This window comes from Cervus elaphus, chromosome 9, assembly GCF_910594005.1.
Source record: "Cervus elaphus chromosome 9, mCerEla1.1, whole genome shotgun sequence".
Taxonomy (NCBI): Eukaryota; Metazoa; Chordata; class Mammalia; order Artiodactyla; family Cervidae; genus Cervus; species Cervus elaphus.
This window is the reverse complement of record NC_057823.1, coordinates 71,554,460-71,698,638: the sequence shown is the minus strand read 5'-3', so window position 1 is coordinate 71,698,638 and position 144,179 is coordinate 71,554,460. Positions and strand designations below refer to the sequence as shown.

Below are 144,179 nucleotides of genomic sequence, written 5' to 3'. Positions count from 1 at the left end.
TCAGGGCTGATTTCCTTTAGGATGAACTGGTTGGATCTCCTTGCAGTCCAAGGGACTCTCAAGAGTCTTCTCCAAGCCACTGAAGACGCTTCTCCTTCAAAACCATCAATTCTTCAGCACTCAGCTTTCTTTATAGTCCAACTCTCACATCCATACATGACTACTGGAAAAACCATAGCTTTGACTAAATGGAACTTTGTTGGCAAAGTAATGTCCCTGCTTTTTAATATACTGTATAGGTTGATCATACCTTTTCTTCCAAGGAGGAAGCGTCTTTTAATTTCATGGCTGCATTCACCATCTGCAGTGATTTTGCAGCCAAAAAAAAAAAAAATTCTGACACTGTTTCCATTGTTTCCCCATTTATTTGCCATGAAGGGATGGGACCAGATGCCATGATCTTAGTTTTCTGAATGTTGAGTTTTAAGCCAACATTTTAGCTCTCCTCTTTCACTTTCATCAAGAGGCTCTTTAGTTCTTCTTCACTTTCTGCCATAAGGGTGGTGTAAAGAGCAATATTGCATAGGAACATTGAATGTTAGGTCCATGAATCAAGACAAATTGGAAGTGGTCAAACAGGAGATGGCAAGCATGAACGTTGACATTTTAGGAATCTGGGAACTAAAATGGACTGGAATGGGTGAATTTAACTCAGATGACCATTATATCTACTACTGTGAGCAAGAATCCCTTAGAAGAAATGGAGTAGCCATCATAGTCAACAAAAAGTCTGAAATAAAGTACTTGGATGCAATCTCAAAAAGGACAGAATGATCTCCGTTTATTTCCAAGGCAAACCATTCAATATCACAGTAATGTAGGTCTATGCCCCAACCAGTAATGCTGAAGAAGTTGAACGGTACTATGAAGACCTACAAGACCTTCTAGAACTAACACCAAAAAAGATGTCCTTTTCATTATAGGGGACTGGAATGCAAAAGTAGGAAGTCAAGAAACACCTGGAGTAACAGGCAAATTTGGCCTTGGAGTACAGAATGAAGCAGGGCAAAGGCTAATAGAGTTATGCCAAGAGAATGCACTGGTCATAACAAACACCATCTTCCAACAACACAAGAGAAGACTCTACACATGGACATCACCAAATGGTCAATACAGAAATCAGATTGATTATATTCTTTGCAGCCAAAGATGGAGAAGCTCTAGACAGTCAGCAAAAATAAGACCAAGAGCTGACTGTGGCTCAGATCATGAACTCCTTACTGCCAAATTCAGACTGAAATTGAAGAAAGCAGGGAAAACCAGTAGACCATTCAGGTATGACCTAAATCCAAGGAGCAAGCGTCTTTTAATTTCATGGTTGCAGCCACCATCTGCAGTGATTTTGGAGCCCAAGAAAATTAAGTCTCTCACCGTTTCCATTGTTTCCCCATCTATTTGCCATGAAGTGATGGGACCATATGCCATGATCTTAGTCTTCTGAATGTTGAGTTTTAAGCCGACTTTTTCACTGCCCTCTTTCACTTTCATCAAGAGGCACTTTAGTTCTTCTTTGCTTTCTGCCATAAGGGTGGTGTCATCTGCATATCTGAGGTTATTGATATTTCTCCCAGCAATCTTGATTCCAGCTTGTATTTCACCTAGCCTGGCATTTAGCATGATGTATTCTGCATATAAGTTAAATAAGTAGGGTGACAATATACAACCTTGATGTACTTTCCCAATTTGGAACCAGTCTGTTGTTCCATGTCCAGTTCTAACTGTTGCTTCCTGACCTGCATACAGATTTCTCAGGAGGCAGGTAAGGTGGTCTGGTATTCCCATCTCTTTCAGAATTTCCCATAGTTTATTGTGATCCACACAGTCAAAGGCTTTGGCATAGTCAATAAAGCAGAAATAGATGTTTTTCTGGAGCTCTCTTGCTTTTTTGATGACCCAAGCGATGTTGGCAATTTGATCTCTGGTTCCTCTGCCTTTTCTAAATCCAGTTTGAACATCTGGAAGTTCACATACTGTTAAAACCTGGCTTGGAGAATTTTGAGCATTACTTTGTTAGTGTGTGAGATGAGTGCAATTGTGCAGTACTTTAAATATTCTTTGGCATTGCCTTTCTTTGGGATTAGAATGAAAACTGACCTTTTCCATCCTATGGCCACTGCTGAGTTTTCCAAATTTGCTGGCATATTGAATGCAGCACTTTCATATCATCATCTTTTAGGATTCAAAATAGCTCTACTGGAATTCCATCACCTCCACTAGCTTTGTTCATAGTGATGTTTCTTAAGGTCCACTTGACTTTTCATTCCAGGATGTCTGGCTCTAGGTGAGTGATCATACCACTGTAGTTATCTGGGTCATGAAGATCTTGTTTGTACAGTTCTTCTGTGGATTCTTGCCACCTCTTCTTAGTATCTTCTGCTTCTGTCAGGTACATACCATTTCTGTCCTTTATTGAGCCCATCTTGCATGAAATGTTCTCTTGGTATCTCTAGTTTTCTTGAAGAGATCTCTAGTCTTTCCCATTCTATTGTTTTCCTCTATTTCTTTGCATTGATGACCAAGGAAGGCTTTCTTATCTCTCCTTGCTATTCTTTGGAACTCTACATTTAAATGGGTATACCTTTCTTTTCTCCTTTGCCTTTTGCTTCTCTGCTTTCCTCAGCTATTTGTAAGGCCTCCTCAGACAACCACTTTGCCTTTTTGCATTTCTTTTCTTGGAGATGGTCTTGAGCCCTGCTTCCTGTGCAATGTCACAAACCTCTATTCATAGTTCTTCAGGCACTCTATCAGATCTAATCCCTTGAATCTGTTTGTCACTTCAACTGTATAATCATAAGGGATTTGATTTAGGTCATATCTGGATGGTCTAGTGGTTTTCCCTACTTTCTTCAATTTCAGTCTGAATTTGGCAGTAAGGAGTTCATGATCTAAGCCACAGTCAGCTCCCAGTCTTGTTTTTGCTGACTGTCTAGAGATTCTCCATCTTTGGCTGCAAAGAATATAATCAATCTGATTTCTGTATTGACCATCTGGTGACGTCCACATGTAGAATCTTCTGTTGTTGGAAGAGGATGTTTGCTATGACCAGTGCATTCTCTTGGCAAAACTCTGTTAGCCTTTGCCCATAAGTGTGAGCTATTGTCACAATGATACTCATATTCCCTCAAGGCCAGCTCTGCAAATTGGGCATCAGTTGTTTCTGATGCTGGTCAGGAAACCAGGCAATGCCTAATTCATTATATGCCAGTCCCTTGGTTCTTCCCCAGCCTATGGCGACCACTGAGCAACAATCCAGCTCCATCAATGATGTCTGTCACCCATCAGGGATGGCACCCATACTGTCACCTTGGAGCAAAATTTTGAAACGTGATGTGAGCTAGTGTTTGGACAGCTGTTTTCTCCACTCACAATGAAACCACTTCTTGAAACACCTATTCCCCAGACCCAGAGGGGAGCCCTGACTTTTGCAGACTCCAACTCTGAAGCAAGATTTTGCTGTAACATCCTAGAAGCACTCTTGGCCAACAGAGGAGGTGGGTGTGGCTGGGGCAGAGCCGTTGCTCATGGTGTTTATGTCCTACTGTGGGATTTCCAAACTATGAAAATGAAACTCATCCCTTTGAAAAAACTAAAACCAAACATCACAGGCTGGGGAACACAGGCCCTCTGGTGAGGGATCCCCAACCAGGCCCCTATACTTACCTTATATCATCTTTTCTCACTCCATCTCCTTCCTGGGAGGCTGAAGGTTCAGACTGCAGAGTCTGAAAGATGTGAGTTCAAGTCTCAGCTCTGCCACTTGCTGGCTGTTTGACCTGGGGCAACTCTGAACCCTCTTTGAACCTCGGTTTCTTCATCTATGAGATGAGAAATAATAATAGGAGCTGTGTTGCAAAAATAACAAACATAATACTGAAAATGGGGAAGCAGCAGAGGACAGCAGTTAGGATGGGCTCTGGAGTTTGAATCCTGCTTCTTCTGCTCACTGACTGACCTTTGAACAAGTTACTTAATCTCTCTGGTTGTCTCACCTGCAAAGGAGGGTAACAGCTGTTCTTCCCTCAGTGACACACTGTGGGAACTAAAGGTGTTAACACAGGTAAAGAGTCTTGGACAAAAAAAAAAAAGTGTCTTGGACAGAGGCTGACACTTAGAAAGTGCCCGTCCTTACCTTTATTTCCACCCACTTTCTGTAGCCCTCAGGGAACTGACTAGTGAGGAGCCTGGGTGGAAGGGAGGTCCCAAGATAGGTATAACCCATCATTCCTTCCATAGCAAAGAGAATTCGTTGCAGTCTTCCTTGTTTTTCAGAATGCTTTACAACCAGTCATGAACTGACTCCTGAAAGAGAAGCAGCTGGGACCTGCCTAGGACAAGTCTTCCTGCAGAACTGCCAGGGAAGACAGACAGGCAGTCACAATTTCTGAAGGGACAATGAACTAACACAGACATATGGAAGTCTCCCACAATGGTGACAGAATGTGTGATTCAGGGCCTCTCTGTGAGTTCCTGCTCTCCAGGACTCTTTTGAAGACAAAGTCCAGCAGGACAGAAAGGGATGTCTCATCAGATGGCATGCTGAAGGTGGTTCCCTGCCCAAGATGGTCACTGCCACATCGCAGGCACAAAGGTGAGCCAGTCAATGGGTGGCTGTCATCTGATACAGAAGATGCACAGACAGGACATGGCAGGATGCACAGACAGTACATGCCGGATGGTTTGTGGTACAGCACAAAGACAATAGGTTCTCCAGAACCCTGAGTCCTGGGACACTTGCTCTCTGGAGTTGCTCTGGGGCCTCAGAACAGAAGGGACCTGGGGCAGGATCACTCTTGTTTGGGTTAGGGTGACGCCAGTCCCCTCCTCCCTATGCTGTATGTTATTATCAGTGTCTTATCATTCAGACCTGGGTATAAATATGGCTGAGTAATCCTAGGGGCCAGGAGTATCCTGTGTAAGGTTTAATTTCCCCCATCTGTTGAATGGAGTTGATGGTGGGACGATGTCATAGGATTGTTAGAATTAAATGACTCACTCCACATACGTGCTAAGAACGATGCCAGGCACGCTTTTTTGCATTCAATAATTTGCTTTCAGTAAGTGGTTATTGCCATTGTGGTTAGAAATACTCTGTTTTTATTCTCCAAATTCCAGTGCACATCCAGCCTCTCAATTTCCTGACACAAAGCAGCATCCAACTTTCTACAAGTCTCACAAAAATTGAGGGACTGTCCAGAGAGGCAAAGCAAGCTAAAAGTGAGGTCCAAGGAAATAATAACAAATGAAACAACTGACAAAGGATTAATTTCCAAAATATCCAAGCAGCTCATACAACTCAATGCCAGAAAAACAAACAGTCCAATCAAAAAGTGGGAAAAAGACCTAAACAGACATTTCTCCAAAGAAGACATACAGATGGCTAACAAACACATGAAAAGATGCTCAACATCGCTCATGATTAGAGAAATGCAAATCAAAATCACAATGAGATATCACCTCACACCAGTCAGAACGGCCATCATCAAAAAGTCTACAAACAATAAATGCTGGAGAGAGCGTGGAGAAAATGGAAAGCTCTTGCACTGTTGGTGGGAATGTAAGTTGATACAGCCACTATGAAAAACGGTTTGGAGATTCCTTAAAAAACTAGGAATAAAACCACTATATGACCCAGCAATCCCACTCCTAGGTATATACCCTGAGGAAACCAAAATTGAAAAAGACACGTGTATCCCATTGTTCACTGCAGCACTATTTACAATAGCTAGAAATGGAAGCAACCTAGATGTCTATCAACAGATGAATGGATAAAGAATTTGTGGTACATATACACAATGGAATATTACTCAGCCATAAAAAGGAATGCATTTGAATCAGTTCTGATGAGCTGGATGAACCTAGAACCTATTATAGAGTGAAGTGAGTCAGAAAGAGAAAGATAAATATCATATTCTAATGCACATATACAGTATCTAGAAAAATGGTACTGAAGAATTTATTTACAGGGCAGTGATGGAGAAACAGACAGAGAGAATAGACTTATGGACATGGGGAGAGGGGAGGAGAGGGTGATATGTATAGAAAGAATAACATGTAAACTTACATTACCATATGTGAAATAGATAGCCATTGGGAATTTGCTGTATGGCTCAGAAAACTCAAACAGGGGCTCTAGAGGGGTGGGATGGGGAGGGAGGTGGGAGCAACTTTCAAAAGGGAGGGGATATATGTATACCTATGGTTGATTCACATTGAGATTTGACAGAAAACAACAAAATTCCATAAAGCAAATATCCTTCAATAAAAAAATAAATTTAAAAAAAAAGTGAGGTCCAATCTATGTTTACAGGGAATAGATGAACAGATGCAGGGGAGGATTGGATTTGGTTATTCATGTATTCATTGATTCATTCACTCAATTATCCAACAACTATGTACTGAGAGACTACTGTATGTCAGGCCCTGTTCTGGCTCCTGGGACCTGAAGAAAGGGTGAGAGGATAATTTAACTCCCTCAAGTTAGCTCTATCAATCTGCTGTGGTGCCACCAAACTCCTCCATATACAGAGTCTATAAGGCAGTAAAGGAAAGCAGCCTAGAAGCCAGAAGACCTGGTTCTTTCAGCAGTGTTTCTTCTGCCTGCTAGCCGTAGGATCTTGGGCAAAGCCCTTACCTTGTCAATTCCTTTAAATAGAAAATTAAGATGAAGACAATGATTCGGCCTCTGGTTTTCTACAGGGCTATTGGGAAAATCAAATAAGTAACACATGAGAACCTGCTTTTCAATATGGGAGCAATTTACATATGTGAGGAACTTATTATTTTTAGATTTGTAATAAAGACCTTCTTGACAAAAGGACCATATTTTGCAGAAACCTAGAGCTCTCGGGGGAAAATCAAGAGGGAAAAATTCAATGTCTGTGCGATTCTCAGCCACCCACACTGGTCAGTGTCACCCTGCCTTTAGGCCTAGGGGACCAGGAGTCCACTGGCCTCTTAGGCTCAGGGGAGCTACCATCGGCCCAGGTGCACCCTCACTCACACTCCCATCCCCTCTGAGTCCCCAGAGGAGGATCTGGCCTGTGGGCCTTTCTCCTGGAGGCACTTGGCTCTTCACTAAGAACGAAAACCCCACCTGAGTTGGAATGTATGAAGCACCCAGGTCTAATCTCAGGTTTAATCCAAGGGGTATTAGCTAGATATGTTTTTTCCTTTTGTTGGGAAGTTTAAATAATGAAACTTGAGAAATGAAAAGAACTACAAAATGAAATCAGAGAAAAAAAACTGTAGTATCTCCTCCCAGGATGTTTCTGTTCTCTCTAGGAAATACCCCAAAATGTAGACTTTTCCTTTCTAACTCGGGATTCATCCTTACACATTGTCATTTCTGCCAAGTTAAGTTAGTCAAGATAGTCACCAAAGTCTGCCTGGGTTTGAAGGGAGAAAATACTGACCCTTCCCCCACCCCAACCCAACTTCAATGGAGATGTGTCACATTACAAAAATATCTCATCAAAGAGCAGCATGTACAGTGGGATATACATCGCTATGGCTATCTGGAAAATTCTACCTGCTGCACTAGCTTTTTAATGAAAGCAGAAAAGCTCTCACTAAAAACTAATGAGTCAGCCTGAAAAATAAAATGCAAAGCAATGAATTATTATAGGCATTACTATTGCAAGAAAACAGCATGCTTACCAAAGCATCCCCCTGGAACATATTTTGACAATAATGACACCAGTGATGTTTCTCAACCTGTAGAGTGTCTCCGTACCACGACCTCCTTTAATTCAGCAATGCTGTCAAGCAGGGGTATCCACTTTCCAGTGGGGGAAACTGAGGTTCCCAGCAGTAGGTGCCCTGCCCTGTGTCACACACTGGTTACTGACAGTATTAGTTTGAACCCAGGGCTTCTGACTTCAATTGGGGTGTCCTTTCCACATCTGACCAGCAACTAGATTAAGTGATATTTAGCTCCCATTTGAGAGAGCACAAAAGCCCTCTGAAATTTTCAGTCTAGTAATCAGGTTCTAGATGTGACTTTGCCACAGTTTGAGTTGGAGCAAATCACTTTTCTCTCTGAGATTCAGTCTCTGCATGTACATATAAAAAGGATTCCACTAGAGGAGTTTAAACTTTAAAGAAAAAAATTTTTTAAGCAACCACACCCTTTCCCCAAGTGAAACCTTACCAAGATTCCCATTCCATGAAACATCTATTCAAAAGCAAAGCTGCTTTACCCACCAGAGCTAAGCATGCAGCCACACTATGCTTCGCTCATGAATATACACTCGACACGACTACATTCATCTGTCCACCACAAAGATCAAACCAGTCAATCCTAAAGGAAATCAACCCTGAATATTCATTGGAAGGACTGATGCTGAAGCTGAAGCTGAAGCTGAAGCTCCACTACTTTGGCCACCTGAAGTGAAGAGCTGGTTCATTGGAAAGACCCTGATGTTGGAAAGACTGAGGGCAAGAGGAGAAGGGGACGACAGAGGATGAGATGACTGGATGGTATCATCAACTCAATGGACATGAGTTTGAGCAAAGTCCGGGAGACAGTGAAGGACAGGGAAGCCTGGCATGCTGCAGTCCATGGGGTCACAAAGAGCTGGACACAACTGAACAACCAAAGTCCATCACAAGACTTGTGCTGAATGTTCATGGCAGCTATGTTCATAATACCAAAACCTGAAAACAACCCAAAGGTTCATCAAGAGTGAAAAAGATTAATAAATTGTGGTGTAGCCACACAACAGAATTCCACCTAGCCATGAAAAAGGACTGGCTACTGCCGCCTGCAAACATATGGATAAATCTCTCAGATATAATCTTGAGGGAAAGAGCCAGACACGAAAAAGCATAAACTTTGTAATTTCATTTATATAAAGGCTCAAAATGGGCAAAACCAGAATGGTGGTTACCTGTGGGGAGGATGTTGTTGTTCTGACTAGGAAGGACAAGACTAGAGCCTGCCTAGGGGTACAAAAAGTGTTCTTGATCTGAGTAGTGGCTACACAGATGTATACATATTTAAAAACTCATCAAGCTTTATCATTGAAATTCCTATAACTTATGTCATGTAAGTTGTACCTAAAAAAAAAAAAGGTGAAAAAGTGGAGTTCCTATGGATGAAGTAAGAAAGAGGGTTTTGAAGATCCATTAGCTAAGGCTTTACCCCATTACTTCCATCCACCCACCCCTTGGGGGGCCCTAAGGGACCACAGGGCACAGTATTAAAGACCACCAGACTCGACCATCTCTAAGGAATGAGCAGATCCAACATATTCACTTTGAGAATTCAGCTTTAGTCACTTTACCTCAACATCGCCTTACAGGTAACAGCTGCTTCAAACACCCAACTTTTCATTTGATGTTCTCACCCTTGTTATCACCTTCTTCCCCACCCTGCAATGTCCAAAGTCCATGTGCTGCTCCCAGGACCAAAGCTCCCTGTTCACCCTCCTAAGCATCACTACCTCCTTCCAACTTCCCAAGAAGGCCCATGCAAGCTTTCCTCCTGGTAGTGAGCATAATCTCTCAGGTCCATCCACTGAGGCTCAAGTCCTGGCTCCTCTACTTGCAGCTGGATGTGCTGCTTCTTTGTGCACCGAGGTTGTCAATCGTACAGACCTCACTGAATTGTTAGGAGAATGAATGAATGAAGATAATACATGGAGAAGACATAGTACAGTGTCTAATCCATCCTGGGTGCTCAGTAAGTGTTAGCTATTGTTCTGATCATTGTCTGTTCTTCAGTTCTGTCCTTGGTTGCTCATGGCCAGAGAATATATAGCTTTTAAAAACCAAAATAATCTTGTAAAATGCTTACCACATGCTTTGTTGAACTTCATCCTCACATCCTAGCCTCCTTCTGAGCAGACTGAGGTTAAGTTTCCAGAGTCACACAGCTGATCAATCAGTGATGGAGTCAAGACTCTAACCCAAACTCTCCTGACCACAAAGCCCATCACAGTCTGAGCTCTTCACTACTTGTTTAGTGCTCCACATAACAGAATTGACAGAGAAGGTACCCAATCCTAAGAGAGTGTATACTGGAGCCACCAGTGTGACAGAGTTTGGAATCAAACAAATCCAGATTCTAATCCTGGGTTGTGTGGTTTACTAGTTGTGCAAACTTGCACTAGTTATTTAGTTTCTCCCAGCCTCAATGAGCTCATCTGTAAACTGAGACACAATAGTGAAATGCATTAAAGGAGCTTCCTAATTGTAGCCAAAAGGAAAGAAAAGTTAACCCCGGGGATTTCCAGCATCATGGGATACTGAGGAGTGATTTGGGGAAGGGACCTTATACTTCACCCATGTTTGTTCAGTTCAGAACAGAACCCCTTATCCAGGGACAACCCCCTCTAAGATTAGGGAGTTTTTTAAAGATCAAATGATACTGAAGTACAAAATGTTAAATTTGTCTGTGGTTCTGGTCTCTCTTCCCTTGTTGTCAGTTTTAAAAAACAGTTGCTAAAAACTAACCTCCCTTCTCAGCCTATCTTCCTCTTCTTGTTTCTAACTCAAAGACTATATTAGAATTCAAGGTGGTTTTAGTTTTCAAATCGCCCATCTTTCAAATTCTTTGTTTCTTATCAGTCATGATATTACTTTCTCTCCCTACCTCATTCTGGACAGCTATGCCTTAAGTGAGAAGAATTAGGGTTATATCCTAGACCTCGTAAATTTGGACTCCCAGGTTTCTCTGAGAAGCAGGTGGTTGAAACAGTGACTCAAAGTCAGAAGGGAAGGATTTGGCAATAAATGTGGGTTTAAAAGATCTGATATCCATACACACTCACTTCATAAACTTTCACCACCCCCAAGAGGACATTGGGGCAGTCATGCTCTCTATCTCACCTCCACACACATTACTGAGGCTGTAATTCCTTCTGTTGACAGGCCCCTCTTCTTTCCCCTACAGCATTGCCTCTGATGGTCAATGAATCAAGATTGCACCTCTCTAGGCCTGAAAGAACATCATCATGTGAAGTGAGCATATTCAAGCAATTGGGGACAGTCCAGTCTACCTGGAAGGGCAATTTGGCCATCAGAATTGAGTCTTTAAACGGTTGATACTCAGTGTCTCAAATTACGCTCGGTTTATTAAGAAGTCCCAGTTTGCAGGGTATGAAACACAAATTTATCTCCAATTGTGTACTCTCAAATCCTCTTTAACAATGCTTAACATCACTTTGGTCCAATTTTATTTAATTCTAGTTATTATAGATTATTCAGTCCCATTTTGTTTCCACAGAACTCTGTAGAATTGGATGTTTTTGCTGATCACAGAGTTATAACGATCAAATGTCAGTAAGAAGTAAACCTCCCAAAGGATCTAGAAACCTGGAAAAAGAAAACAGGAAGGTTAGAACGCGACGCTAAGAAGTGACAAGGATTTCCAAAAGGAGTTCAGTTAGTGTTATCATCCTGGTGAGAAGCAGTCCTGACAGCAGAAGGTAGGCAGGCACTGGTTAGGGACACTCTTCCTGACCTGGGGTATGAATCCCAACTATGCCATTTGGATAAGTTAGTTTCCCTTGGACGCAGTTTCCACATTCGGGATGCTGTGGGAATTAAAGAGGTACCACAACTGCAGTGTCTGGTACACTGAGGGATTTCAACACATATTAGCCACCATTACTATTTGTGCCCTGAAATTTCTGAATAATTAATTGTGACTGTGAACTCTTGAATGAGTCTGAGTATTGCAATTTACACAGAGAGAGTGCTTTATGGTCTAAAAGCACATCTTTGCAATACAAACTGAAATGTGTCACCACCTATCTCCAATCATATTGGAAAATAATACTGCCCAGTGTTAGTGAGAATGTGGGGAAATAGACATGGCTTTGCTGTTGATGGGAATGTAACTGAGAAGAGCTATTTGACAATATGTATCAGCTCCCTTGAACATCCACACTGGGACCAAGCAGGAAGAGGAGAAAAGTAATTTGGTGGCAAACAGTTGAGCAGAGATGGGAGTGGGATGTCTGCTAGAGGCAAAATGTAGAATCTAGGATGAATCCATGGAATTCACAGATCTTTAAAGAGTCCCAGACATTCCAAGGAGGAGATGTAAAATGTGTGGTCCAGCAAATCAAGTCTCACAGGATTGTTGCTTGGATGTTAGGAAAAATGCTAATCTCTTAAGACTGTAAACATACAAAAAATACATCTCTAGCTGCCAATTGCATGTCCCCACCCAGAGATCTCACAGTCATCTTCGCTTCAGCACACCCAGGTTGCACCAACTGACTGACCACACTCCCCACCCAAAACTATTTGTCTTCCAGCAGTCTAGTCTCAACAAGCAACATAAAAGCTACCACAACTTGCTGGTTGTTCCAGCCCCAATCTGAGGGGTCATCCCTGATTTCCATTTTCCCTTCACCAATAAAGCACCTCCCCAAGCCCCTACATCCAATCATTCAACGGATCCTATTTCTTCTTCTTCCAAAACATATCCCGAATCCAGTGACTTCTCTCAGTCTCCTCTGCTACCATCTGATCTAGATCACCATTATTTCCCACCTGGACAAGCCTTGTTGATTATCTTATTTCTACTCTTAATCCCTCTAAGTCATTCTCCAGTCTGAATGTTCTTTTAAAAAGATAAACCAGATCGAGCCACTGGATTAACCAGATGAAAACTCATCAATTTCATGTGTCAATCTCTTCATCTTTGTCTACCATCCATCCCTTCACCCACTACCCTGCAGACACACAGACCTACTTTCTGTTCCGTGAACCCCACACACTCATGACCTTTCCCCTTTGCTCTTCCCTTGGCCTAGAAGACTCCATTGTTAGCTCTTCTCAACCTTCAGATCTTTCCTCAAAGAAGTCTTCCCTTGATAAACCACCCAAAAGAGCCCCTCTAGTCACTATCACAATACCTGTTCAATTTCATTCACAGCAGTAATCTCCAGCTGAAATTCTTTTGTTGACTTGTACACTGCTTGTGTTCCCTACCACCTCATACCTCTAGAATGTGAGCTCCGAGAAGGCAGAAGCCTGCTTATCTCATTCACTGTTTAACCTCAGCATCCAGGGCATGGAAAGTACTCAATAATTAGTGGGAACAAATAAGTGAATAAATATAAAATCTGGGTCAAAAAAGGTCGTGGTGCCTCCCCCTCCAGGGTCCTCTGGCCATTGATGACTTAAAGGTTGGTAGCGGGAGAAGAGGGCAGAGAAGTGGGAGAAGAACAGGCCACCAGTTCTGATGGAGAGACAAGGATGAATGCTTCTTGTTTAACCAAGGGGAAAGCCACCAGAGAGCTCAAGATTTGGTCCAGGTTTGCACAGCAAGTTGACAGCAGGAGGAGAAGTTAGTTTCTGCACCTTGGCACTTGTCCAGGTGATTGCTCCAGATGTGTCTTGTCACTATCTCTGCTGGGCTATTTCACAATGGTGTAAAGTGGATGAGAAGTAACTCCATCCCAGACGAAATTCTCTTGGGACATCTGGTCATGAGGTAAGTAGGAAGCTGATTAATGAATAAGCATTCAGATGATGAAATGCTAAATCACTGCCTGGTATGCAGCACAACAGAGATCCCTTAACTTAGTATTGGAGGCACACCACTCTTTAGCCTCTTTCCAGATCTGAAGGCTCTTTTGACCTCAATTTCTGCAAAAATGGGAAATACAGTGAGAAGCAAATAATCAGCAAAGTCCCTTTCAGCCCTGATATATATATATATGTATAGATAGATATAGATATATAGAGAGATAGAGATAGACAGATAGATATAGATATAGATAGGCTGTGCTGGGTCTTTGTTGCTACATGAGGGCTTTCTCTGGTTACAGAGAGCAGGGGCTACTCTCTAGCTGCAACACATGGGCGTCTCACTGTAGTGGCTTCTCTCGTTGTGGAGCACAGGCTCTAGAGCATGCTGGCTACAGTAGCTGTGGCACGTGGGCTCCGTAGTTGTGATGTATGGGCTTAGTTGCTCTGCAGCATGTGAGATCTTCCTGGACCCACATCCCCTGAATTGGCAGGCATATTCTTAACCTCTGGACCACCAGGGAACCCCAAACCCTGATATTTTAGAATGCTTCTCTTAGATATGAGTTCCTTCCCTAAGCCAAATTTATGTACTTATCCTTCCTGTCCCCTACTTATGTACATGTGCATGCTAAGTTCCTTTAGTCATATCCAACTCTTTGTGACCCGATGGACTGTAGCCTGTCAGGCTCTCTGTCCATGGGATTCTTCTGGCAAGAATACTGGAGTGGGTTGCCATGCCCTCCTCCAGGGGATCTTCCCAACCCAGGGATCAAACCGATGTCTCTTATACCTCCTGCATTGGCAGGCAGGTTCTTTATCACGAGTGCCTTCTGGGAAGCCCCACCTACACATAAACCTAAAAATACTTGCTTTTGTTTGCACTGCCCCTCTATTAATAATTCTGTCATGTCCTCTCTGCTCTCTGAAATACTGTGTAAGCCTCAATGGTCAATGGAATCTCTACTCCCACTCTTCTTCCTTATTTGTCTCAACTGAAAATATTATCCTTTTACAAACAAGTGGGCATTTATTTTCTAATCCAGGAGTTGGTAAACAGCAGCCTGCAGACCAAATCAAGGTCAAATCTGTTTGTTTCATAAATAAAGTTTTATTGGAACACAGCCATGCAATTCATTTGCATGTTGTTTATGGCTGCTCCTGCTACACTATAAGATTGAGTAGTTGTAACAGAAATAGTTACAACTGGATTTAGAAAAAGCAGAGGAACAAGAGATCAAATTGCCAACATTGGTTCGATCATAGAAAAAGCAAGAGAATTCCAGAAAAACATCTACTTCTGCTTTATTGACTATGCTATAGCCTTTGACTGTGTGGATCACAGCAAACTGGAAAATTCTTAAAGAGATGGGAATACCAGACCACCTTACCTTTCTCCTGAGAAACCTGTATGCAGGTAAGAAGCAACAGTTAGAAGCAATAGTTAGAACCAGACATGGAACAACAGACTGGTTCCAAATTGGGAAAGGACGATGTCAAGGCCATATATTGTTACTTTGCTCATTTAATTTCTATGCAAAGTACATCATGGATGAAGCACAAGCTGGAATCAAAATTGCTGGGACAAATATCAATAACCTCAGATATACAGATGACATCACCCTTATGACAGAAAGTAAGGAGGAACTAAAGAACCTCTTGATGAAAGTGAAAGAGGAGAGTGAAAAAGCTGGCTTAAAACTCAACATTCAACAAACTAAGATCATGGCATCCAGTCCTATCACTTCATGGCAGATAGATGGGAAAACAATGGAAACAGTGACTATGTTCTTAGGCTCCAAGATCATTGCAGATGTTAACTGCAGCCATGAAATTAAAAGACGCTTGCCCCTTGGAAGAAACGCTATGACCAACCTAGACAACATATTAAAAAGCAGAGACATTACTTTGCCAACAAAGTCCCATCTAGTCAAAGCTATGGTTTTTCCAGTAGTCATGTATGGATGTGAAATTTGGACCATAAAGAAAGCTGAGCACTGAAGAATTGATTCTTTTGAACTGCAATGTTGGAGAAGACTCTTGAGAGTCCCTTGGACTGCAAGGAGATTAAACCAGTCCATCCTAAAGGTAATCAGTCCTGAATATTCATTGGAAGGACTGATGCTGAAGCTCAAGCTCAAGCTCAAACTCTAATGCTTTGGTCACGTGATGCAAAGAACTGACTCATTGGAAAAGACCTTGATGCTGGGAAAAATTGAAAGCAGAAGGGGGACGACAGAGGATGAAATGGTTGGATGCCATCACTGACTTGATGGACGTAACTTTGAACAAGCTCCAGGAGCTGGTAATGGACAGGGAAGCCTGGCGTGCTTGAGTCCATGGGGGTCGCAAAGAGTTGGACATGACTGAGTGACTGAACTGAACGGTACTGGAGTGGGTAGCCTATCCCTTCTCCAGCAGATCTTCCCAGCCCAGGAATCGAACTGGGGTCTCCTGCATTGCAGGCGGATTCTTTACCGGGGAAGCCCTGAACTGAACGTAAACAGTATGGCCCACAAAGCCTGAATGTTTACTGCCTGGCCCTTTACAAAAACAAGTTTGCCAACTCCCAGCTAATCTGTGCTTCTCAAACTTGAGTACACAGAGATCCAGGATGGGCTCTACACATAAAATATCCAACAAAGTCACTGGGTCAGCACAGGGTATCTTCTTGAAGCACAGATTTTACTAGAAGACTGGGGAGAAAAAATCCGTAGTAGAATGTAAGTGTAGACATTAAAGCAAAACATATTTATATTAAGAAGTGGATTCCAGCATATGCATGAGATAGTAAAATCCCCAATGTGAACAAAGCTTGGGAAGGGCTGCTTCACATTGTTGCTGCTCCTCCACTGTTACAAATATTTTGCTATAAAATTTTGGGAAATACCTATCCATGCCATTTAATTTGAAGTGAAAATACATAAACTTTATAGGGTTTTGTATTCTTACCACTCTGACAGTGCGTGACTATATGAACTCCAGAAGGTCTAGGGTCATCTATCAAGATAAATTCTAAAAGGTCCTCACCTGCCAGGATGGTTAACGGGGTCCTGCCTAATGGCAGAGGAAGGAACCAGAGAACTTAACCAGCAGTGGTCTCTTTCACTGTGGATGAGCAGGGCAAGGGGCTTATTAGTGCTGTGACTGTCTCTCTGGCAACAAAATGTCTGACAGCATTCTGTTACCTTAACAATACCTGCAACAATACCATTATCAGTGCTTCCCAGGTGGCTCAGTGGTAAAGAATCCTCCCTCCTGCCGATGCAGGTGATACGGGGTTCCATCCCTGGACTGGGAAGATCCCACATGCCAGGAAACAAATAAGCCCACGTGCCACAACTACTGTGCTCTAAAGGCCGGAAGCCACAACTACTGAAGCCTGTGCACCCTAGGGCCAGTGCTCCGCAACAAGAGAAGCCACCACAAGAAGCCTCCACGCCACAACTAGAGAGTACCCCTACTCACCACCACCAGAGAAAAGCCCACACAGCAGTGAAGCACAGCCAAAAATAAATAAATAAATAAAAGTTAAAAAAAAAATACCATCACCAACTCAAACCACTAATTAGTTCCTTCCTGAACTGAAGGTAGAACCTATCTTCTAAGTGAGTGAGTGACAACCTGGTTGCTTTTTATTTATATCTGCCTTTTCTTTTCCTATGTATTTATTTTGGAAGAGAAAAAGGGAGAGGAGATACTAGAAAGTTTACTCCATCCCTGGCGGTCAACACCGCCATGTTGACGTTCCCACCAAACATTCCCCTCACCTCAAAGCATCTCCCTCTGACTTCTGAGATCAGAATGACCCCTACTGGATAAAGACACTCTCTATGCTAATATGGGAATTTCTCCAACACATATTAAGTGAAAACAAAAAAAGGGCAGAAGAATGTGTGAGTATACTACATTTTGTGCAGCAGAGGGGAAAATGAGCCTAGTTATCCATTGTTTTCTATAGGTACATAAAGAAACTCTGAAAGTTTACATACAGAAACTAATAACAGTTAGTTGCTGAATGTTGTTGCTTATGTTCCTTTTGTTTTTTGAAAACAGATGTTCCTAGGAAAGGGTAACACATAAAGTTACTCAATTCCTGGTAAGAATCGGGAGATGGTTTTGGCTCTGGGTGTTGGGATAGAAAGCAGTCCCAAACTCCTGTCAAGGTGGGAAGATCTAAGGCCAACCCCAATTCTGCCACTGACCTGCCGGACAAATTACTTTCCGTTTCTGCACCTTCAGCTATCTTTCTTGTAATGTGAAAGTTGAGAGCTGGGTAATCCCCAGGAGTGTTTCCAGTTGTAAAATTCTACAGTTCAAGGCAGCATAACTAATGGAAAGATTAAGGTCATGACCACGTGGATAGACCTCAAAAACATAAACCAAACTGGAAAAGATTAGTTGCAGAATGACATGGACTGTATGACACCACTCTAACTTTCTAATTTAATTTTCTCAAGTAAGTAACATAGTCCATCCACTTTGCTCAAAAATCTTTAAGGAATACTTTTAATATCTTCCTTCCCATCTCCCACCCCTCTTTCCTCCCGAATGCAAAACTGTTATTAGTTTTTGTATGTAAACTTTCAGAGTTTCTTTATGCACATTTTATCTCTTTTAAAAGACAATATGAAGCAAGCTGTGCTGTGATTAGTCGCTCAGTCGTGTCCCACTCTTTGGGACCCCATGGACTGTATGTAGCCTGCCAGTCTCCTCCATGGGGATTCTCCATGACAAGAATACTGGAGCGGGCTGCCATGCCCTCCTCCAGAGGATCTTTCCAACCCAGGGATCGAACCCAGGTCTCCCACATTGCGAGCAGATTCTTTACCATCTAAGCCACCAGGGAAGCCCAAGAATACTGGATTGGGTAGCCTATCCCTTCTCCAGGGGAACTTCCTGACCCAGGAATTGAACTGGAGTCTCCTGCATTGCAGGCAAATTCTTTACTAGCTGGCCACCAGGGAAGCCCATGAAGCAAACGTGGCAAAGAGGAAATAAAAGAGGAAGGAAGGAAAAGAAAAGAAACTTTAAAATCAATGAACCTGAACTTGAATCTCAACCCTGCCATACAAGCTCTCTCTTTCTCAACTTCAACATCTGTATGATACAGATAATGCCTACCTGACAGAGTGAAAATTAATGTAATAACTAAAGATAAACCATGTGAAACCACAATTCGCACATAACTGTGGCTCAACAACCTGGAGGAAGGCATGGCAAGCCACGCCAGTTTTCTTGCCTGGAGAATCCCATGGACAGAGGAGCCTGGCAGGTTACAGCCCATAGGCTTGCAAAGAGTTGGACACAACTGAAGCAACTTAGCGTGTATGCGTGGCTCAACAGTCACATTATAATTCTTACCATTAATTTGGTTATTATTATTCAAATATAAACAATACTTCAAGCCAAAGAAAACTCTAGTAGCTTTTGTCAGCCCCACTACCTCTTTTTCCCTTGGGTTTCCCAAGGAGTCTTCTTGATGACCCCACAGCAACAGTTTCAACCCCTGTAACACCTTTACCAAATGTCCTGCTCAGAGTTGCCTCTGTCTGAAGGAACGACTTGTGTGACTGTGTGAAAGAAGCTAGGGTGTGGTCAGGGGCAGAGGGGGGAGTTTCCTCTCTGTCACAACCTCTGTTCCCAAGAGTTCTGACCTCTACTAACACCCAGTGAGACTCTGGCTTCCCACTGTGTAGCAACTAGAAAGTCCAAGTGCAACACATACCTTCTCTGGGAGCAAACCATGGGCAAGGATCTCCACCCCGACTCTGCCCATCCCTCTGCAGGATGACATGTGGGAGAATTACAACCATGCTTTACCTGAAACCTATAACCACTGTGGCCTCAGAAGTGGCCATTTCATCCCTTGGGCCTGAGTCTGTGTTACATCAACAGGCAGCAAAATGCACATACTCCCCAAGACAGCGCTGCTTCAGCCTCTTACCACCTCACTCTCCCAAAGAGAACCAGGAAATATTTGCCTTTGCTGTAAATTTCTTTTATCAGAACAGAGGAGATTAGAGTAGTCTATTTTTATTTTGTTGGGGGCAAATTATGCTCAGAGATTGAGACTGTCTCTTTCAATATTTAACACAAGTTCACTGCAGGAATTATAATAATTTCACAAGCAAATAGCGTAGGATAATGTCTCTCAATAAACTGGTAAAGAAATAACGTAGCTCAGCTGGTAAAGAATCTGCCTGCAATGCGGGAGACCCTGGTTTGATCCCTGGGTTGGGAAGATCCCCTGGAGGAGGGCATGGCAACCCACTCCAGTATTCTTGCCTGGAGAATTCCCATGGACAGAGGATCCTGGCAGGCCACATACAGTCCATGGGATCATGAAGAATCAGATACAATTGAGCGACTAAGCACACACAAACCAATAATATATTAATCACACTTTTATTCCAGGTAAGATGAGATGAAAGGAGTAAAGTCCCAATTTAGTTGAGGTGTGCCTTTCTTCATGAGTTGGTTCCTGGGAAAGTCAGATTAACCAACCAAGAGTCTGACACCCAGCTACCAGCAAAATGCAAGTCCCCTGTTGCTAAAGCAGGTTGCTAGGGAATCAAGATGCCAATGTTGACAGGCAAGATGATCTCCCACAGGGGAGCTGCACTGCTTTTCTCCTGTCCTTACCCCATTACCCACACAGGACCTAACGCCCCAAGCTGCTGCTTAGGTCAATGAAGGGTTGTCTTGCCCAGACCAAAACTGTCAGATTGTCCTCACAAACTCTGAGTGTTTATAGTCTAAATGTCCCCTCACCAAAGATGCTTCTTCATGTTATTGCAAAGCCCCCAGGCACGCCTGGGCAGCTGAGCTGCTGAGGGCTTATGGGCAACCATAGATGTCAAGAGGTGTCTTGTTGCAGCTTCTTCACATCAAAATGACTTTCTTATAAAAACAATTTCATTCTTTAAGCAAAACAACTTCACTCTTAAAAACAATTTCATTTTTGTCATAAGCAAGTGGATTTGATATCATATCAAACCACCACATAACAACTGAGCACATTCCTTCTTACATCTCTGTATTATTTCCAGAGTTGAATTGGTTTCTATTCTTTTTCGTTATTTTGACCCTAAAACATCACAAAACTAGAAAGAGAAGAGAAGAGGAAAAGGAGTATTGCAAAGATACAGAAATAAAAAGGCTCAAAACAGACAGCATCTTAGCAACATAACTTACTGGACTCTTTAGGGAGGAAGATCCGGAAATGAAATCAAGGTCTGTGTCACCAGGTCCCTGATTCATGGTTGAACCCACTATAGAAGCCAATGAGAGAATGCAGAGCCAATGCTACTGGCTGGGTGAGCTGAAGTCATGCCTGCTCTAATAACATCTGGAAGCTTCACCAAGCCAGCAAAGAAAACATCCTTCAAATATTGGTAGCAATGAACCAATAACAACCCATCAATCAACTAATTAAAATCATGGGGAAACATATTATGATTATTCATGGCAGGTGAAGATTACTTTCTCCTTGGCAGAACAGATCAGAATCAGAAAGGAAACTGCAAGACACATAAATTTAACTTTCTGGAACTTGTAAGTATTTCTTTCTTCTTTTAGGGACCTGGATTCCATGAAGCCAAAATCCTCTTCCTGTCGCATCCCTCGCAGGCCTGCCAACACATTTACCGCCAATGCCTCAAGTCTCTTCCCTCTATCCAAAATTCTCTTTCACTGGCCTCATTTCCCATAGCTCTTCACTGAGAGACAACTACCTGCTCTGAGAAGCCAATCCTTCCAAAATGATAATGGATGCAGTGGTAGACAGAAAAATAACCTTCCAAATATATTCACGACTCAATCCCCAGAATCTTTCAGACTTTCAAGGGGATTTCATAAATAGCATTCAAGTTAAGGACCTTGAGCTGGGAGGAGTATCCTGCATTATCTGGGTGAACCTAATAATCTAATTACTTGGGTCCTTAAAGGTGGAGGGGCTTCCTTGATGGCTCAGACAGTAAATAATCTGCCTGCAATGCAGAAGACCCAGGTTTGATCCTGGGTCAGGAAGATCCCCTGGAGAAGGGAATGGCAACCCACTCCAGTGTTACCTGGAGAATTCCAAAGACAGAGGAGCCTGGCGGGCTACAGAGTCAGACACGCAAAGAGTCAGACATGACTGAGTGACTAACACTTAGAGGTGGAGAACCTTTCTCTGCTGGGTCAGAGAGATGAGAGGGAAGAAGAAGAGTTGCTAACTTTGAAGATAGAAGAAGTGGACACAAGTCAAGGAATGTAAGTGGCCTCTAGAAGCTGGGAATGGCCCTCAATGACAACGAGCAAAGAAACAGCATCTCAGTCCTAAAAACACAAGGAATTGAATTTTGCAAACAACTTAAGTGTCCAAGGAAACAGATCCTTCCCTAGAATCTCCAGTAATGAACACAGCCCTGCTGATACGTTGATTTTACCCTGCTGAGACACACATCAAAAGTTTTACCTACAAAACTGGAGGTAATAAATCGATGTTTAAACCATTATATTTGTGGAAGTTTGCTATTCTAGCAATAGAAAACTAATACAGATGTTAATATGAGACCCTGTTGGTAAGGCTTTCAGTTAGTTTGCTTGCTGAAGCAACTATTATGGTACCAGATTAAAAAATCTCACATATATTTTAGAACAGGCAGATTGCTTTATGACTCATGGCTAGATGTGTCATCCACTTTGTTCATTCACCTGTTCCATTACAGAATGCCAACTATGTACCAGGTACACAGTTCCCTATACATATGGCTCCTTCAAGATTATATCTGCTACACAAGCATTTTTTTTTTGTTTGCTTTTGGCTTATTGCACTTAGCATAATGTCCATAAGGTTCACTCATATTGTAACAAGTATAAGAATTCCCTGCCTTTCCAAGTTTGAATAATATTCCATTGTATTTATATACCACATTTTGTTTATCCATTCATCCATTTGGGTTGCTTCCATTTCATGGCTATTGTGAATAATGCTGCTGTGAACATGGATATAGAAATATCTCTTCAAGACCCCACTTTCACTTCCTTTGGTTATAGACCAAAGGAGCTAGAATTGGAACACAATTAACTCTGACTCTGATGTTCATTTTCTTCCCAGGGTGCCACACAGCCTGGGGTGAAGTTATGGCTTTCTGTGCTGTAACTAATCAGATATGTGAAGTTTTTTGCTCTCAGTCCATTCTACACAGAGCTAGTTTTATTTTATGATTTTTTAGTGATTCAAATACAACCAGATATTCTGCACTTAGAAGAAAACTCAGGCTGGATGCATGAGACAAGTGCTCGGGCCTGGTGCACTGGGAAGACCCAGAGGAATCGGGTGGAGAGGGAGGTGGGAGGGAGGATCGGGATGGGGAATACATGTAAATCCATGGCTGATTCATGTCAATGTATGACAAAAACCACTACAATATTGTAAAGTAATTAGCCTCCAACTAATAAAAATAAATGAAAAAAAAAACAAAAACCTCTAACTCCTTGGCCCTATATGATCCGGCCCTTATCTTCACTCTAACCTGATTTCCAACCATTTGCTACACTTTAGCCATGCTGGCTTTGTTTCTGTTCTTCAAACATAAACACTTCCTACCTCAGGGCCTTTGCATTTGCTGCACATTCTCCTTGGGATTTTGTATAACTGGCTCCTTCCTATCATTCAGGTCTCAGCTCTAATGTGACCTCTTCAAAGAGTCCTCCCCTCACCACACTTTACAAAGTAGCACCCCCTAGCACCATCTGGCACATTGTTCTCATTTGCTTTCTTCAAAATGATCTAAAATTTGTTTTATTGTTGTTGTTTTCTAGTTTATTATCTATGTCCCTCACAAGAATGTATTTTCCATACAGAGATCTTATCTGTCTTATTCTTCCAGTATCCCCAGAGCATAAAGCCATACCTGGCACATAATAGATGCTTATCAAATATTTGTTGAATAAAGGAAGTATCAAATACTTGTTGAATAGAGGAACTTCATTGCAGTACTGTTCATCATATCCAAAAAAATGGAAACAGTGACCTGAATCAAACAGATCTGATAATCTATCACCTAGTACAGCTCACTTGGGGCTTCCCTGGTAGCTCATACAGTAAGGAATCTGCCTGCAAAGCAGGAGATCCAGGTTCAATTCCTGGGGTGGGAAGATTACCTGGAGAAGAAAATAGCAACCCACTCCAGTATTCTTGCCTGGAAAACTCCATGAACAGAAGAGCCTGGAGGGTTACAGTCCATGGGGTCACAAAGAGTCAGACAGGACTGAGCCACTAATGTCATCATGTCACAGCTCACTTAGAGAATGAAAGAGGTTATTGTTGATAATTATACTACATCTGTAGGCAAAACCAGGACTGCATGCCCAATCTACCTCAATTATTTATTCCAATCCTCTCAATTTGCAGATGAGGACACACTTAAGAGACCCAGAGAGGGAAAGTGACCCAGTGAAGGTTGCACAGCAAATTAGGGGAAGAGGTGGAAAAAGGCTCAACTGCTGACACTCAGACTGGGGCCCTTTATTCCTCACCACTTGGTTGCTCTGAGGCTCAGCAAAACATGCCCAAGTCTGTCACTGTGCCCTCACATGACTCTGGGAAAAAAGAGAGCTCATTTTTCTGTCCCAAGAAGCATGTGGTTTGGAGCTCTTCTTTTTCTCTTATTTTTTCTTCCCCTTTTTTGTGGTCATATATGGGCTGGCTAGAGGGGAAGCACTTAGGTATCGTGGGGTTTCACTGCTGTTCCATTACATAAGTGAAAGCCCTACCAAGGGGAGAATGAAATGCAAAGCAGGGCCATCTGACCAGCTCCTTGGCTGGTCCCAGGACTGCCTGGGTCACCCCAGGGCTTGGTTCCAGGAAATGCTCATTTCAGTACATTCCTCATCCAACTATTTCTGGACCATCTTCTGGGTTTCAGGCACTGAGCTATCCCTGTGGTATATAAGAATGGATAAGAAAGACATGATCACTGCCCTCATGGAGAGCCCATTATGGAAAAAAGTGAGGGTTGGATAATAAACATACATACAGATAAATTAATTATAGACATGGTTAGTTCTCAAAAGGAAATATAGTGCTCTGATGAACAGTAATAATAGTTGACATCTCTTGAAGTCATCTTTGTCTGTACCACTTTGTGAGATAAACATTAATATGATCTTCATCTCATAGATGTGGAAACAGAAGCACCGGGTCACACAGCTGGTACATGTCAGAACTGAACTTGAACCCTAGAGACTTGCTTCAGAGCCTGGGTCCTTAACCATGAGCTATCTTGGGCAGCAGTGGCTCAGAGGGGAGTGCATGCTTTCAGTAGGTCAGGGAAGGCCTTTCTGAGGAAGTGGCATATAAGCTTAGATGAACTATAGGAAGAACTGGCAGAATAGTGTTCTAGGCAGAAAAAGGAGCACACAGACAAAGGTGGGAAAGAGGCCAGTGTGTTCTATAATCCATCAGAAGGCCTGGGAGACTGGGGTGGAGGTTGGATTCTTATTAAGGTGCCCCACACAAAGAGCCTTTGCAGACATATATTTTCTCATTTGATCAAACAGCCTGGTTAGACCAGTCAAGCAAGTGTTATCATCTATGTTTTACAGAACACTGTACATCATTTCTGGGAACTTGGGGTTGGAGATGAGACGGCCCCAAGACTTTGAACTTGGGTCAAATGCTCTTTCTCCTTAGCCTCCCTGCAGCTGCCCCTTTGCTGCCCCATGGTCCCTTAACTGAAATGGACCCCTGTGTCTCTAGCACCTCCTCCTCCTTTCAGCTCAGAACTTACCTCTTCAGCTGCCCTAACACCTTAGTTTCCAGGGGAACCTGATAAACCAAACTGTTCTCATCCACTAATGGGGAATGGAGCCCTATAGAAACCTAGAAGGAACTTGCTCTTCTATCTCTGTGCAAACCTACAACAGCCTTCCCTTCTTCCAGTCATAAAATCAGCCTCCAGCTAACTAGCATTCCCTTCTGTGCCAAAATGGCCATCACTGTATGGTTCATGGCCTCTTCCCAGACGAGCCTGGCAGAGTTTGAGCCTTGGGCCTTTGGTTAACAGGTAGCGGTTGACAGATGCCAATAATCCATGCATTGTTCATATCAGTTAATTCCTGGTCTGAGAATGTGATTGCATCCACCCTCAGAAACCAGCCCCATCAGATGGGGCTCTGGGCTGTCGTCTCCTCATCATGGCACACGGGCCCTCCAAGTCCCAGACAACGCCTTCCTCTCCACCTCAGCCTGTCCTCTTTCCTACCTTGACCTTGGGGACCAGACTCACCAGAAGCTTCTCACCATGGGCTCTGAACACACATCATAAGCTTCCATACCTGCATGCGCTCTGCTTATGACACCCTCCCCACCTTCTTCACTGGCCCCCCACTTTACACCCATGAACACAACCCAGATACCATTGGCCCAGGAAGCCTTCCCTAACTGTACCTCACTGTCTTACGCTTGCCTTCTCCATGCTTCCAATCACAATGAGTAATGTTCTTGGAGTACCTGCAAGCACCCACAGCTGAGCAGAAAGTACTGCAAGTAGGTTATAAGCCAGGCAGTCTGAGTTCTGGGTCTGGATCATCACCATCTGCTGTGTTTGCCATCACAACTAACATTTATAGGGCACTTACAGTATACCTCCCATAGCTCTAAGACACTGACATACATACTCATCGAACTTTCATAAGTCCTATAAAATTTAGTCACTACCAGATAAGTGTTATTATGTCCATTTTGAAGGTGAGAAAACTAGGTCCCAGAGTGTTTTAATTATTTAGCTAAACCACACATTAAGCAGAATGCATGGACTATACTATCATGCATTGAAATTGCCCAGATGAGTTGAGGCCACTAGTGATATATCCAGCATGCCTTCTCCTCCTTTTTCATAATATCAAAGAGTGTATTGTCAGAAATAAAAATTGTTCAATTTAAGTTAAAAAAATAAAATAAATAAAACCTCTCCCAGTCACCTCTGCAGATGGCGTAGCCAAAGATACATAAGTCAATACCTTGGTGTATCACTTCCAGGAAACTGATTCAAAGAGGGTATACCCTACTATTACATATCTATTTGCATTTGGCCCTTTCTTCTTCTTCCTGTTTGAGACATGAAGACTGGATCTCCAACAGCCATCTTTTGACCATGAAGCAATCCTACAGGGAAAAAATAAATCAGAAGAAAAGAAGGAATCTGTGATCCTGGTGACACCACAAAGCAACCAGACCAGCCTTGGGTTGCCCAGCTCCCAACTTCAAGGAAGTTGGGAAGAAAAAATAAGTCTTGTTTAAATCGCTGTTGCCTTGATTCTTTGTTACTTGAAGCCAAATGCAATTCCTAACTCACTTATTTTGCTATGTATATGACCAACCATCCCACTGAGCTATGTGGTCCTCAAGGGTGAATTCAAAGTCTCTTTTGCCTCTGTACTGACATCAGGAGCACACCACCTGTATTGACCTCAAACAATTCTAACTTTCTCGCCGTCTTATTCACCCTCCCTGGAGGCAAAGGACGGGAAGCTAGGAAACAAACATTTCCGATTTCATGGCACAGAATTAAGGGAAGGGTTAAGAAAAGTGTGGAGAGAAGTTGGCTCTAATGTGTGAAGTATCAACACTGGGAAGAATTGACCCAGCCTGCTCAGATGTGGGAGGGCAAGACTGACTGAGTACCAAGCGCTCCACCTGCTCCTCTGCTTCCAGCAGTGGTGGTGCCATTTCCACGCCTGGGAAAGCCAGAGCCAGGAGCCAATTTAAACCTGGAAAGTGAAGTCAGGAGAGTACCTGAACCAGAGCTGGCTGTCAGCCTATGCAAAATAGCCAGCCTCTCCAAGTATTGCAAATTGAGGAATTATCTTACATCTCCACCCTCTGCTCACCACATCTGAAATCCAACCACAAGACAGTTGATGCCAGTGACATATAAGGCTTGCTATGCCATGCCCCTGAGACAATGAGTGCACTGAATGTTGGGAAAGTCAACCTCTGGGAACCTTGGTTTCCTCATCTGTACAGTGGAAATAATACTGTCTACCTCTGCTTCCATATGGGGAGTTGGTAAGAAGGTCAAAAATAATGATGAACAGGAAAGTCCTTTTGTAGACAGTAAAGCATTATAAAAACCTGAGATAGTGCATGTATTCGTTTTTCTAGGGCTTCTGCTTTCACAATTACGGAAAATTTCTTCTAGGTCCCTCATTCTATATTCATTACAATGTTTTCTACACTCAAGTGTATACAGTATTAAAAAGTTGTTAAGAGATAAATCCTAATTTCATCATAAGAATAATTTTTTTTCCTTTACTCTTTTCTTATTTTCATTTTATTGTATCTATATGAGAAGATAGATGTTAGCTGAACCTACTATGGTAATCATTTCACAATCTATGTAAATTGAACCATCATGCTGGGTACCTTAAACTTACACAAAGATGTATGTCAATTATTTCTCAATAAAACCAGGAGAAAATGACTTTAACATAGTTTCCCCACCCCTGCCATCTCCCACCTCCTGTGGGGCCACCACATAATACAGAAACCAAAGTTTTTAGTCCAGTCATTAGGCTCTGGCCATCTTATTGATGCCACAATTGCAGGGAAACAAGTCCAGGTCACATGTTAGTTCCTGCCCAGCCCTAAGCTGGGTGCTGTCCCCAGGGTGTAATTGCAGGGACACGGTACGGAAGTGTGAATCCCCATCATTTGTCAATCCCCCAGGTCAAGAACAGAAGGAATGTACTTTAATCCAACTACAGCATTAAGTCATGGGAGGAGTTGCCCATTAGCTAATCTGCCCAGAGTAGAGGTTAGCTTATCTGATTAGCTCATTGCCACTACCATGGGGAATACATGTAAATCTATGGCTGATTCATGTCAATGTATGACAAAAACCACCACAATATTGTAAAGTAATTGGCCTCCAACTAATAAAAATAAATGAAAAAAAAAAATAACAAAGGCAAAAAAAAAAAAAAAAAGAAAGCAGAGACTGAAGAGAATACAAAAAGGATATGTTAGTTTTGATCGGAGGCAAAAAGTAAATAAATAAATATACATTGGAACTCAAAAAGACCTAAGAGATTATCTAATTAGGACACCGTAAACCCAAAGGCTCTAGCTTTATCCTGTTCGCCAGTGTCATGGGGTGTTTTCCTCACATCTGAAGGCCTTTATATGTACTTTTCATTTATAGCTCTCCTCTCCCTGTTATCCTTTACCTGACTGCCTGCCATTGCCATGTTATCTGCTTGGCCCAAAGAGTGGCCCTGCCAGGACTCAGTCAGTTCGATTCAGTTGCTCAGTCATGTCTGACTCTGCGACCCCACGGACTGCAGCACACCAGGCTTCGCTGTCCATCACCAACTCTCAGAGCTTGCTCAAACTCATGTCCATCGAGTCGGTGATGCCATCCAACCATCTCATCCTGTCATCCCCTTCTCTACCCACCTTCAATCTTTCTCAGCATCAGGGTCTTTTCCAATGAGTCAGTTCTTTACATCAGGTGGCCAAAGTATTGGAGTTTCACCTTCAGCATCAGTCCTTCCAATGAATATTCAGGACTGATTTCCTTTAGGATTGATTGGTTTGATCTCCTTGCAGTCCAAGGGCCTCTCAAGAGTCTTCACTAACACCACAGTTCAAAAGCATCCGTTCTTCTGCGCTCACCTTTCTTTATAGTCCAACTCTCACATTCATACATGACTACTGGAAAAACCATAGCTTTGACTAGACGGACCTTTATTTGCAAAGTAATGTCTCTGCTTTTTAATATGCTATCTAGGTTGGTCATAGCTTTTCTTCTAAGAAGCAAGCGTCTTAATTTCATGGCTGCAGTCACCATCTGCAGTGATTTTGGAGCCCCAAAAAACAAAGTCTCTGTTTCCATTGTTTCCCCATCTATTTGTCATGAAGTGATGGGACTGAATCCAGCTCTTTGGGCCCTATCCTGAGGCCCTCTGGTTAGAGCTAAGCATCTAAAGGAGAAGGGGATAGATAAAAGAGTGAAAGAACTGGACAAACAACATTATCTCTTCAAATCTCAGAAACCTGAATATTTCTTATGAAATGGAGCTAATACTGCCTAATGTAGCTGAAGCTCCAATACTTTGGCCACCTGATGCAAAGAACTGACTCATTGGAAAAGACCCTGATGCTGTGAAAGATTGAAGATAGCAGGAGAAGGGGACAACAGAGGATGAGATGGCTGGATGACATCACCAACTCGATGGACATGAGTTTGAGCAAGGTCTGGGAGTTGGTGATGGACAGAGAAGCCTGGCGTGCTGCAGTCCATGGGGTCACAAAGAGTCAGACACTACTGAGCGACTGAACTGAATACTGCCTATCCTTAAAAGTCTAATCAGAGAAGTCAGGTGAGTTGCCTGGGATACAGCATGTCCTCATTGAATGTTTCTTTCCTTTCCTTCCCAGAAGCCGCAAGATGCTTTCCAACACTCCTGCCTTGTGACTCCACGTCACAAATATGATCAGGGTGCTTCAGAGGGGTGAACGGAGGCAAAAAATCAGGAAGTGATCTGCCCCTTACCACTCAAGCAGCCACTTCCACTACAACTGTCACCCAGTTACCTGGCCACATCCTAACAATGGTTGGAGTTATGCTGCCAACTCTACCCAAAACCTGGGTGCTGTATGGTGTCAATACAACTGGTATGGTGTCAATGCAACTGTAAGGTGTCAATACAACTGGAATACAACACTGATTCTACACAAGTAAACCAGCCAAAGGCAGAGACCAGTCACAACAAACAAGTCAAGAGGTTTCTCACTGGTTTCTTTCCCTTGCTTTATTCTTTTGAAGAACGATACATCTCACAGATTCTTGTCTTTTAAGTTGTCCCCTGGGTCAGCTCACTATTGGCACACAGAGCCCAACCTAGCCAGTCATCTCAGCAACCTAGCCAAAACCTCAGTCAACAGGGGCAAAATGATTGACATCATGGAAAGCCACGACCCAGGGGCTGGGCACTATTTGGCCTAATGTGTTGGGTGCCCAAAAAGACTGTCCAGCTCCAGTTGGCTGATCCATTGGTGAGATTCCTGTGCCCTGGGCCAGTCGCCTGATCTGTTGGTGAACATTAACCCCACTTTCAATGACTAAGTCAATCTGATCACAATAGAAACCAAGGGGGTCTTGCCCTGGCTGAAATCTTGGCATTTCTGCCACTAGTAAGCAGTGAACTTACAGCTGAAACCCACCTCTTCTTTCTCTCTCTCCTCCTAGTATTATCTTTCTTTGGATTTTCCATAGAGTTTCATTTCTTAGCAGCTGTTTCCCTGGGTTTTTATCGTTTTACACTAATTTCCTCTTTGTCACTAGTCTTAAGTCCTACTCTCCCTCTGCCTCTGCCTCCTCCACATTACTCTTTCTTCCTCCTTCTCCTCCCTGTCTCCTTTCTGTAAACATTCCTTGAAATGCTTGGGTTCCAATGAGAATTGAAGAAATCTGTCAAAGAGGGTGAACTAGGAGAATTTACTGGTTAAAAGCAGAAGCCTTGGTGCCAGCTTTGAATTTGAAGCCAAGATTTGCCACTTAGTAATTGTGTAAACTTTGGGCACATGATCTAGCCACCCTGAGCCTCAGTTTCCTCAACTTGACAACAGGTGTAACAAGACTCATTTCATGGGATCAAGGGGAACACTGTGTATATATAAACTGTTTTCTCAGCAACATGCCCAGTATATGGTATACTGTAAATAAAATTTAACTTGGCAGGGAGAGAAAATTTAACTTAGGAGGGGATAAAGGTATTAACACAATCGTTGTTCTCTTTCACAAAGTAAATCAGCAAGGTTCCAGCTGGGTTTGTTGAAGGTCTGAGGCTCTAAGACTTGCCAGGGATTGGGAGACATGTGGTAGGTAGCCAAAGGCTGAGTCCCATTACTCTCCCACATTCAAAACAGATCCTATTTTCTCTCTTTTTCCTGTTGGGTCTCTGAAAAATATTCTGAAAAAAGGATTCCATAGCCATGAAAAAAATTTTGGAACTGGCTTAAACTGATTTTTCACCTGTCCTTTTCCTGGTATTTTCCCCTTCGCAATCATTCCAAAGAGTAAGTCCCTGACATGCAGAACCTACTAAATCATTGTTCCAGCCCCTGTCATTTGCTTGAACTTAAACCTTCCTCTCTCCATGAAAAGTTGTAACTGACATTTTTATTTTGCAAAGAAGATGTTGAGGAGTTTAACCCATCGAGCAGACTCTCTTGGGAGTTCATTTTCACAGGCCCGACTATCAGACAGTGAAAGACAGTTATTAGGTGCTCAGTTTCATTTGAAAAGAGTCAATTGCCCGTTTTCTTTACCATTTGAGAAATGTGGTTACACTCAGAATTTCACATGAGAGCCTGTGGTTGCGAATTGAATTTAAAAAAGTGTTCTCCATCCTAGGCAATGCTGTTTCACTACCCTAAAAAAAATTCTCTTAAAAAAAACAAGCATGACCTTATTGAAAACAGACCAGAAACAAAGGTCATCTTTATGATCTGTAATTCCCTCAATGAATCCCCTGGAGGTAGAGGCCCTGTCACTCCGTGCTCACCAATGTATTCAGGCTTCCACAGCTTCTTGGCTTCTGGCAGGCAAGTTCAGAGTCCTCTTTCTCCCCCCCACCCCCCACCCCAACCCCATATCCATTTTGCATCCCCACATTTATTTGCATCCTTGTGTTTTGCAGAGCGAGGTAGGACACTGCAAGTGCCTAGGGAGGAAAGAATTCTATGGGGTTACTCGTCCCAGTAGTGAGCCCACATGAAGGTGCATGTGGTTCAGGTAAACCACTGTAGGATTAATGTTCATGAAAGATGATGTGTACAGACAGAACTATTTGAAGATCTAGGAAACCAAGAGGGACATTTGACTGAAAACTCAATGGTAGCAAAGCTCAGGCCAAATTATATATCAGTGTAGTCTAAGGGCCTAACACATTGCTGGCATACAACAGACACTCAAGAGAGAGCCACTGAATGATGAATGAATGAACGAAAGAAAAAGGAAAAAGAGTTTAGGAAAGAGTCATTCTCCCTTACCTCCCCCACCCATTCCACAATAGTTCATAGTGGGGCTAATGGCCTTTCTGCTTCCCCTCATGTTACTCTCCAATTTATCCTTCCATGCTGCAGCAAGAGTGAGCCATTTGAAACTTAAATCAAGTCTGCCAGGCCTATGGCAGGTATGGTCCCTGGCTAGCTCAGTGGCCTCATTCACTTTCTTCCTATCCCTTTAATTACTCCAGGCACTCTGACCTACTGTCCATTCCCTGGATAAGCGAACCTCATTCCTACCTCAGGGCCCTTTCACTTACTGTTTCATTAGCCTAAAACACTATTTCTCTAGATTTTTAAATGAAAAAATACTTTCTTATCATTCAAACCTCATGTCAAATGATACCTCCTCAGAGTGTCCTTTCTTGAGCACTCAATCTAAAGTAGCCACCTGTTCATTCTCTATCATGTCATCATTTTCTTTTTCCTCACAACAGTAAGCACTTGGGAAATTATTTAGCTCATTTCTTTGTTTTCACAATTATCGTCAGTCTTGGGCTCTAGAATGCAAGCTCCTTCAATTGTATTCACTGTCTAATCCTCCAATGCCTGGAACAGAATGGCACATGCAGGCCTCTATAAATATTTTGAATGAATTAATAAAAGCAGCCTTGGCACCCTAAGGGCTCTGGGAAACAAGTGAATTCTCCCAGGAGGCTAATGCATCAGAAACAGAAAATAGATGCCTCAAACAGAAGTGCCAAGAAGGAAGAAATATGAATAATAATAGCTAACATTTGTAGAGTACTTACTATATGCCAGATATTTTTCCAAGCCCTCAATATTTATCATCTATAATTCTCACAGTCATCCTTGGAGGTAGGTCAAATTATTCCTATTTTTTAGATAAGTTGATGTTTTTGAACTGTGGTGTTGGAGAAGACTCTTGAGAGTCCCTTGGACTGAAAGGAGATCAAACCAGTCAATCCTAAAGGAAATCAGTCCTGAATATTCATTGGAAGGACTGACGCTGAAGTTCCAGTACTTTGGCCACCTGATGCAAAGAACTGACTCCTTGGGAAAGACCCTGATTCTGGTAAAGACTGAAGGCAGGAGGAGAAGGGGATGACAGAAGATGAGATGGTTGGATGGCATCACCAACTTGATGGACATGAGTTTGAGCAAGCTTCAGGAGTTGGTGATGGACAGGGAAGCCTGGCGTGCTGCAGTCCATGGGGTCACAAAGGGTCACACACAACTGAGCGGCTGAACTGAACTGAAGTGATACAAACAGTAAACAACATATCCTCTGATAAAAGTGGAAAATAGAAAAGCAAAAAAACAAACCAGACTGTGAACCACTACACTACAGTGCTTCCATCACACTGTCTTACTCAGAGCATACATGGCTAACAGCCACTCCTGGGGAGAGACTATAGGAGGCAGGTAGAAATATGAAGCAAGTCATAACATCACTAAGTATTAAAGGAATGCAATCAATGGTCAGAATGAAATATCACCTCACAATGGTCAGAATGGCCATCGTCAAAAAGTCTACAAATTTGATTATGCTGGAGAGGGTGTAGAGAAAAGCAAATCCTCCTACACTGTTGGTAGGAATGTAAATTGGTATAGCCACTATGGAAAACAGCATGCAGATTCTTCAAAAACCTAAAACTACAGTTACCATATGATCCAGCAATCCTACTCCTGGACATATATCCAGAAAAGATGAAAACTACAATTCAAAAAGATACATGTACCCCAGTGTTCACAGCAGCATTATTTACAATAGTCAAGATATGGAAGTAACCTAAGAATTCATCAATAGATGAATGGATAAAGAAGATGTGGTGTATATGTATATATATGTGGTATATATATGTATATATATGTGGTATATATATGTATATATATGTATATATATGTGGTATATATATATATATATGTGGTATATATATGTATATATATGTATACATATATATGTGTGTGTGTGTATATATATGTACATATATATATACACATATATATTACATATTATATATATTACAAATACACACATGTATATATATGTATACACACAAACAATGGAATACTACTCAGCCATAAAAAAGAATGAAACAATGCTATTTGCAGCAACAAGGATGAATCTAGAGATTATCATACTAAGCGAAGTAAATTAGACAAAAAATAACAAATACCAAATGGTATCACTTATATGTGGAATCTAAAAATATGATACAAATTAACTTACTTACAAAACAGAAACAGACTTGTACACATAGAAAACAAACATATGGTTACCAAAGGGGAAAGGTGGGGGAGGGATAAATTTGGAGTTTGGGATTAATAGATATACACTATTATATATAAAATACATAACCAACAAGGACCCACTGCATATAGCATAGGGAACTATACTCAATATCTTATAATAACCTATAATGGAAGAGAACCTGAAAAAAAAAGAATATAAATGTATAATTGAATGGTCTCAAATTAATAGAAAATGCCCTGGAGTCTGCCATTTAGCCTTTTGGCCAAAAACATTCCTGGTAAAACTCCATACCCACAGCTGCAGCAGTACCTGGTCGCAGTCCCTCTGCCACCATCCAGGTTTGTGTGACCTATAGCCTGAGAGCCTAAAGACATGTTTTGCTGAATCTTCACAGTATAGCCTACATAAACATTCTTTAAAATTATACCTGTGGCCAACCCTTAAAATTAGGATACTGCACATTTAAGTTCAGATTTCTGGCTTCCATCAGAACACAAGAACTTATAATACTCATCTCGGTTTAACACCTAGCACAGTCAGTCAGAACTGAGCCACAGAAGTCCTCCTGGAAAGGAGCATGTGCATTTAGTTCATCATGGTCTCCATCACTGCCTAGTTTGTCTTTAATACCGAGCCTTATACTTCTGTCTGTGTGTATTCACTTACAAGAGTTGTTTATGTTTTGAGTGTTTGAGTTAATGATCAATGGTGGGCATTTACCACCGTACCCTGCACTCCTGGGACAGCTCTAACTGGCCTCTCAGCCTCCAGTCTTAATCAACCCACAGCCATTATTCCCAGTGCTACCAGATCCCAACTAACGGCCAGGGAAGAGATCAGGCACATAGCCAGGATTCAAACCCGAATTCATCCCTGGCACTACCACCTGCTGTGCTGCTGTCCTTCCCTCCCTACACTTTCCTCATTTTTAAAATGGGAAAATAATAATAACCACTTTGGATGGCCAAAGAACATTTTTTAAATATGAACAAACTCCAAGGCACATATGCCATTCTGGGCATCATATACTATTTATATCTGTCTCCATTGTTCTTTTACCCAGAATCTTCATCATTTGATTGAAAATAATAAGATACACAAAAAAGCAAGGAAAAAATACCCTCCTGCCAAGAGAGAAAATATACAACAGAACCAGACCCACAATAACCTAGATTTAGAAGTATCAGACAGGGACATTATAACTACTATAATGAATAAGTTAAAGAACTTAGTATTAAAAAGGTGGACAAAATGTATGAATGATGGGGAGTTTCAGCTATTAAAAAAGGGTCAGATGAAAATTCTAAACATGAAAACACAACATCAGAGATAAAGAATTACCCAGACAGACTTGTCAACAAATGGGACAAGCAGAAGAAAGGATAAGTGAATTTGAAGATAGAAAATTTTTATACAAAAATGAAAAGAGAAGAACAATCAGTGAAAAAAAAACCCAAGAGCTGTGAGGCAATATCAAATTGCCTGACATAAATGAGACTGAGTGCCAGAAGGAGAAGAGACAGAATAGGGCAGATGAAGTATGTGAACAAATCACAGTCAATGAGAGAAACAGACAAAGCAACAATTAAAGTTGGAGATTTCAACTTTTTTCTTGTCAATAATTGATAGAAAACTTAAAACAATAGCAACTCGACCTAATGCATAGAATACTGCATCTCAGAGAATTAACTTTCTTTTCAAATGTTCATGAAATATCCAAAAGTAGACCATATTCTAGGCCATAAAACTAATCTTAAAAAATTTAACAATAAAAGAATTAAAAACACAGAAAGATATATTTTCTGATGACAATGATGTTCAATTATAAACCATCAACAGAATGACACTGAGAAAATTCTCAAATATGTGGGTAATAAATAGAACACTTCTAAATAATCTATAGGTCAAAGAAATAACAAGGAGGATTAGAATATATTTTTTAACTAAATTGAAATGATAGGAAGTCTTAAAAATTTGTAGGATTCAGAGATTTCTCTGGTGGTCCATTTCCCAGTGCAGGAGGTTCAGGTTTGATCCCTGGTCAGGGAACTAGAGCCCACATGCCATAGCTAAGAATTCATATGCTACAACTGAAAGATCCCATGTGCCACAACTAAGACCTGGCGCAGCCAAATAAATCATTTTTTAAATGTGTAGGATGCAGTTAAAGCAGAGCTTAAAGAGAAACAAATAGCATTAAGTTTTCAAAAAGAAAAGAAGAAAGGTGCTAAAATCAATTACCAAAGTTTCCACTTTATGAAACTAAAAACAAGAGCAAATTAAAACCAAAGCAAGGAAATATAAAGGTAAGAGCAGAAAACATTGAACTAGAAAACAAATATAGTAAGCATAACAGAAATATAGAAAGTTGATGCTTTGGAAAGATCAATAAAATTGATGAAACTGATCAAGAAAAAAGGACAGAGACCCAAATTACCAATACTGTGAATGAAAGAAGGACTGTCATAGAAGATCAGATACTAGAAATGATAATGTAATTTTATGAACAAGTTCCTGATAATTAATTTGACAACTTAGATGAAATAAACAAATCCCTGACCAAAACTCATTCAAGAAGAGAAAACTTGGGTGGCCTTATATCTATTAAAGAGATTGCATTCATAGTTAAAGTCCTTCCCACAAAATAAAATTTGTTTTACTAGGGAATTCTACCTAAAGAAGATGCAATATCAATTCTACATGAACTCTTTCCAAAAATAAAAGAGGAAAAGAATACTTTCTGAGGACTTCTCTGGTGGTCCACTGAAGCACAGGACTTCAAGTTTCCAGTGCAAGGGACATAGGTTCGATCCCTGGTCATGGAATTAAGATCCTGCATGCCACATGGCTTGCCAAAAATAAAAATAAAAACACTTTCCAACTTGTTTTACCAGGTTTCCATTATACTGACATTAACCACACAACCCAGTGATTCTATTCCAAGGAATTTACCTGAGAGAAATGAAAACATATGTCCTCCCAAAGATTAATACAGGAATGTTTATTGTATATTTACTGCTAATAGCCCAAAACTGGAAACAACACAAATGTCCATCAATTGGTGAGTGGATAAACAAATTATGGCATACAGTGGAGTACTACTCAGTAATAAAAAGGAACAAACTAGTCAGAAACATGGATGAATCTCAAAAGCAATATGCTAAGTGAATAAAAAGACACAAAAGACCACATATTGTATGATTCCACTCAAAAGACAGCCTGCTGCTGCTGCTGCTGCTAAGTCACTTCAGTCATGTCCAAATCTGTGCGACCCCATAGACAGCAGCCCACCAGGCTCCTCTGTCTCTGGGATTCTCCAGGCAAGAATACTGGAGCGGGTTGCCATTTCCTTCTCCAATGCATGCATGCCTGCAAAGTTGCTTCAGTCGTATCCAACTCTGTGCAACCCTATGGACAGCAGCCCACCAGGCTCCTCCGTCCACGGGATTCTCTAGGCAAGAATACTGGAGTGGGTTGCCATATCCTTCTCCAAAAGACAGTCTAAAAAAGGCAAAAGTATAGGGACAGAAAACAGGTAAGTGGTTTCTAGGGACTAGGAATGGGGAGAGGGGGTTAATAGCAAAGAGGCGAGGTGAGGCAAGGTGAAGGCCCACTGGTGAGGAACACTGGCTGAGATGCAGGCAGCAGCCGCGGGGCCTGGCGAGGAGACCATGGGCGCCTCAACCTCCTGGGGCCTGCTCCCCCGCGTCCCAGCTCCGCACCACGAACCACAGGAGGTTCCGGGCCCGAACCATCTGCCCACCGAGATGCTCCGGGAGGTGCTGAGCTACCTGCCCCCAAGCACGCTGCTCCGGCAGTGCCGCCTGGTGTGCCGGCGCTGGCGAGAGGTGGTGGACGGCAGGGACCTGTGGCTGAGCATCCTGCCCTGGAAACACCCCGACCTGTGGCCCGTCATCCTCACCTGCCTGCCCCCTGCTGGCGACCCCGGGCCCTGCATCCTGGGCCGCTTCTGCGAGCTCAGACCCATAGGGCGCAAGCTCACCGTGAACCCCCCGGAGAAAGAAGACCTCTGGAATTGTATGATGCTGAGCGGTAGCGATGACTCGGAGGAAGAGGAAGACTTGGGGGTCAGGCTGAAGACTTCTGGGGAGACTAGCTACAGTCCTGCCTACAGGTGTTGGTACAAGGGAGAAATTTTGGATCTGGAGGAGGAGGGCCTGTGGCGGGAACTCCTGGATAGTGGAAAGATTTGGATTTCTGTCTGTCGCCGCTGGACAGAACAACAAGGCAGTGACCGGATGTATCAGCTAGTCGTCAAGCTTCTAGATGCCAACTATGCCACCTTGCATTATTTCTTCCATAAACGTTTTCCCGTCCGTCCGCGGACAGGCAGCTTCTCCTTTCGGATCATGCATGCGTTCACCAACATCAAGAAGGGCGCCCGCTTTGTGTTGTTTGACCACAGTGTCGAGGGCTATGACTCGTGGCCTGAGCAGTGTGGAGTCTCCAGGCCCCAGTCCAGTGTCATCGTATGATTCCGTCCCTAGGCTGTCCTTGTGAGACAACCTGACCATGCCTTCCAGGAGCTTCGACCATTGGCCAGACCACCTCAATAATCAAGAGCTTGTAGCTCCTGGCATCCTGGGATCTATCCTGGGTCCAATCAAGGGACCTACTGGGCCTTGTCTTTAAATTCTATGAGAAACTACGAGAAGAACGTTCTTACATCAGGGTTACTGACTGAATGCAGCCCCTGTTCTATGGAGTGGAGACACACGGGTGAAAACAAGGCTCCTCACCCTCCCCCCCCCAGTGCCAGGCCCTCTGGTTCGGCCTCTGCCCTTGTCTTCTGTTTCTGCTGCAGAGGCTTCATTGATCACTTCCAAGAATCCCTCTCCTCATGCCTGAACCAGAAACCCATCCCTCTGGCTGAGTAATTCCAGTCTCTAACCTTCCGTGATTTCAAGACTTTGACCAGGACTCAGAGCTGAAAGTTAAACTAACTCAAAAAATTGTTTAGAGGCAGAGGGTTCTGCCCACCCTGTGCACAATGAATTTGGTCCCCAGAGCCCAGCCCTATTCTGTATTCTATGGTGGATAGAATTATTTTGTTATTTTGAAATTCTTTTTGAATTTGGAGATAATAAATCAGGAATGTATCTTCCAATCATAGTTAATAAATACAATATTTGCCTAAAAAAAAAAAAATAGCAAAGAGGCATGAAGGAACTTCTGGGGATGATGAAAATGTTCTATATTTTGATTATGATAGCATTTATACATTTGTACATTCCTGTATAAATTTATATATTCCTGTTGTTGGAGAAGACTCTTAAGAGTCCCTTGGACAGCAAGGAGATCCAACCAATCCATCCTAAAGGAGATTAGTCCTGAATATTCATTAGAAGGACTGATGCTAAAGCTGAAACTCCAATACTTTGGCCACCTGATGCGAAGAATTGACTCATTGAAAAGATCCTCATGCTGGGAAAGATTGAAGGCAGGAGGAGAAGGGGACGACAGAGGATGAAATGGTTGGATGGCATCACCAACTCAATGGACATGAGTTTGAGTAAACTCCGGGAGTTGGTGGTGGACAGGGAGGCCTGGCGTGCTGCAGTCCATGGGGTCACAAAGAGTCGGACACAACTGAGTGACTGAACTGACTGATAGCTGATTCACTTTGTTGTACATAAGAAACTAACACAACTTTATAAAGCAATTATATTACAATAAAAAAAAGTTATTTTTATCATACCTAAATTATATCTCAGCAAATTTTAAATCTTTTTAAGAATGTCACCATTATGGGAGATTGGGTAAAAACTACACGGGATTTTTCTGTAGCATTTCATACAGATGCATGTGAATCTACAATTATATCAAAATTTAAAATTTTTAAATAATAAAAAAAATTTTATTTTAAGACACTTTAAAATCTCTTTAAGAGAAGGATAGAGCAGAAAATGTTACTTCTATTTACTAAAAAAAGGAAGAAAAAGGTTTATCCTATAAATCAAAGCTCAGAAATAATGTAGATCACACCCCTGGGTAGAAGTTCAAGGTAATTTACCCTGTGTTGTATTCATGTGAGACAAAGTGATGACTTCTCCTCTGAGTTTGCTCAAGATGCCATCAGAAAGCCACTGCCAATTATGATTCAAAACAGTTCCGAAGTTTAGAAGGAATTCTGCAATCATCTTCAGCAACAAACTTCAGCTTGAGATCTTACCAAAAAGGCTCATAGTGACAGTTGTGCTAAGAATCAAAGTCAAACAGCAACTATTCCAAATCTCCCAGCCGTACTTTCCACTAGTAGAAAAGGACAACCCAGGACAAGTGGCCCTTGCCTAACAAGAGACTGGTGAGCCACAAAAATACTTCCCCAAAAGTCCACGGGGACATAAAGGGCTAGAACTGTCCACAGCAGTTGGTGAAGTTCCTCTTTTGGGCTCCACATCTGCCTGGCAGACTTCCTCCCTTTGATCTGGGAGACTGGGTTCCAATAACCACAGACTGGCATCACTATGGACTAAGCAGGGGGTGAGGCATTCTGGGAGGAAGCAAAGGGGCAAACGGTTAAACAGGGCCTGAACTCTGATCTGAGCAAAAGGCTCTCCATGCAATCATCTAGAAGCTAGAACCTAACTTTCATCAGAAGACCTGAGGTTCATCCTGGCTCAGTTATTGTGGGACCTTGTGCAAATTCTGTGACCTCAGTTTTCTCAACACTGGTAGTCATAATACATCATGAGAAAGATATTAAAACATAATGAGGTCATGGTTATTCAAATGTTGGATTTCTCTTTTTCCCTAAGTCAGTGTTTTCCACAGTGTAGCACCAAGCAGGTACATTAAAAATTTTAGGTTAGACTTTTTTAAAACTTATAAACTAATTTAAAGAGCATTAGAAGAACAGAACTAGTTCATCTACCTTGCTAAGATGAAATTTAGTTTAAAATGGAATCCAAGTGAAACCTATGTTAAAAATATATTAGGTTAATAATTTTTAAACATAGTAAGTAGACATGGCAAAATAATAAAGATGATTAAAATTTGAGATATAATACTGCCAGCTATGAGAACCAGGGCTGTGAATTTCATCACTGGGTCTCCTGGAAGGAGCACTTGAGGCCTTTTACATTATATAACACAATACTCTCTTTGTAAGAACCCAGGGACACATTATTTTTGGTCATAAGATCAGATACAGCTGTACTTCTCTTAAGCATTTAGTTTATCTAATGGACACTGCAAACTGTATAATTGATTGTTTCCTTGTTTGCACTGAGAAGAAAGCTTAAAGCATAAACTGAGGACCAATTACCACATATGTATAGGACTGCGTTATATTTGTTGTTTATGAGCCTCACTACTAACTCAATATCATTTTTAAAAATTTCTCTTCTATATTTAACTTGTCTTCCTATATTTTATATCCTTTTAAAACACCTTAAGTCTTATTTGAAATTAAAAACGAGATAAACCATTAAATGTTCTGTTTTCTTTTCTTTTTTTAAAGACAGCATAGGCAAAATGTGTCAAACTCCAGGGATTGTTCTTTCTGAACCTTTTGGTGTCCCTAGGTTAATACAGGTTCAAGCAGGCTTTGATAAGAGTGAAACAATCAAATCAGCTTCATTTTAAAATTAGTCCTTGTCAAAAGTCATCCTTTTCAGTATTACATCACTGAGGTACAGAGTTTTGACTGATATCATACCTGGGTAACCCCATGGACCTTAAGAAAAATGGGAAGTGGGTGCTGTGGCGGAATTGGGCTTCCTCCTTTTTCCTCAAAAGCCAAACTTGCTGACAAAAAAGAAAAAAAGGAAAAAAAAAAAAAAACAAGTTAAAATGATACCAAAATCTGGCATCAGAGCACTCAGAATACCTGCAACAATGGGAAGCTATTTTATTCACAGTTTATACACTGAGTCTCCTAAACTAGCACACTTTTGCTGACTGTATCTCCCTGCATCTTTTCCAGCGTGAGCAGGGTGGGTATTTGTTTTGTATCTACCACCCATATTTTTCAATATTTTGGTTACATTCAAAAATTCAACTAGAACTAGCTAAGGGTAAAAGATAGATTGGGGTGGGGTGGGGGAGGGAATTATTACAAATTATTCATGTGAAGATTGAACAACCAAATCATTGCATAAAGTAGATCTCAGAGACCTCTGGAATCAGAAATTTAAATGCCACCAAGACCCTCTCTGGGCCTCTCATCTGTTTCATTCTGTAAGGTTAACTTTATTCTTCTTTGAATTATCCAGGAACATGGCTACTCATAGCTTCAGTATCTCAAATCTCACAATGCACAAACCCACAGAGGAACTCAGACTTACTTTCACTAGTCTCAATCTCAAAAATGCTACAAATGGATCCAACTGGCTAATTCTGGGTCAGCTACCCATTACTGAACTCATCAACGGTAGCTGTAAGTTTAGGCATTAGGACTGGCCTAAATTAGATCAGGTGCCGACCTGCAAGCCATTAAACACTATACAGGAGAGAAATCTTTAAGACGATAAAGCCCTCACTCAAGTCACATTTTTTAAAATTAGAGAAAGAAGACAGATGGAGAAGATAGACTGTTATGGGCAGAAAAAAAATTACTATCGAGTGTTTTAGGAAATCAGAATTATTAGACAAACATAGAGTTTTCATGTCAAGCAGGATTTCAAGACTCATAACAAGTGCCACCTACCCCAAAAAAACTTTCCTGCTAATTATTGCCAATTATTAAACCCTTCCCTCACTGGCCTACCCATTATGTTTATGCGAACTATAGAAAAGGAAAGTGAAAGTGGTAGTCACTCAGTCATGCCTGACTCTTTGCAACCCCATTGACTGTAACCTGCCAGGCTCCTTTGACCATGGAATTCTACAAGTAAGAACACTGGAGTGGGTGGCCATTCCCTTCTCCAGGGCATCTTTCCAACCCAGGGATCCAAGTTGGGTCTCTTGCACTGCAGGCAGATTCTTTACCATCTGAGCCACCAGGGAAACCCAGGTAGCTACCAGGGAAGCTACCAGGGAAGTGAACTAATTATATTTAATTTCTCATTTGAGTATATACTACATTAAATTGTCTTCTAGCATACTATTTCAAATTTTTTCTTCTCTACTTGATTAGAGTAGATCACTACTTCCCTAGAGATAAAAACTGGCCATTTCTTGCTTATGTAGTCACAATGATTGGTATTAATTTATTATTGCTCCCAAGAAAGATACTGCATTTAAACTGGGGTCTGCTACACACAAAGTCTGAACCCAAGGGAGTAATTATAATTTTGGGACATCTTTGGTAGTCTAATCTACAACCCAAATACTGTCAAATCAAACATAACCTCCACCATAGTACTCCAATATTATCATCACTGCTATCATCATCAGTTTGGGTTAAACTCAGAGCAATTATCCATCCGGGGGTATTATCTGGAGCTAGGGAGGGGAGAACAGCATCACATTATGGTTAAGATCGTGGCCAAGCAGATCTGAATTTGGTCTAAGCTCTGCCACTTAGTTGTCTGACTAAAGTCAAATTACTTCACACTTCTGAACATCAGTTCCCTCACTATAAAGTGGTGCAACAAGAATACCTACTTCAGGGAGCTGTTTTCAGGATTAAATGAAATAAGATGTCTGAAGCCTCTGCTACCTGGGAGTGTACCTCGTACACAGGAAGTGTTACTGAAACACAAGTCCATGTGCCTGACACCATGGCCAGTGAAGCCAAACAATACCAAACTGTCAGAGTGTGGAACAGAGAAAGGTTTATTGAAGGTCATGCAAGGAGATGGTTGGCTCATGCCTTAAAAACCCCAAACTCCCTGAAAACTTTCAGCAAAGCCCTTTGCTAGGAAAGCTGACAGAGGGGCATAGTTAGTTGTTGTAAACTTATTGGTGTCAGATCCTTTGTTCTTGAGGTCAGGTCATGGTCAGGTAACCATGTTCCTATAAATCACTACCAAACGAATATTATTCTCTGCCCTGACAAGAAAGGGTGAGGTCCTGGGTACAACTTTCACCCTCTGAGGTCCAGGTCCTGGCTGAGAGGAGGCACAGCTCAGGTGGCGGCTCCCTCAGGGCCAGGTCCCCAGACACTGCCCAGCTGTCATCACTGAGGGAGCCAGCACCTGGGACCCAACTGGCCCTCAAATGTCTAAGGCCATCTGTATGGCGGAGGCAGGTCCCACAAACTGTGCCCCAGGCAGACGGCTACCGCTTTTAGTTCGCAGAGACAGGGACTGGGGAGAGGTTCACCACCTCCTCAAGGGCTGGGCTTGGCCAGTGGGTGACCTTGGCAAGGTCTCTGGAGACCTGCAAGACACAGTCCCCAGCCTGTTCTCTGGAACCCCCAGCTCACCCACTGATCCAAGGCTGGGTGAAGCCTGGTAAAGCCTGGATCTGCCTCTTTCCTCACTCTCGGGCTGACAACCACCACTCCTCTGACCGCTGACTGAATGGGCCACTAACGGTCGTTTACTGACAGCTGGCTGCTTGTGGGAGGGGCCGACTGCACCGCCAACCAATGGCTGAGCAGCACCACTAACGGTCACTCATTGACAGTTGGAAGCGTGGGGGAGGGGCCCACTGTGGCATTGACCAATGGCTGAACAGACCGTTACCGGTCCCAGGTAACCGTTCCTTGCCTGCCCGACAGGGTAGGGGGCAATGGCACAGCAACTAAGTGCACAGTGCTAAGGGCTGCACTCCACCGAACTCTATTACATAAGTGCTCAAAAAATGATAGCATTCTGTTACAGTTCTAATTCAAATAACGTGTCCCCTTCCCCCATAAACATATACATTCATCAAGATACATGACACACATGCACACAAAAGATATGTGACACAACTTTTAGTTGGAGAATACAATAATTATGTCTAAACTCTATGTGGAAGGGGCTAAAAAAATCACAATAGTATATTCAAGTGAGAGCATGCTAAGTTGCTTCAGCTGTGTCTGACTCTGCAAACCAATGGACCATAGCTCACCAGGCTCCTCTGTCCATGGGATTTTCCAGGCAAGAATACTGGAGTGGGTTGCCATACCCTCCTCCTGGGGATCTTCCTGACCCAGAGATCGAACCTGCATCTCTTACATCTTCTGCATTGGCAGGCAGGTTCTTTACCACTTGCACCACCTGGGAAGCCCTGGAGACCTTATACAAAAGACTTAAACTCTCTGTGCCTCAATTTCCTCATTCATGATGAGGCAGTTATAATAGAATTGACCTCATAGGGCTGTGGCAGGGATTAAATGAGATAACGGCTTTAGAGACTTAGGCATATGAACCTGAGCTCTTACTATAAATGTTAGGTCTTATTATCAAGGAACACCCTGGGTATTACTGAATAGTCATCATCTCAAAAACCTCTAACAGAAACTTTCAAAATACTTTACTATCATAAACTTATTTTTAGAGCTAAAAGGGATCTTAGAAACTACCACATCTAAGAACTGCCAACTGTCATCTTGCAGAATTATTGTTTAGACCACACTATGATTTTTAGAAATTGAATCTGAATATCTTTATTGTGAGACTGTGCTCTTCACTTGACCACAGGCTTGCCCACTTCCAATTCCCTTGGCAGAGCCTCACATTTGGGTTACCTCTTTGATGTGGAAGGCATTTGGGTTTGGACTTCATCTGAAACTGGTCCAAGCCCCTCATTTTCCTGCTGAAGAAACAGGGGCCCATGGAAGCAGACACTTAACTGGTAGGTGCAGAACCAGGACTATGATTCAGTCTGCAGACAGCCAGGCCAGCACTTCCTCCATGCACACCAACATCTAGAATATCCTGGCTGAGAGGGTGGGAACACAAGATATTCAGCTACTGTTAGAACATGTAACCCTTGGAGGCCTTGGTGGGACTTTGAGTTGCTCTTTATTTTACCACTGGAGCATATCAATCATTACTGGAGGCTATGATAACTTTAATGAAGGCCAGTGGGTCACCCTCGTAGGGAGAGAAAGAAGCTAATACCTGGAAATCAGTATTTCCAAAGAACCTGGTCTAAGATGCCCCAAGGCTTCCCTGGTGTCTCAGCGGTAAAGAATCTGCCTGCCAATGCAGGAAATGTGGGTTCTATCCCTAGGTCTAGAAGATTCCCTAGAGAAGGAAATGACAACCCACTCCAGTGTTCTTGCCTGGAAAATCCCATGGACAGAGGAGACTGGTGGACTATAGCTCATGGGGTCAAAAAGAGTCAGACACAACTTAGCGCCTAAACAAAATGGCGCAAATCCAGTCCTGAGTAAATCTGCCAGCTAGCCCTCCCTGCAACCTTATTTCCTTCCTCACATTTGTTCAGCAAACCAAACTTAACAAAGCTCAATCATTTGATTCCCAGCATAAACCCACTGAGAACAAGGTGACATGGGGTAATTATTTCCATTTTATTTTTGAGGAGACTGGACCAACAAGAGATCAGAAATTAAAGTTTGCTCAATGCACATTTTGTTTTTGCCATATTTAAATGCTACCTGCACTATTCGTTTTGTTTTTTTTTTTTAATGGGTGCTTACCAATTTTCTTAAGTCAATTGATATTTAGAAGAAACTTTACTTCACTACCTGAAACAGAAAACCAGCATCCCTTGCCATAAATAGATTAATAAATACAATGTAAAATTCTAATTAGAAACTGCTTCTTGGAGAGCTTTTAAAAGTCCCAATGCCCAGGCCATACCCCAGACCTATTAAAAGAGAATTCCAGCAGGGGAAGCGGGGAGGAGGAGACCAGAAAAAAGTAATTTTTAAAGCTCTCCTCAGGAAATAGTAGTGTGAGCCAAGGATGAGATCCTCTAGAATTGATACACCTGCCTTGTAAAACCTCTGCACCTGAGGTCCATTCTCTGTTGAAAAGAGAAATCAACAAGTAGCGGAGGGACTTCCCTGGTGGTCCAGGGGCAAAGACCCTAAAGTCCCAATGCAAGGGCCCAGGTTCAACCCCAGGTCAGGGAACTAGATTCCACATGCCACAAAGAAGATCCTACAAGCTGCAATGAAGATCAAAGATCCTGAGTTCACAACCAAGACCCCGTGCAGTCAAACAAATAAGTAAATAAAGGCATTTTTTTTAAAAAAGGAAAAACAACAAGTGTGGAGAGGTATTAAAGACACACTAGCCCCAAACTGAGACTTCCTCTTTAACTGCAAAGAAAAACTTTGCAATGGAAAAAAGTTCTCATTTGAGATCTGTAACTGTTTAATAGGTTGTTCCCTTATAGTCTAAAATCACCTCACCTTGCACTTGCCCTTTGGAAAACACGGGACCAGAAGACCCTAGGTGGCCTGGTTTCTATTTCTGTGCCCTTTCCACTCCCACTTCCCAGCCAAAGACTCCACCAAGGTGATTCTGGAGAACCCCTACTCACCTCTGTGTGTTCGCCAGGAGGGACTCCAAACGCCTGCACTTACATCACACTTTCAGGGCTATCTTTCTATTTCAAAATGAAAGGCCCATTTTTCAATTTCAAAAAATCCAGCTGTTCACATCAGAAAACCTTAAGGCAAAACCACATCTCTGTCTTCTTTCATTTCCTCTCAAGAAGCCCCTCTTTTTCACCCAGGAATATCTGGCCCTAGAGATGGCTAAAGTCAGCGATGCCCTTTTGGATCTTAGAAGGAAGTATCAGCAGAAAAGAGAGAACCAGGAGAGATGGTGCAGAAAGTCACATGACTGGCAGAGGGGTTTCTGCTATTCAGTTTCTCTCTCCCCTCACCTCTGAGTACACACAAGCACACAGTGACAGCCCATCCCAATCTAAGGACAAGTCTAGAATAAAAGCTGGATTTCTGAGTGGAGACTCCTGATTGCCAAGACATAATTCCCTCTTCTGGCCTGGACTGGATCCCTCTAGAGCTGGATCTCTGCACGGACTCAGGTTTGCAGAGCTTCCCCCTGGAAAACAGTATGGCCTCAAATGTAGGCAGCTTGGCTCACTAAACAGAAAGTTGAGCAAAGCTCTGATCTCACTTCCTGTATTTAAAACCTCAGATGCTGACACTGGCTACCACCAGACATCCAGGCCATTTTACTGCCTTGTCAGCTGAACCCTTATCTCCTGCTTCCCTTCTACTTTATTGGCTACGCCAAAGCCTTTGATTGTGTAGACACAACAAACTGTGGAAAATTCTTAAAGAGATGAGAATACCAGACCACCTTACCTGCCTCTTGAGAAATCTGTATGCAGGTCAAGAAGCAATAGTTAGAACTGGACATGGAAAAACAGACTGGTTCCAATTCGGGAAAGGAGTACGTCAAGACTATATATTGTCACCCTGCTTATTTAACTTATATACAGAGTACATCATATGAAATGCTGGGCTGAATGAAGCACAAGCTGGAATCAAGATTGTTGGGACAATATCAATAACCTCAGATATGCAAATGAGGTGTCATCTGCCACCCTTATGGCAGAAAGTGAAGAGGAACTAAAGAGCCTCTTTATTAAAGTGAAAGAGGAGAGTGAAAAGGCTGGCCTAAAACTTAACATTCAAAAAACTAAGATCATGGCATCTCGTCCCATCACTCCATGGCAAATAGATGGAGAAACAATGGAAACAGTGACAGACTTTATTTTCTTGGGCTCCAAGATCACTGCAGGTGTTGACTGCAGCCATGAAATTAAAAGATGCTTGCTCCTTGGAAGAAAAGCTCTGACCAACCTTGACAGCATATTAATAAGCAGAGACATTACTTTGCCAACAAAGGTCCATCTAGTCAAAGTTATGGTTTTTCCAGTAGTCAGTATGAATGTGAGAGTTGGACCATAAAGAAAGCTGAGCACTGAAGAATTGATTCTTTTGAACTGCAATGTTGGAGAAGACTCTTGAGAGTCCCTTGGACTGCAAGGAGATCCAACCAGTCCATCCTAAAGGTAATCAGTCCTGAATATTCATTGGAAGGACTGATGCTTAAGCTGAAACTCCAATACTTTGGCCACCTGATGTGAAGAACTGACTCATTGGAAAAGAGTCATTGGAAAAGAACTGACTTGCTGGGAAAGATTGAAGGCCAGAGGAGAAGGGGACCACAGAGGATGAGATGGTTGGATGGCATCACTGACTCGATGGACATGAGTTTGGGCAAGCTCCGGGAGTTGGTGATGGACAGGGAACCCTGGCATGCTGAAGTCCATGGGGTCGCAAAGAGCTGGACACAACTGAGTGACTGAACTGAACTGAACTGAACTGGTCCTAATTGGGCTTTGCTCAATGTGCTCAACAGTTCTTATCAATTATTTGTATATCTGCCTGCTGTTATCTTTCTAGCTTCATTTTTTCACTTTTTCTTTTGTGAACACTAGACTCCAGGGTAGAAGAAACTGGTGTCTTCTGGACACTCAGCCCCTGCATTGTCCTAGCTCAATCCCCGCTCCCTGACTGTCGTTCTCTTCCTTGTAACAGTACAAATCTACTGTGACAACGCCTCCTTCATGTAATCTACCTTCAACCTCCCAAGTAGGCATGGTCTCTACATGCCTTACTTCCCCTAGCAGTTCTTTTGAACTTTGAGCCCTTCTCTCATCCTGTCTTGTTTAATAGCCATCTGAGCACTTGGTTTATTTCTGCTAGACTGTAAACTTCTTATGAAAAGGAATTTGTTCTCAACCAAACAATACACTAGGCATTCAATAAAAGTGTGATGGATGAAGGAATGGCTAAATAAATAAAATGTGTTTGTTTCGATGCTTCCTTGGAGAGGATCCCTGGCTTCCTGGGTGTGTTTCGTATCTGCATTGCACTGAAAGCACTTTTGTCCTGAGCACTTTGAAGGGGAGATAACTGTTCATTCATCATATTTATCTAGTCCTGGATGACAGGAGTCTCCAAAAAAAAAAATCTGTGCACAATATTTCCTTCAATTTTCACAACAGCCCTTTGTGGCAGGTACTAGAAAAACCATTTCCATTTTAACATAAGGAAAGTACAGCACAGAAAGACTAAGTATCTGTTCCAATGCCATATAAACAATAAGTGGTAGAGTCAGTGTTTAAGCATCTGGGCTCATAGAGACCATTACATTTAACTATGCACCATATTCCATCTCAAAAGATGGCAGGAGCTTACTCTAATGTAATATGTAGTGAAGTATGGATGTATCCTTTCATCCATATGTGAAAGGATATAGCACTGTTTTCCATCCCCACTCTCAGTGCCCAATAAAGCCATGCTTTTTTTGCATAAATTAATCACTGGAACCACTCTCCATATGGCAAACCATGACAAGTCACTAGATCCAGGAGGGAACTCAGATGACTACACCTTGCGAGAAGAACATGGACCCTTCAATATGACAATTACAAGCGCAAATTTTCCAAGGCAAGGATTTTCCCTGGGTAAGTATTTCTCTCTGATCATCTACCAGATAGGAGATAGCCTAAGACAGCTTCTTCATCCAGAGTAGATTTTTCTCATGTCTGAAGTGTGGACCAATGAGGACACATTTCGCCTCCGAGTGATACTGTGGATTGTCTGGCTGTTTTCCTGGGTACAGCCATCACAAGGATGATGTAAGGTTATCTCCCTGTTGCCACAGGAACTGGTTTCATCAATGTCTCAACCTGCCTGGAAAATTTGCATACATGATGTCATGCAGAAAGAGAAAGTTAAACTGCCCTAAAGTCAACAGGTTCTACTGGCTACTGTTGATTGAAACAAGACAGTACTCATATTGCATCAACGTCATGGGGGCATTCCCAAAGCAGGGCTGCTCTTCTGCTCACTAATCCTCACACTTTCTCTCAGTCACCAGAATGGCATCCAACTAAAGAAACAGATGAGAGCAACCAGAGGAGTGTGTTGCTGGAGCCCGGTGTTGAATTCCTTTTCTGCACGTTCCATAACTGCCTTCTGGCGGGATGGTCCTGTTTACAAGGGACTATGCTTAGCCAGCTTAACTGCAGGTTCTGACAACAACCAACCCTTCGGAATCTTGGCATCCATTGCTTCATCAGGGACCCCCAAATCACTACTACACATCGCATATTCATTTATACTCAGCACATGCTTTCATGCGATTGCTGAAGTTCTATATGCACTTCTCACCTTTTCTTTCCTTTATCCAAAGTAGCCAGACTGGGTTAGCATTCTGGGGCCACCCCTATTCTTTTATGTGCAAATAGGGCACAATTTCCAGAAAAGTGGTGATTTTCCTTCCTAGAATCCTCACACATCATGTTACTATGTGCTCAAATATGGCTTTGAGAAAGGATTTAGTGACAAAGGAATAGCTTTATTCCATAGTCTGAAAGTAATATGTCTATTTCTGTGGTCCCCCAACTGTATACCAAGTCACCCCCGGGCACCGTATAAATTTACAGAAGTGCTGGAAGAGACTTGAAATTCCCCAAGGGAAATGGGACATACTGAGCATCTGCTTCCCTAAGTCAGGGTTATTCAGTGTCAACATGAGATCAGGCTGCTTCCTTTCAATGATGGCATATCTTTGCAAAGTCATGTTTTCTGCAGTAACTGTGATGAAAAGCAAGTCCCAAAAGGAAATCTGTGGAACAGGAAATGAAGGTGGCAATGTCCAATCTGATTCCAAAGTCTGAGTAGTTTGTGCAGTACCCAACAGGCACACGCATCCCATTAGTAACTGGGTGATTTAAGAATACAATAAAAATACTATCTTTTTGTTTCAATGTGTGGGTATCATCTTCTTTTAAACGACTGTTAAAAAGTTGCTAGGACACAAAGATATTACAGGACTTCCCAGGTGGCACCAGTGGTAAAGAACCCACCTGCCAACGCAGAAGACATGAGATGCAGTTTTGCCCCTGGAGAAGGAAATGGTAACCCACTTCAGTATTCTCGCTTGGATATTACATTGTTTGGAACTAACTATTTAACAAATGGAAATATTATGTATTTCTTTTGGTCTAAGGGCACCATAAAAAAAAATCACTGGGGTACTGAAGGTTCCATGAATCTCTGGTCCAGTCAGTGATGCTTTGCAGTTCCCAGAGACCTCATTTGTACTTGATCATGGTTTGGATGTTGGGGCTGCTTCAGCTCAGTGAATTTTCCACCTTTTGGTGCTCAAGGTACACAAGGTCTTTCTGATACAGCATCTAGCCCAGGGCAGTGTCTCAGCCTCACCAGGGCACCTCTCCTGTCTGTCCTCCATGCTCAGTTCACACTGCCCTCTTCCCAGTTCCAAGCCCTTTCCCATGATGGGAATTTTGTACTGACTCTTATCCTGATTTACTCTCAGGTCCCATCTTAACAGCCACCTTATTAGAAAAGCCTCCCCTGGGGACTTCCCTGGTGGTCCAGTGGCTAGGACTCATGCTCCCAATGCAAGTTGCCCAGGTTCGATCCCTGATCTGGGAACTAAGATCCTGCATGCTGCAACTAAGACCCAGTGCAACCAAATAAATATTTAAAAAAATAAGACTTTCTCAACTTAAAAAAAAAGACCTTCCCTGACCTATTGTAGCAAGGTCTCCCCATTATCCTGCCTCACACACAGCTCATTTCCTTCACAGGATTCTGTCCTCTGCACATACATGTTCACCTTCATCAGGACAGTGTGCTTGTCTATCTGCTAACGGCTTTGTCCACTGAACTTAGCACAGTGACTTAGCATATAATTGTCATTCAATAAATCACTGTGAAATAAACAAATGCCAGGACTGTGACTATGGCCCTATCAAGTCCAAAGCATTCAGAGGTTTTTCTGGCAAATAGTCTTTCAAATAAAAATAAGGGCCAATTATATCACCAGCCCTGGGCAGAGGTGGTCCAGGGTAAGGTTTAAGGTCACAGATCCCAGCTCTGCTACCTCTATGCTGGCAGACACTGGGCAAGTTGCTCATTCTGTCTCTCTACCCACAGCCACTTTGCCTGTAAAAAGGCTGTTAGCAGGACTAACTGCAAAGCTCTTAATTTGTGTCTGGCAAGTAGCTACTGTTCAAGTTCCCTGCCATTATGAGGACAGCATTCAAGGATTTCCCCACCAAGGCCCACATATTCTTAGGGGAAGTTTCTGCCTCCCAAACTGATGGGTTCAAATGACTCTTGCTCATTTTAGAATACACGGTTCACTGCAAAAAGTGATACCTGACCAACTAAATCCCAGACCCATTGGTGTTCCTGGCTCAACTCACAATTGGAACCAAAATGAATTTGTATGGAACTTTGATTATCCAGTTGGATGACAGAAATGGAAAGTCTCAGCTGGGTTATTGCTAATTTGTCCAGACTTGGCCTGCACTGTGGCCCCATGCATTGAGTAGTGTTGGCTTTTATTTTTAAAATTAATTTTTATTGGAGTATAGTTTCTTTACAATGTTGCATTAGTTTCTACTATACAGCAAAGTGAATCAGCTATACATATACATGTATCCACTCTTTATTGGATTTCCTTTCCATTTAGGTTACCAAAGAGTACTGAGTAGACTTCCCTCGTGCAGTACTCCCGAATACAGTAGGTTGTCACTGAGTGTGTTTGCGTGATCCTCCCAACACTTTGCTTGCTCCCTCTTAACCAGCTCTCTTCATGTTCTTAAAAGTAAGCCCAGTGCACCCCAGTATCTGCCCAGTAGTACCTGGGGAGCCCACATTCCCAGAGCCGATGTGCCATGTGGCTCCCCTCCATGCAGGGAGAGGAAGCATAGCGCTGTCTGCATCCACTCACACCAATTTACTGTGGACCCTCCTTCCTGGGCCTTCTGTCCCAGCCTCTCCCCACGGGATCCTCGTATCTGGATGCATCACTCTCAGAAACCACTGGAATCATATCATGGTCCTCCTCAAAAGCTATCCACACCTCCTATTTCACGTGTACCCACCTCTCAGAAAACCATTTATCCCTTAAGCCTTCTCTATATGTATGACTGAGGTGAGGATGGGCTTCCCAGGAGGTGCTTGTGGTAAAGAATTCGCCTGCCAATGCAGGAGACGTAAGAGACGAGGGTTCGATCCCTGGATAGGAAGGATCTCCTGGAGGAGGGTATAGCAATACACTCCAGTATTCTTGCTTGGAGAATCCCTTGGACAGAGAAGCCTGGCAGGCTACCGTCCATAGAGTCGCAAAGTGTCAAACATGACTGAAGTGATTTAGCACACACAAGGAGAGGATAATGTCTTTCCTGCTAATCTGAGTTGCCCTCACTGTATAAACTTAGCGGAGGCCTTACATGTTGATACCAATGAACTCAAACATGTGATATGTTTCGATCCCAGTTTCTCCATTTACTAGCTACATTTTCTAGGGCAAGTAAACTACATCTATGAGCCTCTGTTTCCTCATCTGTAAAGAGGGCAGGATGGTACCTACCTCATAGTTTTGTTGATAAGAAAACACATGTGGAACACCTAGGCCAGTACTCAGTAGAGAGGAGCATGCTCAAAAAGTTAGCTATTATTGTTTCTCTTACAAACTCCTCATTCTCAAGGTCTCAGCTCAGACATTACCTCTCCTGGGAAGCCTTTTCCGACTACCACTTCAAAAATGTGTGTGCCTCTAAAGCACCTGTCCCCGATCACCATAATAAGATGTGTTACACTGCTGTGTCCCTGCCTCTCGACTTTTTGGCTGCCCCCTACGGTCCTATGAAACATCACTGGTGAGGATAATGTTCCTCCTACACTAACATAGCACCTGGCACAAAGTAGGTGCCCAGTAAAAGTGTGGCCAAATAAAAAGTAATGAATTAAATAAACAAACAAAGACAAAATAATTGTTAAACCTTTGCTATGTCATCTAACCTAACAATCTCTCCATTGTAAGACCAGATGCTTGTTTGGCAACCAACCACATCCCTCTTTCATAGTGTTTAATTGTAATAAGAGTTATCATAGACTGATCCATTTTCTACGCAAAATGTAATTTGATCCTGATAATTCCTCTGAGGTAGGTACGATGAGCAGTGCCATCTTCCTCAGAGGAGGACACCGAGGCTCAGAGAATTGAAGGAATTTGCCCAATATCATCCAGCTAGTGGAACGTAGCTGAAGCCAAAATCCAAGACTGTTCAACTGTTCAATCTGTTTGTTGTTCTGCTTCTTGCTATACTTGAAGATGCTGCTCTTCCTTTTTGCTTAATTTCTCTGGCATCCCAAATCCTACAGAGTGGTGGTTCATCGCCACTGGTGCCTACACCATAAACATGATAATGCCTCAGGCATAAATTCATTTGGTTACTAATCACCCACTCAGTGCCTTGCAGCATTTTTTTCTTGGCATCATTTAACTTTCATGCCTTATCAAGTCTCTCCAGAGTAAGCACAACCTGTTGATGGCAGTGCCCAAGTCTGACAGTTTTAGCCCCCAAAGCCTACAGGAACATCTTCACCTGGTAAAAACATAAGTAAAATGAAGTTCCATATATTTGGTTGTTACATATTCAAATACAATGACTAAAAGATTATCACCAAATGTGAACAGTAAGTTTAGGACAGCCTGACTTGGCTATGGTAAAAAATCAGTTTCACAATGGGGAGTCCAGGAGCTACTTCAAGAAGGCAAACACATTTAATAACCTTAGTACTGTTTGATTTTAAGCCAGAATCATGAGTTATTTTTTAAAGCACCATCAAACATAAAGATAGATAAACAGACAGGAGTTTTTAAACCCCCAAATTAGAATGAAAATGACAGGGCAAGAGACTAGGGTCAATAGTTATCTTCCTGAGCAGACTTCCAGAGCAAGATATAATAAAAGCCCAGAAGAACACAAACTCCTACGAACAAAGAAATGAATGTAGCCTCAAATGTGAGTTCCAAATCATCAGTCACAATGGAAGATGCACCAAATCACAGATGCTGTTTTTTGTCTAAATAAGTTACTTCTTATTTAGAAGATTCTATGTGTGCCAGGATGAGTAGCAGAAATATTCTTTACTAAATGGTAGTTTAACAATTCATCCTACAAATGCAGGGTGGCCAGTTGATAGGCAATAATCATCTTTTTGGTTTGAGTTGATGTAGAAAGGGACCATCAGACAGCAGATGGTAGGACTTCGCCCCAGATGCCTACCCTCTCACCTGTGTCCCACTTTGCCTTGTTCTGTCTCTGCTAGTTGCAAAACCAGACCAAATGTTTCCACACCTTTCCAGCATAAGCATTTAAACACCTCAGCAATTCTACAGTCCAGGACACACCCACTTCCTTCCGGCTGTCCACACACACCCATTCCTTTCACTGAGATTAACATAAAATTGCATTTAGAGAGGAAGAGAAAAATATTTCCATATGCAAATTGAAAAATCCATTTCCAACTGGAATATCTGACTTACTCTGCAGTCAGTCCAGTAGAGCAGGTCAAAGATGCCCACTTGGTTGATGAACTTCAGAAGTGACTACATCCAACACCTGCTGCCTACATAGCACAGGCCCAGGAGAGAAGGATGGCATAGAAATATAATCAGAGCCATGGCTGAAGGGGAGGAGGCTGGTGAAGACATCTTAGTTTCCGTAAAAATGAAGCTGACTTTAGGGATCTTTTACAAAGTACTAAGACAAAAAATAGGCATCTGAAGGACACTTGAAGTAATTGAATGAGATCATTTCAGACAGTCTTCTGCCTCAAGGAAACATCATAGCTAAGGCAGACACTTCTCCATCACTATCCATAAAATACAGCACTTCACAGCGACTTGGCAACTTTCATCCCCGGAGAAGTTTATAATCCAAGAACACATTCAGTTATATCTGACATATAGATCATGTTCAAACGCAGGACTGTCTGGTTATAGAACGCAAATTCCTAACCACTAAACATTCTGCCCTTTTTGTATATTTCATTCATCCCTTTTTCAATGACATTTTCTGATTAGGAAAGCAATACAAGTTCATTTTAGACATACTGGAATATTTAGGAAATCACAAAAAAGAGAAGAATAATCTACTATTGTACCACTCCAATACACACTGTTAAATTTTTGTCTATAGAATTCCAGCGACTTCCCTGGCAATCCAGTGCTTAAGACTTTGCTTTCTAATGCAGGGGGTGTGGGTTCCATCCCGGGTTGGGAAGCTAAGATCCCACATGCCTAGAAGACAAAAAGTCAAAACATAAAACAGAAGCGATATTGTAACAAATTCAATAAAGACTTTAAAAATGATCCACATAAAAAAAATCTTAAAAAAAAAAAACTTCCAATATTTTTTTCTGCAAGACCACACTTCTGAGAGGGCAGGTGGAAATTACTGCCAATGCCTTTAAACTGCAAGTGTTCCTTCAAAAGCAGCTGACCAATTTGGGGAAGAAGCCTTGGTCCTCACGAGCCACAAAACTGCCATATTGCTTCACTCTGTTGGCAGTACTAACCAGTCAGGCTCACCTAAAAGGCACATCCTTGGGGACCTGCCGTTTCCATCTGGTTGGAGTATCCACTCCTATGGGATCCTGATCCTCTAGCAGTTCAGGGACAAACCTAACTTGGCTAACACTTTCATTGTAAAGACAGGTGGAGGCTGCTGGACACAAAACAGACTATCACAAGGAAAGAGCAATTTGTAGAAAAGTATGTACAGTATGATTCCATTCTGATAGATAGATATAAATACATAGAAAAGGGCCAAGAGTAGTCTCTGGAGGCATACACATCAAAATGTTGGCACTGGTGACCTCTGGGAGCCACATCAATCAGCACCTCAACTTTTTATTCTATCTTTATTTTTATGGTTTGAAGTTTTTACAATAGCATGCATACATGCATTGCTTGGGTAATTTTTTTTAAATATTTCAATTTTACAGAGTACACATGGCTTCCCCTTTATTTGAAACTTGTATTAGAAATTCAGAGCGTTCTTCTAGGAAAAAAAAAGTTTGTGGTCAAAAATTCTTCAAGTTATTTTCAGTTTCTAGGGGAATCCTCTCTGTCTTACAGTTCAGCATGCCTGCTGTCTGTCAGCAGAACTGTCAGACATCACGAGCTCTGGTTCAGTTTGCCTGGGGTCAGGCTCGGTCTGAAAGGTGAAGTGGACAGGGTGATAAACCTCTTCTTTGAAATCGGGACATGGGCTGACATCACCAGATGCTGGCCGGCCTTGTGGGGTGTCCAGAGATGAGTAAGGAGTGGATGTTATCTCCAGGAGGTAGAGCATAGGGGCTGGGTAGCATGTATCAAAGTGTGGGCAACAGTCCCCACATCAGAAACACCTGCAAACTTGCTAAAAAGGAAATTCCTGAGCCCCACTCCAGATCTCGTGAGTCACAAGCTCTGAGGCTTGGGCCCCAAAACCTGAATTTTTTTTCTTATCTGTGGATAAAGTATGAGAACTACTTTCCTCAGTGGGTGAAGCGGCCTCGTCAAAATAGGTAGTCAGTCCTCTGGGCAGAGGTCAGACAAGTACAGGTTCTTCTTTCTCTTCTTGGCTACCTGAATGGTCAGAGCCAAATTAATGGCCCAGCTGCAGTCACGTGGTTTCATGGCATGAGGACAATGAGGAGCCCTCTTCTTGGTTCCTCACACTAATTCCCCGACTTCTTTCATTCCTCTTGCCATCTTCAATGTCCCCATTTGAGCTAACAAGAGTCTTCCTGGGATAAGCAGGACAAAATGAATAAATGAATAAAAGCAGCCATTTATTAAGCACTTAGCTGGATACTGTACTAAATGCATTACATCATATCTCATTTAATCTTCACAACAAACCTAAGACCAGGTACTATTGTTAATCCCATTTTATAGATGTGGGAACTGAGGCTTAGAGACGTTAATAATTTTCAGAGCAGGTGCTGGAATCCAGGTCTCTACTTTCAGAGCCTATGTTCTTAAACACATACTATCTGCCCTTGGCATAGGTGAACAGTAGTGGCCCCACACTTTCCATATAAGACTTGCCCTGAGGCTGCAATCTGAGTGGAAAAGGGGGTGGTGATGGGAAAGGCTTACCTTGAAGCTTTTATTTTTTGCATAACGAGCACATTATTTTTAAAGATTTTATGCTTCAGATCAATTTTTTAAAATTTTGAAGAAGATTCTAGGAACATTTTTAAATGTTTTGTCTTATTTTATGTATGTATATATTTACAGAGGGTCACAAAAGGTCTCATCTGTTTTGGTGCAGTCATTGTAAATGAATTAGTAAAACTCATGTCAAATTTATTTTCAATTTTCTGTTCAGTAGCCAGTGATGACTTACTGGGGGAAATGAATGTTTTTCTACAGGAAGGACTCCTCGACTTGGTTATTATTTTAATACATATTTAATACATGTGTATATTATATAAAAACAACAAAAAAGTCAAACTGTGAAAAGGCCCCATCACTGCCTAGCTATACTCCTCAAGGGATGCCCACTGTAAAAAGTGCATGCACACACACACGCGCTCACACACATACACACACACACACACACACACACACAAACAGTATCATATCACCAACATACAATACAACCTACTTTGTTCACATAACCATATATCTCAAACATACGACGTTTTGCTTTGTTGTTTAACCTGAGAACTCCGTTCACCTTCAAGCCTGGAGGGCAGAGGAGCCCAGAGGTGCCCCTCTGAGCTGGAGGTACCGTCTCCGCCCAAGTCAGAGCACAAGGCCGGATAACCAGTGGGACTGCCTGCTAAACGCCCCCGCCCTCCCGCGGCCGGGACAGCGGCGGGAGGGAGGAAGTGCGGCTGGGAAGCTCCGCCGCTCTCGCCCGGGTTCCCCGTTTTCCCTGACTGAGACTGCGAGGAAACTTAGTGCGGAAATCTGCACCCACCTTAAACCCGGCCGGCCCCAGGAACTTCCCTCGCGGCTGGGACCTGAGGCTTGGATGGAGAAGTCACTACCGCGTGCGCGGACCCGGGACGCCGCGCGGGGACCGTTTCGCAGCAGCGCCCTCTGTCGGCGGTATACGTATTTGAGCACGGCCTGAACTTGCTCCCCGTAGTACTTGGTGTAGGTGTTTTTAATGTTTCTGTTCCTGTGCAGATGGGGGTCGGGGTGTCTAAAACCGATGTACACCTTTGCACCTCTCTGAGTTAAACTCTGCTGGAAATCTCCAGATAGTTATGCTAACTCTGTGCATCTGTGTAGAGCTCCTAGAGTCATAGATTTGTGTAAAAATGAGTGTGAAGTCTGAGTGCCCAAAGGAGTGTACCTTGAGTGTGGCATTGGTTGTATACATGCCTGTGGATATTTCACTTTCTGCTCACATCCGTCTATCAGTAAGTACCTATGAGCATAGACAGTATTCCTACATATTTTGAGTGTTATTAGTAATACACATGTTTATCATCTTCCCAGGGCTGTGTCTTTATGAATGTGCGCAGTGTGTTGGAGGGTGGGGAGGGACAGAATGGGTAGTAAGAGTATGTTTCTGAAATCCACACATTAAAGGCATAATATGGGGAAGGGCGTTCAGGACATACTAAACCTTTGCCCTCATCTCATCCTCTTTGACTTCAGGAGGACAGTAGATTTTGCTTTCCAACCCTCTAGCATACAATTGCTGGATCCTGATCTGAACTCATTCTCCTGCTTGACGTCTCCTTGTTCTTCCTTCTTCTCTTGTCTGCGGAGTCCAGGGAGGTTGCCTCTTACTGTCTCTAATCTCTTCGGCCATGATGTCAACTCAAAGTAGTGAGCATCCCATCTCCTTCCTTTTTCTCCACCCGAAAGTCATTTCCTCTTAGTTCACTACCTGGGATTTTGATGCCTGTGTTCCCTCAGCATTATTGATACACATAGAGAGAGAGAAAAAAGGAACTACTTGAAATTCCCCAGAAGGTTGTGAGAGTTGTTTTCAGTGTTGCAATTTGGAACAAGTCAGTTTCTAGTTTAAGTTTCCATCAGAAAGCTTGTTAGGAGTAGGGTATATAAGCTCCAATAGTAGCAACAGCAGCAGCAGCAGAAGAAACAACTGTTTCAGACCCAGCGAACTCTGCAGCCTGAACAGAAGCAAGGTAAGCGTTTCCCTGGCCCCTGCCGCCCCCTCCACAGCCCCACAAGCTGTCCAGGGGTATAAAGTATTCATTTTAAAAGTCAACTAATAATAATTATTTACTAAGGTCTATGAAGGAATGCATATTTTTTTAGAAAGGTTTGTCTTGTTTTAAAGTAGTATGTGTATAAAAATGTTTTCTTCCATATTAACATTCATCAGTTAAAGGATTGTATAGAATTAAAGTGAGTGGTGCTTTCCTTGTTATTGTAAACTTACTAAAAGCCTTTCATTCAATAAGTAATAATAAATTCAATAAATAATTGAATTCATGCTTATACCTCATAACTGTATATTGTTAGCATAGTTAGTCCCATATTTGTGGTGGGCTTGTGATAATCAACTAGATTAATAGTTGAGTTAACTAGATCTTTTGGATTAACTAATCACTTAAACAGTGGAAAGCAACTCCAATGTTTAAAATTACTTTGTGAAGTTTTAAAATCTGTAAGAAGAGGGAAAAATGATCATCTTTACTATACTGGTGTCTGATAGTTGCCCAGGTAAATCATGTACAATAATTTTCAGGTTAAAAAAATAATCATTAGTTTAAAATATCATTTTTAAAAAGAGATTACTAAACCTGAGCTGATGGCCTACTTTTTTTTCAAATGAGGAATTTCAAGGTATTAGAAAGAATTTGGGCAGCCTCTGAGACTTCATTTTATTGGGGTCTGAAATGTTATGGTTTCTGTCCAGTCATTCATTCTTCTAATAATGAAATCCCTCTAAGATAGAGTCTCTCTGCTAGACTCTGGGGACAAAGTATAGAACAAGACAGACATGGTTGCTGCCATCAGAGAGCTCAGTGTGGTGGGGAAGACAAACATGAAAGAAGTGGCAATATGATTGCAATTGTCTTAAGTAAGTGCTGTCCAAGGAGGACTGGAGCTCTGAGAGGAAACAGCCGGGAGTCCTGCCTTCATCAGGGCACCGTGCTGAATACTTTATGTGAATTATTTCATTAGCATTTCATCACAACAGGGTGACCATTTTACAGATTAGGAGTGTAAGGCTCAAAGAGAGCAAATGACTTGACCAGAGTCACACACCTAACAAGTGGCAGAGCTGGGATGCCAACACAGAGCTGCCTATCTCTAGAACTAGTACTATTTTCATTTGCTACACATGCCTTCTGTGACTATGTCTTTTTATCTTTAAATGATAATTCTCTTTTCTGATTAAAAAGTAATGAACAAAATAAAACTTGAAAGAGAGACGCTCAGCCAAATATCACTGGCATGCCCATGTTAACACCAGAGTTGGGGAGCCTTAACACACTACAGGATCTGGGGGTCCTACGTCCCTCATATGAAGGTTTCAAGAGTTTAGAAAACCTGTGAAATTACATTTTCAAACATTTAATCCTTAAAACTCTCAAATTGAGCATGCTGAGAAAATGTGATCTGTGGGATACAACCCAACAACCCTTTGAGATGGGTATTACACTCATTTTACAGCTGAGGAAAATGAGGCTTAGAGAGTAATTTGGCCCATGGCATGTGACTAGTGAGTGGTGGAACCAGAATTCAAGCCCACGGTATCAGGTGATCTAGAGAACAACAGGGTAACTGCAAGCAGCCTCTTTGTGGTTTCCCCTGGGTTTGATTAAGAGAGTAGCCCGGCACAGTCTCCACCTTCTGCCACTGTCCAGTGATTTAAAATGTAGATGATACAAAAATGGGCATTGCTTCTTAGAACCATCAGCAAGTCTCTCTTGACCATGAAGTATGGTTCACCTGATATTCTCAGATGCATCTGAGGCCCAGAGAGGAAGTGCTGGGCACCTAGCTAAAGGGAAAACCCCGGTGTTAAGAGAGCATAAAGGACTCACCAGAAGATGCCAGGAATCTCTGTTTTTTCATTCCCAGAGTGCTGACATCTGGGTTTTATAGGCCTGTATAATTGCAGTGCCTCTATGGGCATTTCCCTACAGCCAGGCATGACTTTTTTTCATTTTTATTTTATTTTATTATTGGAGGATAGTTGCTTTACACTGGTGTGTCAGTTTCTGCTGTATAGCAAAGTGGATCAGCCATATGTATACATATATCCCTTCTTTTTTGGATTTCCTTCCCTTTTAGGTCACCACAGGGCCCAAGCAGAGTTCCCTGGGCTGTACAATAGATTTTCGTTAGTTATCTATTTTATACACAGTAGTATATATATATATATACAGGCAGGACTTTTTAATTTGTCCATCATGGACAATAGAGAAATTAAACTCTTACCTTATTTCTTCCTCTGGGTATAAGCTAATATGTTTGGGTGGCTTCTATAATATGTCATCTCATTGCATTCTCTCAACAATGCTTTGAAATGGGTATTATACCCATTTTATAGATGAGGAGACTGAGGCTCAGAGAGTAATTTGGCCAATATAAAACAACTAGTGAGTGCTCAAGCCAGAATTCAAGTCCATGCTGCTGGACTGCATGCCTACAAATGTAATAACTGGTCCTCTGTGGCAACTAGAACTTCACTAGAGTCACAACTTGAACTAAACTGATAAGTGTGCCCCTGAAAGTTCCATGCTGCAGTGACAAGACTGCTGATGGTGCTTGGGAAAGGCTGACTTCTAGTCCTGACTCTGCCACTCACAACCTTTATAATATAAGGGAATAAAGTAGGTGGCAAAGTGCCCCTAGAATTAGCACCATTCTGACAGGCATGATTTGTCAATATTTAGTCACCCTGACCAAGGGGTGCTTATTTTTAAGGTATTTTGCCAAAAACTTTTTGACTCTGGTCTTTGGATAGCCCAGTGGTTTTTTAAACTATATTCCTACAGAACATTGGAGAGCCAAGATGGATAGAGGTGTGTCAGATTGAAAATAAATAATAATCTCCATCTAATTTTCAGTCTGAAAATTTTCGTAAACCCTGGATACTAATCTTGACTGAGTTTCACTGTAACATGGTGAATTCACTATAATATGGCTGATTTAGCACAAAAGTATGCATTTAATTACTCTGTGGTGAATATTCAGTATTTTATGGTCTCTCCCAAGGAACATCTTAATTTTCAGGGGTTGTGGATCCTGGACATGGATTAAATCAATGGACCTTGAAGAGTAGTCCTCAGACCAGCAATATCAGCCTCCTCTGGAAGCTTATAGGAATGCAGATTCCCACACCCAGACTGCTGAATCAGTTATTTTAGGGTCAGGGTAGGGGGTAGGGTCACCAGTCTGTGCTTTAGCAAGGATTCCAGGTTATTCTGACATACACTCAAGTTTGAGAACCACTGGTTACCTTACATGGGAGGAAATAATCTTTGTGTTTGGAACAATTACAGCCTAAACAGGAGAGAAAGGAAACTTCTTTAACAAGGGCTGAACTCATTGCCAAAACTTGAAAGATCACTTCAAATATGACTCCCCCGCCCCACAATGTAAATCCTATAGTCCTGAGTGTCACTGCACATACTGCTTTGTGCTACAATAATACGGATATGTAGCTTATTTCCCCAACCAGAGGATGGGGATTTAACAAAGTGACTTAATAAATACTTGTTGGATGAAAGTATTTGCTCCTGGATGTCAGGATCCAGGTGAAAATCCTTTTCCGTTTCAGCTGTTCTAGCTCAATACCATCTACATAGGGAGTAAATAATGACTGAATGTCAATCCAGACAAGTCACTCTCCTTCTCTGAGCCTTAGGTTTCTCATCTTAAAAATAAGAGGATTGTATCAGATGGCTGGCCTTAGGTCTCTTTCAGCTCCAGATCAACTGTGGTTCTCTGTTTGGAGACGTTCTTACCCAGAGACTGGCAGAGGGCTCCTGGAATTCACTGCAAATTAATCTGAAAGCACAAAGAAGGAAGCGGAAGATAAAGATTAAAGACAAACGGAATACATAGAATGTGAATATGGTTTCCAAATGTGACTGTGTAACTACTGACATTTTCTCTTCTCCTATCCCTCCTCTTCTTTTCTCTTTTCTTCCTTCTCCTCCTCTGTTTCTCCCCCTCATGCAGATGCACCCTCAGCAGTCGGTCGTTTCCTGGTTTTCCCTGGTTTTGCTGACATCTCCCATTGTGGCCATATGGGAACTGGAGAAAAATGGTAACCAGCCTTTCCTGATTCTCTTCGAAGGTCCCAGGGCCTAAACCAGGACTGTCAGGCAGTCTTGTTGAGAAATTAGACTGAAATGGGCAGGCACTGGGGCTTCACTCTGGGATAACAGTGGCCGTCTGTCCTTGTTCCACCTTTGAGTATATCTGTATTGTATGGCTTGAGGGTGTCTATATTGTTTGGCTCTCACATTAAATGTCAGAGAAGGAGCTTTTGGTGGACTATGGTAGGAAAAGAGATACAGACTTTACCAGTATTACTAAATATCAGCTGTATCATATGACAAAGATTCCAAAGTGAGGGATTTGAAAAGTGTAAGAACTATGTCTTCCACTCCACCATGCAATATCAGACCCTCAGTTAGCACTGAGATGACTTACCTCTGACCAAGCATTTTGCGGAAATCATGGGATTTTAGACCTACATTGACTTCCATTCAGGGCTGATTTCTGCCACTTATTAGTTATGTGGCCTTGAGCTGGGTCACCTCTGAGCCTGAGTTCCCTCAAGTAAACTGAAGATTATGAAGTTATATCTACTACAAAGATTATTAAGTATACTAGTGAATACAGAAAACAACTCAACAGATGATGAAGTGACAGTGAATTAGCTAGTATTATTGTTTTGGTTGTTTAAAATAATGTGTCTGGTGATTCAAGGCCATCTATTTATTATCCCAGTGATCGATAAAAATTATTAGTAGAATAATAGTTACTTATTATTAGAATAAGGGATTTCCTCTATCCTTCTAGTATCTCACACACAACAAATATGCATTAACAGATTGTTAGCTGTTCCTGAAAAGCCCTCAGATATTTCTCCTTGATGTCAATGTAACAACATAGACAATTACTGTCTTTAATTGTATAATAATAATGTTTATTGAGAACAGCATCTCATTTAATTCTCACAACAACCATAAGAGATAGGAAGTGTTTATACCCCATTTTACAAATGTTAAAAGTAGAGGCTGTAGAGATTAAGTAACTTGCCAAATTTCACCCGGTAAGGGTGGAACAGGAACTTGACCCCAATTCTGTCTCACTTCAATGCTTATGCACTGAAGTATTTGAAGAAGGTTTTACCAGAAGGACATGAAGCAATTGTTTCCTCTGTCCTCAGACAGCTGAGCGAGAGGAAATAGGCATGCACTTAAAGTGAAGACATTGCAGCTGATCGTGAGAAATCATCTTTCAGTAGTGAGAATACACTACAATGGATCCCTGAAAGAAATCTGGGGCTCTTCCTCCGTTCTTAAGAATTTATGGAAGACAAGGATCCAACCATCCCTACTTTGCCTCAGGAGAGTCTGAGAGTTTTAGACCCTCCCCTGAATAAAGAGAAAGGTCTGAGCCAGATGATTGTTCCAAACCCTTCCAGCTCTGGGAGTTTGAGCGAGCTCAGGAGCCCTTGCATAGCCTGCCCTTAGTTACTTCTGATTTGGTAAACCACAGAAATTCCACAAAGTCAAAGTGAGAAACAGTGAGAGGGCATGCGACTCTGGCAATGAGACGAGATGCTGCCGGGCGCTAGGTTCTAGACACATCTCCTCATGCAGCTGTTTCCCCTGCCCTTGGACAGGTGTCTTCGGCTTCTGAGTCTTAATTGTGACAGGAAAATAGCCCTGCTGGTCGGTCACCAGTGTGACAGAGACAGTCAAAAGTGCCGTGTGGTTTTATATCGGCACAGCTGACCATTTTCAGAGCTGGGCCCCAGGTACTTTTTACATCAGGTCTGTGTTACCCATTCAGTAATTATAAATCCCTTTGATGTCAAGTGGGAACTTTATATTCCAAAACGATTCACATTGGGATGCCAATTATGAGAGCCAGCAGTGACAGAGCATTTAAGGGCACTGTGTCAAGCTCTTAGATGAATTAGCTCTTGTAATCCACATCTCCACCTTCTGGAACAAGTTCTAATATGTTGCTTATTTTAAAGATGATGACACTCGAAGCTTAGAGTAATTGAATGCTTTGATCAAGGCCACAGGCCAGTGTAAAAGATAGAGCTGAGTTCTAAACCAGACCTGTGTTGACTCCAATATCCGGGCTTTTAACTATCATGGCTCTCTAGAGTGGGTTTCAGAATCATCTGCAGAGATTACAAACAGGTCACTGGACCCAGCTCAAAGTTCTTGATTCAGTAACTGAGAATTTGTAGTTCTAACAGAGTCCAATGTGCTGCTGCTGCTGATAGTAGTTGGATGATCATGCATTGAGAACCACTACATTAAATAATTCTGTTTAATTAATAATTGATGCATGAATGAATGAAGGTTTGATATGAAATACTCTTCAAAATATGATATTAGGCCATTCCTCAAGTGCCAGTTTAGATGCTGGTATTAAAGCTTCAGTGCAAAGGCCTGAGATATAACTCTTGTGATTCTAACTTGATGTAACGTTGCTTAACCTCTTGGTCTGAGTACCCTTCTCTATAAAATGGGAAGACTAAGATCTACTGAACTGCCTCATAAGAGTGTAAAGTAGCTTTTAAAAACAAAGAGAGGATGAAAATCTCCATTGGTGAGTTTCATGCAGTAGGAAATAAATCCTTCAATCCCCATGGAAAATTGGAAAGCAGTTTCTGGCACAGTTGTCTAACCTTTGGTCTGTGAATAACAATAACAGCTAATTCTGAGTGACAGATTCTGCGCTGTGTTTTACATGCTTTTTTAATTTAATCCTCACAGCCAAACCTACAAGGCAGATACTATTATTGTTGTCATTTTACAGACAAGGAAACTGAGGCTCATGGTGATTAAGTATCTTTCTCAAAATTCCCCAGCCAGCTAGTGGGGACAGGATCTCAGTCCTCATCAGTCTTTTTCAGCACTTATTCTCTATGAACGTGAATTGTGCTGGAAGTTTCCTATGTCCACTAAGACTTTGAGAAAGAATATTGTGCTGTTTGCATTTTTTGGTGTATCAAGGTCTTCCTCATCTGCCAGCTAATCAGAAGTTAACTATTAATGGCAGCCTAACAATCAGTCAGTGGCAGCTATTACACTCAGCTTCTCTCTTCCACAATTTTGAACCCAAGTGAAGCCTAATAACCTGAGGTCATCTTCAGCAAGCATTTGCTGTTATTAGCAAGGTTGTGCTTCAGCCATTCAGATGCCCAAGTGATACAGAAAACACAGTCCAGTTCTCCAATCCCTGTGCTCTCCAGTTTATGTTGTAGAATTGGATTGGTATCCTGATGCTCCTGGAGAAACGGTGGTCCTCAGGTGTGACACTCCTGAAGAAGACGGTATCACCTGGACCTCAGACCAGAGCAGTGAGGTCTTGGGCTCTGGCAAAACCTTGACCGTCCAAGTCAAAGAGTTTGGAGATGCTGGGCAGTACACCTGTCACAAAGGAGGCGAGGTTCTGAGTCGTTCACTCCTCCTGCTGCACAAAAAGGAAGATGGAATTTGGTCTACTGATATTTTAAAGGATCAGAAAGGTAATCCCATCCCCTTGGATGGTGTCAGTTTTCTCTCTGGCTCCATAAGAGATTTAAAAAAATTAGAGTTTAAAAGGCAAGACATTTCTGGCAGTTGTTTTTGGACTGGATGGATTATTTTGATACAGAGGTGCATAATTACTGAGCACTTGTAAGGCATCAGGGATCATGCTATGGATAGGTAGAGTGGGAGAGGTGGTCTGTCCTCATTCTTCTCCTTTCCGTCTCCTCCTTGCATCCCAGAGTTGACTTAGCAGTGTCTTGACCTGGCATCACTCTATTCCTCCTCTCAGGCCTCTTCTCCCATCACAGGAGGCATGACTCTTTCTTGCCAAGTGTTCACATCAGTGTTTCCTAGCTAGTTCTCTTGTTATATGGTCACATCCCAGTAGACGTTTTGGTCAAGGTTGCAGGAAAAGGACTGAAGATAGACTGCGAAGGTGGTTCTCCCACCTAGCCTGTGGGTCAGATTCATTACAGTAAGTCTTAGGCCACAGTGAAATTGGGGAGATTGGTTTGTTCTTTTCTCCTTTTCCATCTATGTGGTATATTTTTAAACAGAATTTTATTTTTTGAATAAAAGTTCCTTATAAGAGGATACCTTCATTACACTGCTGCAATATAGCCATTATTGTATTGTATAGTTCCAGTTATCTGTATTATATGTAATGAAACTGACAGGGTGGCTGCTGCAGAATGCAGGGTGTCGCAGGGAACATACACAGCTGTTCCCTGGAAGTTTCCCTTTTAATTCCAACTGTGGCCCTTTTCCATGTGCCTTCACTTGAGCTGTTTGCCTTAACCTCTACAGTCTTGCTCTCCAGGGTGGTAAAAAAAAATGCAACACTTGGCATTTTTTATGTTAAAAAGAACAGTATTTTATTTATAATAAAATCTGAATATTTTTAACCCTTAAAAAAATAAATAAATAAAAGGCAAGACATGCTTAATGTGGTTAATGAAGTCATACCAAGTCCCTTATTGAAACCACCCAAAACCTAAATTTTCCTTTGCTTTGTTTTTCCTTTGCTGGACACTTTGGATTATTGACCATAAAAATCTCCTGTTGAGAGAGTTTCAGAGGGAATCTACATGCTTTTCCTGCAGTTCTTTTCAAATAGCAGTAATATGAGTGGATGACTAACGAAGTTAACAGGCAGTGTGTGTAACTCAACTCTGGGCTGATAGCCTTGAAAGAAATTAATACCTCCCTCTGATATATTAGGTGTGTAGTATAATCTACAGGATCAACATCCTCTTGGGACCTTTGCAGTCCTTGCTGAACTGCCTGCCAGGGGAACAGCAGCATTTTCCAAGGACATAAATGGAAAATCTTCACTCTTATACCATATGGTGGTCTGTAATTTATGGCAATAAAAATCTGTGCAATTTTAAAAGAAAGAAAATCCCTAAATATTGAATTTTTGTTATTTTCAAATACAGAACCCAAAGCCAAGAGTTTTTTAAAATGTGAGGCAAAGGATTATTCTGGACACTTCACCTGCTGGTGGCTGACAGCAATCAGTACTGATTTGAAATTCAGTGTCAAAAGCAGCAGAGGGTAAGTGAAACCACTGGGGTTTCTCAGCATTTCTCTTGAACTTTCTCATTAAGAAAATAAGGGCAACCGAGCAATAGCCTATCAGTTAATGAGAAAGGAGAAAATAAAATCGATCCTATGTTTTTAACCACCCCCCTCCACATATACACACCCTTCCCTAAATTAGGGAAAGAACATGAAGGTTTACGCTAATTGTCTGAATAAATGTAAGCATTAGAACAGGATATTATTGGGACTTGGAATAGCCTCTGCTATGTATGAACCCACACAACCAAATTGCCTGGCAATGCTTCATTAAGGCTCATAGCACCACAGGGAGAGAATAAAAGGAGAAATCAAAGCTACGAAGGACTTACCAAAATTGCACCTTGAGTCAAAAATAGAAACAAGAGCCCTAGCACATGGATCTTGTAAGCCCTGAGACCAACTCCAAAAACTCTGTGAAGCTTCTAGAAATTTCCCCAGGGCCACTTCAACTCCTTTTTCTTCTGCTGACACTACTAATCTGAAGGTCACTGTCCAAGTCCAAGTCCACTTGGACTTACCCCAAGAAACCAATTCCCTTGGTACGGAACCTACGTTAGCCCTCTATGTGACTTCCCTCCCTCTCATCTAAGTTCCCAAACAATGTAGGCTAATGGGACAAACCCTAAGTGATCACCCTGGCCTGGCCACTATTTAACTGAGTAAACCATTGGAGTCTTACTATTCCATCTTTAAAATGAAAGTGCTTATTAAAGAAATGCTTATACAAGTTCACAGAGACATAGATGCAAGGGTTCATCATGATGTTCTTGGTAATCTGCAGGGAAAGGTTAAACAGTGAGGTACATTATACCCCCTCTTATTGTGCAGTCTTCAAAATGAATGACCCAATCCATGTGGTGTGTCATGGGGTACTCCGTATGTTCAGAAGGGGGAAAGATGGTTGCAGAATTATATATACACATACATATGTATGTAAATATGGGTGTCCCTGGTGGCTCAGTGGTAAAGAATCTGCCTCCCAAACAGGAGATGCGGGTTTGATCCCTGGGTCAGGAAGATTCCCTAGAGAAGGACATGGCAACCCACTTCAGCATTCTGGCCTGGAAAATTCCATGGACAGAGGAGCCTGGCAGGCTACAGTCCATGGGGTCACAAAAGAGTTGAGCACAACTTAGCAACTAAACAACAGCATATATAATATAATAATAGATTAGAATTTTTAAACTTATAAAATACATATTTTATATGTATATATAATTTGATCCTTTTTCATAAAAATAAAACCGATGTATGTGTATATAGACAAATACGTGTATATGCATATATGTGTGTGCGTGCTAAGTCACTTCAGTCATGTCCAACTCTTCACAACCCCATGAACTGTAGCCCACCAGGCTCCTCTGTCCATGTGATTCTCCAGGCAAGAATACTGGAGTGGGTTGCCATGCCCTTCTCCAGGGGATCTTCCCAACCCAGGGATTGAACTTGCATCTCTTAAGTCTCCTGCATCGGCAGACAGGTTCCTTACCACTAGCACCACCTGGAAAGTCCTTATGTATGCATACATGTGGATAAATGATTGCTTTGAATACTCATAGAATAATGTCTGGAGGGATACAAGAAGCCAGGAAAAGTATTTGTATTTATATCTAGGGCATGAGATTATGGTTAAAAGGGGACTAGAGTTAAAAGAGGCATACACATTTCATTTATACACCATCTTAATCTTCTTAATAATAGGTATGTATTGATTTTTGTTCAGGAAAACGAATTAAAATGTTTAATAAGGAGATTTAACCAGGAGTGTTGAATCCAAAAATTTTCGAATTCATTTAGGCCAGAGGCATATAAGTGCAGAGTTGTTTCTAATCATTTGTACTACTTTTCGAAGCAACACTTGGTCTCATGGGGAGAGCAGTTGCTATCCCCTTGAGAGAAGTCAAACCAATTGGAGAAATTGCATCCTTGGACAGATGTCTGGCTACAATGGCTAGCGACTCACCTACAGTCGTGTGACACAGGATAACTTGTCTTTGATTTCAGCTCCTCTGACCCCCGAGGGGTGACGTGCGGAGCAGCGTCGCTCTCAACAGAGAAGGTCATTGTGGACCACAGGGAGTATAAGAAGTACACAGTGGAGTGTCAAGAGGGCAGCGCCTGCCCGGCTGCGGAGGAGAGCCTGCCCATTGAGGTCGTAGTGGAAGCTGTGCACAAGCTCAAGTATGAAAACTACACCAGCAGCTTCTTCATCAGGGACATCAGTGAGTCTGCTTGACTGTGTGTGTTGCTTAATCAGGATGATGCCATTCATCACATGTTCACAGTACCCCATGCAGTGGGGTGAGGGTTTATACATGCATTATCTCTTACTCTTCACCTCCACCCGAAGATAATTACAATGTAGATACAATTACTGCTTTTAAGGAAGAGGAAATTGAGTCCTGGCTAGGTTAAACATCTTGCCCCAGATCTCACAGCTAGCAATTCAGACCTAGACTGCCTCAGAAGAAGAGCAGGCTCCTGGTTACCCTTCTGTTCTGCTACCCAAGCACCTTCCATGATGAATCCAAGCGCAGTCCCTCAAGCATAATATTCATATGCAGAACCAGAGCTTCCCCTCCTAATGGCAATTATTCCCAACTAGTCTTTCTCTAGCATTTGAAAGAGACTTCTTTATAAATTGGCAGATGGAGATTTTGCCATTTGTCATATCCTTCACCATTTATCCAGTGAACATGCATCGTGACATAAACTGTGATAGAATCAGAGAACCTACTTTAGCATTTGTGGAGGGACTGCCTTTGGCGGGAAGGAGAGGGTGGGGTCTTGTTCATGTGAGGTGGCCGGGGAAGGTCTCTGTGAGGAGGTGGCATTATCTGAGTCCTAAGGGAAATAAGATGTCATTGTGTTAAGAAAGAGGAAAGAGTATTTGTGGAACATCTAGGAGCCTTTCGTCTTTGTGTGGAGAGGTGCTGGGTCCAGATGGTTCAAGCCCATTCTATGGACTCTGTCTCCTCCCTACACCCTTCTAGAAGAAGGCATATTATTTGAGGACAGAGTCTTTCTGACTTTCTGAGTCTTTCTGTGCTTTCTGCGCACGGTCCAGTGGCTGGCACATAATGAGGGCTTTTTATTGAATGAATGTGGGACTGAGCATAGAGACAAATTGGCTTCACTGCCACAGGACAAGTCAGTGTCAGACTCCATGAAAAGGCGAAAGAGAGAGCACTAAGTGGGAATCTGTCATCTGGTCCCCAGCAAGAGGCTCCGCCCTTTCTGAGTTTGGTGCCGAGAGGAATGAGTGTAGAGAGGGTGGTCCTTCACTGCCAGCCCAGATGTAAGTCTTGTTGTCTCTGAGATCTCTCCTCTGAGCACCACACAGAGGTTGTTCTACCCCCCAGGCCTGTATGACTGCACAGTGACGAGACAGATTCTGAGTCTCTCTTAGGTTCAGCCAAAGCAGCGGTTGGTGAGGACTGCCTCCCACAGGCATCAGCATGAGCATCACCTGCGGGGGTGACTCATGTCTGTCAACCAGGAGATCAGAGAAGTTCAGTAACTGTTATATGGACCTAGGCTCAGAGCTGGTCAACAGCGAAAGTGGGATCAGAAGCCAAAACTACCTTACCCCAAAGCCCCATTAAGAAAATAACTGTTTCTCTGTCTTCTGCAGTCAAACCAGACCCACCCAAGAACCTGCAACTGAGACCATTAAAGAATTCTCGGCAGGTGGAGGTCAGCTGGGAGTACCCTGACACGTGGAGCACCCCACATTCCTACTTCTCCCTGACGTTTTGTGTTCAGGTCCAGGGAAAGAACAAGAGAGAAAAGGTAAGATGTGATTCAGGTGCCATCTGTTCTGTAGTCAGGTTTACGTAGGCCCACATCGAGGAGAAGATTAATAATGCTAGTAACAGCTAATGTTTAGTTGGTACTTTCTATGTGCCTGAAACTCTGCTGAGGGTTTTCTCTACATATCTCACTTAAGTCTCACAGTAACCCTGGAAAGGCAGGCTGTGATATGTGTAACACTAGTCTTCACTAGTGAAGACTTTGAAGCTCAGAGAGGTGGAGTGACATGCCCAAGGTCACCCAGTTAGGAAGTGGCAGAACCTGGACACAAACTCAGTCTCCAGGACACAAAAGCCATGCACTTAAGACCCTACTGCCATCATTATGGTTGATCATTAATTTTTGCTCTCAGAATTGGCCTCGATATAGAAAATCTGGGCTCTAGGAGCCTAAAATAATTGTTTCTGATGAATGAATATAATGGGTGATAGAACATTCATGCTATGTTTCATCTAAAGTGTTAGATAATTCCCAGCTTGTGAAATTATCTTATTGAACAGAATGTTATCTCAGACCTTGGCTTTCAGACTTCCTTGCCTGAGCATCATAATCTCAAGTTCCTAGCGGCCCTGTTATAGAGCCAAAGTCTCCTTGGACCCCAGTTTTAGAAATCACTAGATAAGTGCCTTATTCAGTATAGTGTTTATATGTGGTAGAAATTTGATGATTCAGGAACTCCCTGAGAATTTTTTTTCTGGAAAGGAAGGGCTATTCAGGAGTAGATTTTACCTAGATCTTATTTAAAATCTTGCTATGTGCTTCTCAATATATTATTAATATATAGTATTAATAGGTGGTAGTATTTACAGAGAATTTTCTACATGATTAAATACTTTGCTACTTTAACTTTTATAAAATTCTATAATGGAGTGATTATTATGATTATCTCTCTTTTATAAATAAGGAACTGAGACACAGAGAGACTAAGACATTTTCCTGTGACCACATAGCTAATAAACAGCAATGCGTGAGCTTGAACAAAGATATTTCTGATAAAAGGATCAGACTATAGAATTTCAGAATATCCAAGGGACAGCTAGAGGAAATCTGTCTCAGCCCGCCACTGGCCTAGTACCAGAGTGAGTGCACATGGGGCCTTCAAGCAAGGCAACTGTGCTGAAAAAATGAAGCCTAGACCAATTTCTTCCTCCAGGCTTTGGCCTTACAAAAGAGAAAAATCGTGTCTATGCTGAGAGCTTCTGTCAGTAGGTGGCGCAAGTTCTACATATGCCCTGTGAATTCCGAGAGTAGTGCCCTGAGACTAAGGTGTGGATGTTTTGGGAGACTGTACTTGCCAAAATATGCCCAGCCCACTTTGTGACTGCGTTGTCAAAAAGTTCCCTGTCCTTTGCAGAAACTCTTCATGGACCAAACCTCAGCCAAAGTCACGTGTCACAAGGATGCCAGCATCCGCGTGCAAGCCCGGGACCGCTACTACAACTCATTCTGGAGTGAATGGGCATCTGTGTCCTGCAGCCAGGTGAGCAAGCCAGCAAAGCCCAGGCCAGACTTGTGCACCCAGTGTACCCACGGTCAGGACAATGGTGGGGATGGGGATGGTGTGGGGCAGGGGGGTCGGTGCCCAAAACACAGTCGCCAGAGATAGAAACGTACGTTTGTTCATTGATGGGTGTTTATTTGACGCCCAGGGCATTCCAAGAACAATGCTGGGCACAGGGACACTACAGTAAAGAAAGCAGGCACAGGTCCCGCCCTTCCCGAAGGGAAGGCACAGAGAGAGAAGTAGCCGCAAGTCAGAGCACAGGTGGCCTGCAAGCTGTTCCCAGGAATCACAGTCTTATCTGGAGACCCCTGGGGCCACTGAAGGGCTTTAAGCAAGGAAATGACATGATCAGATAGATGGTCTTTTAAGAAAACTCCCAAGAGAACCTCTGGCAAGTATAGCACTAGCAAAATCTTAGGCCACATAAAGAAGGGGAGCACTCTTCTGACATGGAATCCCCAAAACCCAACTGCCCAAATAATGTGTTGTGTGAAATAACGGTTTGCTACTGAATTTCGAATCTATATAGATGCTCGGCGTTCTTTTCCAGGTTCTAACCTCTGGATGAAACCTTGGAGGAAAAGTGGAAGACATTATGCTAAATTTTTAAAAGACATGTAGGAACAGACCTCCCCAAAGATATTTTCTACCAATTTGCTTTTTTTTTTTCAGGATTATAAAGATGTCTTTGCTGTATTTTTATATTTAAGTGCTAAATGCTCACTGAAACAATCAGCTAATTTATTTATAGTGTTTCCAGCTAGCAGGTCACAGCTGACTTTTATGTTATTTAAATATTTAAGTAATTTATGTATTTATTAATTTATTACTGTTATTTAACATTTGTGTGCCAAGATATGTTTCATACACTCATGACCTGATGTAAGGAATGGGCCTTATTATGCAAAATGTGAATTTATGTGTTATTTATACTGACAACTTTTCAATTGAGGCTGCAAGTGCATCAGTTTTATGACAACCAGTAAGAATACAATGTTCTGATGCCAGCACTATAATATATTTGTGATGGATGGGAACACAAGATATAGTTAAACAGAGACATGAACACCCAAACTGAGAAGGTCCTAGACAGCAGATATTAGTTCTCGTGTCCATGAAGACTTCCTTGAAGTGGTGGTGATAACTCAGGGCTTTTTGCACCTCTAAGCAAGTTTAGTCTTTGGATGCCTGAACTTAGAATTTAAAAAGATGATTGAAATCGAAATTCAGCTTCAGCCTTTCTGGCAGCCCCCACCCCCTTCTATCTGTAAGACATAGGAGAGTGATATGAAGAAATCGTTAGTGTCTGGAAAATACAAAGAACTTACAATTCAAGAGAGAAGACAAGTGTAGTTATGGCTAAGGACATAAAATTGTCAGAATTGCCAGGTGTTCCTTAATAGCCACACAAAGAAGCAGACAGATGCAGAGAAAACAGCCAACAATCTCTTTATTTGTCAGCATGAGGGACTATGACAAGCGGATATAACCAGAAAGTGCCAAGCCATTAAAATGCTACTTTTAAGTAATGAATGTGCTTTCTGTAAAATGACTTCATTTGTTTTCTGTTCACTTATTTATTTTTATATTCTGATGGTGAACTAATAAAAATATAATTCTTCTTTGCAATAATATTTTGGACTTTCTCAGTTTACTGGGTATGCCGCTCCCACGTTGATCAGGGCTGCGTTATTTTTCCCCTGTCGTTGAAGAATCACCCCACTTTGGAGCAATTTCATTTCTGGTTTTGCAGAATGGACCCTTTCCCCTTATAGGAAAGTCAGTGTCTTTCTGAGCTCAGGAAGTGTCCCTGTGGTCTGACCACGGGGGACTCTGTGAGGGCACTCAACTGCATCATGCCCCTTCAGGGATGGGATATTCTTGCTTCACCTTCTAACCTGGAATTGATCCTACCAGTTTCCAAAGCATCATGAAAAAAATTTCCCAACTGGTAGAGCCACAGGCAGCCCATCCCATAAGTCCAGCTTCGATGTTTATTGAGGGTTTATAGTGTGTCTGGCCAGCTGCCTGGGCCCTGGGGTTGAGCAGTTCCAAAAATCCTTGTGTTGCTGCCCCCTAACAGTGCCCACTCCTGGCAAAGCTTGTAAGACTACAATGAAAAGTTAACCTCAACACCACTAAGTGCTACATGTTCACTGTATATGGCGCCCTGGGGTGAGAATGAAGATGGATCGGTATAATCTGGAGTCACCCAAGAAGGCTTGATAGAGAAGGGGATGTGCTTACTCTGGGCTCAAAGAATGGCCAGGGCCTGTCAGTTCCTCTTTGGTGCCTCTTGTTTGGAAAGAACAAGTGGTGGAGTAAAAGAGAATGGTGTCCATTCTCTATCTTCAAAAGCCACATGTACACATCTGGCTCCCTTGCAATGGCAAGGTAATTATAATAGGGATGTTTATTTACATTCCTTATTTTAAGTGTCCCCTGAACCCCCAACTTCACTACTGTCCTGGTCTGGACAGATGTTGTGAAGTTTCTGTCATCCTAATCCAACATTTGAAACATATCATCTTGTGTGATAAGCCCACTCTTGACAGCACATGATTGGTTAATAATAACTATATGTATCCTCTTGAGTACCTTTCATCTAGAGATACCAAAACACTTACTGGGCACTTAATGAACAACACTAACCAAGAAAAATATAATTACACCTCATCAGCACAGAGACATGGGGACCTTTCCCAAAACTTCCGGCCAGCCTGGGGCACTGCTCAGGTGTCCTGGCTCCACCAATGCCCAGTGCTTTCCTAACGCAACCTCCTAGCAGTTGATTAATTTCAGTTACATATAAGCTATGGAGAGTTTTCCTCTTTGAAAGATACTCTCCAGGACAGTCCTTTTTATTGGGAAAATAGCCGCTACAAATTCATCAAATGTCCCAGCAAAAGAGCTCAGGATGGGGAACCCAGAGCCTGGGTCCTGGGCCTGGCCCTCCTGTGTGACCATGTGACCTTCGGCAGAGCACCAGACACAATCAGTTCTCACTCCCAGAGGCCTTCTCCCCTCATGCACCTCCTCAGCTCAAAGGTTGGGAAGCTAAGTAATCACTTTTCCAGTTGCCCCTGCTTCTGAGCAAGGCCAAGAGACCCAGTTCTGGCCCATGAAGTAGAAGAAAACTCTTCTGGGGGTTTACCTGATTTAAAAAACCAGAGCTATGGCTAATATCTCCCTTCCCCTCCTTCTTCCTCTCTTGAGCAGATGAAATTTAAGACGTTTCAGAGGATACCTTGAACTCAGGATAGAAACCATCATGCTAAGACAGTAAAGAGAAAAAGACTCTGAGACCCTAGCTTCATCAAGGAGCTGAACCAACCCAGACTTACTGTTGTGTTGGAAAAGGAGACCCGTATGTGTGGTTTTTTAATTCTGGTAAAATACATACAACATAAAATTTACCATTTTAACCATTTTTAGGTGCAGAGTTCAATAATATTAACTACAGTCACGCTGTCTTGCAACCATCACCACCATTCAGCTCCAGAACTTACTCTTCTTCCGAGGCTCTGTACCCATTAAACAACTCTGTTTTTAAAATAGAGAATGAACAAACTGAAAATTAAATAAAGACATCCTCCTAAACATTCAGATCCCCATCTACCGGAGGCTGTTGGCCAAGTCAGATAAAGGAGCCAGGTTAGCACAGGAAGGAACTGGCATCAGAAAATCTGGTTCTACTTCTTACAGTTGGCACAACCCTGGGGAGGCCCTGGAGGACTTGATCCTGGTGATGCCAGGTGGGGTCCTGGTAATACCCTACCTAACCTGGTAGGGTTGCCATGGTCAGGAAGCCTGCTTCAAGGGCAGCCTGAGTGTCAGCAGGATTCACATGGTGGGGTGCAAGAGGAGGAGATGAGGGGTTACCTCTTGAGGGTTAAGAGAACTATGAAATGAGGTCATCAGTTTACTCTGATCAGTACAGTACCTGGTCTACCATAAGCACCCAGAAAATGGAAGTTATTTCCACTGACTAGCTCTGTGATCTTGAGCAAGTTACTTAAGCACCTCAAGCCTCAGTAAAATGAGATAATAACAGTTACTATCTCACAGGGAAGTTGTGAGGATTAAATGGAATAACACTCAGAAAATGCTTAGAAAAATACCTGATCCATAGAAGTACTCAATAATAAGCTTGTTAATATTCTTACCATATTACTTATCACTTGAAAGAAGCATAATTTATCACCCATGCTTTTGGAAGGTGGTGAGATGGAGGAGTCATTGTTAGGAGGCCCTGATGTCTCTAAGAACTAGGTTGGGATGAAGAAGGTATTAATCAGCCAGTGGGGAAGAAAGAGGCAGTTCACCCCCTTGAGACCGAAAACAGTCTTCAGTGTAGAATCCCCTTCTAATAAATAAAGTTGCAAAAACATCCCCATGGGGGATACCAAGATGCAATGAAAGCAGTTGCTGCCCTGAGGGATTGTAGTCTAGTGAGAGAGAAATGGGCCAAATACAGTGACTATATTAAAATACAGGCTAGCTAGCACAAGAGCACATGCACCCTAAAAATTTCTTTTTATAAAGGTTTACAGCTTCTAGGAAGAGCCTGTCATTCCTTTTCACCTTCCTGGATGCAATAATTTGGCGTAAACCTACCAATTCACTTTACCTATAAATCAGACTGTAATCATTTCTTTCCATTTCATTTCAGTACAGCCCATCTTCCAGGACAGAACCTGTGAGCAAAATGTATTTGGACAAGACTTTCTCCAGAGGGTCATATTATACCAAGGAAATGAATTCCCTCTCTCAAGCTCATAAAATGCAAAAATAAAATCAGCTCTCGGGCTGAAGGCGGAAGAGACCAGGCATGCATACTGAAAAGCCTCCTTCTGTGGGAAGCAGAATTGATTCACATTTTCCTTCACGCAGGCCTGGGTGCCAGGGCAATGGTTGTGCCCAGCCTCTCACCAGGGGGATGCCCGTGTGTGATGGGCTGCAAGGCTCAGCAGCTGCTCACTAGTCTCCCATTTCCTTTTATATAACTTTTTTAAATTAGAGTTTAGTTGCTTTACAACATCGGGTTCGTTTCTGCTGGACAGCAAAGTAAATCAGCTATACATATACATACATACATATACTCCCTCTTTGTCACCGCAGAGCATTGAATAGAGTTGTCTGTGCTATACAGTAGGTTCTCATTAGTTACGCATTTTATCCATAGTAGTGTATATATGTCATTCCCAAGCTCCCAATTCATCCCACCCCTTCTGACCTTCAAGTGTCCTCACCTATCACTAGATGTTCTCACACGGTGCCCTGAAGAGTTTAGGGGTGCTGAGGTGACACGCTGGGCTCTCAGTGGTGAGTAGGGAGGTGAGACTGAGTGGGTGGGAAGCTTCAGCCAGAAGTTCTGCTTTTGTCTACTTTCCATGTAGGACTTTATAAAAAATTAATTTTTTAATTTTGCAGGAAATCTACTAATATATCCTTCTTGTAAGGAATTAGAATACTGCAGACACAATTAAGGCCCCTTTGGTACCCATCCTCCCCCGTCCCTATATATGTTGGAAATTCATTTAAGATTTCCTTTTGACCATAGAGATCCTGGCTCAAACAAGCTAGGGGACCATTGGTCTGATTAGCCTCCAAGGACCTCAAAAACACAAAAAAGAGGGATTTCAGAGAAAGCGGCAAGCCACCACTGGTTCCACAAAGTTGAATGGAAACCCACACAATGGCTTACTGAAATGGAGCATTGCTCTGGGTGCTGTAATTTGGGGGTGGTGTCACTGCTGTGAGCTGGCAATGTACCCAGGAGAGAGCTCATGGGCAGGAGGACATACATTTGCAAATCAGAATGGGAAGGCTTGTGTACATGTCCCGAACCTGCCCTCATTGGCATAGGGAAAATGAGGTGGCATTAGTGTTGCTTCTTTTTGGCCTGACTTTAGAAAAACAGCAAGTGTACCTAACACTTGTTGTGTACTTGCTGAGTGTTGGGTGCTCTGAGCCTGGTCTTGGGTAACCCTCATAGTAACCCTGGGAGGTGATGGCCCTGCCAGCATGCTTGTTTTACAGGTGAGGACACTGAGGCCAAAAGAGATTAAGGAAATGCCTAGAAGCACATCACTGGTAAGCAAGGTGTGGTGGGCCCTGGGTTAGATGTGCACACCCCATTGGTAAGCCTCCCACACACTCCCTGCCACCACTGTAACTCCCTCCCGCCTGTATGAATGTCGGCTGGTGGGTGTGGGGAGGATAAAGCTGGCTGGACACTGTAGTTTGTCTAAGATTTGCCCCCCAACTTTTCTACTCCCTCAAATTCCAGGACCACAGGGAGAATGCTCACTTCCCTAGAGCCCCCTTGCTCAAGTTAGCAAGCATTCAGGGAAGATGCCAGGTAGACTGGGATAGAGGGCAGGAGAGAGTCAGTTTGTGCTCCTTATGGAAGGAGATAGGAGTCTCAGGCTAGGCATATACCCAGAGAAAACCATAAGTCAAGATAACCTGCACCCCAGTGTTCATTGCAGCACTACTTAACAATAGTCAAGACATGGAAGCAGCCTAATTGTCCATCAACAGAGGAATGGATAGAGAAGATGTGGTACATATGTACAATGGAATATTACTCATCCCTAAAAAAGAATGAAATCGTGCCCTTTGCAGAGAAGTGGATGGACCTACAGACTGTCACACAGAGCAAAGTAAGGGAAAAACAAGTACTGTATACTAACACAGATGTGTGGAATCTAGAAAAATGATACAGATGAACTCCCTCCCCCACTAGTTCCAGTGTGCTAGCTTTTGTCCTCACATGTGTCCCTCATGATGGTTGCTGCGGACCCCAACATCATGTCCTCACACTGCCATGCCCAAAGATCAGAAAGGCAGTTCTTCTCTAAATTTTTGTGGGTTTTTTTTTAATCAGAGAAGACAGTCTTTCCCAGAGTCCTCCAGCAGAAACACCCATACCCTACCTACTTGAGAGGCTGGGGAAGCAAAAATCTAGCGTTTTCACCCTTCAAAGTGGGAGTCAGTCTCTGACAGCAGGAAAGTACTATAGCTGAGAATGGGAAATGATTATTGGTGAAGCAACCATCAGTGCCTGCCACTGGAACACAAGGCGGGGACACAGACCCTAGATTTGTAGGTGGGCACCTGTGATAGGCAAAATGACCTGCCCTCCCTGCCCCAAATATGTCCACATTCTATTCCTCAGAACCTGTGACTGTGATGAGATTATCCCAAACTCTCCAGGTGGAACAAGTGTAATCACATGAGCCCTTAAAAGTCAAAGAGTTGGAGAAATGTCTATTTAGATCTCCCACCCATTTTTTGGATTGTATTATTTGTTGTTTTGATAGTGAATTGTATGAGCTGTTTGTATATTTTGGAGATTAATTCCTGGTCAGTTGCTTCCTTTGCAAATGTTTTCTCTCATTCTGAGGGCTGTCTTTTCAACTTATTTATGGTTTCCTTTGCTGTGCAGAAGCTTTGAAGTTTAATTAGGTCCCAATTGTTTATTTTTGTGTTTATTTTCATTATTCTAGCAGATGCGTCCAGATGAAACTATTTGCAGGGTAGGAATGGAGACACAGACGTAAAAAAGAGATATACGGACAGAGGCGGGGAAGGGGAGGGTGGGACACACTGGGAGATTGGGACCGACATATATTCAGTACCATGTGTGAAATAAGGAGCTAGTGGGAACCTGCTTTAGAGGACAAGGAGCTCAGCTCAGTGCTCTGTGATAACCTAGAAGGGTGTGCTGGCGGGAGGAGGTGGCGGGGGTCCGAGATGGAGGGGATATGTGTATACACATAACTGATTCACTTCCGTTGTATAGCAGAAACTAACGCAACACAGTAAAGCAATTATACTCCAACCTTTAAAAAAGCCAAAAGACGGCAGTAGAGGGAGAAGTCAAAGACTTCTGAAGCATGAGAAGGGTTTGACCTGCCATCAACTGGCTCAAATATAGAGGGGCCACAGTTCCAGGAAATGGGGATTTCACTTTCCACAACCACAAGGAACTAAATTCCGCCAAAATCCTAAATGAGTTTGGAAGCATACTGCTCCTCAGAACTTGCACAAAGGAATGTAGCGCTGACTTGTGAGACACTAAGCAGAGAACCCAGCCAAGACCGCCTAGACCTATGACTTCCGAAATCTGTAAGATAATAAATGGGTATTACTGCAAGCAGCTAAATATAGGCAATTTGTTGCAGAAGCAATAGAAACTAATACAAGATCCCAAATGAGAATGCACACTTGCTGTGACTTTATGAATTAAGAATTGCCAGGTGAAAGGGCTAACATGAGCACAAGTCTAGAAGAGGGAAAGACATGTTTGGAAACCAGCAGAAAACTCATTCCAACTGAAGCATAGGAGCTTCAGTTGCACAGAACCATGGAAGCACAGGGGCTAAGAGGAGAAGGGGAGGAGAAAGATGAAAAATAAAGATAGGCAGATATGTAGGAACTAAACCAGGTAGGTCCTCAAATATCAAGAGTGGGCTGCATGATGATGACAACAGAAAGTCACTGAAGGGTTTTAAGCAGACAAGTGATGAGGTCTGATTTCTGTATTTACCAGTTCATTCAAGTTGCTACAGGGAGAACAGATTGGGAGATGGCATGAGAGAAGGCAAGTGAACCAGGTAAAGGTCACAGCTGTCATCTAGGTGAGAGAGTATGACAATTTGGACTGGGAAATGAGAAGAGAGGACTACTCTGAAAAAAATGATGGAGAGAACTGACAGGGCTTATTGCTTGGAGAGGTGGGAAGCAAAGAAAGGAAGGATGAAAGGATGAAGCCATTCATTCATCCACTCATCAGGTCATTATTTGCACTTTTCACAGTGAATGGTCCAAGACTGAGCTAGACACAGAATGTTGGCTCAGCATAAACAAACAGTCCTTCTTTACATGGAACTGAGAGGTTTCTGATTTGATCAATTGGGTCACTGTTGATACCATTCACTGAGAAGGGAGGAGAAGGGTTGAGTTGGGAAGGAACCAAGAAGAGGGAATAAAAATGAGTTCCACTTTATATCTGAGAACATATATAAGGGACAAGTAATTGGAGCATCCAATAAACTTTGGATATATGGATCCAGGGACTTCCCAGTTGGCTCAGTGGTAAAGAATCTGCCTGCCAGTGAAGGAGACATGGATTCAATCCCTGGTCTGAGAAGACCTGCTGGAGAAGAAAATGGCAACCCACTGCAGTGTTCTTGCCTGTAGAACCTCAGAGACAAAGTAGGCTGGTGGGCTATAGTCTATGGTGGCACAAAGTGTCAGACATGACTTAGCTACTGAACAGCAACATATGAGTCCGGAACCTGTAAGTGAAATTTGGGCTGGAGATAGGGAGCTGGGGATCACCAGTATATACAAGAAAATTACCTTCAGTTGCTCAAAAGACAATGCCTATGAGGAGAAGGGTTAAGAATTAGGAAATGGGGATTTGTTTTCAAAAGCTATCGTCTCTACCTTTTTTTTTTTTTTTTGCCTTGGGACCAACCCTGAATGAGAGACTAACTGAAACCTGGGACTATCTTCTTCATCAATTTATGCTGGCTAAGCCTGGCACCAAAAAGCCCAGGGGTGCTCAATAAAGGTTAATTGAATGAAGGAATGACTCAAGAAGGCAAACAAATGAAACCCATTGGACTATTCTCTTTTAGACCCTTTGCTCTAAAATAGACGACACATTTGCTCTCCACTTTTTAAAGCAGCTCCATTGCCCTAGAATGCAGTCTCCCATGTATTTGAATAACTGAAGTTAATTCCAAGTATTCCCTTAAATTAGTTGCTCACTTTTAAAATGAAATATCTCCTTGAAGACTAACACTTCTTTCTTGGGAGACTAAGACACAGGAAATACAGTGCTTCCAAGGAGGCAGCTATTTGATTTCACCAGGCTGGGGTGGTTGTGGGGGAATGGGCAGTAAGGAAACAGGATGGGGCATCCAGTTGTGCACTTGACTATTCTTCACCCTTGGAATTTATATATGATATATAGACAGAAATTGGACTTCCTTGGTGGCTCAGTGGTAAATAATCTGCTTGCAGTGCAAGAGATGTGGCAGGAGCCGCAGGTTCAATTCCTGGGTCAGGAAGATCTTGTGGAGAAGGAAATGGCACCCCACTCCAGTATTCTTGCCTAGAAAATCCCAACAACAGAGGGGCCTGATGGGCTACAGTCCATGGGGTTGCAAAGAGTTGGACACAACTGAGCAACTAAACAACAAATAGAGAGAAATTGATCAAAGGTAACCATTTCACATCCTGTAAGAAATCTTTGGCATTGACATCCAGAAGGGTGTATAGTGGAGGAATATGGTGGTATCAGAATATAGAGGTTTTAACCCACCCAGCATATACTAGCTGTGTAAGCCAGGGCAAGCTACTTATCTACTCTGTTCACCAATTCTCTCAGCTATAAACTGGAAGCAATAACAACACCCCCTGCAAAGTGATGGGGTGAAGATAAAATGAGATAATGCATACGAAGAGCTCAATGTTCTAAGTTCTCAGTAAATGTTAACTAGTGTATGGGTTTGTTGGGACTGATGTAACAAAGTACCACAATCCAAGTGGCTACAACAGAAACTTACTGTCTCACCGTTCTAGAGGCTGGAAGTCCAAGCAGGAAGCTGTCGGCAGGGTTGATTTCTTCTGGGGGCTTCGAGGGAGGATCTGCTCCATTTCTCTCCCCTAGCTTCTGCTGTGTTGCTGGAAATCTCTGGAGTTCCCTGACTTCTGCTACCTCACCCCCATGTCTGCCTTCATCATCACATGGGGTTTGTTCTCCCTGTGTGCTGTGTGTCTCCCTTTTTGTAAGGAAAAGCTGGATTAGGGGGATACCCGACTCCAGTATGGTGTCATCTTGACTTAACTACATCTGCAGGGACCCTGTTTCTAAAAAAGGTGACATTCCTGAGGGTATTAGAACTTTAACATGTAAATCGGGGTGGGGAGCAAATCCAACCAATAACAGCTAGTATTATTACTGTTAACTTTAATACTATGCTCAGTTCAGTTACCAAATAAATATACCTATCTTTCAAGTTTTTATTCTGAATTCATTTCAGACAGAAAAGAACTTCAAAAATAGTATGTTGCCTTGTAACTATTACCCAGCTTCTCCTAATGTTAACATCATCCATAATCTTAGTACAAGTACCTAAATCAGGAAATTAATGTTGATACAGTACTATTAACTAATCCATAGACCTTGTTAAAATTTTTCTAATTGTCCCACTAGTGTCTTTTCTCTGTCCAAGAATCTAATCCAGGATCCAATTCTGCATGTAATTTCATATCCCCATAATCCAATCTAAACTCTTTGGTCTTCCCTATTTCAAATCCTGAAAGATGATGCTGTGAAAGTGCTGCACTCAATATGCCAGCAAATTTGGAAAACTCAGCAGTGGCCACAGGACTGGAAAAGGTCAGTTTTCATTCCAATCCCAAAGAAAGGTAATGCCAAAGAACGCTCAAACTACCGCACAATTGCACTCATCTTACACGCTAGTAAAGTAATGCTCAAAATTCTCCAAGCCAGGCTTCAGCAATACGTGAACCATGAACTTCCAGATGTTCAAGCTGGTTTTAGAAAAGGCAGAGGAACCAGAGATCAAATTGCCAACATCCACTGGATCATCAAAAAGGCAAGAGAGTTCCAGAAAAACATCTATCTCTGCTTTATTGACTATGCCAAAACCTTTGACTGTGTGGATCACAATAAACTGTGGAAAGTTCTGAAAGACATGGGAATACCAGACCACCTGACCTGCCTCTTGAGAAACCTGTATGCAGGTCAGGAAGCAACAGTTAGAACTGGACATGGAACAACAGACTGGTTCCAAATAGGAAAAGGAGTACTTCAAGGCTGCATGTTGTCACCCTGCTTATTTAACTTCTATGCAGAGTACATCATGAGAAACGCTGGGCTGGAAGAAGCACAAGATGGAATCAAGATTGCCGGGAGAAATATCAATAACCTCAGATATGTAGATGACATCACCCTTACGGCAGAAAGTGAAGAGGAACTAAAATGCCTCTTAATGATAGTGAAAGAGGAAAGCGAAAAAGTTGGCTTAAAGCTCAACATTCAGAAAACTGAGATCATGGCATCCGGTCCCATCACTTCATGGGAAATAGATGGGGAAACAGTGGAAATAGTATCACACTTTATTTTGGGGGGCTCCAAAATCACTGCAGATGGTGATTGCAGCCATGAAATTAAAAGACGCTTACTCCTTGGAAGGAAAGTTATGACCAACCTAGACAGCATATTAAAAAGCAGAGACATTACTTTGCCAACAAATGTCCGTCTGTCAAGGTGATGGTTTTTCCAGTGGTCATATATGGATGTGAGAGTTGGACTGTGAAGAAGGCTGAACACTGAAGAACTGATGCTTTTGAACTGTGGTGTTGGAGAAGACTCTTGAGAGTCCCTTGGACTGCAAGGAGATCCAATCAGTCCATCCTAAAGGAGATCAGTCCTGGGTGTTCATTGTAAGGACTGGTGCTGAATCTGAAACTCCAGTACTTTGGCCACCTGATGCGAAGAGCCGACTCATTGGAAAAGACCCTGATGCTGGGAGGGATTGGGGGCAGGAGGAGAAGGGGACGACAGAGGATGAGATGGCTGGATGGCATCACCAACTCGATGGGCATGAGTTTGAGTAAACTCCGGGAGTTGGTGATGGACAGGGAGGCCTGGTGTGCTGCGATTCATGAGGTCTCAAAGAGTTGGACATGACTGAGCGACTGAACTGAACTGAACTGAATGGAATCGTTTGCTATTGCTACAATTTGAAGAGCAGTGACCAGTTATTTTGTAAAACGTCTCTTAATTTGGGTTTACCTGATATTTCCTTGTGACTAAATGTGGATTCTGCATTTTTGCAAGGATCCCACACAATCGATATTGTGCCTTCTCAGTGATCTTGTCAGGTGATTCATCATCACTCAGAGTTGATGTACTGGAGCCTTAGGACTGCTCAATATTAGTGTCAGTGGTGTCCGCCAGGCTTCTCCACTGTGGAGGTTCTATTGTTCCCTTGAGAATTAATATAGCTATCTTGTGGAGAAATATAGGGAGGCTATGTTAATATCTTCTTTCTCATCACACTTTCACCCACTAATTTTAGAATATAGTGATGATACTTGCCTGCAGCAATAGTTTTGCCTAATAGTGATTATCTATTTCCATCATTCTTTCTCCATTTATTGATTATAATTCTACCATAAAGGAGGCTTTCCCTTCTTCCTATATTCTTTTTAATAAAACATTCCTACGTTTGAGGTTATCAGAGGCCACCAAGTTAGTTTCTTAGGGTTCCTTAGTATCTTATTCTTGGGTCTGCTCATTACTGAGGTATTCGCTTATATGCTAGAACAAAGAAAAAAAATCTCCTTTGTTTTACATTTAAACCTCATGGTTTCAGTTCCCATTAATAGAATCTTTGAGGGAAGAGTATGCTAAATGCTCTTCAGGGTGAAGAGGATGTTAAAATTATTCAGGAGAACTGCTTTTAAACAATTTGGATGTACCCATTTCCACATAAAAATTAATGCTAACTAGATATAATTTTCATCTACTCATTGAAAGAAATCCCGAAGCATTCCAGAAATCCTTAGTTAGCCTAGTGTTATTCTAGGTACTTGAAAACAAAATCACTTTTCTTAAAAAAAGAAAAATCATGACTTTGCCTTTTATGAAAACATTTATAAGCATTAACAGTGAAGCTGCTGGCTCCTCTTTCCAAGCACCCACTTCTTTTGCTTTTCCTAACCTACCAGGCATTCATTTAACAATCACTTACTGAGAACTTACTGTGTGCCAACCTCTCCTCTAAGTGCTGAGACCAAAGACCTGCCCTGAATACCTGCCCTGTGGAGCTTCCAGTTTCACGAGGAGATAAACTACAAACAAACTAACAAATCCCATAAGTGGTAGTTGCTTTGAAGAAACATGAAGTGAGCTCGAGTGAGGGAATAGAGAATAGGGCAAGAAAGCCTCTATTCAGGAAGGGTCAACCAATGGTATGACCCCTCAGGCAAGGTAAGATGTGACAGAGACTGAAAAGAAGTGAAGGAGAAGCCCAGGGTAGGGGTGAGGGGCAGAGAGGATTCCAGCAAGTGCCCAGGTTTCAGCTCTGTCTTAGGAGCAGTGATTGGGCTGCGTTTGCCAGCAGGAGTGGCTGCTGTGTGTCCTTCCCCAAACTGGTCCATTTATGCTCTATTTATAGACAGCCTTTGTCTGTTAAGTCTTCAGCTTTTTGTGCCTTCCAATTTCCTTCCCCTCCCCTGCTTAATTTTTTTAATATACAGTTTTGAAAATCTTTCCTCATCTGGAAGAATACTTCATGTAACTAGATAGATAACTAAGACAGATATATAGGGTTTTGGTTTATTTTGGCTTCACTGTGTGTCAGGCAGACAAATTTGCATTTAGTAACAAAACTTCACTGGATAAGAGAAAGACTGAGTACTGACCCCCAAAAGACTAATACATAGAAATAACGAATTTGTGAGTTTACACTCAGCTCTAGATCCACAGAAAGAGAACCATTTCACTTTAAATAATGAAAAAGTTATTTAAATATATAGAAACAAACTCTCATATGAGGCTTCACTTTTCTAACTTTATAAACTGAAGCTACCAAAACTTAAATATCAAAATTTTTTAACAGCTATAATGAGTATAATCCACACAACTGTGCAACTGACTACTTAAAGCATAAATTCAATGGCTGTAGCATATTCACAGAGTTGTGCATCCATTACCATAATCAATTTTAGAATATTTTCAGTCCTCCATAAAGAAACCCAGCCCCCCTTAGCTATCAGCCCCAATCCCACCATCTCTCTCCTCCCTCTGGCAGTCCCAAGCAAGCACTAATCTACTTTCTGCCTCTGTGGGTTTGTTTATTCCATTTCACATAAATGAAATTATATGATACACAGTTTTCCAATTTCCTTCTTTTCTTTAGCATGTTGTCAGACTTCAAACATGTTATAGCATGCATCAGTACTTCACTCTTTTTATCACATTGTGTTGATATGCCACATTTTATTTATATATTCATCAGTTGATGGACATTTGGGCTGTTTCCACTTTGGGGCTATTTATGAATAATGCTGCTTTGAATATTCATGTACCTAATTTTAAACTTAAGTAATTCTGCTTTAGGGCTCAGATGCATCCAAGGAAAGTGGATGCAAGGAAACTTTATCAGTGATTGCCACTCATAAATCATGTTTTCCCAAGGAAAACATTCCCTAACAGTCTGATTTGAAAGCATTAAGTCTCTCTGAAAAAACTGTTTGATCCTTTCACACAAATATATTTATTGCATGGCTACCCGATGCAACATACTGTTTATGCTGGATTGATAAACTTGAACTATTAAACAATGTTTTTTCCCTGTATTTCTTTGCACCTCTTGTTCTGCTCCCCCTTTGAGCCATTCACTAAGAAATGTGCGGGGAACGGATACCTCAGAGAAGAGCAAAGTAATCAGCTTTGTGCTTTTGAATCTCAAAAGCCAGGCAATAAATTTGGGAACACAGGTGATGAATTAGATCAAAGCTTCCTCCCACAAAGATTAGGTTCTTCTGGAATTGAGGGAGTGTAGTAGGAAAATGACCCGCTCTAGTGTTCTTGCCTGGAGAATCCCAGGGACGGGGGAGCCTGGTGGGCTGCCGTCTATGGGGTTGCATAGAGTCGGACACGACTGAAGTGACTTAGCAGCAGCAGCAGTAGGAAAATGAGTCCAGAAGGGGGACAAGGAGAATTCCATGAAGGTTCATGAGATCAGAGCGCAAAGCAAATGGAGGCCTCTCTTCTCAGGTGGTGTCCACGAGGGCTACCATGATCTCAGAGAAGAAATGGCTGCGTGGTGTGCCTTAGGCAGAGAGAACCTAGACAGCCCCCCAGAGTGTTCCCCTGGCTCAGCTTCCTCTTTGGTGAAGGGAGAAGGCTGACCTGATGAAGGCTCCTGAGTGGCTCTGAGGTACCACAGGGTTTTGGCTCCACAGAGTGACTTAAGGCTGAGGGAAGCACAGGAATTCTGTACCTTCAGCAGAAGTTCAGACATAACAAGGAGCATCCCTGGATCTGACGTGGAATGGGGGTTAAGTGTGGCAACGACCCATGTGGACCAGTGACCAAGGTCCAGAGCAGATTTTGGAGACTTCAGCAAATACAAGTGTGGCTAATTGACAGCCTACAGTAGAGCCCTCCCCATCTCAATCCCATGCCCCAGGAATGTTGTCAAAATTCTCATTACCTGGATTGTAAGATTTTAGCCCCTTTCTGGAGATGGCGTATCTGTTTTCACTGCCCCCACACCCCAAATTTGCTACCTTCCCGTCTTTGAATCTAACCTCACCTTGAAAGGGGAAGGAAGGGAGCAGGGCACAACCATTAAAAGAATGACAGAGCCAGGATACAACAAAAACTGGTCAGAACCAACTAGGCCCAATGGGGCAAAAGATTTGACTTCTAGCAGATTCTTCCCCAATATAGCCTGGCAGATACCTTGTTGCAGCCTAGTGAGACCCTCAACAGAGGATCCAACTGAGCAGTACCCAGACTCCTAACATCATGAGGGACTAAACAGGTGTTGTCTTAAGCCAGTAAGTTTGCAGTAACTTGTTATGTAGCAACAGGAAACAGAGAGGTTATGTTTCTTGCCTTAGACCCTTATATAAGTTGTAGGACTGGAGATCCAACCTGAGTCTGTTGACTCCCATGTTATTCAGGGCCACCTGTTGCATCTATGTGGTGCTTTCAAGACTGTTTCAGATCTAAGCCTGCACTCCAACATGGGACTCAGTTAAATTCCTCTAATTACTCAAACCAAAGGACGGTCCCTGACTTGGGTCACCCACAGGACCTCTCTTCCTTCTCAAGTAGGCTGCAGCTGCCTGATGGAATAATGATAATACAGGCCCATCTTGGGTGCTAGCATTTGAGAAGGGTCGGTGGTCAGTGGTCCTAGCAAGACTTCCTACAGGCAGAGGCCCCCATGCACATTCCCTGCGTCCCACAGTGGGGCTGGATGTGAGGATGCTTAGTTAGTTGCTCAGTAAACTGGATGGTGGCAGGCAAATGGCAGCACTTTGTTTTTGATGATTTGCTGCTCAGTGGCATCTACATGATACCTATCAGGGTCCTCTTAATCAAAAGAATCATCTAGGCTTGAGCTCCCAGAATTCCCTAAGAATATCAGTTTATGAGAAAGGATTATGGCATTTAGATATGGTGCTGTGCACTTTTATTATTATTTGGTAAAGGCATTTGTAAAGTATATGAATCAATTTACTACTAAAGAAGGTACTAAGAAATAGATGATAATCTCTCTTGTCCATCATGAGACATGAATGTATAACAGAGAAGCCAGCCAACATTACATCAGTAACTAGAACTTACATACTTCATCTTTACAATAAGCTTTCATGAAAATATTTTCCTTATTTCAATATATACTCCTCAAAGGTAGATGGAAAAAATCAACATGCAGGGATGCAAAAAGGGAAATACATATATTATAGTCCTGAGTCTCATTATGGTTGGAAGCAATTAAAGCAAATGTTTCAAATAATGACATTACATAAGTGTATATTTTATGGCTTATTTATATATTCATTAGTTAACTCACATTTGTCTTGTATCCACCTAGTTCAGAGGCCTACTATGTACCTGGAAAGAATACAAAAGGAAAAGAAATATAGTCTCTTCTTCCAGGGGCTTTCCAACTATCAGTCCAGTTCAGTTCAGTCACTAAGTCGTGTCCAACTCTTTGCGACCCCATGAACCTCAGCATGCCAGGCCTCCCTGTCCATCACCAACTCCCGGAGTTTACCCAAACTCATGTCCATTGAGTCGGTGATGCCATCCAACCATCTCATCCTCTGTCGTTCCCTTTTCCTCCTGCCTTCAATCTTTCCCAGCATCAGGGTCTTTTCAAATGAGTCAGCTCTTCGCATCAGGTGGCCAAAATATTGGAGTTTCAGCTTCAACATCATTCCAACTATATGGATCTGAAAATAACCATATGGGCTAATTCAAGCACGCAGAGCCCCTAGGACATATTTTGACATTCTTGTACATGTACTCCACCAGCACACATGAACATTGACAAAAACCTGGAAGTACGTCACAGTGTTAATCATGGCTACCTTGAGGTGGTGAGATTTTATGTAAACTTTAAAAATTATATGTATTTCTTAAATAAAATAGCCCTTGAAATGAAAATAATCATGCATTGCTATTAAAGATCTTTTAAACCACTAGGTCTAGGAAATTCCCTGCTGGTCTAGTGGTTAGGGCTTGGCACGTTCACTGCAGTGACCTGGGTTCAATCCCTGGTCAGGGAACTAAGGTTCTGCAAGCCTCATGGCCTAAAAAAATAAATAAATAAATAAACGACTAGGTCTAATGTTAACTAAACAAACCCACCAAATGATGCACATCTATTCCTCCTGAGCATTTAAGGGAAAACAAAGAATATTAACAGTCCCACATTCTTTTTTTTTTAAAAAAAAATATGTCTTGGGAATTCCCTGTCAGTCCAGTGGTTAGGACTCTGTACTCTCACTGCCGAGGGTAAATACAAAACAAAACAAACAAAAATGTCTTCTTAAAGTTGAGTGATATATATAATAGTGTTTAAGTGTTCCTTCATCCTCCCCCACTAGTAGAGGGGAGTAAGTTCAGGCTTATTTTTTGTTTTTGCTTTGACTAAAATTTCAAAAACTTTACAGCTGTGCCTGTTTTTAAAGATCTGATTGTAATGCAGTACATTTGAATCCATTTGCAGATGAGACTCCGGAAGGCTATAAGAGGGGGTTTCAAGAATTTGGAGTTGAAGAAACACCTGGCAGAGTTTAGCCACAGGCTTATGGCACAGACTGTAACCCCACTAGATGGTGGGGAAGAAGTGACAGTATACTGAGCATAAGTGCAAAATACTCTGTAAATGGCATTCTTGGCTGTTGGCGTATGAAATGTTTGGAAGGGGATGTTCTCGCTGCGACTCCACAGAAAAAGAGGAGGCAGCCTTTGATCCATCTTCCTGAGTACTCTCTTGTCACAGGCCAAGCATGCTCATGCAGGACACTCCATCCTAGGTCTAATTCTGGACAGCACTGAGGCCTTTTTCACTGTGGGTAGTGGGTAAAGTGAGAAAGGCTCTTTATAGGTTGACTTTGATATGTTCAGTTCTCTATTCTTCAAATGAAATTTCTTACCAAGGGCTAAAGCCCGGAGGGCTGAGTTTGCTATAGGTTATCTTATGTTGAATCTGCATAACCACCCGTGAAGTAGGTTATTTTTATACCAGCTTTACAGATTAGGCTCAGGGACTGTGACTGAGAGGCCATAAAATAACTCAATGATTCCCCACCCCCAGCCCCTCCCAGTGTTCACACATTTGTTTAATCTCCCGAGTGTGGGAGGGAACTGTTGCTTGACTCTAACAGAGCGTGGCAAGAGTGATGGGCTGTCACTGCCATGATAACTCCATGTCACAGAGACAAGACTGTTTTAGCAGGTGTAGTCAGAGACTCTCCCTGCAGGTTTGATGAAAGAAGCATCCTCGTCAAACCTGCGAGGAGACGCACAGTCCGTGTGCTGTGTGCTCCACACGGATCACGTCTAATATCGTCTCCATCACTGGAGACCTGGCTCCTGGTACAGGGCCTAGCATAGAGCACAGGGTCAACAGGTAGTTGGCAAGTGATGCAATGAAAGAGTGAAAAAAATGCCAATTTTCCTTTGGGCACTTTGAAAATCTCTCACCTGGGTAACATCACTAGCCTGCTAACTGATACTATCCTTTTACCCTGTTCCCCCTCTATAATCCGTTCTCCATACAAGAGCCAAGATGATCTTTTAAACAAATCAGATTCTAAAATTAGATCATGGTGATGGTTCTACAACTCTATAAATATGCTAGAAAACATTGAATTGCTCATTGAATTCAAATGGGTGAATCTTAAGAGTATGTAAATATCTCAATAAGGTTGTTTAAAAATTGTCATTCCCTTGCTGTATGACTCAGGCAACTCAAATCGAGGCTGGGTAACAACCTAGAAGGGTGGGATGGGGAGGGAAGTGGGAGGAAGGTTCCAGTGGGAGGGGACATGGGTAAGCCTACGACTGACTCATGATGATGTTTGGCAAAAATGAACACAATACTGTAAAGCAATCACCCTTCAATTTAAAATAAATTTTAAAAAATTGTCATCCCCTTAAAATCTTTCACTTATTCCCATTTCACTACGAATTGTCACTGGGAATTCACCAGGTTACTTATAGTGACCTACACAATCCAACCTATCCCATGGGCTCTGCCTCCCTCTCCATCCTCAGCTCTCCTCAGCCACCACTTGCCTCCCACTAGTCCCTGAACCTGCCCACCTAATTCCTGCCTTAAGGTCTCTCACTTGCTCTTAGCTTTGCCCACGATATTCTTTTTTGTGATATTCTGAGTAATGCCTCTTATCATTCAGGTGATCCCACATTAGCCCCTACTGCTCTCAGTCACTACAGCCCCTCCACCCCAAACACTTCTTATCACATTACTATATTTTTATAGCACTTCTTACTCTTTGAGAAAAAAAAAAAGTTTTAAATTGTTTTCCTTACTGGAATATAAACTCTTTCGGAGTAGAGAATCTTGTTGTTTACCTTTGAAAAACACATCTGAAACACACAATAGGTACTAACAAATCCATGTTAAATGTTGATTTCCTGGTCCCTGCACAGACAGTTTATTCTGCCAAAACTGTTGAGGAAAAAACATGTACCTTAGTATCCTTGTGTAAGAAAAAAAAAAGGTTTTAAAAAATTCAGTGCTTTGGAATGATATCTTATTTTTTACATGGCATGGCAAAATTAGCACGCTTCTATCTGGGAACAGCTGGATTCAGTGAAAAGATTAAAATAATGTTAATATTCCACTATACAAGATGTATTATAACACTGTGAAAGTTTCAAACATATCCAGCAGATCATCCACTCACACCATTATTAAGTGGCATTTGCAGACTAAAAGCATTTCAATATCTACAAAAACATCTGGATCATAAGAAGAGTTTCCTCATTCTACTTTCCTTGATTATTTAGAACTCTCAGAAAGCCAAGGTAATATTGTAAAAAATAAACTTGAGCAAAGTTTCCCTTTTAATAAGACTACGTTCTTGTTAATTACAATTTCAAGAATGAGACAGTTCAGCCACAGCCACATGTTCTGAACTACTTTTAATAATATCTAATTCACACAAGTCTTTGCTACTTGAAAATACTTATACATTGTCTCATTTGACCTTTGCAACAGCCTATGGGGTCACATCATTAAAACTTTTCTGAAGGGAAAGCTCAAGGAATTAGAGACACTTGCCTAAGATACAATAAGGAAAGATTCTTTTCTGACATATCCCTTGCCCTTTCTTCTTAAGGCTTGGGAAACCATCACTGTTCTCCTTACAAACTATGCAACAAGAAGTGATAGCTATCAAAAGTGCTCCAGGAAATCAAGAACTGGGAATAGTAAATAACACTGCTATGAATATTGGGCTGCATGTACCTTTTCAAAGCAATCTAAGTGTCCATCAACAGATGAATGGATAAAGACTATATAATGAATGATGAATGAATATACAATGGAATACTACTGTCACTAAAAAAGGAAATTTTGCCATTTGCAACAAAACAGATGGGCTTGGAGGGCACTATGCTAAGTGCAATATGCCAGACAAAGACAATACTTTATGATACCACTTACATGTGTAGTCTAAAAAATACAACAAACTAATGAACAAAACAAAAACAAACAAAAAAATTCAGATTCACAGATATAGAGAACAAACTAGTAGTTAATAGCAAAGAGAATGGGTGGGGGTCAACATAAGTGCAGGGGAGACAGAGGTACAAACAATTAGGTATAAAATAAGCTCTTATACAAGGGTATATTGTACAACATGGGGAAGACAGCCAATATTTTATAACTATAAATGGAGTATAACCTTTAAAAATTGTGAATCACTTTATTATATACCTGTAACTCATAAAATACTGTACAGAAACTATACTGCAAGTTAAAAAACTCTCAAAGGCATCATAATGAGTAAAGGAAAAACAAGACCTGTGAACAGAATTGAGAGAACTGCATTGTCAAAAATTGCTATTTTAATAACCTGTGTGTTCATCAGTTTGGTCTTTAGCATCACAGATTAGACACATACACATCTAATTTGTGTTTCTTGTGGCTATATTGACTTATAAAATATCGCTGGTTTTGGTATTTTTAAAGACTGCTTTTCCACAGTTCATAAAACTCTAAGTTCAACTTTTAAAGCTTTTCAAAAGGAAATCAGTGCTTTAATAAGTAACACTGTGTATCAGGAAATATCCTTAAACTGGCATTTAAGAAGTGCTTACTTACATCCAGTTTTGGGAATTCCCTCTTGGTCCAGTGGTTAGGACTCCATGATGTTACTGCCAAGGGTGTGAGTTCAATTCCTGGTTGGGGAACTAATACCCCACAGGCTGTGTGGCACGGCCAAAACTCACAAAAAAAGAAACATCCAGTTTTAAAAGATCACTAGAGTGGGAGGTTTTAAAGATTTTATGTTCTACATGGAACCTCATTGACCTTAAGTAATTGACATCCTTTTGTAAACCTACAGGATGCCTGATACTGATTTCTGTTCCAATTCTTAAAATGCATTAGTTTCTCAGTCTTTAATAAATCTATCCAACTAATCATCAAGGATTTCTCCTTAAGTGCTGTATACTTAGCATTCCCACAAGACCCACACAGCTTTTTCCAAAGTTAATTATAAAAACTAATATATCCTTACATAAATACCTAAGACGCTTACTCCTTGTAAGGAAAGTTATGTACAACCTAGACAGCATATTAAAAAGCAGAGACATTACTTTGGCAACAAAGGTCTGTCTAGTCAAGGCTATGGTCTTTCCAGTAGTTATGTATGGATGTGAGAGTTGGACTATAAAGAAAGCTGAGCCTTGAAGAATTGATGCTTTTGAACTGTGGTGTTGGAGAAGAGTCTTGAGAGTCCCTTGAACTGCAAGGAGATGCAACAGTCCATCCTGAAGGAATCAGTCCTGGGTGTTCAAATCAGTCCTGGGTGAAGCTCAAACTCCAATATTTTGGCCACCTGATGCGAAGAGCTGACTCATTTGAAAAGACCCTGATGCTGGGAAAGACTGAAGGCAGAAGAGGACGACAGAGGACGAGATGGTTGGATGGCATCACCGACTCAATGGACATGAGTTTGGGTAAACTCCAGGAGTTGGTGATGGACAGGGAGGCCTGGCGTACTGCGGTTCATGGGGTGGCAAAGAGTTGGACACGACTGAGCGGCTGAACTGAACTGAAGCATTTAATCTCTAGGGACACCACTTGGGCTGCTACTCCAGCTAAAAACATTAATAAATTTTGATGTACCAATACTTTAGGGGAAACTAACAATCTCTCCCTCTGAGAGAGTTCTGTTGATTATTAGGGATGAGAAAAATCCTCAACCAGTTCATTTACTTTTTAGGTTTTACTACTATTCTTGGCAATTGTCACTTAAAAACCAAGCCACACCCTAAATGATCTGCCTTTTCCCATGTTGTTGTTTTGCATATTCTTCTTCTTTCCCAGTCCCTATTCCCGTACAGCTTCACCTCCTCCCCACAAGACAACCATCTTCCTATGAATGAAAAACAAGATGCGGTTCCTCACTATTATGACTTGCTTATCTATTGTCTTTATACAACTGAGTAACTTCTACAGATATCATTAACCCAATAACTTGATATTCATAAAGGACCTGAGGGGCTACCAGGTCTCAAACAGCCCTATAAACTAAAGATTTAATGATGTTCTGCAGTTTTTAGATTAAATATACTTTGTTAGGCACTAATGTCTGAAAGTTTGGAACACTTGCATATATAAAACTAATTTGCTATTTCACTAGAGTATGCATGTGAATTAAGTCATCTCTTGGTTCTGTTGTGTACACCACATACACAGATATATATAGATACATCTGTTCAATAAGTCATGAGATGCTGAGGACAAACTAAAATTCTCACACTATGAATGCAGTAACCACACAAGCACATGTGATTCCAATAAGCTGACAATGACAAGGTTCACTCGGGACTGCTTAATTTAGCATATCCACTAATAAACTTTGGTTTAGGGCACCACCTAACGGCAGAAAAAAAATTTTCTTGAATCCTATTATGCTTTGCTTCCTGAAGATTGCTAAGTTTTATATTTTAGTTTACAGTGACTTAGAAAATGTTTGCTCTTTATCAACCTGTAAGAAGTTTTCAACTTTCTTAAAAAAATCAAGCCCTTTCTACGCCTAACTTAGAATAAGAAGCTGCTTTTTACAGTGGGGAAATGTGCCAAGGAAATATTCTAAAAGGCTCTATCTTTAAATATTTAAATTTAGCCTCATAGTTAAAATGCTCTCACTGAATCATTTTAATTAAGGGTTCTCAAACGCTTCTACACTCTACACCTTTATAATAACCACACAAAACAGTTTATCTTTCTGAAAACAAGGTGCCTATTAGAAATAAGTAAGCTCACATTCTAATTAGTTGCTAAAATCAACTCCAAATGCATGAATAGTGATATAAACACTTTTAAAACTATACACATTTAATTTTTTTCAAAAGTGCCTACCTGAACCTAGTGTGTGTTTCATGATTCAACAAAGAGGCAAAATATCTGGGATAATACAGAGCAGATAACCAATGTCTTAAGAAAAGAGATTTATTATTTACACCACTGAAATAGTCCCCCATAAGAACAATATATACCATGTTTATTTGAAAGAATCAGATTCCTTTCAAGTAGAAGAACTGTATAAAGCAATACTGTCAACACAAAACAGTGGTCACATTACATCTGCAGGCACAAGCATTGCAAATAAATTTTTTTTCATCTTATGGCTAGGTATTTTCACTGAAACAGTGTCTGCACTTCTACAAGACAGAGCTGGAACAGAACAAAAACTTTTTGTTCATGCTTTTCAGGGCTGAACCAGTGATACATCCCATTTAAAAATATACTGCTTTTAAGACAATGGTTTGAGGCAGGAGTGCTTCTACTTGGCCACCACAAAGAAACACACTCTAGTTCTGTACTTTCATTCCTCAGTCTTATGTTTACTATTTGTCATATTATGACATATCTGTATCACAGCAGACGTTTTCCAGTTTTACTCAAAGAACACTGACACACATACAGACCAAACTGAGACAGGTCAGAATTCAGAAATGTAAGTAGTGGAGTAAGAAGAGAAACTGTGTTTATGACAAAGGAATAAAAAATAATCTTGATGATTTTAAGCAAACCAAATTAGGTTCCTTACTAAAAACCATTTCTTTTTTTGGTTTTAACGAGAAAAACAGTAGTTTCAAGATGGGTTTGGGCTTAGACAACACACTGAGACAAAAACACAACACATACTTGTTTCCAAAGTCACAAAATGACATTGTTAAGTATACATTTCTGCCACTTTGTGTGTGGGGGGTGGGTGGGGTGAGGTGGGGGGGACTCACTACTCTATGCTGGAGAAAATATTTTTTAAGAGTTATAGTATATTCATATGGGGGGGGGGAGCTTTTTTCTTCTTTTTTGGCATATTGCTATGATCTTCAAAAAATATAAAATTAAATTTACAAAAAAACTGGAAGACCAAGGATAAGCAGTCGGTATGTGCTGCAGTGTCCAGCACTATCATGATGATCTCTAGCACAAAAGCGAGAAGCTGCTCCTGGATGTCAAGTATCTTCAGTAACTGCCAGCACAGCTTGTAACTACTGTCCTTGCTTCTTTGAGAGATACCTGCAAGATGTCAAAATAAAGATGTCTAAGCTGTATTATACTGAATTCAGGTTAACAAGCTAACACTCGTCCCCAAAGAAAGCTGATTATTTTAATAACAAACCTTTTCAAGATAAGTAATAACGGTTAATAATCCCTAACATGCATTGATTATGTGCCAAGTATTGTTCTAAATACATGCACTAATTCATTTAGTCTTCACAATATTCTATGAGGAGTTTTCAATGAGAATTTATTTTTATTTTACAGTCACAAGAGGTTAAGCAATTTGTCCAAGTTCACACAGCAAGAAAGTGGTGGAGTTCAGATTGAAAACAAGACTCTGGAGGCTGCACACTGTCACTACATACTGTCTTACTTCCAAGTGTGAAACCAATGTATTAGCTAATATTATAAATTTCCCCCAAAACTCAAAGTCCATTTAATGATCTTCCTGCATAAAGGTAGTGAGCCAAAGCTGCTAAAGAACTCTGATCAAGAGTGTAAAGATGTTAATTCACTAAACAGACAAATTTTTTTTCATATTATTTTATAGGAATTTGCAAACAAACTAAAATTTTTACATCTCTATTTCTCCCATTTATGAATTACTATACTCAGAGCTATGGGGGTGGAGAAAGAGTTCTTAAAATCAGGAGATCCAGATAAGTCTTGATGGTAAAACTTGCTCACACTGGCATCTATTGTTCCTATGACTTAGTTATTACACCATTTACAGGAACTGGGTATAAAAATGACAGTCCTAATATTATGAGATTCTAGTAAGAAGCATATTACAAGTTTATGTAAGTATGTAAGTATATCTAAGTACAAAAGTGTACCAGTGATCTGAAAGGCCAAAAGTGTAATTCAGCCAGAGTGTTGTATCACATGAAGTTTCTTTTGTTGCTGTATTAGTGAAATCCAATCTTTAAAGATCTACTTCGAAAAGAATACTTGCAGTACATAATCCTGTCCACTCCTCCAGAGGTTTTTTCCTGCACCTCCAGAGGTTTTTCCTGCAAAATCTTGATGTTTACATGCAATCTATGTGTAGATTTGTATTTAAATTTGTGCTCAGAAAAAAAGACTAGAAGACAAGACACCAAGCTGGTATCTTTCATAATCACAACTGTGTGCCTAAAGGAATTAATTTTCTAATTTTTCTGCTACATACAGAGGTTACTTGTAATTTTTAACAAAAAACATTTTAACATATTTTATTTTATCCTGACATTATTTTACAGTATGAGAACAGGGACTACATTCTCATATGATTCATAAAAGAGTGACCCACTTAATGTTACAAAATAATTAACAGGTATCATTAAAAACATGTACTAGCCTCTCAGATCTTCTCTACTAAAGAAGTATTGAAGGTCTTAAGAGATGTGGGTTTATGAACAAGTTAGAGGTTAAGACGAAAGGGAAAAACACCTCCAGGGGAGATGTCACTAGATTACAAAACAGCTTTAGAATTTACCCATTTTAAATAAAAAATAAGAGTTATGTGTATACCAGAGTTACCAGACAATTTTTTCATTCATTAACGTACAGATGAAATAAATGAATAAGCAAATGACACTTACCTTTCCCAATATTTGTGATTCAGGTCCAAAAAATCATCTAGTTTTGCTATTTCCTTGAGGTACTGGGTTAATTTTAAAAGTTCTTTGTCTTTATCTCGATTTAGGTGTGCTTTCATAAAAGGTCTTATCTATTAGAAAACAGACATTATCCAACAATTCACATTGCAGTAAGAAAAATAGTCCAAACTTGTACATTTAAGTTACAGTCAATGAAATTAATATCACCAAGGATGTCAATACTAAGAATTACTTTTATATTATCTCACTGACAGTCATGGTGTGTTTATAATAGAAGACCCCTTCCACCTAATTTGCCTTCTATTAGCCTTTGAGTATGAACTTGACAACACCAGCTATCTTACAGCTCTTCAACCCTACATGGCTTCTCTACTTTGCAGAACTACCTAAGACTTTCCCCCTTCTATCTAGTTGCTTCTTACTAATTAAATAATCTCATTCACGTCACTTCATTCATTAAAAAGGTACACAAGCTTGATTTATAGTAGAGTGAGATAAACATTTTTAAACCATAAATTTATTATTACAAATGATTTCAAAGATCAAAAATTGATATAAAAAATTCTCGGACAATAAAATGCAATATTACATATGCATTTAACCCCAGAAGTCCTCCACAGAGTTGTTTTGTTATTTTAGAAAAAAGAAAGAAAAGAGAAAACATTTAAATAAATTTTAAAAATCAACTTTGTATTATAATACTAGAGAATAAAACATCACTATCATATATTAGTATGGAAGAACAAACTAATGATGCAAAATAAATGTCTGATTATTTTCACATCAGTATTTTTCTATGAAATTTTTATATAACTAAGATATTATGCATTGGTATAACCTGTTTCCACTCACATTGTATCATAAGTATTTTTCTTTATTATTAAAGTTTCCATTAAAATACTTTTAATTATATGAGTTTTCCCATAAAGAGTGGTCATAGTTTCTGAATTTTTAAGTTCAATATATTTTATTATGATAAAAAGTTCATTTCAAAAGCATGAAAGTCAGGATGATGGACAGGGTTGAAGACTATAATTAGTAAGGAATTTTATATCTTGACTTGAATGGTAATTATACAAGTTCTCTGTAAAACAATGTTAAACTATACATTTTATGTACTTTTATGTTACAGTTCCAATAAAGAGTTCTACTTTTTTAAAGAACCTGCTCATCTATATACCACTCAAGATAGCATTTCATAAACCTTTAACTCATTTTAGATGAAATAATGTCTAGGATTTGCTGTAAAATATCAAAGAGAGGAAAACAGTTAAGGTATAGAGCAAACATTCATGAATTAACAAGTTGTTTAAACAGGATGATGCATACATGGGGGCTAATTTATACAATTCCAAGCAGTTCTATTGTATGTTTGAACTTTTTCACTATAAAAAAATATTTAAAAAAAATACTCCTGTAAGAACTGAATAAATCATTTTAGTTAAGTATTAATATATCCTTAATGTGACTGACAGAAAAGGCAAACTGGTCAATTTTACACAGGGACATTTAAAAACATGACATTTGATCATTGTTACATATTGAGAACAGTGAGCCCACGGGAGTCGTTACCGTGTCAGTCACGAGTAGAGGTTTCTCAAGAATTTTTATGTACTTCTGTGTCACTGGAAAAACACAACAACAGCTTGAAACCAACAGAAGAAAACATTCCCATACATCCCAGGTTCGACTTGCATCAAAACAGCTTAGGGCCAAGGACCTCACAGCTGTGAGTCAGCGGGTGGCTGACTGGCACCAGTAAGCGCTGTCAGAGTCTGCACAGATGCAAGCTCTTGTAGGAGAACCTGCTTCCAAACAGGGAATGCTACCTCACAGCAGCAGCCGTGACTGCAGGAGATCAAGGAGACTCCCTGCAGGGGCCTGCGTAAGCTCTGCAGCTAGGTATAAACACGCATGATGTCAGAATGTGGTGACATGAGTTTTTGCACAATCCTGGGCAATACTGTAATATTTTGAAGTATTCCCTCATGTAACTAAAGATTGTAAAAGCAACATATTAACTTCTAATATTAACTTCTAAACTATTAATATACAATGTACCAAAGTGATTTCCAGTGTAAAAGCAGGAAAAGATTTAGACTGAAAGAGAAAGTACAGAGTCAGTGCCTAGTAAATAAGATTTTCAACCCAAGGCCCTGCTAAGCTACTTTCACTTTCTAAACAATTGGTCTTAAGCCCCATTAACAAAACTAAAATAACCCAAAGATTCTAGATCTAAAAGTTAAACCAGTTAAGTGGAAAAAATGGACCTAATTGACTTCAACTGTTTCAGTATAATCACTGTTCCATTCTCAAGAATAATCAAAGTGATCAACATATATTACCCCTATTGCTGCAGAATAATCTAAGTGATCAACATATATTACCCCTATTGCTGCATAACCAAAAAAACATTTTTAGGAACTTAAGAATATTTAGATGATCTGCATTCTCTTATATTTCCACTTCCTTATATAGATAATAAAAGTGAAGTTCAGAGTAACTACTGTTTGTGCATGACCAAAACTCAAGTTCCTTAATTTCAGTACTAGATTTAGAATTGACAAAGCCTCCTATGTTATATTTCAAACCTTAAGATTAACAAACTTTTATTATGAAAAGTTAACTACTTCAAAAATAAGCAGTCTTTAAGATCTCTGTGAAATCATTGAGATTTCTACCCGAAGTATTATGAAACAGTGGTAACAAACACAGAGTTTAAGAGTATTTCTCAATTTCAAAACCACTTCTATGTCAATGTGGGCAGAACATTAATTACTACCTTCTTAAAAGGGGTTTTCAAAAGGAGACATGAGAGAGATTACCTGTAGAATGCTTAAAAGTACCTCTCCTGAATTAGAATTTTTGGAGGTGGAAACTAACATATTTTTAGGAACTCCTTCAGTGATTCTACTGAGTACTCTGGTTAAAAAAAAAAAAATCTTGCTCTAAAGTGCTAGACATTTGTATCATCATCTTGCTATATCAGAGATGCTGCTGCTGCTAAGTCACTTCAGTCATGTCCGACTCTGTGCGACCCCATAGACGGCAGCCCACCAGGCTCCACTGTCCCTGGGATTCTCCAGGCAAGAACACTGGAGTGGGTTGCCATTTCCTTCTCCAATGCATAAAAGTGAAGTCGCTCAGTCGTGTCCGACTCTTAGCGACCCCATGGACTGCAGCCCACCAGGCTCCTCCATCCATGGGATTTTCCAGGCAAGAGTACCAGAGTTGGGTGCCATTGCCTTCTCCGACCCAGAGATGAGGAGGGCCCACATGTTGGCTGGGAAAATGTTTCTTCTAAAAACACAAATGAAAGTAACATATATATATTTTTTTTAATTTAAGCTCTTCTCAAAAGTCATTCCCTGTCTTACTTATATGCAGAATCTAAAAAAAAACAAAAACAAAACACACACACACAAAACCAAGCTCATACACAACAGAGAACATAAAGAATAGACTGGTGGTTGCCAGAAATGGGTAGGTGGGAGAAATGAAGAAAGTCAAAAGGTACAAACCTCTAGGTATAAAATAAGTCATGGGGATATAAGGTAGAGCATAATAACTATAGTTAGTAATACCGTATTGCATATTTGAAAGCTGCTCAGAGAAAGTAGATCTTAAATGCTCTCATCACAAGGAAAAAAATAACTGTATGGTGACAGATGTAACTAGACTTACTGCGATCATTTCACAATATATACAAATATCAAATCATAAATTATACTGTACACCTGAAACTAATATTATATCTCAACCCAAAAAAAATTTTAATCATTCCCTGAATACCATGACTTTGCCTCCTTTCCAGTACAGATACCATTGGTTTCATAAAAGATTCAGCTTAGATCAACTGAATCTTTGCTCAAGACTGAAGAATGTACTTTTGTGTCTTATACCTGGTAAACCACACAGGGGAAAAGCACTTCTCCTAAAGCCTCAAACAGAAATCATTTTTAAAGGGGAACATAACCACCAATCCACCCCTAGTACTTTTCTTCCAAGTCAACAGTTTTTATATTCGTGACAATTCACTACCTAGATTAATAAAATTTCCCTCAACTATCCTCCTTGTACACCAAAGGCCACATCAATAGTCTGCAAGGATAGCTTCAAAAATGTATCTACTTCAGGTTTTTCTCTTGTCTTTTAAAGTCATCAAGAATTCAGCTTGTGGAAGAGTTTAGTACTGAGATTAAAAATATCTTAGTGTCAGGATTTACACTTCAAATGGAGATTTCATTTGCATTAGTACCATAATATAAAGCTATCTTTTCCATTTTCATATTGTACTGACACATACGCAGCCACAGGTACCAAAAATCTTAAGTCTCAATTTCTCTCTTACCAATTTTACACTGCTAAGACAGTAAAGAATCCGCCTGCAATGAGGGAGACCTGGTTTGATCCCTGGGTTGGAAAGATCCCCTGGAGGAGGGCATGGCAACCCACTCCAGTATTCTTTCCTGGAGAATCATCATGGACAGAGGAGCCTGGGAGGTTACAGTCCATGGGATCACATGGAGTAAGACATGACTTAAAGACTTAACAACAACAACAATCCTTAATCCTTAATCCAACAATGTCTGATACTTTCACTTTGAAGCTCAAAGTCAATGTCAGTAAGCTCATGTTGTTCCTCAGAGCTAAATGAAAACAAAACGTCTAGATGAGTTGGTTAACTAAAGAGGTACCGTGCCAAAGAGAAAATGTTCAATTTTATATGAATTTTTCTAAACATATAAGCTTTTCTTGCCAGCACAATACATTACCTGAAAAAATCTTTGAAAGTCAATAGTGCTTTAAAGTTCTACTGCATATACCAGCATATATGAGAATAGCAAGTAAATTATGTCTTACCTTTAGTCCATTCTGTGGGTTCATTAGAAAATTTCTTCCTATGTCATCAAACATGATGGTGTTTTTCTTGCTGTAAAACTCCGAAAACTTTCCCCATATAACACCAAGAGGCTTTACCTTAGAATAAAAACTTAGATTTAACTCAAATTTCATAAACAGTTCATCCTTTCTTAGAAGCAAAAATACTGCAAAATGCCTGCATAACTACACGAGAGTGTTCCTTTACCACAAGACAGTGATGGCTGGCTCTGTGAACAGACCAGAACTGAGAGGTAACACACTTTAAGGGACAATGTATCTCCCAGTGTTAACTTCTGAAAGGTCTGTTCATGTCTAATGGGACTAAGCCCATTATAACACTTCCAATAATTTTAACACGAAGGTTTGGGATTAAGAGTATTTAATTTAAAAAGTAAGAATCTAGTAATTGCTTAGATATCTGCTGAGCAATCATATGTCCCCAGAACCTGAGGTTTCACTTGGGGTCTATTTTCAAAACTAGCAAACCTTAAAAACAATGTATCTGGCTCTTTTACTACAATATTCAAATATTTTGTAAAGCAAAAATTGACTTTTTCTCTTTAGTTCAGTAGTACAGGTGCACAATTTCTAGAGCATTTGACTGCTTAACTTCAAAAATATCATAATTTGTAAATTCTTGCTTGTATTTCTGAATTCTTAAAATAAGCCTTCAAAAAGATAACTCCTCAGATATTCATATCTGTTGATACTTGCATAAATTCTCTGTAAGACCACATGGGAAGTAACAGTGATTGCCTATAGGAAGGAGAGTTAAGTGGCTTGAAGGTTCAGGATGGAGGAAGACTTTTCACTACATATTTTATTTGTGAATCATGTGAACATATTTTATACATTCAAAAAAATTTTTTAATACACTAACTTTTAGAAGAAAAAGTACTTTTTGCTGAATGCAGGAGTCTCATTTGTGATATGAGATTACATGCTATTCATAATAACTATATGAAATTAAATGGTAGTAAATAAATGGTGATGAGAGTTGTCATTTAAAAATGTTTTCTTTTTTCCCTTCTATAATTTATTTTAATATGGAGAAAGTCTCTTTTCCTATCTTAGTGTTCTTGCTACTACAAAAAATGTTATTGAAATATTTTAATTTCACTAAAATTTTATTTGCTGTATGTGTTTGTACTATCTGTTTACTACTGAAACAAATCCCCCAAATACTTGAAGACAAATATATTGGAACTGAAACAATAAACCAGATTTTTGGTTTTCTTAGCCAACAAAAAAGTCTCAAGAAATAAGGCAAGAGCTTTATGATAGCCAGGGTTAGAAATCCTACATCCTCTTAAATAGAGCTGTCATTTTGTAATTAGGTCAAGCACCATATGTTCCCCAAAACATGTGCTACTTTGTTCTCAATTAGAGAAGTAACATTGCTGACCATAGGGAAAAAAATTATGAAAACACAAAAGGGACAAAGGAAAAATTTTAAATATCTATAATCCAGTTAGTACCAAAGATTACAACTAGATATTCTGGTATATTTACCTCCAGTCTTTCTGATAAACAGCGGCAGCCTCAAAGAGTTCACAGATCTTTTGTTAAGCTAAGGGAAACCCTGAACCAAACAAAGGTTAAAAAAACTATTTTCTAACAGTTTGCAAATACTGCTAAAATACTTCTTTCACTTTAATAATGTATCATGAAAAAAAATTAAAGCACTAAATACTACATCAAATAGTTAGCTGCATTCCATTAAATGGGTGAACAAAAATTTATACAATCAACTCTCTGCTATGGTGGGGATTTGTTTATTGAGAATTTCCTTTTATTCCTTTTTCATTATTAGAAACATTCCTATGTTTAACATTTGCCACACTTCTTTTCCCTGTTTAGATTTTGTAAATGTACCACTTCAGTGGATAATAAATTATATTTTCTCCTGATGTATATTTAATTTCCTTTACTGAGAAATCCCCATGCACATAATATGACTTATGATGGACAATTTTAATACTGTCTCTTCTAAATTTTCCTAATTTGCTAAGTTCTCCCCAATTCCTATTAGTCTGTGTGTTTCCAAAAGGCATGGACCATGTGTTCTCATCTCTTTATTCCCAACAGTGCCCATTGCAGGGCTTTGCAGACACTAGAAGCTCATAATATAACTAGTTACTTGATGAGTAGACAAAGTGAAGAACCCTAATCTTTTCGGGCACAAATCTTTTTTGATGGTTCTTCTTATTTTCTTTAGGCCTTCACATATGTCACCCCAAAGACATGCATCATGATGCATCTGCTTTTATTTATCAGTTTCATACACGGCCAAGACAAGTATGTTTTTGTCTGTTTCTACTATCTTCCCTGAAGATATCCAGTATTTTTTCTCATCTACTCTGTCTTTAGCAACACTGTGCTGCTATCATCATGGGACGATTAACCATGACTTTTCCTGACAGCCCTTCCTTAAGCTTCTTAATTTTGTCACTAAAATTCAAATTAACCTGAAATACAGCTTCCTCTGTCAAAACTCAATTGATACTCTATGATCCACTCGGATTTCTAACCTCTTTGTATAGTTTATTCCATCAATATAAATGCAAATAGTATATCAGAAAACAAGCAAGTCTTTAAAATAAAAGAAAAATGACTTCTTACATCTATTAATCCTCTCCTTGGAGTATGCACTGTTATCATAGCAGCACTGTCCAACATGAACGTAATCTTGTAATTTGCATTTGTACTCACTCCCAGCTCCTATAAATATAAATGTTCACACGGTTAAAATATAATAATGTGGACAATCCCAGGCTTTATGAATTGTCCAGCATAATTTCCTATTACACCATCTTTCTATCCCCCTGGCTACCACATCTTGATCAACAACTGGCAAGCATTTAGTTTCACTAAGCAGATTCAGTAAATGGTAGTCCAAAGAACCCCAGTCTATTTAGCTTCCAAATGAGGGGCCCTTTTCAATATACTACCAGAAACAGGTTACTTCCTAATTCACTATTTTAGAAGAGCATCACTCCTTTAAGCATCACACACCAGACAAAAGAAGGAAAATAAAGCGTTAGCGTAAAATGAGGGCAAGAGGAACAGGAGCTTTGCTGTACTTTATCTTGAAAAAGACATAGGTAATCAAAGCAAATCACCACTAAGCAGACTTGAAAAACACCTCTAACTCCTGATACTGACATTTGTTTTGCTACTAAATGTCCTCCAATGACAATGAAATTAATTTAATTCAGGACTTTCTAAGAAGACAAATGCAGTTTCAAAATGTTCTTAAATGGATTGTTTTCTAACACTTACTTTCATTTTAGCTTCAATCCACTTCATATTTGTTGCAGCTAAAACATGAGGAATGATAACACAATATATATGAAAAGTTTGAACTTAATTTAAAAAAAATCTTTCTTCTGTATAAATTAGTTTCTAAGCAATACTAAAAGTTCAAATACATCACAAATAATCCCTAGCAAAATTTATGGTTAATTTTCTTTTAATTTTTTATAAAAATAAACTTATTTTACTGTGTCTTCAAGACAACAACTTTTAACTCTTCTCTAAAAGATACTGGTCACCAATGCTCAAAGGAACTCTCAACCTAGGAAATTCATAACTCAAGACCTAATCACCCTTTTAAAAACAGCCCTGCTACTATTCTCCATCAGTTCTAAACCTGAATTTAGGGTGCCTGGATCTCCATTTTCTTCTATGTTCCCCCTGCCAGGTAATACACAGGTGGGGGTGGGGGGAGTTGTGTGGGTGTGGGCGTGTGTATGTATGTATGTCAATATAAGCAGATGAATATGTATGTATGTCAATATAAGCTAATGAAAATTAGAATTTTTCCAGGCCCAGCAAACTTGGTGATCACTGAGTCCAGCAGCTTTTAACAAGTCTGAGACAACTAAATTCATAAACTGCATCTATGTCATGTACCTGCTCACTGCCAGTTCCCAACCACTTTGAGATCACTGACATTAAAATTTAACCTTCAGCTTCATGTGCATTACTCATCTCAAGTTACTGGACTAAACTACATAGGTATTACAGAGCAAAACATTTCAAAAGGGAAAAGGGAGTTCAATTATTTAAAGTGTGTATACATACGCATGCATGTTATTTTTTAAGGGCAAATGAGGCACCTAAGTTCTCGGAATAAAAATCTTTAGCACACATAAAAGAACCAAAGTCACCTTACATGCAAAATTGGTCAGCTGAACTAAAATTTTAGAGAATGATGTGTCTACAATGACAACAAATCATGTGATAGGGAAAAATAATTTTTTAATTCAGTATATATTTTGAATCTGTAATTCCAGATGAAAAACAAAAAGATTCTCAGCTAATAAAAAGGATTTCTGACTATTAAGCAATTATTACACGTCAGACACATTACTAGTTGCTATATTGATATTTTATTCTTATAACTACCCTGTAATAAAGGTTTCCTTATCTTCATTTCTCAGATAAGGAAGCTAAGGCTCTGAGCGATGAACTGATCTGCCCAGTATCAATAAGGTCAGAGCCAGAACTAAAACCTTAGTCTACTTAGCTACAAAATGAGATGCCCTTTTCAATGTACTACTATGAAATTTATAAAAATAACCTATTTTAAATATATGATTGTAAAACGTTCTCAAAATTCCTAAGTTTACTCTAATAACATTTAGAGGATAAACGTTTTTCTCAAATGTCATCTCAGAAGTCAGAACTGCTGAACACAAAACTGTTTTTCAGGAAGTTTTCTCCTCTGTATCTCAAAAATCAGAAAATTATATATTTAACTATATATGTAGTTATAATGGACATGTACTCATATTAATACTAAACTATTGAAATACTCTGATTATAAGAGAAAATACAAAGGAAATTTACAGACTGCAGAAGTATGTAGCCTCTATAATCAGTAACCTAGTACAGTTAAATGTACCATCTTTAGCTGATGGGAGTTTACTTAATTCACAATTAGGATAGCTCTTTTCTGCTTATGACATTGCCAAAACTTAAAATGTTTGTGGGAAGGTGACATGCAAATCAATACACCACTCCCCTTTCCTTTTCAGAAAATCATGCCACAAAAATACAATGTCACCTGAACTAAACAGTGTGCTCAGTAATGCAGTAAATTTACTTTTCTGGAGCAAACTCACTCTTATCATAGACCTATAAGTTCCTGGAATGGCAGACCACAACTTGAGTCACACTGCTTTAACCCACTTACTAATTTTCCCTAAGTAAATTCACATTGCCTTTATTTCTGAACTATATCACTGTAAATTTGTTTTAATACATATGTTTCTCCAATGTTCTAAGACTAGAATAGTGAAGAAAGGAGAAAGCAACATTATACTAAAACATCAAAGATTCTATAGCAAATATCAGAAAGAAAAGACCCTTATCAAGGTGGGGTCTTGTGAAAACAGGCCATTTTATTTCACACTATATACTACCCTCTTCCTACATTTAAGTATTTCAGTGGTATTGGCAAATACACGTATAAGTTTATACTGTGATGAATGAAAGTATCAAACATGCTTCATCAGAAATTTGCAAAATAAAATTTAAGTCACATTTTATAAAGCAAAGTAATATAAGCAACAACCTTATTTTCATGAAAATCTAAAGAAGAAATACAGCTTACACCAAATAACAATGTCATAATCCTCATATGCAGATGTTAGGAATTCATGAAGATATGGCCGCATTAATTCTACCCCAGTCTCTGCACAAGACCTATGGTCTAAAAGAAAATCAGTTAGAGATGATGATTAGTTTATTATCATGGACAAGTATCTAATATTGATTAAACTTCTGAAATATAACAGAAACACTCAAAATACTAACTACTTCAGACTAACTTCTATCAGCTGACAGAGGGACATCTTCAAAGCACACAATTCAGTATTCTTGCAATCCAATTTTAACTGATCAATTCTGTTCAATTAGCAAAGAGCCAATACCCAGAATTCAGGCTTATATAATAAACAGTAAGTTTTCTTCTCATCTAATCTCTAAAACATAGATCTTATTTTAGGATATGAAAAACAGACTAGGGCCAGATATACTCACTTTTTAGCCATTCACCTTCCAAATATAATCACATTTCACCAAAGTGACAGATTCAATTAATTTACTAATCAAATTTTAAAATAAATGTACACTAATGACATGTACTTAAAGGTTAGGATTAGAGGTAAATATGCTCATTTTAATGTCAGGAGTTAACTAATTATTTCTGCAATATTAAAGGATGAAATGAACATCTTTTTTTGTTGACATGAAATATCAAATGTCAAATTCTTAAATTCAAGAATCTGTCTTGAACGTAATAGAAAACCAGGAATAAACTATCAAAAATGATTTTTAAATAATCCTTATAAAATGTTAATAAATAGGGAACGGCTTGATTAAATTATCACATATTCATAAACTAGAAAATCACCAGACCAAAAAAATACATATATTTAACTCACAATGAATACAAATGACTGAAATGTTGAACATATCATTAAGTAAACATGAAAAGGATATACATATAAACATCCAGGAAATTAACACATAAAAAAAGATATCTGGATCTTGGGATTACATATGACTTCTTTTTTTGCTTACAATAAATGATTTACTTTTAAAATAAAAAGAAATGCTTTCAAGTAATTCATAGTGCAAGGAAAAAAACAAATCAAAGGGGAAAATGCTGTTACTGGTAACAGACGATGAAACACAGTTTCAGCTGACTTACCAAATAATGTATAATCAACATCTAGTACCAAAAGTTTTTTCCCTTCCCTGGGAGGATTCAAAATTTCCACTTTGTACTCTTTTACTCTGCGGGAAATTTTCAGTAGGTTTTCCTCCCTAACGAAAAATAAAATCAGATGAAAGATTCACTTTTTCTTGTATTACAACCAATTCCCTTTGATGATGAAAAGCACTCACCTATTTTCTACTTCAACTACTTCATCTTCAATATCAAAGTCGTTAACAACATCATCATTGTCAGGAGGTGGACCTAAGACATCTTCCTATTAAGACGAAAAATGGTTTTGCTTTACCATATTATCTTTAACATAACAAATAGATGCATAGCATAAAAAATTAAGAGGCACAAATTGAGTCCAAGAGTCTTGCAAGCACACGCTATGGGAAAACTTTCACATTTTATGTATGTTCACTGGGCAGATTTACCACGTTAAATTTGACCATTAGCACTACTATACTAAAAGCTGCCTGTGTACACTGACAAGTTCCCCAGTGTTTGCTTTCTGCTAAGTTAATACCACATTCATTGTGCACTTTTCACTTTCTATTGACGATTAAACTGACAATTTTACCACAATTAAAACTATGATTTAACAGTGTGACATAAATCATAACATCTTCAAAGGGAGAGGTTCCTCGGTGGCTCAGTGGTAAAGAATGGTAAAGAATCCACCTGTAATGAAGGAGAAGTGGGTTTGATCCCTGGGCTGGGAAGATCCCCTGGAGGAGGAACTGGCAACCCACTCCGGTATTCTTGCCAGAAAAATCCCATGGACAGAGGAGTCTGGGGGGCTATAGTCATAGGGTCGCAAAGAGTCAGACATGACTGAGAGACTAAGCATGCACACATCTTCAATGGGACAAATGTAACAAAAGTAAACATTTACCAAGCTCTCCTCACGAGTTCCCATCATCATGATTTTAGTATTTGGTTTCAGTTTGAGAGCTCCAAGCTTAACATCATTTTCTGCAGGTTTGCCTACAATATAAGCAAATGACTGTTTTCTCACTAAAGTTCAGGTGCTGGTTTCACTATCCCATTATACAAAACCCTAACATTAAAAGATCCCAGAGCAGGTTCTTTTCCCTTAAATTAATAAACTATTACTGCTGAATTAGCAGTTTCTAACACACTATGAAGAGCAATTAACACAAGGTTGGGTTTTTCCCCCCAACTCCATCTTAGAGCAACATCTTTAATTCAACTAACTAAATTCATGTTTTATTCTTATTCTGTTGTTCAAGATGAAGATAACTGTTTTCCAGAAAGTCCTGAAAATTGAGTGTCTGGGATAACTGTAGATTTACTGCTGCTACTCAGAACTCACTCTTCAATGATAAAACAAACACAAACACCTTAAAAGTGCCTTTTAACTGAATATGAACATTGCTGATAATTTCTAAATCGTTATTACTTTCCAAAGAGAAAAGGTAATTTGGAGAGAGTAAAAGGCCCAAGTTGTAATGAAAAGACTGTACCAGAAGACAGATATTACAAATTACACTCGTTACCTGGGACTTCCATGTCCAAGGTTTAACAAGCAAACATCAACTGTCAGAGGAAATCAAAAGTAATCTTAATAGTGGTGTTATTTCCAAGTATCCTTAAATATTCTTACTTGTATCACTAAAATAGTTCCAGGGATATCCCTATCAAAGAAACCTCCAAGGGGAAAGACTTATTAAGGTGAACTGATAATAGCTAATATAAAGATTTATAAATATATCAATGCAATAAATTTGAAGAAGGGAGAATATTACCTTTAACTTTGAGCCCAAGTAACTTCTGGCGTTCTGGTAGCACTCCTGTAAGGGTCTTGAGAAACTGTTTGAGATCCAGCACAGTATCATCTTCCGAAAGTGTGGTCACTGAATATTCCTGTCCACCCCATTTTACAATGATAGGAAGAGCCATCCTTGAAACATATGATAATGCAGTTTTCGTTCTGAAAAAGATACCTAGAAAGAAAGCCATATACATGTTGAAACAGACATATCAAAGATGTCATGGTCATACAGCAGAAACTAACACTACATTGCAAAGCAACTGTATTCAACAAAAATTTTTAAAAAGATGTGTAGAAGCTCTAAGTTTTATAACTGCATCCTTTGAGTCCTGTTTTAAAACTTAATGGTAGAGAAACAGGATTTTCTACTTACAGAAATGTTATCAGAACACCAAAAGTTATTAGGAGTCAAAGTTAAAATTCCTCCACCCTCCCAACTTTTAGCTTAGTTACAACCCTCTAATATTCTATCAGATTATTCCTGTTCAATTGGAAAGCTGCAATAATGAGCTACATATTTCTCCCTCTCTGATCAGGTTTATGCTATAAGCAAGTTCCTCCATGATGGACCATCCATGTTCATTTACCAGTTGCAAGGTAGGACAGTGAGTTGTTAAGAGCACAAACTCTTGAGTCAGATTACCTGGGTTTGGAGTTCAGGAATCCCACTTATTAGCTATTCAACCTTAGAAAGTTAATTGACTCTTAGTGCCTAGGTTTCCTCATCAGTAAAATAGGGATGCTAATACTACCTACTTCTTAAGGTTCATGAGGAGTAAGTTAATTTTTGTAAGTCACATACTACCTGGCATACAGGTAGCACTATACAAGTAAGTATTGGTTAAATAGTTTCAAAAACTAGAACTCAAGTGTTTTAGGCACAGCATTAAATAAATGGTAAATGGCCATTATTTATTTCAGATTTAATACACAGGGCTTCCCTAATAGCTCATTTGGTATAGAATCCGCCTGCAATGCAGGAGACCCCAGTTCAATTCCTGGGTTGGGAAGATCTACTGCAGAAGGGATAGGCTACCCACTCCAGTATTCTTGGGCTTCCCTTGTGGCTCAACTGGTAAAGAAACTGCCTGCAATGCGGGAGACCTGGATTCAATCCCTGGGTTGGGAAGATCCCTGGAGAAAGGAAAGGGTACCCACTCCAGTATTCTGGCCTAGAGAATTCCATGGACTGTATAGTCGGACACAACTGAGCGATTTTCACTTTCACCTTTTCACAGGGGATGAGATGGTTGGATGGCATCACCTACTGGATGGATATGAGTTTGAGCAAGCTCTGGGAGCTGGTGATGGACAGGGAAGCCTAGCATGCTGCAGTTCATGGGGTCACAAAGAGTCGGATACAACTGAGTGATTGAACTGAACTGAATACACAGAACAGTTTTTACACAATCTCATTTAACAAGGTTGTTTGGTAAGAACTGTCTCTCTTTCACTGTGAAGGAAACAGGAGTTTAGAAGTGAAGTGAAAGTTGCTCAGTCATGTACGACTCTTTGCGACCCCATGGACTATACAGTCCATGGAATTCTCTAGGAGTTCAGAGAGGTTATGTAATTGGCTCATGGGCAAACAGCTGATAACTGAACAGGTCTTCTGACTAAATCTCAAGTTTCTTCCCCTTGTGTCTCTCTTGAATTGAACCTAAGGTACCAAAGATCAGTAAATACAAAACCCACAGGCACAGATAAAGTACACAAAGATTATACAGCAGCTGCCACTCATCAATGACAGCAGGTAGGTCTTCCCCACCATAAAGCTTTCTACCAGTTTTCATGTTTGTTCCCCCAACAAGTCAGAGAACTAGATTGTTTTCATCTAGAAGTAGTGGTATTTCCAAATGCTGTCATAATATATTTAACACAACATTTGACTGCACTCTTCAACTATTACAACCAACAACAAGAAAGAAGGCAAATTCTGAATCTTAACATGCCAATGTAATTTGGAAACTCAAGATGTCTTCAGCATGCCCATTAGAAAAGAGCACCATAAATTCACTTACATTCATTCTATGTTTATAACCTGCTCTACTAAAACTTTAAAGAAGATATGCTACTTTAGAGCAATGTATTTCATTTGGTGAGAACGTGCTCTAACAAATGCTATACTCCTCAAAACAAACAGCCAAATAGGCCTTTCGTGTCACATTGAAATACCATTTAAATATTATTTTTCTTTGAGAAGTGGAAATAAAAAATGAAAGCTTACAAGAGCTAGGAATGCAAACAGCGCTAACACAGCACATTGTATTGGGCAGGGCATAACATTTGGAGTGAGATCACCTAAACTCTAGGTTCAGTTCAGTCGCTCAGTCATGTCCGACTCTTTGCAACCCCATGCCGCAGCACGCCAGGCCTCGCTGTCCATCACCAACTCCCGGAGTCCACATTGTGCCTCTAGATGAGTGTTCTCAAAAGTGTGGTCCCCAGACCATTCAACAGTACTGGCCCCACTTGGTAACTAGTTAGAAAAGTAACTGGGCCTGGAGAGAAGAGACCTAGCAATTTGTGTTTTAACAATCCCTGTTCCCACTGCCCCCGACTCCAGCCCCCATCTCTGAGGCATGCTAAAGTTAGAGAGGCTTTTCAATTTTCTCAGCCTTAAAGTAAAGCAGTATACAGATGTTACATATCACCCCTGCCACAAGTGGATTTCCAAACTGACAACTGCTCTAAAGGACTAGGCACAACAAAACAAATAACCATAAAAAAGTTTAATGCAAAAGCCCTTAAAACTGTTTTTCAAAGTTATACTAAACTTTACTCCTTGAATATTTAGATCATTCACAAAGAATGGAGCAATGCAATGCAAATACACGAGTCATTTTCTGTTTACACACTTGGCCTTTTCTTACACAATTCTAATGTTTTGTGTCATTCCAGACCTTTTCAGATTTATAAAGTGAAAAACGATTTTGGGGGTAGGGATGGCGATCAAACCCAAACAAGTTAGCAAGGAACATACCTTTATGGTGGTGAAACTACGGTCAGGAACGGCTGTCTGGATAAATTCTTCCACCTAACGTACAGTGGTGACTTGTCTTGTCAAGGAAATAATGTTTACCATGACAACAGCGTTAAGCTGTGCAATAACTGCTGTGACAGCACTTATAAGCAATACAAATTGTGGTGAAGATAGAAAAATTATAACATGCTCGACAACTTTATTGAATAATCTCATTTAATCTTCACAATCCTAAACTGACAACTACTATCTTCACTATACAGACTAGAAATTTGAAAAAGAAGAAAAACAAGCTGCTCCAGACCACACAACTAAAAAGTAGCAAAGGCGGTCAATTTGAAAGGACCATCAGCCTAAGTTAACACCTTAGGAATTGAGGGGAATTAACTTTTTAACCTGCCTAGTAAAGGCTAACTACTGAAGTACTGTCAACTCATTCTCTGGAGAGCACGGCTGCAGCAAATGCGAGCGAGTGCAGAGGAGAGCGTTGTGGGCTTCCAAGAGGCAGCTATGGGACAGCACAGAAGGCAGGCAGAGACCCCAAACCCAAAAGGGCCGGGATACGTTCAACAGGGAGGGGGAAGAAATGGACAAGCCCCAGAAGAGGGAGGAATGAGACGGGAGGACGCAAAACCCACAGAGGCGCGGGAAGCCCTCCAGCCAGGCGAGGAGGCTGGATGCGAGGGTGGCGGCCCTGTGATGAGCCGGCCGGGGCCGCAGGCCCGAGCAGCGCACGGACCAGGGTAGCCGCGGGCGGGACGCCCTAATGCAGCCCCAGGCGGCCTGCCAGGCCACAGTGAAGGTCGCGCAGCGAGGGCAGCAAAGCTGCGGTCCTCCAGCCCAACGGTATTTCCGCGGGCAGTGGGCAGGGATGCCCAGCGTCCCCTCACCTGGAACACAGCGGAACCGACAACAGCGGATGCTGGAACCGACCGCAGAGGAACCCAAGGCGACCGGAAGTGAGAGGTGGGGTCCGGAACCGGCTAACGAACCGGAAGTTTGGGTTTGAAACGGAAGCGCGCCAGAGACGGGATAATCTCTTCCTTTGTCTCTCTTCGGGTAGTGATACTACATGGTCGCCGCCAGGAACTGCCTCACCGCGACGAGGGAAACAGGCCTTTCCGAGAATGGGACCGCTATACACACGCCTGCAACCCCTGGCTGGCTGGCTGCGGGCCCTCGCCAGTTCTGCGCATGCGTCCGCTGGAGGGCTCTTGAGTTGGGCGGGAGCTGCGGGAGTATGACGTCTGTGGTATTATTTCGACAAAGTCGAAGCTGGTTCGGCGGCAGTGCGCTGGCCTACTCAGGTGAACGGAGATCGTCGTGGGAGACGGGCCTAGGACTCGTGTGGCTTTGTCATGTTCCGAATGAGGCCTGAAAGGTGATGTTTGAGGACTGAGGACTTGAGAACTCTACCTGTCACCAGGGGCCACCAACACTAGCAATTTCAGGAGTTTGGAATTCTACCCGTTTTACCCAATCCCAGAATAAACAGGATCGTCAGGAAAGGGGCAAGCCCAAGTCTCAGAGAAGCATGCAAGCAGATGTCATTATAAGAGCTGCCATCGAGATTACTGTAGTCTTGTATCGAATTATGTCTACCTGCCCATTGCCACCTCTGTTACGTCTTCCTTCATTATGCTAAGAAAGCCAATTACAAACCCTAACAAAAGAATTAACAGACTTTAATGAAAATTTGGAGCACCTGCTATCTGGTACAGTGAACTCCCAACATACATCCCTTTTATGTTAAGCAGGAAAATAATGATAATTGCCCACTAGATTGTTGTCTGTAGCTGCAAATATATTCGGCTTTGAAAAGGAAGGGGAAAGGTGAAAATAATATTGGCCTCTAAGTATGCACTAGTCGGGGCTTCCCTTGTGGCTCAGCTGATAAAAAGAATCTGCCCGCAATGCGGGAGACCTGGGTTCCATCCCTGAGTTGAAAAGATTACGCTGGAGAAGGGAAAGATTACTCACTCCAGTATTCTGGCCTGGAGAATCCCATGGGACTATACAGTCGTAAAGAGTCGGACAGGACTGAGCGACTTTCACTCACATAAACTAGTCGAATGACTTGTATTTTTCTTTCTTCTTGATAGCATGTAACTGATCCATGTTTCCCTTTTGGCTGTTGGAAAGGGGGCAAAGAGCCCGGTTTTGTGTCTTAACAGTTTTTAGTTAAGACACACAAACTCTGTTTTCCTTCCCTTTTTGGTAATTCTTATTGCACTAGTAATGATGAGTATTTGCTCATTTTTAAAAAATGAAATGTATTTTCGATAAGTATTCCCTCCATTTTTCAAAAAATAGGAAAGGGAAAGCCCAAAATTATAAGAATTTGTACAAAAGTCACGTATTAGCAATGTAGCTAAAGAGATGGTCAAAAGACAAAGGACTAGGCAATGAATTACAATTTCTTTCACCCCAGTGTTTTTTGCTTTATTCAGGTCTAAACAGCTTCTGGGCGACTTCATATTTTTGCCATTGTGGTTAGAGAAGATTGTTTCTGTTAACATCAGTTAAAAACATTTTTAAGGTTCACTATTTCTAAGCAACAAAATTTGCAAGGAGGTTCTTTTTAATCATGGAATAGCCATTGTACAAAGGGTCTGATAAGTCTCTTATTAATAAATGTAAATAATAATTACAAATTATCTAACCAAGTATTGAACAGTAGTATTTCTCAGAGAATAATGGTTGTGGAGTATTTTACAAGTGGTTCATGTAACAGATGATTTTTAATTATGCCCATACCTCAGTTCCGCCAAGTCTGTTTATGTGTAGCTAAACATTCATTAAATCAAAAATAATGTTAAGAAAACACGAGGTTGATTGAAAAATATCGTTTGAGTAAAAGAACTGGACTCAGTAACTAGGAAAGAATATAATAAAATGGACCTAAAAAAGGACTCACAGCAACTCACAATTGCCAATAAGAAGAGAAAAATTAAATGTCAGCCTGCTGCTGCTCACTAGAGTCGCTCTTCTAATATGTAGAGGATGATACACTCATGCCTCACTCATCCCTGCAGCCACTGAAGGTGCCTGGGAATTCCCCCATAGGGTTTGATAGATTTTTAGGTCTAAGAGACCAAAAAGAAATGTGGAACAGTTTCACAAAATCTGATATCACAGTGAAGATTTCACAGTGAAGATAAACTGATATCACAGTGACCATGCTGGGATTGGAGGACAAAAGGACATTCCTGACCCCCAGCTGGAAAGCTGTCACCCTGTTTGCATCTCCATCTTTCTCTTCACTTCCTTCCCTTTCTCAGGACATTTTCTTCCTCTCTTTCCAGTTGAAAAACATCCTCTTTCTAATTTTTTTAAAAATATAGTGCCCTGTAGCAGTTTGTTTTTCTCTTTGAATGTTTGTACACTTGTTTTCCCCCTGACTTCAGTCAGTTTGCTGAAAACGGTTAGAATCTGCCTCATACAACCGACTCTGCAGGCCCTTAACTCACCCTGGCAAGGGTACTCTACTGCGTATCTCTACTCATCTTGCTTTCCCAAATGACTACTTAAAATCTCAACTCTCTTCCAACCTCAGACCTTCTGATTTATATCCTTACTTTTGGTAGATGACATTGTCTTGTATTTTTCAAGGAAATAAGCAGTCTCAAAGATGAATTGCCTGAACTTCAGACCTCTAAATCTACAAACTAAATTATAGCTGCCCTTATCCTCACTTCCTATGCTTGTTTCAATGTGGCATTTTCTTTTTACCTGAAACCAATTCATATTTGTGCTGTGGCTCCTTCTGTTTCAGGAAGCTTTCATAGAAAATCAGTTATCCCTCTCTCTTGCTGTTGTATTTTTAACCTCTTTTCTCTCTGCAGGCTCATTTCTACTAATGATAACCATGCCATGGTATCTTGCCATAACTACTATCCTCTCTTCACAGTTGGGCATTTCAAAGCATTGTTTGCATTTGTCTAAACTTGACATTATAATTGTGTATTTCTTTCCGTTTGTTTGGTGACAGTTTTTACTATCCTGTAAACTTTGTGAGGAAATGGTTGTCTGCTCTATTCGCTACTATATTCTCAGAGCCTCGCATGATGGTGGCTAAAGCAGGTACTCAAATAAATACTTGAAAATGAATGACTAATAAATGAAAAGAATGTCAAGTAATGAGATATATATATATATAAATACATATATATTGTATACATATTTTACATATAATAGTACATTTTGGTGATTATAATTATTATAATTTGTAAATGACTTTGGATGCACAGGAAAGTTCTGAAATACACACCAAATGTTAACCATTCATGGCACCATAGGATACAGTCAGTATTTGTTAAGTGAATGAAAGAAATCACATGACAGCATCATAGAGCAAGTGAGTTTCACCTTATTTGTATTTTTCTGTATTTGAATTTTTTATAATAATTTTACATTCTTTTTCTCTCTTATTAAAAACAGTACAGGGGCTTCCCTGGCAGTCCAGTGGTTAAAACTACGCACTTCTACTGCGGGGAGCACAGGTTCAATCCCTGTTAGGGGAACTAAGATCCCACATGCCTTGTGGCATGTCCCAAAACAAAACAACAGCAAAAATAATACAGACGTGTTCTTACCACTATTTTTATGCCTATCTTTGAAAATATTTTCTGTGCTTTAGGTGAGGGTATACAGTTTATACATGATATTTTAAAATAATTGTAGATTTATAGGAGGTTTCAAAAAGAGATCATGTGTACCCTTTACCCAGTTTTTTTCTAATGATCACATCTTATGTTATTATAGTATAATATCAAAACCAGGACATTGACATTGCTACAATGTGTGTGCATGTAATTCTATGCCATTTTAACATATAGATTCAATAGCCACTACTGCAGTCAATACAGAACTCTTCCATCACCACAAAGATACCCCGTGTGTTGCATCCTTATACTCATAGAAACCCCCATTTCTTTCACCATTTCTAATCCTTCATCACTAATGTTTTTCTGTCTCTGATTTTCTCATTTCCAGATGTTATGTAAATGGAGTTATGCAAGTATATGCCTTTTGAGATTGGCCTTTTCCACTCAGAATAAGGCCTGTGAGATCTTCTCAAGCAGTTGTGTGTATCTGTAGTCCATTTCCTTTTATGATTGAGGACTTCCTGGTATGGATTTAACACAGTTTGTCTAATCATTCACCTATTGGACATTGTGGTTCTTTCCACCTTTTGGCTTTTACAAATAAAATAGACCACTTGTATATAATACAATTACTGATATTTTGAAGCTTCAGTCTGCCACTTTATTGTTTCCTGGTTTGGGTGGTTTTTCTATGTTGTCTGTCTTTTCTGTTGGTTACTCGAGCATGATTTAAGAACTCCATTTTGATTTATCTGTATTATTTTAAAGTGTATCTCTTTATATAAATTTTTATAGTGATTGCTCTAAGTATTATATATACATAACTTATCAGTCTATCCAATTCAGTTCAGTCGCTCAGTCGTATCGGACTCTTTGCGACCCTATGGACTGCAACACGCCAGGCTTCCCTGTCCATGACCAACTCCTGTACCTTGCTCAAACTCATGCCCATTAAGTCAGTGATGCCATCCAACCATCTGATCCTCTTTCGTCCCCTTTTCCTCCTGCCTTCAATCTTTCCCAGCATCAGGATCTTTTCCAAGGAGTCAGTTCTTTACATCAGGTGGCCAAAGTATTGGAGTTTCAGCTTCAGCATCAGTCCTTACAATGAATATTCAGGACTGATCTCCTTTAGGATGGACTGGTTGGATCTCCTTGCAGTCCAAGGGACTCTCAAGAGTCTTCTCCAACACCACAGTTCAAAAGCATCAGTTCTTCAGCACTCAGCTTTCTTTATGGTCCAACTCTCACATCCATACATGACTACTGGAAAAACCATAGTCTTGACTAGATGACCCTTCTTGGCGAAGTAATGTCTCTGCTTTTTAATATGCTGTCTAGGTTGGTCATAGCTTTTCTTCCAAGGAGCAAGTGTCTTTTAATTTCATGGCTGCAGTCACCATCTGCATTGATTTTGGAGCCCCCAAAAATAAAGTCTCTCACTGTTTCCATTATTTCCCCATCTATTTGCCATGGAGTGATGGGACTGGATGCCATGATCTCCATTTTTTGAATGTTGACCTTGAAACCAGCTTTTTCACTTTTATATACATAACATCTTTATAAGTTTATTAGTATATGTATAAGTTATGTATAAGTTTATATACATAACTTATATGCATTAATTTATCTCTCCTCTTTCACTTTTATCAAGAGGCTCTTTAGTTCCCCTTCACTTTCTGCCCTAAGGGTGGTATCATCTGCGTATCTGAGGTTTTTGATATTTCTCCTGGCAATCTTGATTCCAGCTTGTGCTTCATCCAGCCTGGCATTTTGTATGATGTACTCTGCATATAAGTTAAATAAGCAGGGTGACAATATACAGCCTTGATGTACTCCTTTCCCAATTTGGAACCAGTTGTTGTTCCATGTCTGGTTCTAACTGTTGCTTCTTGACCTGCCTTACAGATTTCTCAGGAGGCAGGTAGGGTGGTCTGATATTCCCATCTCTTGAAGAATTTTCCACAGTTTGTTGTGATCTACACAGTCGAAGGCTTTGGCGTAGTCAATGAAGCAGATGTTTTTCTGGAACTCTCTTGCTTTTTCTATGATCCAGTGGATGTTGACAATTTGATATCTGCTTCCTCTGGCTTTTCTAAATCAAGCTTGAACATCTGCAAGTTCGCGGTTCACGTACTGTTGAAGCCTGGCTTGGAGAATTTTGAGGATTGCTTTGCTAGCATGTGAGATGAGTGCAATTGTGTGGTAGTTTGAACATTCTTTGGCATTGCCTTTCTTTGGGATTGTAATGAAAACTGACCTTTTCCAGCCCTGTGGCCACTGCTGAGTTTTCCAAATTTGCTGGCATATTGAGTGCAGCACTTTCACAGCATCATCTTTTAGGATTTGAAATAGCTCAACTGGAATTTCATCACCTCCTCTAGCTTTGTTCATAGTGATGCTTCTTAAGGCCACTTGACTTTGCATTCCAGGATGTCTGGCTTTAGGTGAGTGATCACACCATCATGGTTATCTGGGTCATGAAGATCTTTTTTGTATAGTTCTTCTGTGTATTCGTGCCACCTCTTCTTAATATCAGTCATTTGGTGATAGTATTTTACTAGTTCCAGTGAAGTATAAAACCTTAACTTTTACTCTCTCTAGTTCATATGTGTTTTAATTATTTCCTCTACTTACATTGAGAGCCATATCAAACAATGTTATAATTTCTGTTTCAATCATCAAATATAAATCAGAAATTTCAAGCAGAAGGAAAGTCTATTGTCATTACCCATGTTTTTATTCTTTGCATTGTTTTTCCTTCCTGGTGTTCCAAGATTCCTTTTTGTTTAAAGAACTTCTTGTTCTAAATTGTTCTCTTAGGATAGGTCTGCTGGGAACAGATTCTTTTAGGCTTCCTTCATTTGAGAATGTTTTGACTTATCCTTTATTACTAAAGCATATTTTCACTGGTTATAGAATCTGAATTGACAGTTCTTTTCTTTGGGCACTTGAAAAATGTGTGACTTTCTTCTGCCCTCCATAGTTTCAGAGGAGAAATCTGCCATTTGAATTGTTTTTCCTGCTATTTATAAGCTGTTGTTTCTTGATGACTATGCTGTGGCTTGGTGGAGATTAATTTAGGTATATTCTGTTTGAAATTCACTCAGCCTTTTTATTCTATAGGTCTATTTTATTTTTCAAGTTTGGAATATTTTCAGACATTATTTCCTCAAATACTTTCCCTGGTTGTGGTAGACATCCAGGTTCCTCATTACACTCTTTTGACACCCCAGGTAGGCAGGAAAGGGCACCCCATTACTCTTGTACAGGAGTGAGGGTGAGGGTTCTTTACCAGCCTCTACTGATACCACCTGAGTTGGAAGGCAGAAGGGTGCTTCATCGTTACTCCACGCAGCCTTCACTGGAAGAAAGGCAGAGTTCTGGCTTCCTGCTCAGTCTTCTCTTACACCATCCTGGAAGAGGGTTGGAGTACCTCTTTATAACCTGGCATGGGTGAAGGCCTAGACTTCCTACTGGGCTATTGCTGACAGAGGTGATAGAACCACCACTTTCCCTGTGATGTTTGGCTGGAGTGTGTCGATTTGTCAGCAGTCTCCAAGAACATTGCTTTGTTCAGTGATTCACCAGGAGGACTCACAGACTCAGTTTGTTGTATTCACCGTTGAGATTTACAGCAGCAGGTTACAAAGCAAAATCAGCAAAGGGAAAACCTTCATGGAATGAAGTTCAGAGGAAATCAGGCACAACATTCTAAGAGTTCTGTCTCAGTGGAATGGCCCAGGCTGTGCACAGTTTTTCAGTCATGAATTGTGACAACACGATGATGTGTTTTTGTCCTGGGAAACTAGAAACTCAGTTCCCAAGGGTTTTTGGAGGGCTGGTCATGTAGGTACTCACTTCCTAATACCAATTTCAGACTCCCAGAAGGAACACAGGGGAGCATAATAAACCACATGGTTTCCATGAACAATCTAGGCACAATGAGACACTCTTCTCATTTAGGGAAGGTTTAATATCTGTGTAGGGAACTATCAGTGCAGTTCCCTAATGTCAGCCCAGGGCCAACCTTGCAAATAGGACTTTCTGCAGACAACAGGCTCAGGCTTTCAGTGTTGACTCTTCTGCACAGGTGGCTATTAACTAAATGTTTTCTCCCTCGCTAGGCTGTGGCTTTCCTGGTTCTTTGTCTAGAGAATACAGGCTTTTTTGTCTGAGACCACTGGCATTTCTGGGTTGCCTGTATCTCTAGCACTCCATCTGAGAAATATGAAGTAGAAAGAAAACTCATAGAACTCACTGCCTTGTCTTTCCAGGTATCTAGCCAATCTGCCTTCTTTCCACCTTTCAGTTTTCTTATATTTGTTTTATAATGTCCAGGGTTTTTAGCTGTACTTGGCAGAAGGAACGGGGAGAAATGCAACTATTCTGTCTCATCTCGAAGCAGTAAGTCTCCATTACTTCTATAATTAAGAAAAAGTGATTTTTAAAATTTTTCATTTTGAAAGCAAGTTATATATGTATACAAAATACACATGTATGTATACATGCATATATATATATATATATATATATTTAAAATAGTTTAATTTTTTAAGTTGAATTAAGAACACTTAACATGGGGTTGTATCCTCTTAGAAAAATTCTAGGTCCACAGTACAGTATCCTTGCAGGCAGTTACCCATGCAGAGTGTTAACTGTAACACCTTTGCTTCTGGTTTATAACCAAAGTCACACGCATGGGAGACCATATCATCTCAGTCTCAGAAGAAATAATTATAAATGTCCCTAACCAAAAAATTCTAGACTAATGAACTATTTCTGAGATGAAAAATTTTGTAAGATATATTGCTACCTAATAAACATTCAATTTGAAGTCTTAAACAAGAACATCAAATTGTTAATCTGTTGCAGTATTTCAAATTTTGAGGGCAGTTTGATTTGTTTTTTATATCCACAGTGACTCATAAGTAGATAAATTGATATTTCTCAAACTTGCAATAAGTATTAATGAAATGTCTAGACTGTTGCAATCTAAACGTTTACAATCAAGCTTTGATTACCAATAAGTTGTAATGAATAGGTTACCATTGTTTTAATCATTATACTTCTAATTGTCAGGAAACATTTCTTTAACAATGTATTTATGCCCAAAGAGCATTAGTCAGGGTTCTGGAAGCAGGCTTAAAATTATCCTCCTGACTTTGAGGTAATCAATTTCTACTACTTCCATCCCTGTTTACAAAAATGAGCTAATTGAATAACCAAAATATGATTTTAAATTCTGTATTTTAAATCTTTAGGTTTTAATTCAGTAGTTCTCAAACAGCTGCCGTAGACCTATGTGTGTCATGATTTCCATCATCTTTCACTTTCAAAATTAGAATTATAAGGATCACCTACTGCATTATCATAAAGCTAAATGGAAAAATCATGTTCTTTTTTATTGATAGCTTTTATTACTTCTCTCATGTCTATGTTTATCTTTCCTGGAATTTCCAGAACTTCATTATTCATATTGAAGTAAATGTCATAGAGTATTTACATTTAGTATTTAAAATCTCATTGATGACATGAAAGTGGTACATTTTTTTCTTGATGCTATATAAATATTACCTCAAGTGATTTGTTTTGAAATATTATTTATGGTTTTACCTAATAGAAGCCTAATCAGGCTAGCTTGTGCTAAAAAAGTGGGGACTGGTGTGGGGAAGAAGCAAAATATTACAAGGGCATATTACCTGACAGGGTATTAACTTAATGTTGCTGAACCAGGTACCAAGGCAAGTAAGATCTTTTGCAATAAATTCATGGACCTTTATCCTTAGAGTGCTACTATTTATATAATTTTCAGTCTCTATATCACTTAGCTTCAAATTCCAAAATCCTAGGATTGTATCTTGATGGCATAACTTAGGTCACATGTCCATCTCTGGACCAGTCAACTCCTTCAGGGGCATCAGTTTCTGCCGAAGCATGCCCCTGGCTACTGGGGAGGGTTCTTAAGGAAGATAGCCTTCCTGTAGGTCAAACAGCCACTCCTGAAGTATCTTCTACACTGATTGTTAAGGGTGTCAATTCTCTTCCTGACAGGTCTCAATATTATTCTTTTTCTCTTCTTAACATTCTGGTTAATTCAGTATTCATTTATCTACTCTATTCTTCAGTAATAGTCACATTTTATCAGTAAGCAAATCATTCATTTTCATCCTCTCAGCTCTTTGAATTTACACTAATTTTATTTTTTCTGAATGAATATTTACATTTTTTAACACCATAAAATTCACCATTTAAAATTAAACAATTCAGTGGATTTTAGTATATTCACAACCATCACCACTATCTAATCTGAAAAATTTCCATCACCCTGAGAAGTAATCCAACATTTGTTGGGTTGTTCTCTTTCCCCCTACCTCTAGCCCTTTGCAGCCACTAATTTGGTTTCTGTCTCAATGGGTTTGCCTATGATGGACACTTAATATAAATGGAATTATGCACTGTATGGGCATTTATGTCTGGCTTCTTTCACTTAACAGTGTTTTAAAGGTTTATCCATATACTCATGTGTATTAGTATTTTGTTCCTTTTTATGATTCCATTGTGTGGCTATGTCACTTTTTGTTTTTTCATCAATTGATGGACATTTGTGTTGTTTCCATGTGTTGACCATTTAGATAATGCTGCTATAGACATTTGTGTACAAGTTGTTATGTGGACATACTTATTTTCAATTCATTGGGGTAGATGCCCAGAAGTGGAATTTCCTGGGTCATATGGTAACTCTATGTTTAACTTTTTGAGGACCTGCCAAACAGGATTTACACAAATTTTAAATTCTACCACCTGCAAATGTATTTTATGCTATCACTGTTACTAACATAGAAAAAATATTAAACAGTTCCAAATTAGTTCATAGCTCTCAAATATGGATATATTTTAAATTAACATGAATCTCTCCATTATTTTTTTTCTTAAAATTTCCCCTCAGAATTTGATTTCATGTGAATAGCTCCAGTTCTGAAGTGAGTCACATTACTATTCTCTTTTTGGTGTAGTGAATCTATAACTCTTCTTTCTCTTCATTACTTTCCCATAATAATATCCCTAATTAGCCATAATGGTGATAACAGCTATTATTTACTCATGTAAGCACCTTAGGTATATTATTTCATTTAATTCTCATAACCTTATGGTTGTCAGTTTGGGTTTTTTGGTCCCAAAACAACAAAGAGCAGAATGTGTATTCTGCATCTTGCTCATTGTTTGAGAAAATCACTGGCAGCAGTCTGTTTAAAACCACAATTCATTACTTGATGTTCTACATTTAACCCCAGTTTAACTCAGTTTTTGCCTCCTCAACAAGGCTGGAGAATGAAACCTTGGGACTCTAATAAACAGTCTCAGACGTATCATTAGCATTGCTTTTCAGTCGTATTGATTTTTATTTCTAATCAATGGTCAGCATATCTGACATCTGGTACTATTCCTTCCAGATGTCTTCTGTATCTACTGACTTGAACATGATGCTTTCATGACCATGAGAAAATCTTCAAATATTGCTTAATTAGGTGCCTGCTTTGCTCTTTGTTTTTGTTTGTTTGCTTTAATAAGCTGCTCCAATGATCCTTCCACTTCTCAGTTATATCCCATTTCCAAGTCTGTTCTCTGAAGTGCTCACTGTTTGATCATTCTGCTGGTTCCCTTAGTATTAAGTTACTCATCACTGACAACATGGCCATATCAATATGTCTAAGAAATGCCTAAAGAAAAAACAGAAATGCCTTTAACCCAGGTTAAGTATTATCATTACCCCTGTTGTGCAGATAAGGAAACTGAGACATAATGATGACACCCCAAGGGATTAGTAGAAGATTTGCACATAAGCAGTTTGACTCTAGAGCAGCATTATCCAATAGAAACATACATATTTTGAGCCACATATGTATAACTTTTAATTTTCCAGTAGTCACATAGAACCAGTAAAAATAGGAAATATCCATTTTAATAGTATTTTTATTCAACCCAGGGTATCCAAAATATTATCATTTCAAATGTAATTAATATAAAAAAGTAATGAGATATTTCTTTTCTTCATACCAAATCTTCATACCATGCATGCTTTTCTTCATACCAAGTCTTTGAAATTCATTGTGTCTTTTATACTCAGGGCACATCTCAGTTCACATTAGCCACATTCAAGTGCACAGTAGCCACATGTAGCTCATGGCTACTGAACTGGACAGCAAAGCTTTGGCGTATGCCTTTTTAGCCTTTTATTCTGCCTCCCCCCAGTATTCTTCTATACTGTTATATCTTAATTATGAGTTTTTAAAGTTTCTTTGTATTTCCTCAAATTTTGTCATATTGGAATTGAAATAATCCATAACTTGGGCATGGAAATTTTTTTAATCACACCATTCAGAAGGAAAATTTTAAGTACCCCTTCCAAACACTTATAATGCTATTATTGCATTTATAATTCATTTGTGGGGGGAAATGTAGTTTTTGGTATTTTTTAGTCTTTAAAACATCATAAAAATTAGTATCTTATGGGTTCAAATTTAGTATCTGTGGCTTCCCTGCTGGCTCAGTGGTAAAGAATCCGCCTGCGGTGCAGGAGCCACAGGAGACATAGGTTCGATCCTTGGGTCAGGAAGGTTCCCTGAGGAGGAAATGGCAACCCACTCCAGTAATCTTGCCTGTAAAATCCCATGGACAGAGCAGTTTGGCAAGCTGTGGTCCATGGGGTCGCAAAGGGTTGGACACAACTGAAGCAACTGAGCGTGCATGGGTTCAGACTGGGGTTTAACTCACTCAACATCTGTTGGACACCTGCAGTGACACAAACTACCAGTTGGCAGAAGGAAGACAAAGATCCCTTTGAAGGAGGGAATGCATATGGGAGAGATAGAAAAGAACCTGAGTGCAAGCACATCTGTTGCCTGCTTCTCCCAAGTCTCCTGCAGAGGGAAATTCCAATCTTAATTGTCAGTGTGCATGGTAAGTCTTTAAAGTACATTGCAGGCAGACATTTTTCCCCTTCATTTTAAAGGTATACTGTGTCTTTAATCAGAATGTAAAAGAAAACCCAAATCCCCAAGAATCTATATAGCATAATTGACATAAGAAAATTAAGAATGTAGTTGTTTCCTAGATTGCTTCTTGTAAGTCATACAGAAGAGGAAATTATTTTAACACAGCTTGTTTTTAGCCAGAATTTGTTTTGATAAGTGTATTAGTTTTTCACTAGAGTAAATTCAGCCACTGGTATGGAAAACTAGACTTTGAATTTCAAATGTCTTTATGTGTTGTAATTGCTAATTGCTTATGTATAACTCAGTTGTAACTGAGTTTTACATAAGCAATTACAACTACAGTTCATGTTATCAGGGACTTTAAAGTAAACACGTACAATGGAAATATCTTCATGCTGTCTAGAGATAGAAAAAAATGGCATTCACTTTTACATAAATTTATAAACACTAATTTAAAAATTATAGTTCTGTTGAACTTCCATTTGAGCAATTGTGTTATCACATAACTATAGCAGAAAAACTAAAGAGAACACTGAAGAATACTTTAGGGGACAAAATTATTGTGTTTTCCAGTATCAATAGAAAAGACTTGTTAAACAGCAACATCAAAAAATAGCATACTTTATGAAGAAATTGAAAAAAAAGGAAGCAATTTACTAATAAAACTCCTATTCATATATATTTCTAAAACATCCTGAGAATTATATCATGCTTCCACTTGAACACTTCTATATCACTTAACTAATAGCAATGAAACTAAAAGAGAAAATAGTCAAATTATTAATAAACTATATTAATATATAATATAAATATATATATAATATATATAATATATAATATTAAAAGCAAATCACTGTAAACACAAGAACCAGTGGCCAATGATAAACGCATGGAAATATCCAGCTCTTTACTTGAGGCTAAAAGAGATACACTGAGGAGAGAGCTAAGCATTAGGAACAAGTTTGACGTTACAGGAGAGACTTGATCTTTGAAAAAAATGCATCAGAACATACTCAGTTGCAAGTAGCTGCAACCAAAACAGCCTTAAAATATACATTGGCTAGTGCATAATTCAAGGCGGCAATAAAAGATGGTTTGGATCAAGACGCCCATCCTTAGGAAAGCATACTGTGCTTTCATGGGAAGCTAAAGAATGAAAAGAAAGAATAAATGAACTGAATAAACAGGAAAAGTTAGAGAAGATGAGAGAATGAGCTGCTGTTATTGAAAAAGAAAACTTGGACAGGCTACTGGGACAGGCTATTGGGACTGAATATACTGAATACTTCCGACAATGAGATTTCATAGTATATTGACAATTTTTTTTATTGAGGTGAAGTTCAAATAACAAAATTCATTTTAAACATAATTCAATGTCTTTTATACTAATTCTTAAGGTATTGTTTTATAATTGTAGATTATTTAAATATGAAAATAAAATGTTTACTTTTTAAATTTTACAAATTAAAATTTGTAATTTATAAATTAAAAGTTAATTGATTCCATTTCATTCTTTTTGTAGGTAGGATAATTACAGTATTTTTGTTGTTGGCAAGTTCACTAAAATAATCCAGAAACACAGAATTTTACCTTCTAAAATATTGCTATTAATACATTAAAGAAGATTGAAAGCCTCCAAATTCTATCTGAATGAGACTAAGCTTGTAAAAGTATTGATCTTTCTTTTAGGGGTGAAAATTTCCAATGATCAATCCTTTGTTTTTATTTGCATGAAGTTGTATTCTTAATTTTTAAAAAATCTATGACTGCAGTTACTGTTGTATCTCACAGCGATGGATGGGGATCTGTGCTCCAGTGTGAGAAGCATTGTTGCAGTGAACTTCATTCTTCAGCAAGCCACTAGGCGCCTTACCTCAGGTAGGCTTTTGTGAATTCACTTAACTCAGGTCCTTGATTATAAATTCCAGAGAAGCACAGTCCTTTCCTTCAGAGACTCACTGTAGTTTGTAATCACCTGCCTATTTCCAACCAGAGGTAGCCATCATCCTGAATTTTGTGTTAAGAACCCCTGCTTTACTTTAGAACTCACCGTATTTTTGTGTATTTCTGATACAGAGGTAAGCAGGAAAGGACCGGGAAGGGATCTAAGCACTAAACATTCTCAACATCCTTTAAATATTGGGGTTCCTAGGATTCTGCCCTTGGTCCTCTTTCTATCTCATGTTTCTGGGTGACGTTAGTGGGTGATTTCATCCATCTTCATTAGTTTCAACTTCCACTTTAGCAGTGATGATTCACAAATTTATGTCTTTCCTAAACTCCAGACCCACACATATAGCTGCTGACTAGACATTTCCACTTGTTGGTTCCATGATGCTTCAGACTCAGTTTCTCTAAAGCATAACCACCAAGCAAACTCCCTCTCATGGTATAGTTTTCCTGTATTTTACTCAGTTGCTCATGGTCAATATTCAGAAATCACCCAACACTACTCCTTTCTTCTGATCCCTTTCCTGATTATAATCAGTCACCCCAAATCCTGGCAATGCTACCTCATTTACATCTCTCAAAGATGCACTCTAAAAATTTATTAAACATATATTAAAAATATTAAAGATATGGTGTAGGTTGAATTGTGTCCTCTTAAATTTGTATGTTGGTTTTCACATCTGTTATCTAAATGTCACCTTATTAGGAAACAGAGCCATTATAGATGAGGTCGTACCGGAGTAGGGTGGCAGCCTAGTGCAATATGACTTGTGACCTTATAAAAAGGAGAAATTTGGACATGAACAGGCATGCAGGGAGAGTGCCACGTGGAGATTAATGCCAAGATTGGGGTGATGGAGGAGAAGCCAAGGAACACCAAAGATTGTCAGCAAACTAGCAGAAGCTAGGAGAGAGGCATGGAGCAGGTTCTCCCCATGGTCCCCAGAAGAAATCAAGCCTGCAGACACCTTCATCTTGGACTTCAGGCCTCCAGAACTGTGAGACAGTACATTTCTCTTATTTAAACCATTCATGTTGTGATACTTTGTTTCAGCAACCCTAGAAAATGAATGTAGTATGTGTACCTTTGACCAGAATTTTCACATCTGGTAGTTGATCGTATGCAAATTATTGCACAAGTGAACAAAGGAAAACAATAATGTTTATAACTGGGTAACAAGGGAAACTGGAGAAGGAACTGGCAACCCACTCCAGTACTCTTGCCTGGAGAGTTCCATGGATGGAGGAGCCTGGTAGGCTACAGTCCATGGCATCGCAAAGAGTCAGACACGACTGAGCGACTTCACTTTCTTTCTTTCTATAGTTTCTTTTGCAGAAGGAAATGGCAACCCACTCCAGTGTTCTTTCCTGGAGAATCCCATGGATGGAGGGGCCTGTTGTGCTGCAGTCTATGGGGTTGCAAAGAGTCAGACACGACTAAGCAACTAACACACACACACACACACACACACACACACACACACACAACAAGGGAAACAACATTCATAAATTATAGCATATTCAAACAGTGGAATATCATGTAGCTCCTAAAAATGCTGATGTGCATATAAAGCCTAAGAGAGAAAGACATTCATAATATAGTTAAGGTACTTGAATGTTGAGGGGCTCCAAAACTGTATATAATTTTACGAGGCCATTTTTTGTCATTTATATGTTGTGTGTTATAAGTGGGGAAAAGTCTGAAAGTATATGAACATGTTTACAGGAGTGGAATTTCAGGTAATTTACATCTTCCTCTTTTTGCTTATTCATATTTTTTTGAGATGTGGTTAAGAAAGTATTTTTATTTGTTAATATGTGTTTATTTGGCTGCACCGGGTCTTTGTGGCCGCGTGTGGGATCTTTAGTTGGGCCACATGAATCCTTAGTGCAGCTTTTGTGATCTAGTTCCCTGAGCAGAGATCAAACCCGGGCCTCCTGCGCTGGCAGCGCAGAGTCTTAGCCACTGGACCACCCGGGAGGTTCCAAGAAATTAACCTCTAGTTTTCTATTTCCCAACTACCCTCTCATAAAGAGGTTGCTCTCTTTGCCTGCGTAGATTCAACAGTCCTTCTCTACCTTGGGAGGGAGAAAGAAAGAAAAAGGAGGAAGAGATAAAGAAGGAAAGGGAAGTTAAACAGATCTATTAAAGAACTAAGTTAGAAAGATTAGGGAATTTAGAAAGTGAAATATCAGTGCAAACTTAGGGAAAAAGTTTTGGGTAGGTAGAGTTGTAAATGAGAGGATCCAAAGTACTATGGGGTGTGAGGAGAATGTAGAAGAGAGAAGAGGGCAGAGGAAGAATGTTCCTGGGGGGTTAGAAATGGATCCTCTGTGAAGATTTTTGAGCAGTGCAACTTAAAGCTCAGAATTTTATTTGCATTCTTTTTAGCTGTTTGCATTGTACTTCTTTAAATGAAATATCATATAGAGAAAAGACCCAGTGAGTCTCAGATTTACAAAATTTATGTTGTTATTTTTCTATAATAATAAACATACAGACTCCAGTTTACAGAGTGAAGTATGTAAGAAATGTGACTTTGTTTTTCTATACCTGAAACTTAATTTTTATTTTTTGTTATTATTCTACCTGGTGACAAAAGCTTAGATAATGTGAGTTTTTCTGAGATTTAAGTGGAGGCAAGGATGGGAGCACAGTCTTAAGTAACGTTGAGTCACATGTGAGGCACATCTGGGCCTCAGCCCTTGGAATAATAGTGTCTTTGAAATGTGCCTCATCTCACCTGGTCTTTGGTCATTTTCCAGGACCCTGTCTTTACTGGTCTGGTGAGTCTCTTCGCTGGGCACATGCTGTTTTTAAGTCAAAGGGAACTCTCACTGGGTCCTTGAACCACACTGGGCCATGTCCACTTTCTTCTCTTACACACTGGGCTGCGGGTAAACTCTGAGATCTTGTCACCTCCCTGGCTCAGTATGGGACTTGGGTAGCAAAACCACAGATCCACTTAAGCCGTACTATGACAGTCTGTAATTCCTAAGTCCTTCTGGGGTTTTGTTGTTGAATTCCAACAGTCTAGCCATCTCATCCCCCCAACACAGGTACAACGAGTTTGACTTCTTTCCTCAAGGACACTTGCTAATATTTAACTCTTTTGAATTATCTCAAATTCTCTTTCTCCCCTTGGTCCTGGAAAGTCTTGCCACAATTTTGTGCCATCCAGATTCTTCTTAGGCCTCTGAGTATCCCTTCACCGTCTCTTTCTTGAACTGTTGTTCCATCTTTTGCCTATGAAATATTCAGCTTCCCAGTGTTCCATCTTCAGCCCACTGTCTTTCTCAGTTTTCCCAGGTTAACTCTTCTACTCCCAAAGATTTGACTACTATCTCTAAGCAACTGACTCCCAAATCTTCAGTTCCAGTCCAAAATCAATGTCCAGTTGCTATATATCTTCTCTTGATCTCTCACAAGCTAATAACAACTTAAAGAAAGAAAGTGAAGTTGCTTAGTCATGTCCAACTCTTTGTGACCCCATGGACTGTAGCCTACCATGATCCTGTGTCCATGGGATTTTCCAGGCAACAGTACTGGAGTAGGTTTCCATTTCCGTCTCCAGAGAATCTTCCCAACCCAGGGATCGAACCTGGGTCTCCCACACTGTAGGCAGATGCTTTACCATCTGAGCCACCAGGGAAGTGGTAATAACAACTTAACTAGTCCCAAATTCTGTATGTATCTTCTAGAAGCCTTTCTCCTGCATTTTTGTTTCTCTGTCCCTCTCTCATTCATTTGGTAGACATGATTATAAACTGCTAAAGTTATCAAGGAAAAGTGCTTAATGCTCTGAGAATGTTTACTGGATGGGATGGCGAGTGAAGATATAACAAAAAATCCTCTCACTGAGCTATTTTTGCCACCAGCATCTCGGTATCTGCACAGGTCAGGAAGATGACTATGTCACTTCCTGGCCCCAGATTTTCAGGAAAAACATGCAGAATGCATTCAGTGGGGGGTGCCCACCTTGACAGAGGGGAGTGTTTTATTACTGTTTAGAATTGTTGGCAATTTAGTCATTATTGCTTTCAAATACCCCACAGAAGGTACACTCCCTTTTTGTCTGCACCTGGGGCAAAACACTCCAGTTGCCCTCTCCTTAGTATTCCATTGAACATTTGGAGGTCTCCAACTTCCTCGCCTTATTCCCATCTATAAAACCTTTCAGGTAAGGACCTTAAGCTGAGTTAGGGGCTACCTTGGTGGTCCAGTGGTTAAGACTGTGCACTCCCAGTGCTGGGGACACAGGTTCCATCCCTGATGGAGAGTCCCTGCTTGGTGCAAGGTGCAGCTAAATGAAAAATAAAGCTGAATCACTGTGCCACTTCTCACTTATGTGTCTTTTGTCATGCTCTCCCTTCTGCCTGAAATTCCCTCACTCCATGCACACACTAGATCATCTGGTTTCCCCCTATCCATTAAGATTCAGATTAATATAATTCCCCCAGTAGCTGCCTCTTTTCCTCCAATACTGAGTTCTGTGCCCTCCTTGAATTTCCATAGCATCTTCTAAATACTACTGAATTTCTGCATTGTCCAGTTTGACCCCTAATCTGTTTTTTACTTTATCTGCCCCATCTGGTCTTCCCCAGTGGCTCAGAGGTAAAGAATCCACCTTCATTGCAAGAGACACCATAGACGTGGGTTTGATCTCTGGGTTGAGAAGGTTCCCTGGAAGAGGAAATGGTAACCGACTTCAGTATTCTTGCCAGAGGAGCCTGGCGAGCTATAGTTTGTGAGGTTGCAAAGAGTTGTATATGACTGAGCACACACGCTACCCCAATGACTCTGCCCAAATTATTCATTTTATCTCCAGAATCTAGGGAACTACTTGTCACATAGAATGCCTTCAACAAAGGTTTGCTGAAAGAGTGAAAAATAATGAAATCATTATTTTATTATTTTCTTTTTTTCCCAGTTCTTTTGAGATATAGTTGACCCATAGTACTGTGTAAGTTTAAGGTGTACAGCATGATGATTTGACTTAAATAATCATGAAATGATGACCACAACAAGTTCAGTGAGCATCCATCATCTCACATAGATGCAAAAGAAAAGAAGAAAAATTCCTTGTGTTGAAAACTCTTAGAATTTATTCTCTTAGCAACTTTAATGTGATGAGCAGTGCTCATCATATTAATCACCTTGTACATTATATCCCTAGTACTTAGCTTATAACTGGAAGTTTGTACCTTTTGACCACCTTCATCCAGTTTCCCTTTTCTCCCTGCCTCTTATAATCACAAACTTGATCTCTTTTTCTGTGAGTTTCTTTATGTTTAAAGTATACTTGATCTACTGCACTATGTTAGTTTCTGATGTACAACATAGTAATTCAACATTTCTGTACATTACAAAATGATAACCCTGATAAGTCTAGTTACCGCCTGTCACCATACAAAGATAATACATTATTATTGACTATATTCCCCATGCTAACATTTCATCCCAATGACTCATTTATTTTATAACTGGAAATTTGTCTCTTAATTTCACTCACCTATTTCACTAACCCCCCTCACACCCGTCTCCTCTGGCTACTACCTGTATGTTCTCTGTATCTATGACTCTGTTTCTGTTTTGTTATGTTTGTTCATTGTCTTGTAGATTCCATATGGAAGTGTGAAATAATTATATTTGTCTTTTTCTGTCTTATTTTACTTAGGATAATACCCTATGAGATTCATCCATGTTTTTCCAAATGGCAAAGTTTTGTTCTCTTTTATAGCTAAGTAATATTCCATTATATATATATGTACATACATATATATATATAAAATAGATAAAGGAAATGTGCTATATATCCATTCATCTATTGGTGGACACTTAGTTTACTTTCATATCTTTGCTGTTGTGAATAATGGTGCAATGAACACAGGAATGCATATCTTTTAGAATTAGTATTTTTGTTTTCTTTGGATAAATACCCAGCAATGGAATTGCTGGATTGTATGGTGCTTCCATTTTTAATTTTTTGAGGAACCTCCAAGTGTTTTCTATACTGACTGAGTCAACTTGCATCCCACCAACAGTGTACGAGGATTCCCTTTTCTCCTCATCCTAGCCAACACTTGTTTGTTGTCTTTTTGATAATAGCCATTCTGACAGATGTGAGGTGATATTTCATCATGGTTTTGATTTGCATTTTTGTGATGATAAGTGATGTTGAGCATTTGGTGGTCACATGTGTGTCTTCTTTGGAAAAAATGTCCATTCAGGTCCTCTGCCCATTTTTTAACTGAGCTGTTTGGTTGTTTTAGTATGTTGTATGAGTTCTTTATACATTAACCCCTTATCAGATATATCATTTGCAAATATCTACTCCCATACAGTAGACTGCCTTTTCAGTTTTTTCTTTTTTTTGCGTGTTTGTTTTTTAATACTTATTTTTATTTATTTGTTTGGCTGCAGTGGGTCTTATTTGTGGCATGCAGGACCTTCAATCTTCATTGCAGCCTGTGGGATTTTTTAGTTGCAGCATGCAAATTTAGTTGTGACATGTGGGATCTAGTTCCCTGACCAGGAGTTGAACCAGGGTCTCTTGCATTTAGAGTGTGAGTCTTAGCCAGTGGATGCTCAGGAAAATCCCTGCCTTTTCTTTTTGTGGATAGCTTCCCTCACTGTGTAAAATCTTTCTAATTTGATGTAGTATCATATGTTTATTTTTGTTTTTTTTCACTCTTGTCTGAGGAGACATATCTAAAAAAAATATAGCTGAAGCTGCTGTCAAAGAATGTATTGCCTATATTTTCTTTTAGTTTTATGGCTTCAGGTTTTACATCTAAGTCTTCAATTCATTTTGAGTTTGTTTTTTAATTTTTTATATATTTATGATTTTATGTAATTATCTTTTTAATATTGATTAAGTGTTAAGACATTTAGTACTTCTGAAATGCTAAATGTATGTATGAGCTTATAATAAAGGATATTCAGTATTATTCTTGGGACATAAGTTTTCAATCCTACAGACTACTTATTTTCATGTAAAAGAAATATTTGGAGCAGTTCCTCAGTATCTCCTTCTACTTTCTTTCCTGATGCCCTTTAGAAACCCTTCTGTGAATTTACCACACGTCTATTGAGAGCCAGGGTTGGTCTCCACCCAGGCTGCCTTGATTCTGCAATGTTCACAAAGCAGAAGATGTTTTTTAGTTTTAAAGAGTGTCCTTCAGATCTCTGCAGAGCTCTTGTTTTGGCAAGACAGTTACACTCAGTGACTGAGAGTTTGGGATTCAGTGATAATACCATTTATTTAATTCTACCAATAAATAGTGATAGAATTCAGAGCTACAGTAATGTGGAATTTTAAAAATGTACTTGAAATCCTTGACAGCTGAAGCAGGAACATTTAAAATACATATGACAGGGAACCAAATTGTGAAATGTGCTCTCTGTTATCTTCTCCAAAGAGATGTGCTCCGGAGATGATTCCTTATTCCAGCAGAGAAAATACAATCTGCTCCTCTCTTCCCATTGCTGCCATTTATAAACCATCAGGTCCTACAGAGTTTTTTCTTCCCTGTCTCTCTCATAACTATCTCTTTCATTTTAACTATAGCAGCCTAGTGAATGTTCCATAACTTCATACCATATAATTTACAGTGATTCTTTAAATAGTATTCTAGAGTTGAAATGTCAAAAAGGGCCAGTACTCTGGTAAATGTATCATAACCAACTCTCTGGAGAAAGAAGCTTTCTTTGTAGCACTTGCCAGTTTTCATGGTTTAAATACTCCTACCAAGGCAGATTTCAGACCATTAACTTGGTGTCACGGAATGATGAATTAGGGAGAGGTGCACACGATCAGCTTTTATGAGCCTGAGCGTGGTGCTTCAGGTTAGCTCTAGCTCGCTGCTGGCTGAAAGACTGATTTTGCTTGAGCACCATTTAAATCAAGCTGCTCTCAGATTTAGGAATCTACCTGAGCCTCTGCTGCTTATCATGGAAACAGCAAGCATGATCTGTCCACAAATATTATGCTAAGCCACTTGATTGAAGACTGGATTAGCCATTTAAATGATCTCCCTGCTTCCACTCTGGCTATAATTCTTCTCCATGCAGCACCCAGAATCTTCTTTTAAAAATCTACTTTGGGGACTTCCTGGATGGTCCGGTGGCTAGGGCTTCTCATTCCCAATGCAAGGGGCCCCGGTTCGATCCCTGATCAGGGAACTAGATCCTGCATGACCTGCCACAGCCAAATAAATAAATATTTTTTAAAATCCTTAATTTGATTGTGTCACCTGCAGGGAGGCAATGTTATGCCACACTAGGAACTTTGTCAGCAGTGTGTCATGGAGCAATGCAGTGCCCATACTCAGGACCTACGATCTTTCTTTAAATTCCTCAGTGGTTTTCTGTAACACTTAAGAACTTGTGTCATATTTGTATTTGTATAATAGATGACATAATATGACCTCTGGGGGGTTGTATGATCAGACCCAAGCTTCCTCTCCATCCAACCCTATCTGTGCCACTCTCCCTTTGATTCCTTTTGTTCCAGGTATACACTGGACTCCTTCAGTTCCTCTACTGTATCAGCTCTTTCCAGGATCTTACCTGGCACTCTTCTCTCCCTTGTTCTTCCCTTGGTAATTCCTTTTTCTGAACTCTCTGCTCACCAGACACTTTCTTAGAAAAGCTTTCTTAAACCCCTAATTGAAATTAAGTCCCTTCG

General features: G+C 40.5%; 3 protein-coding genes across 5 annotated transcripts; 2 read left to right on the top strand and 1 right to left on the bottom strand.

Moving 5' to 3' along the window:
* Positions 1–38,401: 38,401 nt before the first annotated feature.
* On the top strand, positions 38,402–39,262 carry LOC122700815 (F-box only protein 27-like). The gene has a single exon (XM_043913855.1). It carries the CDS (start codon positions 38,402–38,404, stop codon positions 39,260–39,262), a length of 861 nt encoding a protein of 286 aa, XP_043769790.1.
* A 22,271-nt stretch (positions 39,263–61,533) lies between these two features.
* IL12B (interleukin 12B) lies at positions 61,534–76,719 on the top strand. Its single transcript, XM_043914040.1, has 8 exons — positions 61,534–61,614; positions 65,633–65,720; positions 68,904–69,179; positions 70,623–70,740; positions 72,772–72,989; positions 74,402–74,559; positions 75,935–76,060; positions 76,635–76,719. The coding sequence occupies exons 2-8, from the start codon at positions 65,633–65,635 to the stop codon at positions 76,650–76,652; spliced, it is 1,002 nt and encodes a 333-aa protein (XP_043769975.1). The 5' UTR covers positions 61,534–61,614; the 3' UTR covers positions 76,653–76,719.
* A 24,143-nt stretch (positions 76,720–100,862) lies between these two features.
* UBLCP1 (ubiquitin like domain containing CTD phosphatase 1) lies at positions 100,863–120,957 on the bottom strand. Of its 3 annotated transcripts, none has more exons than XM_043913434.1 (12): positions 120,827–120,940; positions 119,937–120,012; positions 116,928–117,125; positions 116,054–116,145; positions 115,344–115,429; positions 115,147–115,262; positions 114,046–114,144; positions 111,708–111,745; positions 111,048–111,146; positions 108,405–108,521; positions 103,524–103,651; positions 100,863–101,955 (listed from the first exon to the last, which is right to left on the bottom strand). In XM_043913434.1, the coding sequence occupies exons 3-12, from the start codon at positions 117,079–117,081 to the stop codon at positions 101,928–101,930; spliced, it is 957 nt and encodes a 318-aa protein (XP_043769369.1). In that variant the 5' UTR covers positions 117,082–117,125; positions 119,937–120,012; positions 120,827–120,940; the 3' UTR covers positions 100,863–101,927. The 3 variants fall into 3 exon arrangements, with proteins under 3 accessions (XP_043769369.1, XP_043769370.1, XP_043769368.1); XM_043913435.1 differs by having other exon boundaries at positions 119,937–119,952; positions 120,827–120,881; XM_043913433.1 differs by lacking the exon at positions 119,937–120,012 and having other exon boundaries at positions 120,827–120,957.
* Positions 120,958–144,179: the final 23,222 nt, after the last annotated feature.

What these genes read in the sequence shown, in the direction of transcription:
- UBLCP1 (XM_043913433.1), bottom strand. Translation starts at nt 117,081, where the DNA reads ATGGCTCTTCCTATCATTGTAAAATGGGGTGGACAGGAATATTCAGTG. An exon ending in ACTTGGGCTCAAAGTTAAAG is followed by an intron (nt 116,146 to 116,927) that starts GTAATATTCTCC and finishes CTTATATTGTAG; the next exon opens with GCAAACCTGCAGAAAATGAT. An exon ending in TGTTGATTATACATTATTTG is followed by an intron (nt 114,145 to 115,146) that starts GTAAGTCAGCTG and finishes ATTTTCTTTTAG; the next exon opens with ACCATAGGTCTTGTGCAGAG.
- IL12B (XM_043914040.1), top strand. Translation starts at nt 65,633, where the DNA reads ATGCACCCTCAGCAGTCGGTCGTTTCCTGGTTTTCCCTGGTTTTGCTG. An exon ending in TATTTTAAAGGATCAGAAAG is followed by an intron (nt 69,180 to 70,622) that starts GTAATCCCATCC and finishes TTTCAAATACAG; the next exon opens with AACCCAAAGCCAAGAGTTTT. An exon ending in CTTCTTCATCAGGGACATCA is followed by an intron (nt 72,990 to 74,401) that starts GTGAGTCTGCTT and finishes TGTCTTCTGCAG; the next exon opens with TCAAACCAGACCCACCCAAG.
- LOC122700815 (XM_043913855.1), top strand. Translation starts at nt 38,402, where the DNA reads ATGCAGGCAGCAGCCGCGGGGCCTGGCGAGGAGACCATGGGCGCCTCA.